The 110,949-nt window shown below is 42.9% G+C and overlaps 9 protein-coding genes and 2 non-coding genes across 24 annotated transcripts; 6 read left to right on the top strand and 5 right to left on the bottom strand.

Annotated features, from left to right (window-relative positions):
• Positions 1–620: 620 nt before the first annotated feature.
• loxhd1a (lipoxygenase homology PLAT domains 1a) lies at positions 621–27,615 on the bottom strand. Its single transcript, XM_076757286.1, has 41 exons — positions 26,679–27,615; positions 23,861–23,975; positions 21,964–22,044; positions 20,281–20,465; positions 19,325–19,423; positions 19,041–19,189; positions 18,827–18,950; positions 18,354–18,604; positions 18,140–18,275; positions 17,837–17,997; positions 17,649–17,735; positions 17,157–17,292; positions 16,850–17,004; positions 16,583–16,743; positions 15,147–15,223; positions 14,842–15,038; positions 14,557–14,749; positions 14,262–14,422; positions 13,840–14,173; positions 13,588–13,739; positions 13,281–13,414; positions 12,788–12,936; positions 12,576–12,680; positions 12,367–12,495; positions 12,111–12,278; positions 11,831–12,012; positions 11,614–11,730; positions 10,278–10,440; positions 9,866–10,020; positions 9,552–9,761; positions 9,250–9,373; positions 8,895–9,103; positions 8,578–8,763; positions 7,956–8,083; positions 7,740–7,857; positions 5,620–5,797; positions 3,289–3,474; positions 2,720–2,890; positions 1,977–2,115; positions 1,533–1,688; positions 621–1,431 (listed from the first exon to the last, which is right to left on the bottom strand). Exons 1-41 carry the CDS (start codon positions 27,400–27,402, stop codon positions 951–953), a joined length of 7,266 nt encoding a protein of 2,421 aa, XP_076613401.1. The 5' UTR covers positions 27,403–27,615; the 3' UTR covers positions 621–950.
• A 3,153-nt stretch (positions 27,616–30,768) lies between these two features.
• On the bottom strand, positions 30,769–45,564 carry st8sia5 (ST8 alpha-N-acetyl-neuraminide alpha-2,8-sialyltransferase 5). Of its 6 annotated transcripts, none has more exons than XM_076758235.1 (9): positions 44,800–45,534; positions 39,976–40,083; positions 39,550–39,645; positions 36,152–36,244; positions 34,387–34,473; positions 34,036–34,180; positions 33,773–33,885; positions 33,127–33,219; positions 30,769–33,018 (listed from the first exon to the last, which is right to left on the bottom strand). In XM_076758235.1, the coding sequence occupies exons 1-9, from the start codon at positions 44,943–44,945 to the stop codon at positions 32,556–32,558; spliced, it is 1,344 nt and encodes a 447-aa protein (XP_076614350.1). In that variant the 5' UTR covers positions 44,946–45,534; the 3' UTR covers positions 30,769–32,555. The 6 variants fall into 6 exon arrangements, with proteins under 6 accessions (XP_076614350.1, XP_076614349.1, XP_076614352.1 ...); XM_076758234.1 differs by having other exon boundaries at positions 34,387–34,545; positions 44,800–45,518; XM_076758237.1 differs by lacking the exon at positions 39,550–39,645 and having other exon boundaries at positions 44,800–45,564.
• Positions 45,565–47,749: 2,185 nt separating this feature from the next.
• On the top strand, positions 47,750–50,820 carry rpl37 (ribosomal protein L37). The gene is made up of 4 exons (XM_076758240.1): positions 47,750–47,826; positions 48,570–48,705; positions 48,969–49,053; positions 50,710–50,820. The coding sequence occupies exons 1-4, from the start codon at positions 47,824–47,826 to the stop codon at positions 50,777–50,779; spliced, it is 294 nt and encodes a 97-aa protein (XP_076614355.1). The 5' UTR covers positions 47,750–47,823; the 3' UTR covers positions 50,780–50,820.
• Positions 48,422–48,501, top strand: LOC143338549 (small nucleolar RNA SNORD72). Its single transcript, XR_013079256.1, has one exon. It is a non-coding gene; the product is annotated as a small nucleolar RNA SNORD72 (small nucleolar RNA).
• Positions 49,959–50,035, top strand: LOC143338548 (small nucleolar RNA SNORD72). Its single transcript, XR_013079255.1, has one exon. It is a non-coding gene; the product is annotated as a small nucleolar RNA SNORD72 (small nucleolar RNA).
• Positions 50,821–53,477: 2,657 nt separating the features above from the next.
• Positions 53,478–64,195, top strand: LOC143337936 (prostaglandin G/H synthase 1-like). Of its 2 annotated transcripts, none has more exons than XM_076757953.1 (11): positions 53,478–53,675; positions 53,760–53,843; positions 56,980–57,096; positions 58,750–58,890; positions 58,978–59,121; positions 60,315–60,496; positions 61,047–61,130; positions 61,426–61,672; positions 62,011–62,297; positions 62,746–62,893; positions 63,664–64,171. In XM_076757953.1, the coding sequence occupies exons 1-11, from the start codon at positions 53,669–53,671 to the stop codon at positions 64,023–64,025; spliced, it is 1,803 nt and encodes a 600-aa protein (XP_076614068.1). In that variant the 5' UTR covers positions 53,478–53,668; the 3' UTR covers positions 64,026–64,171. The 2 variants fall into 2 exon arrangements, with proteins under 2 accessions (XP_076614068.1, XP_076614069.1); XM_076757954.1 differs by having other exon boundaries at positions 53,491–53,675; positions 53,804–53,843; positions 63,664–64,195.
• A 770-nt stretch (positions 64,196–64,965) lies between these two features.
• Positions 64,966–68,554, top strand: pdcl (phosducin-like). Of its 2 annotated transcripts, none has more exons than XM_076757955.1 (4): positions 64,966–65,065; positions 66,252–66,439; positions 66,665–66,846; positions 67,460–68,554. In XM_076757955.1, the coding sequence occupies exons 2-4, from the start codon at positions 66,265–66,267 to the stop codon at positions 68,021–68,023; spliced, it is 921 nt and encodes a 306-aa protein (XP_076614070.1). In that variant the 5' UTR covers positions 64,966–65,065; positions 66,252–66,264; the 3' UTR covers positions 68,024–68,554. The 2 variants fall into 2 exon arrangements, with proteins under 2 accessions (XP_076614070.1, XP_076614071.1); XM_076757956.1 differs by having other exon boundaries at positions 64,970–65,065; positions 66,239–66,439.
• Positions 68,555–68,903: 349 nt separating this feature from the next.
• LOC143338318 (uncharacterized) lies at positions 68,904–71,340 on the bottom strand. Its single transcript, XM_076758624.1, has 3 exons — positions 70,853–71,340; positions 70,059–70,133; positions 68,904–69,799 (listed from the first exon to the last, which is right to left on the bottom strand). Exons 1-3 carry the CDS (start codon positions 71,037–71,039, stop codon positions 69,645–69,647), a joined length of 417 nt encoding a protein of 138 aa, XP_076614739.1. The 5' UTR covers positions 71,040–71,340; the 3' UTR covers positions 68,904–69,644.
• A 790-nt stretch (positions 71,341–72,130) lies between these two features.
• rpl28 (ribosomal protein L28) lies at positions 72,131–74,154 on the bottom strand. 2 transcript variants are annotated; one of them, XM_076758201.1, is made up of 5 exons: positions 74,126–74,154; positions 73,503–73,590; positions 72,899–73,022; positions 72,386–72,504; positions 72,131–72,275 (listed from the first exon to the last, which is right to left on the bottom strand). In XM_076758201.1, exons 2-5 carry the CDS (start codon positions 73,581–73,583, stop codon positions 72,186–72,188), a joined length of 414 nt encoding a protein of 137 aa, XP_076614316.1. In that variant the 5' UTR covers positions 73,584–73,590; positions 74,126–74,154; the 3' UTR covers positions 72,131–72,185. The 2 variants fall into 2 exon arrangements, with proteins under 2 accessions (XP_076614316.1, XP_076614317.1); XM_076758202.1 differs by having other exon boundaries at positions 73,733–74,143.
• Positions 74,155–74,403: 249 nt separating this feature from the next.
• LOC143338067 (uncharacterized) lies at positions 74,404–77,416 on the top strand. The gene is made up of 6 exons (XM_076758209.1): positions 74,404–74,828; positions 74,927–75,041; positions 75,274–75,386; positions 75,741–75,840; positions 76,466–76,587; positions 76,757–77,416. Exons 1-6 carry the CDS (start codon positions 74,738–74,740, stop codon positions 76,858–76,860), a joined length of 645 nt encoding a protein of 214 aa, XP_076614324.1. The 5' UTR covers positions 74,404–74,737; the 3' UTR covers positions 76,861–77,416.
• Positions 77,417–81,652: 4,236 nt separating this feature from the next.
• On the bottom strand, positions 81,653–97,312 carry sec16a (SEC16 homolog A, endoplasmic reticulum export factor). Of its 6 annotated transcripts, XM_076757813.1 has the most exons (32): positions 97,221–97,303; positions 93,333–95,635; positions 92,199–92,726; positions 91,922–92,073; positions 91,583–91,671; positions 91,286–91,403; positions 90,802–91,000; positions 90,415–90,598; positions 90,103–90,245; positions 89,560–89,621; positions 89,307–89,445; positions 88,946–89,188; positions 88,758–88,855; positions 88,589–88,670; positions 88,360–88,477; positions 88,140–88,251; positions 87,924–88,029; positions 87,568–87,708; positions 87,347–87,460; positions 87,035–87,236; positions 86,419–86,879; positions 86,216–86,263; positions 85,969–86,133; positions 85,805–85,885; positions 85,608–85,664; positions 85,351–85,471; positions 85,020–85,157; positions 84,746–84,828; positions 84,511–84,582; positions 84,034–84,093; positions 82,884–82,952; positions 81,653–82,776 (listed from the first exon to the last, which is right to left on the bottom strand). In XM_076757813.1, the coding sequence occupies exons 2-32, from the start codon at positions 95,559–95,561 to the stop codon at positions 82,702–82,704; spliced, it is 6,489 nt and encodes a 2,162-aa protein (XP_076613928.1). In that variant the 5' UTR covers positions 95,562–95,635; positions 97,221–97,303; the 3' UTR covers positions 81,653–82,701. The 6 variants fall into 6 exon arrangements, with proteins under 6 accessions (XP_076613928.1, XP_076613923.1, XP_076613925.1 ...); XM_076757808.1 differs by having other exon boundaries at positions 92,199–95,635; positions 97,261–97,312; XM_076757810.1 differs by having other exon boundaries at positions 84,055–84,093; positions 92,199–95,635.
• Positions 97,313–110,949: the final 13,637 nt, after the last annotated feature.

Here is a 110,949-nt window from a genome sequence, read left to right on the forward strand (position 1 = left end):
CACCATATTATCTCCTTATAAATATGTTGAGGCTAACACGTTAGCCACATTCACGTTCACATCACTACAAAAACTGAAATCTAAGTGAGATGAAATATCTTAAATCAAGACAAAATATACTTGTTTTTAGTCTGGCTGCACTATTTTTAAGATAAGTGTGGGTTCTTTGAGACTTGATAGACGTTAAGTGAAACTTTCCTGTTCTGTTGGCAGATACTGTTCAATATTTTAGGCACTATTTATCCAGTTTTATTGCTTTTTTTTCTTGTTCTTGACAGTTTTTGCAGCGGTTATTCACCCTCCTTTTAGCTGTTTTTGGTCTGTTCTAAGGGAAAAATCTGCTCTTTAGCAGCTAAATGATCCACTTTTTTTTTTTCCATCAGCTCGTCACACACTTAGTCTGCCTGCAGGTAGTGTACAGTGAGTTCATCAGAGTCTTTTCTCTGAAAACTGCTGCCTGCTGCTGGTAACGAATTGATGAGGTGGTGAAATTAAAGCAGTAAAATTCCAGGCTGTAAAAACCACAACAGTGAGTTAAAAGATGCTGACACGCTCCATAGAGCTGCAATGGCCTGCAGAGCCAATAAAGAGCTGCTAAATCTCTGAGAGTCAAACAGGTTGAAGGCTGTGATTCTGAGTATCACAAAAGACTTTAATCTTTTATAAAACCTCCATTATAACAAAGCAACTGAGCAAACCATCCCTGACATATGAAATTTATAAAGAATGGCACAATCAGTTTCCTGACCTAAGAGGATATTGTCACAGTATTTCATTGCAGGCTATATTTCTGAGTAGTATTAAATAATGAAGTATGATATCATAAAAAATACACTACGAACGTAAAAATCTGTCTCAGTTCCTGAGATATAAAACTTGCCAAAGCAGAATCTCTTTGGTCATGAGGGGAGATCTCTCTGCAATGGGAATTTTTATAAATAATACTTTTTCTAATATTTTGGGTAGAGAACCCTGGCGATCTGCCCGTCAGCCCTCTTAGTGTCCAGCCACTTCCCACAGAGGAAGATGGTGGTGACGCCATTGGCTGTGTTAGTGACCTCCACGCGATCCAGCAGCCAGCCGGGGTTCAGACCCGAGTTGTCGTGCTCCACCCGGACTTTCTGCAGGTCTCCCATGTCCAGCATTTCCAGCAGGAAACGGTCCGTCTGCTCACGTTCGAAAAGGTTACGAAACTTCTGCCGCAGTTGCCGACGGCCTGAATCTCCATTGGAGCCGTAGATAGTGATGAAAACGTTGGCATCAGTGCCTGCTCCCTTCTCATCGCCCGTGATGACGATGATCTCGTACTTGACGGGCACCAGGCTTCGAGCTTTACTGGCAAAGCTCTCGATGGCCTTCGCGCACTCGAAGGTCAAGAAATCGTCCCTCTTTGGAGAGAGCGGGATGAGGGCATTGCAATTGAAGATGTACCTGGAGGTGAAGATGCGGAGAAGAAAGAATATAATTCGCTGCCAAAAAGGAAGAATGACTGGATGTAGATGTGGCTCACTGAGCAGCAAACAATGTCTTACTTGTTTCCCAGTTCCCTCTCTGTGACGACCACCTCCTGCACATGCCAGTAAACCTCCCCTTTGACTTTCTTTCCATCTTTGGGAGTGTGACCAAGGCAGATACCAGCAATGTCACCCAGGTTCTTGGACGAGAAGTCAAACCTGTCAACATTTCCCCTGAAACCGGAGGGAAATAAGCAGGAGAGAGTGAGTGGCTGTTCCCTTTAATTGGTCCACATACTTGAAATTCATGTCTGGCAATTTGTCCTGTGCCAGAATGAATATTTCCCCAGGACGGTGTAATGTCGTGATAGCAGGATTGTTCTGAGCTCCAGTACTTGGTGCTGGTGGGATTATCATAGTGAGTGTAAAGGCAGAACTAGAAGGAGAGAGAACACATTTCTTGAAGCTTTTTCACGCAAACAAGTTGCAGCTCTTTGAATCAATCTCACACCAAACACCTACCGCAAGAACCTCTTCTTCTTTGAGGAGTTCTCCATTACGAATTCTTTTGATCGGCCCTTCTTCCCCTCAAGTACGATCCAGGCATTTTCTTTGGTTTCAGCTTCATCTGTGTCTCCAGTTGTGATACAGATTTCGTACTCTTTCAGAGAGAAAACATGGACGGTCAAAGAAAATTGCCTCAGCTGTCCTCAAACAGACATGTTGTGCAAAGACGCCACAGCACAAAAATATGTGGGATAACTTAAAGTTAGAAAGACTTTCATGAAATCAAACTGCATTTTGATACAGTCTGATACAATGTAGCGTTTTTCAGCAATAACCATTAAATGTATTTGCATGCAGTGATTATCTCTCGATGTATTAACTGTCATTGTAACTTTGTCTCATTGACGTCAGCCTCTTTGTTCTCTCTTCACTCTGTTTGCAAGGTAAATTAAAGTTACAGCTAACACAAACACACCATCCGACTGTTGCTCCTTCACATTAAAAGCGCTGAAAACACAGGATGGCAGATTATTGACAGACATCTTTCTTAAAGCAACGTGAGTTTGTTTGGCTGATCCACCAGCTGCTCTTCTGTTGGATTTCTGACAGAGTGTCTACTGCTGCCTCTAATAATTTGGGGACCTGCAATATTAAACTGCACTTGCTGTTACCATGGTAACTGCAGGTGTCCCCGAATCAAGCAGGACTGGACTGTTAGGAAATACAACTTTAAAATGCGCTGGACGTTCGGGCCTTACTCGTCTTCTCGTTGAGGTCCAAGTAGTCGTTGTTCGCACAGGCCAGCTCTCGCATTATCTGTCCATCGTCGTCATTCTTGGCAAGCCAGCGGTCACAGGGGAAACGAAATGTTTTGTCCATGAGCTCATCCTTCACATCAATATACTCCAAGTGCCATCCTGGAGCAAGACCTGGGTGTAATGGGATCAGGAAGCGAACAAGACAGTAAGTAAGAAATGTTGTCAAGAGTGATGAAGCAAGAGTGACGCAGCAATCTTTCAGGCCGGTGAGTAAAAAGCTGCGTCAGCCCTTCAGGTTTCCTCAAAGCCTGACAGTGATGTAGCAGTTGGACAGGGATGGACAGCTGCACCATTAAGCCATCAGCTATCCAGGTTTCATCAAAATCAGACAAGTGGTGACTCAGACATGTCCCCTGATGTCTGACTAACAGCGGCCAGGTTTAGGTAAGGTCATGTGATCATGTATGTTTTAGGAAGCAAACTAAACAGCGCTCTTCACCATGACAGTTAGAAAGTGCAGATTTAATCAGCCCATCATGCAGACTGACTGGTACATCTGAGCGGCTGACCTGTGTTGTTGTGCCAGACTCGTACTTTGGAGAGCTCTCCGAGGCTGAGGATATCAGAGAAGCGGAATGTGTCCACCTGCTTGCGCTCAAACTTGTTGGACTTGCTGCACTCTTTCAATGCCAGCGTCCCTGTGTCTCCGTTCTCTCCGAAAATTATGATCCACACGTTGGCATCGGTGCCTGCCACTGGGGAGACAGGAGAGAGTTGCCCATTTAGAAAAAATAATCAGGTTTCTGCTTCCCTCGCTGCCCTGCTAAAGACAAAAACACTGGATTGGATTAGACAGAGAACAATGTGACAAGCTGTGAACTTGCCGATATGCTGTATTAACTGTGTTTAAATGTAGGACTATTTAATTTAAACGTGTTTGCACTTTATTGTAGGTGTTTTAAACTGCAAAGCATCTCAGCCATTGCAGGGCTTTGTTGAATTATTTGTTGAAATAAATACTGAGTTTGCAAAGCCCCGAGGACAGTGATCAGCTAACAACCAGCAGAGAAAGCTGCATTCTCTGACTCATCTATAATCCCGCTGTGCTTTATTATTCCATTACAGCGGGTTAGACACTGAGTGTGTGAAAGGCAACGGTGAACACAAACCTCATTCAGTCTGCAGCACGTTTGCAGCGTCCTCTTTCACACGTGTCTAAACACCAAGCTCTGATATTTTAATTAACAGCTCCGTAGTTTTACTGAGCGATGAAAGTGTTTGTAACATTAGAAATCTAGATCTTTTTAATGTTACTTTGAGAAATGCATTTTGTGTTGCTGTTACCTCAAAAATGATTATTTATATCCAATCATGTGTTCACAAAGCGGTGAACCTCGCTCCATCCTCGCATGTGAACAACTGAGCCTTCCCAGGATGCCCCTTTCATACCCAATCATGATACTATCACCTGTTACCAATCAACCTGTTTACCTGTGGAATGTTCCAAACAGGTGTTTTTGGAGCGTTCCACATCTTTCCCAGTCTTTAGTTGCTGTCCCAACTTGTTTGAAATGTGTTGCTGCCATCAAATTCAGAATAAGCAGAAATTTACAAAAATCAATGAAGCTGATGATTTTGTCTTTATACTGTTTTCAATTGAGTATATGTCAAAAAAGGATTAGCAATGTGTTTTAAACAGCGTCCCAACATTTCTGGAATTGGGGCTGTACATGAAATTCACCCCCACAATGATCCCAAAGCAGACCATTACCTCATGCACAGCATTGCCTGTGTAATGCTGTGTGCATGTGTTTGCCTGTACGTGTGTGTGTGTGTGTGTGTGTGTGTGTGTGTGTGTGTGTGTGTGTGTGTCAGCCAGCCTCATTATTCCTCCCAGAGCCTCAGTGGTGGTACAGAGCTACATCTTAGCCTCCAGTAACTGCCAAGGGCAGAGAGCAGTCCTTTGAAGTCGGCTCAGACTTCTCACCACACTATCGTATTGATCAGCAGCACTACTGAGCTCCATGAAATACTGCATGAAGAAAAGAAGGAGCAAAGCAGCGTGGAGGGTTTCTGAGGAGGATTTCTTTCATTACAATGCTCAGTCCAACAGAAATTATTCCACCTTTTGTTTCCTTGAAAACACAAACCTCTGCACAAGGACAGGTCAAATGAGGATGAGGTTCTTTGCGACATATCCGTGTAACCCAGCCTTGAGCTTTGGACAGTGATGTGAAAGAATGAGATTACAGACACAAATAGCCTGTACAGGGTTGTAGCACTGGTTTGGCCTTAGAGGGTCGGAGCTCATAAAAGAATGAACACTGAGGTGATGACATCATGGTGGATCCAGAATGCACTTGACAGATGAAGTCTGTCATCTGACCTTTGAGTCCTTCAGGATCCCTCAGGAAGGGCTGGAGGATTTTACTGATGAAAGAGGATGTCTGAGCTGCTCACTCACCTCACCTGACCCACAGATGAAAGGACGGATGGATGGATAATGTTGATATGATTAATAAGTGGGCTTGAAATTCCCTCATCTGTTGAATTCAACTTCCTGTGCCCCACAGCTCTGATTAATTGTTAACATAAAAGGTGCTCCTCAAAGATCAATCATTGGCCCCCTTCTTTTTCTGGTGTGAGTGCTCCACAAAATTTATGTTGATATATTCAGATTTTTTTTCTAGTCTTTGCTTTTTACTTGCCTACTGAAGAACAACCGAACAACAAACACTGACATATGCACAGTGCGATGATAAGTCAGAAGTAAACTTTATGTTATGGGGTCACAAACCTGATGATGATGTACTTTCATATGAGTGTTTGCAGTCACTGCCATGTACTAATTTTCAGTGGAAAGTGAAAGAAAAAGCTCTCCGACTGTGTTGAAGGCTTACCTGCAATATCACTAGTCTTAACCTGGATGATGTAGGTGGTGAGCTCCACCATCATCTCCTCATCCACCATGGCACCCATCTCACAGATCATGGTTCTCTTGGGTCCACGTGTCCTGGACAGCCACTCCTCGTAGGTGAACACAGACACCTCCTCTGTGGTCAGGTTACGCATGATCACCTGGATGCACAGAGCGAGTTCTTCAAATATAATGTCACACTTCCTCTAAATGTCACTCAGGACCCTGACATTGATTTTTATGATTCACTGAAGTGTAACAAAGAAGTATGACACCTAAAGTGTATGAATGCATGCTTTTTTATTATTATTATTATGATGTATTGCGAAGATTGTCAGTTTTTATTCAATGAATATGGACTGACTGCTAACAAGTATATCCAACCAGTGCAAGAAAGAGCAAATTCAACCAGTTCCTGTATGATGGGAACCAATTATATAGAGAGAGGACTGTGAGGTAGTAACAGCATGTGCTTTCAGTATGAACCAAAGTGGAGGACTGACAGACATTACCACCTTCACAGCTAATCCTGCAGCATAGCTAAAAACCAGATCAGTATGTGAAAAGGTGTTATGTCACATATTATCATATTATGGACACCAATGTGTTGCCGGTGTGTACACAAACCCTGCCTCTTCCAAAATGTCTGTCACCAGTCCTGGGAAACATTTCATTACTAGGCAAAGGCTCAGCCCAGGCAGCCACACTCTCCACTCTGCATATTTATTTCGGCAGATTACTATGCTGGCAGTTCGCCCGGTGCACTGTTGTGCCCATTTCAATACACAGACCCAGCAATCCATAAAGGCAGCACATCTGCTTGTGATGCTGAACACACAAGGCTCTGTGCAGGGTCAAGTCAAGGAGACGTTCGCAGCCGCTGAGTCCCAGGCACGGACGGACAGGGCTTGGTATTGTTCCTGACTGCTCTGCTGCTCTGCAGGCATGGTGCCTTTACCAGAGGAGACATTTGCATAGGAAATGTGTTCTATTTCATCAAAGCATTTGGCTTGAGACATCAGACTGAATTTGGAGATGAGCAGTGATGTTGTCCTCACAGGGTCAGCCCAGGAGAAAAAATATTGAACCATTTTTGGGAAACTATGTATATTAATGCAGTCGATTATATTGCTGGACCATGCATTAAAAATGTGCGATATATGCACGAACACACATCAATTCACGCTAAGAGGACATTCAAAAATGAAATGTCTCGCTGCCTTCTGAATACAGGAACACACAGCTCTCATTACTGTTTGTGTGAGTGTGTGTGTGTGTGTGTGTGTGTGTGTGTGTGTGTGCGTCCATGATGCCAGAAACAACAGCATGGTGAATAAAATGGGTCAATATGCTCACTCCAGGAACTCTGGGCCCTGCTGCGTATGAGTGTGTGTATGTGCCCGCGTGGGTGGGTGAATCATTGACCATTCTCCTGCAGGCAGGGATGAATGTGTGTGTGTATTTGTCTGTGTGATACAATAGATTGATGATCCTGTGACCTACAGCATACAGTGCCAGGGTAAAAACACAACCTGTGACTGCTTTGTACTATTGATTTTGGAAGAGGCTAGCAGTTACTGTTCTGCTTTTTATGCTCCTGGTTTTATGTTTTATGGATGAGATCTGCAGCTTCTTCTTGATAATTAATTAGCTTTTGAAAAGAAGAGGAAGGAAACCAGTGCACAGTGCACGATCAGCCCATTCTGGAGGCTTAAATCAGCTTAAGGATTTCCTTTTATTGTGATCTTTTACTGTGATCTCAGCTCCTGAACATGTGTCTATCTGTCTTAGCTCTAAGTTAATGAGCCAATTTAGCACTGCACTATAAAACTGCCAGAGTAATGACAGTTTATAAAACAGTATCAAAATCAATACAGCAGAACCAGAGATAACATCTTGTTCCATGCATTGTTCTTCTTTACTTGCCACCTACATTACCTACAATACAACTCAACCGCTGAGAGTTCAGTGTGTTTTGCTTGTAGCAGCTGATGTAGCCTCAATCTGGAGCTCTGACTTTTCACATATGCAGTAGTACTCTGCAGGTCCTGTAAACACACTTAGACGTGTAAGTTGTGAAGTTTCCCTTTAAGGTGAGCTGACCTGATCCAGAAACCAGTCAGGTCGACTGCCAGAACCATCAATACGAAGCCTCATTTTCTTCAGTGGGGCAATGTCATCGATCTCCATGTTGAAAGTGTCCTCCTGACCGCGCTCAAACCTGTTATCCACCAAGCAAACAACACAAAGTTTATAATCTGCAGCACATTGACAGAGTTTCTTCACTTCATATTGTTTGTGGTGTCTATGTTTGGCTACCTGTCCTCATTCTTCTGCAGCAGCATCTCCTCTGTGCTGCCATTGGCTCCAAACACAGACATGTAGATCAGGGTGTCTGTTCCTGCATTCTGCACGTCTCCTGTTACTACCGTCACCTCGTAAATAATCTGACATGAAAATATTAGACATCTGATGAATGAAGGACCACCAAAGTTAAAGGGCTCCTCATATATCTAAATATAATCCCATCAATCCCATCTAACAGAGTGAAAAACTCAGCCACAAGGATAAGATATAGGAAAGTTTGATTTTAATGAAAATCATTAATTTTCTGCAGACTTCTGAAAGCTTCACCAATAAATCTGTCTTCAATAAATCCATCTATATCAATAATGTTGCAAATTAAACTTTTATAATCATCCAAACCAGGAGAATTAAACAATTTGAAAATATTACTTGCCTCATTAATGTTTAATCATGATTCAAAGGGGTGACACTGTGATCAGTTCTGGTATCATCAGATAGATCATTGTCCTTAATGAAAATTCTTCCATTGGTTTCATTAGTGACAGAAATCTATTGTGGTAATTTGCTTCAGCTGTGATTATATGGCCTCTGCCATTTGACTGTGCTTTACGTCAGTATGCTCACATTTACATACCTTCTGGGAGATGGAAATGGCCTCTGCATCCAGCACGTTGAATACTCTAGAAGTCAAACCATCTCCTCGATCTTTGGCCAGCCAGCACTTGCAAGCAAAGATATATGTGACCCCTTTGGTTGGCACAGCAACAGACAGCTCATCAACCAGCCAGCAGCTCTCAGGAGTGGCCCCATCATGACCGAGCTGCAGGGAGGGAGAGAAACAGTCATTTCGAGCGACGTGGGTGTATTTTTCTGCGTTCGTGTGTGTGCGTGGATGCGTGAGAGTGCACGATCTTCACTGAAGCTCTAAAAGCTTCCCCCTCCCTCCCTCACCTCGACCTTTTTGATCTCCCCCACGTCTGAACCGTGGGACTCGAAGCTCTCCAGAGAGCCGGCCTCAAAGCCCTGCCTCCCGTCCAGCATGTCCAGCCACAACCTCTCTGTCTGGGTGTGATTGGCCCCAATAATGATCACATAAGCCCTGCTGGTGGTGCTCGCATCGCGCTCCAGTCCAGTGCAGATGGTGATGTGGTATGGTATGACTGCACAGGAAGAGCACAACACTTATTCATTCATGAGAGGGAGAGATTATGTAAAGATGTCTGTGCTAGAATATTAATGACAAACATTCACAGAGCAGAGAGGATGAATCAGGCATCCGCTACTGAAGACTCTTGATTTTTCTTACTCGGGAGTTCGATTTCTTCTTCCTTCTTCTTTTTGTTCTTTTTGTTCATGTTGCTGTCAACACTCTTCACAGTCAGGGCTGAGTTCTTCTTACTGTTTAGGCTTTCTCGAACTCCTTCATAACCCTGAAAGAACACGACACACGTTAGTGATGCAGACAAACACGCCAACACAGATACATGCTAAGATCTAGATTCTCTATTTTTAGTCTCCTCTCTACTATAGTTTTTAAATGTCTCTTGTGCCATTTGTTCATATGACTGTGAGGCACCTCTACTCACACACAGATGTCTTCATTTCTACCTTGACATAAAAGACTCTCTCAATGCGTCGGTCCTCCCTCTTCCTGGACAGCCAGCGTTCACATAAGAAGAGAAAGACCTCTTCTGTATCCTCGTCCACCACCTCCACCTGGTCCAGGTACCAGTCGGCACTCAGCATGCTGTTATCATGGCGGATTTTTATCTTGAAAACCTGTCCGAGGTCGACGGCCTCTGTAGTGAACTTATCCACCTGGGGAGATAAAACATGACAGTGTAATTATGCGTTGGCTTTTTTCTGTAATTTAGCTTTCCAGACTGAAAAGCACTCGTGGTGAAAAATGTGCGTTTTCTCACAGATCCTCGTTCAAACTTGTTGCCGTTTGTCTCCGACTTGCTGAGCTTCCTCTCTCCGGTGTCCCCCAGGTCCCCGTAAATCGTGAGGAAGACGTTGGCGTCGGTGCCGGCTCCATACACATCACCTGTCATCACTGACACTCTGTATGTGTGAGCTGTAGCGAGGACCGTGATCACAGACAAGCACAAGGGGATCGGTTTTTAGGCAACTGGCAGAATACAGAGTGAAAAGAAAGCAATTTCCCACCCCTGGTTTGATGCCATTGTTACATAACAGAGACTCAGGGAAAATTGCCTCTAGTTTTCAAATTAATATTCAGAAAGGTGGCAAAGAGACAGAACACAACACAGAGACAAATCCTGCAGATATCCCTGCATGTTAGATGACTGTGCTGTTTGTATGATAACATACTCTCCAGAGCATCTTCCACCTCGACCTCAGTGACTTTCAGGTTTCCGTCTCGTGAAAGTTTCTCAGTGATGATGTCAGAGGGCACCAGCTCTCTCACTGTTTCTCCATCATCCTCCGACTTGGCGAGCCAGCGTTCACATGGGAAGATGACAGTCTCTGAACCCTACAGAGAGAGAGATATCCACGGTTTAATTTATGTGTTTGTGCCTCAGAGGGGAATCAGTGAACAGTGGCTTGTCCTTGTCTGAGCCTGGGCTCAGTATGTGACAGTGCTGGATTACCCTCATCCATCTGTGAAGACAACATCTCCACCTACTGACCGAAAATAGAGCTTGTGTGATACCAGCGGATGTGAGTAGTAAAATGTTGGAAAAGCCAAATGTACTGTAAGTACTCCACATCAAGCATCGCATCATTAAGCATTAAGGTGGTGGTGTCAATCATCATTCCGGTGATTGGTTGCTTATTTGTACTACTGAAGTCACAAAACATGCTCCAGATATCCAGAATGCTGTTGGAAGGGTTGCAACAAGGACCAAAAAAGCTCAGCATATAACTCCAGCTCTCAGATCATTACACTGACAACCAGTTTCTCACACAGTCAGCCTCAAAATCCCATAAATCACTGAATGGTTTAGGTCCATACTTATCAGAGACAGTCAAAACTAAACATGGTGAAGCTGCTTTAGCTTCTACGCTGTTCAAATTACCCTAAAAGCAAAGACTCAAGACAGTGTTGACTATTTCAAATCCAAGCTAAAGACCCACTCGTTTGCCATTGCTTTTGATTAATTTTCTTTTGAATCAGATATATTTGTTCGTTTGCTGTATTGTTTTTACTCTGTGTGATTTTTCTTGCTTGCTTTTATTGTTTTATGAGTTGTTTCTTGTGCTTTTGCATGTGTACTCTGTAAAGCACTTTGAGTTGCCTTTAGGTATGAAATGCAAATGAATTTTCTTCGCTTTGCCCTCAGCTACCTTCAATTCGTGCCTTGAAAGCTTCTTTATACTTCTATTCCACTGCAGTTCAGATGCAAATATTTAGTTTGCAGTTTCTGAACAGTTTAGGACAGAAAACATGGAATCATCTTTGAAAATATGATGCACTGCTATCGAATCAAGTATCCAATAGTATCTATATAAATCTTGACCTACTGCAACTGTAAAATGCTACTTACACAGTAATAGTATATTAATAGTGAATCGTGAGTACTTTTCCTTTTGACTCTTGACATTGACATTTTCAGCGCAGGTACTTGTGACGGAGTACTTGTATTTTGCAGTATTGCTGCTTCAGCAAAGGGTCTGAATAACCCTCCACCTCTGTAAGTGGTACCTTTCCCTTCCTGAGCAGACGTCTGATCTCCACTCTGTCCAGATGCCAGCCTGGGTTGACCCCGCGGTTGTCATGGCCAATACGGATCTTCTCAATTACATCCCCCACGTCCTCCAGCTGCACAGAAAGAACATCACAAAATGAACAGTGCATTAATGGTCTGGCTGTTCTGCACTGGCTTGATTTATCTATTTGTGGCTATAAACTGTCATTTTACCTCAACTATAAACATGTCCTCAGCTCCCCTCTCAAAGTACATCCTCCTCTCCCTTTTGTTGACACACAGAGACTTCTGCTGGGTGCAAACTGCATCTCGCCCATACAGAGCAATGAAGACGTCTGCATCCGTGCCGGCTCCAAACAAGTCACTTGTGAAGGTTTTAATCTCGTAAGGAACAACTACAAAATAAACAAAATAACCAATTATGTGCATCAAATGACAAATATCTTCATCAGGTGTGGTTTAGACTGTAATGCAGTGACTGAGTGGGATTTACATGGTGTGTAAAGCTCAGTCTGAAGGGAATTAGGGAAAAGGTCCCGTATGATGGCCCCATCATCCTCCCCTTTATCCAACCAGCGACCGCAGGGGAAACGCAGCTTCTGTCCGAGAGACGGAGCATCAATCTCCACCCAGTCAAGGAACCAGCCTGCCGATCCTCCTCCTTGAACATCAACACAGTTTACCGTGATCACATTATGTAGACAGATCCTGATTAATTCTGCACCGACAGGGACTCTGTCCTACTGTACCACAGTTGTCGTGTCCAATTCGCAGCTTCTTCAGTGTTCCGATGTCCACAGCTTCCACCGTGAACTCATCGGTCATACCCTGCTCAAACTTATTCCTGTGAGTCTTTGACGCCTTCAGGTTAATTATCCCTGTAGATTTGCACATCACAGACTAATTCAATAATTCAAACACACATGCACACAGATATAAAGACACTCTGGAGAATTACCTGTGTCATCCTTGGTGCCGTATAGGATCATAAAGACGTTAGCATCAGTTCCTGCGTACTTTTTGTCACCAGTTCTTATCCTGATGGTGTATGTTGTTGACATGGCTAGAATAAAAAAATACCAGAATAATTTAAACACCTTGTGATTATTATTGCTATTCATTTAAAAGGGAAACAAAACAAAACGTAATGTCCTGTAATGTTGCTCTCACCTTTCTGTTCAAGACCAAGTGTGGCTTCAGAGTCTTCCTCGTCATCGTCCCCTTTCCTCATAAAGGCCTCGTCCACAGGAACCAGCTCCCTGGCAAGCTGTCCATCGTCCTCGTCAATGGCCAGCCAGCGCTTACAGGGGAAAAAGTACCTAAAAAACAGTATACGTGCATGTGCAGTGTACAGTCTGCATGGTAACAATGCAATAACCTGTGTGTAGCCTGTTTAGGACTGTCAAATGTTTCCATGTCCAAAAACAGCTTAAGAAAATCACAATCTCTATTTAGATTGATCCCAAGTCTCCACAGACAGGCTGTCCCTTAACCAGGACACCAAAATAATACCATTTCACACCACACGGTGGAGCTCCACAGACATTTTATGTGTCGAGGCTCTGTCTGCTATGCTGGATGATGCCGTGTGAAGACGCAGCTGCACATCTGAATTAAAGAGCTGATGGATCTCTGCTCACCTTCTAACATCATCATGACTTACGTGGTGTCGTCTTTGTTGTCTACAATTTCCACTCTGTCCAAAAACCAGCCGGCGCTGGCCTGGCTGTTGTCATGTCGGATCCTCAGTTTCTTCAGGATCCCCAGGTCGACCGCCGTGATGTTGAAAATGTCCTCCTGGGTCACACGTGAACAAGCCGGTGACAAAGGGTCAAGAAATGTCACAGGTCTTAGGTTAGCAGTCCATTAGAACCTCATTACTTAAAAAGTCAGACTGTTCCTTTAAAGAGCAACACTCAGATTATCACCCAGAAATGAGCACACCTGGAGCTGACAGGAACAAAGCTTACCTGGCCTTTCTCAAATTTGTTCAGGTTGTTTGATTTCCTGAGCTGTCGCTCCCCCGTGTCGCCAATCTCTCCGTACATGTTGATGTAAACATTGGCGTCAGTCCCCGCCCCCCACATAGTCCCAGTGAACACGTGGACCTCATATGAGTTCACTGAGAGGAAAACACATTCAGACACAGTGAGAAAATGCAGGTCGCGACTGACATTCATCTAGCCTTTGGAAGAAACACATTACATTCATTCTCTACTTACTCTCCAGGTCTTCATTGTCATCCGTCAGCAGCTCCACCACAATCTCCCCGTCCTCCTCATCCCTGGCCACCCAGCGGTTACAAGAGAAAGTAAATGTCTCCACTACTTCCTGTAGCTCCTCGACAATCTCCACCTCCTCCTCTTCTTCTTTCTTCTTCTTTTTCTTGTCCTTCTTCTTGTCCTTCTTGGTGTCCTCCTTCTTCACCTCAACCTGCACCATAGCCATCGTCAGCCGCTTGATGTCCACTGTCTCCAGGAACCAGCCGTCTCCGATACCCTTCCCGTCATGGTAGATACGTATCTTGTAGATCTTACCTACATCATGAGCCTCTATCTGTGTTGTAGGTATGAAACAGCGGTCAAACCAGGAACTTAAATCTCCCACACACGTTGACATAACACGACACTGGCTTTATACGGACCTTGAAGATCTCAGTGGTGCCACGTTCAAAATTGTTGGAGCGACTCTGAAGGGAGAGAACTTCTGTTTTTCCTTCATCTCCATAGATCTGACAGAAGACATTGGCGTTGGTGCCACCTGCACGCAGGTCCCCTGTGACCACTGTTACTTCATAGTTGATCACTGTAGTGGCATCGCAGTATTACGACAGGAAGAAGGATCATGTAGAACAAAACATTATAACTCATAATCACTGTTACTGTGTTGAAAACGATGGATTCTGACTGTCTAGCACTTTTTATGTTGTTGTTATTTACATTTTTCAATGTCCAAGACCTCACTTGGATAGATCTCAACCTCCACCTTCCCATCAGCCTCGTCTTTGCAGAGCCAGCGGTGGCTCGGGAACATGTACTGCATCCCATGAACCGGGACCGAGATCTGCACGCTGTCCAGAAACCATCCGGCCCGCAAGCCCTCATTAGTGTGACCAATCAGGAGACGATTTATCTGCAAACACAGAGAACATGAGGGGATAGAACAGATTTAGGAAGCACAAATAAATGTTTCTTCTGTGAAAAGTATATATTTGAAGAGCTTACCCGTCCGATGTCAAAGGTGTCTATGGTGAAGATGTCAGTGCGTCCCGTCTCGAAGTAGTTCCTGAGGTCATTGTCGGAAACTGCCAGTATCATCTTGTTAGTGTCGCCCTTCTCCCCATACAGCTTGACAAACACCCTGGAATCCGAGCTGGCCCCGTTCACACTGCCCGTCTTGATTGCTACGTGGTAGCTGACGTCTTAGGAGGATGGAAATTAGAACAATACTGTAATTTATATGAACTTTAAAAAGATATGTTGATCTTTTTTAGTTTATTCTTGGTTTAAAATGCTCTTTGTGCACTCACTAAAGAGACGCAGGCCGTCCCCAGCTGGAACTAACTCACGGACAATCTGTCCATCATCCTCGTTGCGGTCCAGCCACCTGAGGAAAAGCACAATTGCACACATTTAATCCTTTAGCAGTGAATGTAGGATGAGATCAAACCTCCCACCAAACCTCCCTGAAAAAAAATGTAAATATGTGGAAAGAAGATCAAATGTTAATTATTCATTTATAACGTTTATAGTGTGTTTATGGTGTCATGAAATTTACAGAATCTCTCAAATTCAAGAAGCTATTCTTGTCAAGAAGGTAAGAAAATATTCTGTTTAAAAAAGGCGAGACCAAACATTAGCATTCATCGGATGGAGCTATGCACTACACAGCAACAATTACATTTGCCAGCTCTAAGTTTTTATTTAATGCATGAGCCCCCATTTAATCAAATCACTAAACATTTGAAGTAGACAAAGATTATAAGGATATTTGATCAGGAAATTAGGAACAGACAGACAGGAACAGAGGAGACAGACAGGAACAGCCTCTTTCCAGACGTAACTCTGCACCTCAGCCTTGTGGTTTGGCTCCAATTACAGAGGGAGAGATCTGGCTGACCGTTGTGCATTTAGTGCCCATTTGTAGCGCCAAACACATCCATCAGCTGCCTAACTACTAAAACACACACCACCGGAGGACTAGTGAAAGTAAGCGTGGCCAATTTAGGAGGCTTTTAGGGCTGGTTGGGCAATTTTATCCCGCTGGTTGGTGCTTTGGTGGGTTACGGACTAAAGAATTAAGAAGAAAATTCTACACTAAAAAAACGATGTGTAAGTACACAAAACATGCAGACATTTCATCCTATACATATATATTTTGACATTTTGGGAAATATACTTATTTGCTTTCTTGCCGAGAGTTAGAGGAGGAGATTGATTCCAGTTATCAGCCAGTTATCTTCACTTGGCATAAAGGCTGGAAACAAGGAAAAACAGCTCACATGGCTCAGTCCCAAGTTTAAACAATATGTCTGCCAGCACCTCCAAATTTAATACATAACGCTGAATAATTTGTTCCGTACAGAAACCCAAGTGTAAAAATTACACTTTTTTATTATTTTTATGATAAGCTATGTTAATTGTTTCCTGGCAAACACGAGCACAGTGGTATCAATCTGTATTTACTATGAAGCTGTAGTCACCCAGCGCAGACTACACCATTAAATAGTCAGAGGAACATAACACCCTGCAAAACCACACTTTGTCCTTTCGACACTTAAAAACAAATGAGATATAACATGCTGATTGAAGAGCGTTAGAGGTGTTGGTCTTTCTCCTGGCTCCAGCTTCACATTTACCCGACAAGTATGTGAGTTGTATCAATCCTCTGACACAACTCCCTGCAAGAAAGCGTGGAACTGTGTAACTATTCCTTTAAGTCATATGTACAGTATTATTGCCTTGCCTGAAACAGGGAAACTCAGTGGCCAAACTCTCTGGCTGGCCCTCCTCCCTGACCATCACCTTATCAAGGAACCAACCGCAGCCTCCACCACGGCCATCATGGCCGACGCGCACTCTGCGCACCTGGCCCAAGGACACAGACTCGATGAGAAACTCATCATGCTGAGGGAAGACAGAGGGAAAACCGGTTAAAGAAGCTAGCAGCGCATTTCCCAAAACAAAAATGTATTTGTTTTCTGTGATTGTTGCCTGTTCGTGGTGCACTCACGTTGCCCTTTTCAAATTTGTTGACATTGTTTTTGCTCATAATCATGAGTCGCTCCCCCGTGTCACCCAGGTCACCGATAACATTGAGGAAGACGCTGGCATCGGTGCCGCTGCCGCTTACGTTGCCGGTGCAGATGGTCACACGATACTTTATCACTGCAAAAAGAATCAGAGAAGTACTTTCACATCACATCATGACTGTTAACATGGACTTCGAATATCTGCACTCACTCTTGGTCAAAAAGCTTGTGTGTATTTATGAACAGCTGAACAAATCCTCATGTGTTTGCCCTCAGTGTGTTTCTTACAGAGCAGCGGCTCCTCGATGAGCGCTCCAGTGGCCGGAAGCTCTCTGACGATCTCGTTGTCGTCTTCATTGATGTCCAGCCAGCGGCCACAATGGAAAGAATATTTCTCCATTGTCAGGGTCTTGAGCAAAGTCACCTGCAGAAAGTCACAATCAGGTTCATGATCTAAACGTCAGACAAATGAAGGCTGCAGCAGTGGCTTTAACAAACATTTTCCAAACAGCTGACAAATTCCAGTGGGATAGACTGGGTTACTTCTTACTCCGTATACTGGGCCACACCAAAGGAAACACCAGGGTTTTTCCAAAAGGTGAAAGCTGTAACTATGAGAGGACACGATACAACAGACTGAACAGCTTACATTGAGAGATCAGGAACCCCATTTACACCTGGTATTAAAATGGGTTCTGTATCCACGATTCAAGCCCCAGACTCCCTTAAAAAAAATCACAGTTTCTGTGAGTTGTCGAATCTGGGGAAACTTTTTGTCACCTTCGCTAAATGCCAGCCAGCGAATGGATGTCTCTTCTCATGCCAGATGCGCAGTTTCAGCGGTCTTCCTATGTCTGGCATTTCAATCTACAGTGATCCCAAGAAATATAACAGGGTAGATCAGTGTGAGAACTGATCATTGGAAGAATCTGTAATGTGCTCAGTTTGACAGATGATCCAGGGCTTACCATGAACTTATCAAGCTGGGCTTGTTCGAAACTGTCCGAGTTGTTTTCCAGTTTGATCTCATCAGACTTGCCCTTCTCACCATAGATCTGTAGAAACACCTGGGCATCGGTCCCTGCCCCCTTCACATCCGAAGTCCAGATCCACAGAGACCATGGGTACTCTGGAGTAGACGAACGGTAGATTTGATAACATGTTTTCAGAATTAAATATAATTGAATGAAATGGAACCTGAATTCTTGATGTGATGTGATTTGCTTTTCTTTCACTGAGCAGAGATCTGTGAGTTAAATGAGGCCACCCACTCTTCTGTTTTTTCTGCCTGAGTGAGACCATCTCGTACAGCTCCCTCTCAATCAGTCCGTCCCCCTCATCCTCATCCAGCCACATGCCGCACGGAAACGTCTGCTCAATGCCCGTGAACGGACAGTAAATTACCACCTAGAGGGGAAACAGGTACCTGGTAGGTGAATGACACTTTGACAATCACGCTGTTCCGAAAAACAAACGTGTTTTTACCTTTTCACAGTACCAGCCAGCACCAACGGCACCGTTGTCGTGCCCGATGGTGACCCTGCTGAGCGGGCTGATCAGCTCGCAAATCTCCACGTTGAAAATGTCGATGAGACCACGCTCGAAAGCACCGCCCTCCAGGAAGACTTTGCCGCTGTTCTTTAAACCCTTGGAGCCGTGCATGACCATGTGGATCTTAGAGTTGGTGCCTGCACCCCTCACATCTCCAGTCATCACTTGTACATTGTATATGATTCCTGAGTGGATGCACAAAAAAAATCCCAACTACAAATCAGCTCTCCAGGGGTGTGTTTTTGGTTCAGGGTGATGATGTCAGCACAGTAATTTGATTCGTGTACAAAGACACTAAAATAGCTCATAATACCACTGCAGCTCACAAGCAGTTAGCCAGCTGGACGTCATTGGCTATGTCTTTTTGCCGTTCATCTCATTTGTGTCGTGGCTTGTGTTGTTCTCACCCATTGGCTGAATGGATCCAACCAACACATCTCTCTGTATTTTGCCATCAGCTTCATCCATGGCAAACCAGCGATTAACTGGGAACTCATACACTTCTTTATTCCCCATGTCATCGACCACCACCTGGAGAGACACGTTATGCAGGATCATCAGTGTTTTCATGCATGTGTGGACTTCTGTGAAGATGTTTCATGCTTGGTAGAGTGTGCATGCCTTATCTAGAAACCATCCAGCTGATGAGCCTCTGTTGTTGTGGCCGATGGTGATTTTCCTCAGCCTTCCCAGGTTCGGCGCTTCGACTGTAAACTTGTCCTCTGACCCACGTTCAAAGTTGTCTTTGTCACTGTCCAGTCGTCTCTCTCCTTTCATAGAGAAACAGAGCATTTTGGAATACAGTGCTTGCTGGTGGCAAATCAGACTACAAACTCTGGTTAATCCATTAATAGAAAAATGATCAACAGAATAATCAGTGATGAAAAAAATCAGCCCTACAGTACCTGTGTCACCGTTCTCTCCAAAGATGTTGAGGAAGACATCAGCATCAGTTCCACTTCCCTTCATGTCAGCCGTGAACACACTCACTATGTACTTATTTACTGCAAAACATGAAACAGGAAATCAAGCTTATGGTGATTTATATAAACAATGCTTCAGAAAGGCTACAGTATCTCTGAGACCCAAGTTTCAGCCTAGATTCTAACACCATGTAATAACAATTAGCTGGACTCTCGGTCGTCATTAGGCAGGTTCCTTGCTAATCCCCGCGGAGATGGTTTCCAGCATAAATATTCATAACTGTGTGTGTGTGTGTGTGTGTGTGTGTGTGTGTGTGTGTGAGTTAGAGCCATATTGCTCTGGCCGCTCCCTCACAGCTCCGCTCTGCTTGATTGATCGCAGGTACTAAGATGTTAGATCACATTGCAACACAAGGCACATGGGCCGGTTTACCCGAGGATTACACCGATGGAATTCATTTACAGCCTGACACAGTAGGATCTGTAGGCTATCGGACACCTTTGTGCACAACTGCCCAGACACATGGTGCCAACACTGGCAAGTTTCTAAAAAAACAACAACAACGAAATTCTGTTAATTTGTGGAGGTTTTATTTTGAAATACAGTACGATATCTTTCCTCTCAGTTTAACTCATCAGGGGATTTAAGGTGGAAAATAGCTGAACAGGACTTCAGAAAAAACAGTACCTGTCTGACATTAGTGTCAAACTGAGTCTAAGGAGACAGATATTAGCGTAACTATTAGAGCTCTTGTGCGGTCTGATTAGTTGTGAGCCATCAATGCTTGTGGTTAATGCATTTTATAGTGTTCTCTCTGCTCAAACCCAGTGGTTTCTCTGAAAAGTGGTGGAGCTATTTGTAATTTTAATCAACTGTTATTTTGTTTTAGCCTTTGTGAACCTTTGTGTGGGTTGGTGTTTGTCCCAGAGTGACCTACATTTTGGGACATCCATGGGGTTCAGGCTGCCCAGCAGGTCCCTGACAAACAGGTTGTCCGCCTCCTCACGACTCAGCCAGTTGTTGCAGGCGAAATAGAAGCGCAGATGGGGCCGGTTCATGTCGGTCACCACCACCCTGTCCAAGAACCAGCTGGCGTTCATCCCGGTGTTGTCGTGCTCGATCCTGGGGAGTCAACCGTCATAGCGTGACGTGAATTCACCCTGCAGGTAATCACAACTGAGCTCGCCACATCACATGCACCCATTTCTTTGTTTTTTCTGCAGTGGCAAATACAAAACAATGTTGTTTTTTGTGATTCAGACATAGAATGAGGACTGAATAAGATGGGGTAGAATAACATAATGTCTGCCATAGGTGATAAGCAGGGTCCATTGTTTTGACATACGTGCATGAAATAACTTCCACACATTAAGTTTCCTGAGCTAGATTTGACCCAGTGACCTCGTATTTGCAGGGTATGTGTCTTTAAACTTTCTTTAAAGTTAAACTTATACTGAGTTCTATATACAAATTAGGTTATTTACTCTCATTCATTTCAATGCAGTACTGTACGAATAACCTGTAACACTTAATCATTATGAACTATTGTGCTGCTGATCAGTATATCATAGTGAGTTTGGAAAGGGGAAGTATTTTGGTAGCATTTTATGCCTTTGCAACAAGTCAACAGTCTGGAAATGACAAGAAGTTTAACCCTTAGCCTACCAGGGCATCCCTGGAACTGCTTTTTACAACATTTCATCTCCAGAATCTGAACAATCCATGAATCATTTCTTGTAGCACTTGAGGACCTCTCATGAAATCTCAAACCGGCTGTAAAAACAGTCACTTTTGCAGCAAAACACTTATCACAGCAGCTGCTGGCCAGATCACACAGACTAGTCCAGATACCTGCGGTGCTTGGACTCCTAATGATGCATTCAGTTTATGAGTAGCTGTCATGTCCAGTGCAGACAGTTGAGGCTCACTGCAGTTTGACACAAGTAGTTTGGTAAACTGAACTGCAGTTGGGGAGTGAAAAGCTGATTTTATAATATTCATTAATACTATAATGCTTAATAGAATTTGAGTAAATGGATTCACATTCATCTGGAAATGTTTCAACAGTATTGGAGAAGCATTCCTGATCTTGGAAGTTGCAGTTTCATAATACAATACATCCCAAATTAAGGTTCACACACTGCCGACACTTCCATAGCGCTTATTTATTCTGAGCCACAGAGCAGCATCTCCACTTTCTGCACTCACTGACTTTTAAATGTATCCCGCTGCCTCATTTCAATGTTCATGTCTGGCGGCTGTGATGTAACTCAGCCCCCTCTGGAGTAAGACACTAACTCCCAACAACAGATGGGCTTAACCTCCTGTCACTGGACGAAATCCTTTGATGGCCGGTGGCACAGCTGGAAAATAAGTGAGAAATGTTCTTGTGTGATCCTCTCTGTAAGCTGCTGTTATCCTGTGTGAGGTACACTTAACTATGAAGCATAAACTGTGATGTTGTCAGTGACCTGCAGCTGTGCATTCTGTGTGTCTGCTGCAGCCATGCAAACACCAAAGGGGAATTTAAGCATTTTTACATTTAATTTATTCCTATATAAGTTATCGCACGCCGTCAGCACTGTGAGGTTTTCTGTCACATTCATCTGCTGTACAGTACCTGAGCTTCCTCATAGGCCCCACGTTGTGCGTTTTGATGCGGAAAATGTCGGTCTTATTCTTTTCAAATGCAGTTCGGCTTCTGTAAGTTGAGGAAACAGGGAAAATATCAGAAGCTGGGAGAAATCCAAATTAAGTGTGTGTGTGTGCATTTGTGTGTGTGTGTGTGTGTGTGTGTGCGTGTGTGTGAGAGAGAGAGAGCGAGAGAGAGAGAATGCTGTATTTGATCGGGAGAGATTACAGGGGTTGAAGAAACACAGTCCAGACAGACAACTGAACTGTGGAACTGTAAATTACATCTCCTGACTGATCCGGCTTATGGTGCCCTGGTGGTCTCATGCACTGGCATAATCTGAAACCTCCTGAGGCGCAGCCACTTCAGCGCTCCGTCCTCATGTACTCCTATCCGTCAGAGAGACGAACCGGGCCTGTGCACACAGAGGATCCCCTCTGCCAACCACGGCGAATCAGACACCCTCTTTTTCATTAACAGAGAATGCCTGTCTTTGTCTTTGACCCACATCTCCATCTGTTCTCCTCTCCCTACAATATTCAACCCACGGACAATGCCAAGACTCCCATAATTAAGGTGCACAGTGTCATATACTGTAAAACAACTGCCAAGAATGAAATACTGCCCAACACACATGAATACATGCCCTTGTTCTCTGTTTCCGTGTAAAATGACCTGCAAGAGAATGATGGGGAGACATTGATTATGTAAGAAAGCAAACCCAATGCAAACTTTGGAATTCACCCAATTTGAGTCTCTTATAATCACAATGAATTTCCAAAAAGTTGCATTTTTAATCTGCCTCTATTTTCAATCGGGCAAATATTGCTTGGAGACGTAGCAGCCCTCCCTTACCTGTATCATGTTGTAGTTTTAATTGATCATTACACAATACAGGCAGGACCTAATATATATTGGAGTAAGGTGAAACTCCTTACTGTGCGGTATGTTTATCATATGACAAAAATGACTCAGCAACAACCATGTACAGTATTTCATCAGCTGAGCAACACTACAGCCACACAGCATGGAGATACTGAATGCATAGCATGCTGACGCTGCCTGAAGTGGATGGATGAGACCACCACAAGGTGTGGGTGACATGGTCCAGTGTGGCTTACAATAAGTTGGTATATCCTATACGCTGCACAGGTAACTCAATCTGTCAATCAAGGTGTGCAGAGATAAAGGGAGCCAGCAGCTGATAAGATCCCCTGAGAGTCATTTGATCATCCACAGAAATGACATCGTGGTCTTCTTTCATTTGCCTCTGAATGGAAAAGAAGACCGGCCATGTCACATAGTTCCTCCTTACTCCAGATATTCTGTGTCCGACACTTTATACGACTGTATAGAAGAAAGATTCCTGCGCCACAAGCGAACCTTTGTTATGAACGTGCATCAAAGGGTTTTTGATTTTGAGCTTTCCACAAACAGGTCAAAGAGATCCTCTATGTGCAAACTGATTTTGTCTTGATTCAAGGCAGCAGGCTGATGTTGAGCAGGAATGATCTTTCATACAGTGTTATATGCACAATACAAGCCACCACAAGGACAGAATCATAACCATCCTTTAGCAGACTGATTAGAAAATACCTCTTTTCTGTGCTGAAGGATCAGAGAGGAATAGAAAAGATTAAAAGTTAGCAGCTGACATTGAAACAGTCAAAAAGAAAACTAGCTAAGCTTACTAATTATACAGTATGTATTGAGTGAAATAGAATGAAATCCACTTGACTCATTCAATCGACTGATATAATACAGTAAGTGCAAACAAATCTGAGCAGCGTGAGTCACTGAGACCTAATTTAGGGTTTTAAAGACAACATATTTATCAAAGTGCGCTATAATTCAATGACATCAACACAAACCCTTTTAAACTCACTTGCTTGCCAGGTGAACCTTGGGTGTGACGCCAAAGTCTCCAAAAAGGGTGACAAACACATTAGCATCTGTGCCGGCTCCCTTTACATCACCTGTGACAGTGACCACCTCATACACTGAGAGAGAGAGGAGAGAGGAGGTTAGAAAGAGAAGGAAAGAGGAAATGACACAATCACAATCCTGAAATAATGCGAGCACGTACAGGGGATGAATCCCCTCTAACAAGGTCTTAATAATTTAAAAAGTAAAAACTTGAACAAAGGGACAAACACAAAGTCACATCCTCACACAGTGTCCAATAATCTATAAACATTAGGCAGCATTATGTTTCCTTCCATGCACGATTGCCAGGGAATTCAATGCGGCGAATCTGCAGCGAATCCATGTCTGGTGTGTTCCAGCAGCCAAACCTCTCTCACATTTCACAAATGTGTCTTTTCATCTGACCAAGCCACAGAGTTGATGGGAAGGTAAACGGGATCAAAACTCAGCAGTCTCTGAAATCTGCCTCAGTTTGTGTCCTTTAAGGTGTTGTTATGGAGGAAGGGAAGAGGAGAGTGGATACACAGTGAATGCCTGCAGCATGGCTCCGGGGATGGTAGTATTGATCTGTCAGTCCAGCACTTTGGCCCAGACTAAATGTCTCCGTGAAATTTGGTACAGACAATAATGCCCCCCCCTCAGGATGAACTATTATCACTTCAGTCATATCCAGACTTTTCATCTTGCACCACCATCAGGACAAAATTTCAGTTTGCTTATTTTATATTTCAATCACTTTGGTTTGCAAAACGAATGACATTCCCATCAGCCTAAGCTCTACTTTGTATTCAGTGTTAATTAGTTGTAACATGGGAAATGTGGTAAAAACCCTTAACATCTGCATGTTAGCATGGTCATTGTGAGCATGTCGCACGCCCATGTTAACATTTAGTTCAAGGCACCATTGTGCCTACATACAGCTTCAGTGCTGCTAGCATGGCTGCAGATTGTATACTCAGATCTACCTTTGTGTCAGTCACAATTCAATAAGCTGATTACGACTTATCAGATGATTTGTGAATCCCAACACATAAACAGATAATGTGTATTTTTGGAAAGGATTTTAAAAGTCACCCCAGTGAAAAAGCCTGAGTTTGAGATACAGTCTCAACATTAAATCTTCAGGAGGAGTCTATGCGGTGGTAATTCTATAGTCCTGCTGCGTTCCTGTACGTAAATGTAAACTCCTCTTTGTTGTGGTTATGTAAGATTGACTGGAGGGTATGGGACTCACTCTGTGACTTTGGGTCAAATTTAGCAAACAATGGAGGACATAGTCTGAGCAGAGATAGACTGGTGGACTTGGTTTTCTGTAGGGTGTCCTGGTTGAATGTTAAGAAAAGAGAGGGTGGAATGAAGGATATATACACACACACACATACACAGGAGTAAAGGATGAAGGAGACGTAAAGAGGAAGCAGAGAGAGGACAGACAGACAGATCACCTGAAAACATCCAGCAGAGGAGGAAAGGAGAGGCAGAGACCTGATAAAGAGCAATTTGACCAAAGTCGATAGGGACATGGATACCTAATTAACAGTGAGCAGAGCTATTAAAGCCGGATTAAAGGGAAAGAGAGACACCTGATAAAATCAGATAGACAGTGGCCTGGTAAAACTGAGCCGTGATAAACTCCTTGGAGTGTCAGAGAACTAAGTGAGCCAGTGAGGTAAGGAAGACACGTACACAGGTATGGATTCACCGCTACTGATGCTAAATAATGATACTCACTGCTCCCGTCATAATCCCTTCAACAGTTTCTTTATGGTAGCAATTATCTGACAGTGAAAATGCTGAAAAGTACACTGAAATGTCACATTTTCAGCACTCTTTTTCTATGTGTCTATGCACATTTTCCTCATTCAAATATAGCTGCACGCTGCATTTTCAAATGCTCCTTTATGCCAAATTGTGTTTAATAGTCTCCTAATTTGTTTCTGAGGCCAGTGTGTGGGCTGGGTTCAGGCGACAAAAGCACTTTGGTTAAGATTAAGGACAAATTGTGATTTCGGTTAATAACACAGAAAACACTTTCTGTCTTGACCTTTTCGATCTTAGACCGCATTCTTTCCCTAAAACACATTCGCTGCTACACATTAGTCATAAAGATAACACTTTTTGGAGACACAGTGTTGTTATTGGACGTGATTTGAGCGTGGACATTCATTCTTGACGTTGTGAACAGTATAACTTAACCTTAACTTAAAGGTCCGCTTACTGACTTTCACAGGGTCTTTCAACTGCAAAATGCATTTGAAAGCCCAGGAAAAGATACTGAGTAAAACTCTGAGTTCAGATTTTTTGAATGATTATACATCTTTATTCATGACTTATGGATGACAGTCAAACTCAGCTCTCTTTCCTCCTAACCAAAAAATAAAATAAAAAAGCAATTGGCAGCCCCTTGCAGGGTCTGATTCCCCCCCACTGTAAAAACCTCTGATCTGCTTGAAGAAACCTCCCCTGGCTCTGGGCCCTGCCTCTGGCCCTGGTGGTTCTCCCAGCCCCTGAGACTGGGACGGCACCCAGCACCTGTCTACCTCAGAGCTTCTGTTTGGCTCCATTCATGTGGAACATAACTGAGCTTTCACCCAAGAACAATCACAGAGGGATTCCCTGGGTGCTCCTGCTCAGCTGAAAGGAGCAGGAGGAAACCTGTATTCAGCATTTGAGCAGCTGGGACACTCCAACAGGTACAGTACATACATGAAGTATGCCATAAAACTGAGATTTACTTAAAATACAGCAGGCAAGGCTTCTCTGTGTGCTTCTCTTACCTTTCTTTTTGTAGTACTCATCCTCATATCCATCAGATGAATCTGTGTGGTAGTTCAGCAGCTCATTCTGGTAGATTACACCATAGTCCACCTGCTTGTTTTTGGATTTTTTACCCTTTTTCTTTTTGTCTTCGTCACTGTCCGCCGATCCCTTCTTTGCCTTCTTCTTTTTCTTTTTCTTTGAGTCCTCCTCCTCTTCCTGCTCCTCAATCAAAGGTTCCTCATCATCATCATTGTGAGACTTCTTCTTCTTCTTGCCATCTTTTGACTTCTTTTCCTTGGAGCCCATCTCCTCTTCTCCCTCTGGATTCTCTGTGGAGGATTTCTTCTTCTTCTTCTTCTTTTCCTCCTTCGCTCCCTCAGTCACTTCCTCTTTGAGCTTCTCCTTTTTGGAACGGGTCTTGGGTTCATTATTGTTTTGCTCACCCTCCTCAGCTTCATCTTCAATCACAGCACCAGCATCAGCATCATCATCTGGTTTCTTTTTCTTCTTTTTCTCTTTTACTTTTTCACCTTCTTCTTTCTTCCTCTCTTTCTCTGGGGCCTCCTGATTCTCAGAGCTCTCTGCACTCTTGTGTTTCTTCCGACTCTTCTCTCCTTTTGTGGTGTCCCCACGGGTCACACCGTTGCTCCTCTCCTTTAACTCTGGCTCCGGTTCCTCCACTTCGTCATCGACCTCTTTGGTTTCTTCTGAAGCTGTGGATTTTTTCTGTTTCGACGGCATCTTTTATTTATCCACTTCCCCGGCCTTTAGTTTCGTAAGTGCTGCCTTGAGTTTCTAATAGTGTAAGACAATTCATTTGACCCTTGGCTGCAGGGAGGTTCTGGGAACGTGGTGTTCACAGCAGCATGGGTGTGTGTGGCTGCAGGTGTACAGACTCAGGACATGCAGAGGGAGAGATGACTGCCTGGACGTTGCCTATCTGGGCAATATATGGCCATACAACCAACACACACCACTCATAAAAAATTTGTGTCACCTCAGCACTCACGTGACCCACGGGAGAAAGCCCTGTGAAAAAGGAGCCTTGCACAGAGAACTTATCCTCTCTGCCACGGTACTCTCCATTATTCATGGTGTTAGGATCGCTTTACGGGCCGGGGGCGTCTCGCTTTTACCTGCAGCCACACGCACACAGACAGGGACACACACACACAGAGACACACACACATAAACTCAGTTACAACTACTCCCTTTTGTTTATGCTGATACAACAATGTGTGCGTATCAATCACATTTAGAGATCTTGATGTAAAGAAACTCATAACTGGCAGCAAACTGACTGTATCATAAGATTTATGACTGATGAATAAGTATCCATGCAGCAATGATTTATCTCCTTCACGGCAACTTCAGTGTAAACTTAAATCTGACATTCTGGAAAATATGCTCATTTGCTTTCTTGCCAAGAGTTAGATGAAGAGATTGATGCTACATGTACACATATGCTCAATATGAATCTAGAGCTAGCAGGTGATTAGCTTAGCTTAGCTTAGCATAAAGACTGAAAACAACAACAACTTCCTTTAAAAGGCTAATAAGGATAGTTATAATTTCTAATTCTATAAATGTAAGCATTTGGTAAGTCTTTCAAGTGTGAAATTGCACTGGCCTTCATCTGCACAATGATATTTTTACATTAATATTTCGTCCCCCAAAATATGACCAGAAGTCATAGCTCAGTAACACGTAAGTTACTTTAAATTGCTCACTGAAATAAGTAATCAGTATGAACCAGGAACTTAACTTCTTACACATTTCATTCATAATGTAGATTTGCAAGACAACTTAAGTGTAAGACTAGTTAATGAGTCTTCTGTCTTTAGTAAAGCTGCTTTTAAAATAGCATAAATTCCCCATATGCAAATTTTTGTTGCAGCTCCATCACACCAGCATACACATCTGCACCTGACTAGCCAAATCATCCCATTAGCCTTATTGCTGCTACCTGACACCAGATAATGCAGGCATCAGGGGAAGGGCAGAGTTTGGTCATATTGATCTTTCAACATCAGATTACCCAACCTGCGGATGACAGCAGAGAGTCAAACCTCATTTGACCCAGTGCACAGAGGAATCATCCCCTAACAACACGAAATGCTACAGTATTCCTAACTAATCATATTTAAAATATTCATGCAATAAGATTTTATTATACATTCACTGTAAATATATTGTCAATAGACTTTTTAAATAATCTGTTTTCTGATTTCTTGTGTCCATTGTGATCCTGTCTTACTGTCCTGCAAACCACCAGACCACCTTACTTCTCCCATATGTTTGAATACAGTAACTGCATGTAAATAATATCATGAGACACAGCTTACCTGAGAGAATCAGCCAGTCATGTCTGTGCAGCTGCCTTAGTTCACCAGTTTTTCAACAAAAACCTTTTTACTCAAAATACAATGAAGAACTCCATTTAAACTTATATTGCTGATGGTGGTGATTGTGATTTAGACACCCTTTGACAATTATAGTTAACTTAAAAATTAACTTAAAAGTTGACATTGTTGTAGTAATTTCAGCAGTTTATCCAATAGTTTTAGCAATTCAACGGTATAGTTGTATCCATTAGTTAACTATTTAAACTATTTATCTATATGCTTCAACCATTTATTTGGTGGTTTTACCTTTTCAACTGTTTATCCATTGGTTTTAGCTAGCTGTGTTTTTCAACCACTCTTTACTTAGCACAACCATTAGCTAGCTTTGAACCGTTTATCCATTACTTTCAACTAGTATTACACAATTTAAACTTTTTAGCAATTTCTTTTTCTAAATATTCAACCATTTATCTATCTATCTATCATTTTTAACAGTCTCAACTGTTTTCATCACTTCTAACTGTTTCACCAGTTTATTCATTATTCTTAACTGACGTTAGCTAACAATTTGTACTGGTAATATTAGCTAGCTATTTTAACATTTTTTACATTACTTTTAGCTAGCTACTCTTTTTCATTAAGTCAACTATTTCAACTATTTATCCTTTTTTTCATATTTTCACCTGTTTATTAATTACTTTTAACTGAAGATAGCTAACAATTTATATTGTATATCCATAACTTCAACAGTTCATCCGTTTCTTTTAGCTAACTATTTAGCCTTTTATCCAGTACGTGTAGCTAACTACATCAATTATCTATTCATTACTTTAACAATTCAAACTGCATATACATAGCTTTTAGGTAACATTAGCTAGCTATTTCAACAGTTTATCCAGTAGTTTTAGCTAACTACATCGATCATCTATTCATTACTTTAACAATTTAAACTGTATAGCGGTAGCTTTTAGATAACTCTAGCTAGCTCTTTCAGCCTTTTCTCCAGTACTTTGAGCTAACTGAGATGTTAGCTAACTGACTTCTCCTCTTCTTTTTTCTTCTCTTTCTCTTCTTCTCTTTTGACTTCTCTGCTGGCTCGCTAAGTAACTTTTAACACATTCTCATTCACACCTGGTGTTCAGCTAACTCAGCATTTGGATTTATTTCTAATCAAATCTTCATTTCTGATTTTTTTTTTTTTTTTTTTTTATTAAACTTACACAAGTTTTGAGCATATCCAACAGTAAATGCAGAGGCACCCACCTGGAGCAATATGCCTGGTGGAGAATACTGCTTTAAATGCATCTAAAAGCCTCTTATATCTTAAGCCAACTGTCATTATAAAAATTCAGTTTCTAGCATTAACCTTTCTTGTGCTTGTTGACAGGGTGGAATTTGAAGACCTCCAGCAAAAGTCAGATATGATCTGCCAGCCATACTTGCAAGCATCCTTCGCTGAGTCAGTCTGTGAGAGGACACTGATACCGGCTGCTGCTTAATAATTGAGGTGTTGACAGTAGCTTTGCTTAACGAGCTAATTGGAGCAGACAAACCAAAGGTTAACTGGTCTAAAATGAGGTGGTTAAATTAGCATCTTGTGTCGTCTGGAGCCCTCAACAAGCACAGCGGGTGGTGGTCAGCACCAATTCAGAAGATTTTGTAATCAGGCAGCATGTTAATGATGAGTCTTACTTATGGCAAATAGTATTTAAATATATTAATTAGTACTGTTGTGTGCTCTTCCCATTAAACATACAAGTGGGAAAATCCAAAGAAGTTTATTTACAAACACAATACCAGTATAAAGAATGATCCAGAGTCAGTTAAGAAGCACTGTGTTATACATTACCTCCATTCAGTACACAGACCATTTACCTTCCTTTTCCATTCCTTACTATTGTGTGTGTATAACAATTTAGAGGTCAAGCCAAAAGATTTTTGGTGTTCATATTTGCCGAACTCATATCTCTTGTGCATAAACACACAAAGAGTCTGAATAAATGATGAAAGAAACAGCATCTTATTAGCAATGATGTCCTTCAAATACAAAGGACAGCCAAGCATGAACAGAGGAGTGACAAAATATTAATTTACAGTCTCTTTAAACCTTTTTGCAGCAACAAAACAACAAAATAAACAGTAAAAACCAACACAACCAAAGGGGAAGGTTAAATAACAGAGCAGTAATAAAGTGTCGTAGCACTTCACAAAAGGGCAGCAACCATCTTCATTCTTGCATCTTTAATCAATGAGAACTGCATCCACTATTATACAATTCACTGCGAGAAATCCATTCATTTTTTCTGTGAAAAGGTTTGTGTATATATCTCCAAAAGCACTGTGAACGTCAGTAGAGGCTTAAGTGTAAACATATTTCAGTGATCATTGAAGCAGGCACACACAAAGCCAAGTATAGAGTAAAGTCATGCAGAGCATTACATGATTATGGATGGAGTTTACAAGGAGTAAGAACGGCTGATTCCAGTATAATATAAGCTGAAAGCTGCACATGGATTTCTATACCTTAGAGAGTCTTAAATATCCTTTAAGAGACAAACTAAGATTAAGCTTAATGTTATGTATTTGTAGATAAGCAAAACACAAGGGTGCATTGCATATCGTATAGAGGGTTTGATATCTCATAAGGCAGCATGGCTTAAGACATGAATGACAGCGAGAGGCTGGATCGCTCAACAGAGCTATGTTGCTTTACAAATTGGATGGTGGCCTTGAGAGTCAAAGTTTGCTGACCTGGTGTGATTGTGAGATATTCGTCTGGCGCTTGTCTAAAACCTCCTCTTCAGTGCTCCTCTCATACACCCTTTTTTCACCAGAGATATCAGAGGAAAAATGGGAGAAGGTAGGCCACTGAAAACAGGCCATTTCAGTAGCATTTTAAAATATTCACCCAGTGAATCTGGTGAATAGGAAATAGATTACAAAAGTAGACAATTGGATGTTACAATTTGGTCTTTTTTTTTTTTTTTTATCGGTTTTTGAGTACTAGCTTGATATCAAGGTTCAGGTCTTGTTTTACACAAACATTAAAAGCTGCCACACCCACAGAGTGTCTGAGATAAAGAGAGAAGAGGGGGGGATGAGGGGCAAAAAGACACCCACTGCGGCCCATTTCAGCGCAAATATCTGTGCAACGTTGAGTAGAAAACAACACCTCTGTACAGCAGAGCCACTAGAAAACTTCACAGAAACAACATCACTATGAAGACCACTTTTCACATTAAAAACAAGCATCCTATGGTTAGAAAGTCAGAGATAACCATAGTGATTTGATTGACTAAATAAACAACTTAAGGTACACATCAAAAAGAGAAGTATGTTGGCAATTAAAGCAAGCAACCTTCAATGTGTCGTTGAATCAGTGAGAGCAAAGAAGTGTACGCTCCGAAGGCCAACTCTCTTTTTAAACAGGGAGGAAGAAGTGAACCGACTCATTGACTGAAATAAAACACAACAGGTTGACCTGATTCAAAGTAAACAAACTAAAAGGTAAAATGTTGAACTTCCACATTAAAGCAGAGGAGTGAGGGATCACGTGCACTGCCCCGTGTGTACATTAATGATCCCACGGGTATGCATGTGAATGAAGTTGAAAATTTCATGGGGCATCGCATGGAAGCCCGGCCGTGGCTTGACGTTGTCGTAGTAATGGTGAGTGATGAAGATGCCAGAGGGGTTCATGGGAAACGCCCAGAAACCGTAGAGGTGGACTTCCTCGCACATCTCTAAGGCGGCGGTCACGAGCATCAGGCCGCTGCTGAGCCGCTTGGCCCGGACGCCTTGCACCGCCCAGAAACGCTGTACGTTAAGCAGGTACTGCGGGTGGAAGAAAAACACGCCTCTCTGAGAGTCGAAGTCATCCAGCATGTACTTGACTCTGAAAGATACATCGGTGTTGCGGGTGTTGTAGAAAGCGGGAAGCACCACTGAGGAGTTCTCGTAATTTTGGAGGACTTCATAAAACGGTCGCCGCCATTTCTCCAGCTTCTGAAATCTGCAGAGGAAGTCAAACATAAGATGAAAAAAGGCAAAGGAGAAGGACGCTAAATACAGACTGAGAGATTTCACCCTGACTTCTCGCTCACACCCATATTTACAGTACCTCTCCGTGATAATGCTTGGATTTATTGTCACCAGGTCTGTTTTAGTGCCAACATCAGCTGTGTACTTCTCATTAATGGGAGGTATGTTGCACCTGCAAAAAAGAGAATCCACTGATGAAGAAGTTCAACTAGGCATGCTGGTAAGACATAATGCAGAGCTGCACATTTAATCACTTAACAATTTAGCCTCTGCAATAAATCACTTAGCTGATGGTTTGCTAAACCCCTCCAATCACAGCCTGATACTTAAATCTGTCAGGTGCAGCGGAGCATTTTCATTGGTTGCACCGGTGCACCTGAAAATTAGATGGTCTGATAGACAAAATGTCTAAAATTATTAACAACTGCAAGCTAGATTTGTTATTGTAAACAGTTATTGTTAAGTGCATGGGTGCAGTCGAATAGAAAGCCCAGACAGACATAGCAATAGTAACTAAGAGGGATGGGGCCTAGCAATGGCCAATCACAGGGAGCCCATTTTAACTACACCATTATGCAGTCTTTTATGTGATTGAATTCTCTGTTAGAGATGCTGGACTTTTAATTGTATTGTAAAACTGTGGGTAATTTGCCGAGTGCAAAAGAAGCATTTTGATGAATGATGATTATCACACGACAAACACTGAAGGATTATAACCTGAATACCTAAAGACAAAATCTGCTGAGTCAATTTCCTTTCCACATTTGCTGTTCTTGATGATGCCGCCATTTCCAATGACAGCACATTTCTTGTACTGCGATTTAGAATACGGCATATCCTGGATGAAGCAGACATATGTTGTTAAATTCAGACAAACAGCATTGACGGTTCTTGAAACCAAATAGATCTTGTCACCAGATTTGTAGCATCAGTCCAATGGCAGAATACGCAAAGCTAATATTGAAGAGCAAACAGGCAATGAACTCACATCTGGGAACATTTTGAAGACCTCAGCGGTGATGGGAAGGATACCACTGGTGTCCACCTCGTACCTCAGCTTGGTTCCTGCAGGAGTGTTCCTCTTGGTGGTGAACAGAAATGAAGGAGCATTACAGCAGCGAGACAGAGACATCCTTTAGGAGGACACCAAGGAGAGGATGGGGTTAGTTCAGTTGTAAATGACTTCAATTGAAGTGTTGAAACAATGTTGAGTATGTTTGTTGAGCTGTTCCTGACCCCACTTAGGACACTGGGGTTGAAGGTGGAGATTAAGTATGAGAAGAGTGTAAACTGAGGGGGAATGAAGAAACGTCTTGTGCTGAGGCAAAGTCAAACGTACTTGAAGTTGCTCGTCTCCTCTTTGTTCTGTTCCCATCTGCAAACCTGCAGGTTTCGCCATCGCTCAAACAGCTCTGAGGTTTTCACCCTGGCAGACAGGCAGAGAGACTTGTGGAATAAGGAGGGATACCCATGGCCATGTTTTTTTTTCCGATTTACTCTACAAGGGTAATAAATTGAAGAGAGATCATTATAACGACTTAAAAAGACAATCGAGGGGACACAGAATTGTAGTGATTACTCTGTGATGGCTCTGCTGATGCTGCTGGATCTAGAATCGCTAATACAAAGACAGTGGCTTCATCAAGTGTGTCTCTAAATAGCTGTCCTTAAAGTGACATTTCCCTTGAGATGATTGGGAGATGTGATTTGCTCTGGGAGGCAGGGTGGCACCATTACTGGTCTGTCTGTGTGTCTGGCACAGTGACAGCAGCTGTTCTCTGCCTCAGTCAGACTGGCTCACGGCCCTTCATCAAGCTCCAAGAATGCGTTCGACATTAAAGTTTGGCAGCCCGAGGGGCACGGACAAAAGGTCACTGGACAATCTTCACGGTCTTACAAGAGGAAATGTGCTGCTCGAATTGCCTTTAGCACAACTGGCTCATTGAGGGGTGAAATGAATCTGGCAAATAATCAGCTGCATTATGTGAAAATGTGTTATTTATAGTGTGCGGCAGTTAAACTGACAATAGAAGATGAGGTTACCAACTTTCAGCCATAAATTGTTGGTGATAAAAAGCAAAAACTTGGATGTCGTGTGGTAAGATCTGAGCATTGTTCTCTCCCTCAGTTTTCCTTTCATTTATCTGCAGTGGCCAAGCTACTGTTTCTTGTCCTCTCGAGACGACCATGCTTACTATTAAATTAACTGATCAGCCTTTAAAAGCATTCAAAATAATCAAATATTAACATTAGATACACTTCTGCTGTTTCTTGTTGTGTATTTTTAGTCGTTCTTTAGGGAAGGCACTGTCAGTCAGTTGGTCCTCCACTCCAGTCCACACTCAAACAACTCAACGACTACTGTATGGAGTGCCATGAGATGTTGTACAGACATTCATGGTCCCCAGAGGATCAGTCCTCTCGACTTCTGTGATCCTGTGATTTTTCCTTGCCGCCGTGAGGTTGACATTTGCAGTTTTTGAGGGAAATGTCTAAACTGAACTGCTATTATATGTATGTGGATGGATAGCCATGACATTTGGTACACACATTCATAGGCCCCTCAGGATGTGATGAAATAACTTTGGTGGCTTCCCATCTAACGCCACCATCAGGCCAAAATCTTGACTCGTTTCTTGTGAAAATACTTGAGCTAGTTAGCAAATTTTAGCATGCTAACATGCTAAAACTAAAACAGTGAACATGAGAGACTCAAGACCCGCTAAACATCATCATGTTTGCGTTCTCACTGTGAACATCTTAGCACGCTAATGTTAGCATGTAGCTCAAACGAATACTGTGCCAGCCTCACAGAGCTGCTTGCATGGCTGTAGCTAGGCTGTTATCACTCTTTTTAAGGTGCCACAGAGAATATTTTGATTGCTATTTAGGATTAAAGTCACATTAACTATTTGTTTTCTCAGACCTGAAGGACACTGACTTCACTTGGGAACTGAAATACACTCATGTATCTTAAGTCAGGTGGTCAATAGTCTCTATACGTACCTGACAGGTGCTTGAGGATCAACTTAGGGGAAAAATAGATGTTATTCTAAACACAGTTGTCCACTACTTGTGTCGGACATGTCACAATGATCACTCACATTGTCAGGACTTTGACATCCATAATCTCCTGTCTGAGCTCCCTGCATGCAGTGGAGTTGTATTCAAAGGAACCATCATAGTTCTCCAGATACCTGGAGGGACAGACACAGTCATCCTCTGCCTAAACTCTCCACACACAAGAGAATCAGCAGAATTAATATACAAACTGTGGGTAAGATGCAATATATATACATATAAAAACAGTGTGTAAAGGAAAATATCTTATATTTACTGCAAAACGTCTATGGTCTGACTTTATGAAATAACAGAATATCAGTATAGCATTGTGGGATGACAAATGACAGAAGTGATGAAATTGATTTTAGGCGTAACAAACAGGAGAGTAACATACTATTTATTGGACACTTGCACCAGATTCTGTTACATCTTAGTCTAAACCAATGTGATACACTCATTTTACAAACATAACACCTCTCATATTTTTACTTATTTAATTAGTTATGAGGTCTGACAGGGAGAATGGGGTTGCTTCCAGAGCACAGTTTGTTAAAAAGGTGGATCAGATGGATAGGAAGTTTAGCATTTTTTATTTTTTATGTGCGGAAGTACAATATATTTACACATTTATATAACGTAATTAACTGCATAAGAAGAATACTATATCTGAGTTGTGCCGGCTGCAAAAACATGACATTTTGACTGATTTCTTGATATTTCGATAAAGTGTGCATATAAACACATACACATATGTTCATGCAAACAGGTAATTAGAACATGGAAGCAATAAATATTTGGAAATTAATATTAACTTGAGCTAAAGAATCTGAGAGATTGATTTTACACATATAAAACAATCATTACACTGAAATGGCAACATTAACCAAAAGCACACAAAATAATGTCTTCAGTATGGTGGTGTGACTGTGTGTTGGTGGGTTTGACAGAATGGTTCTGCAGAGACGGCTGAAAGGATTCATATCAAAGTGTCAAGAGCTGTCATTTATCTGTGCACTGATGCCTCATTTCTTGCAGCAGAACATTGTTTTCACATGCAATCAACGTGCAGTTTGGATAAAATGTGCGTTTGTGTGTGTGAGTTTGTGTTTTGTGGGAGGTGTGGTTAGTATGGAGGCGTCTGTGTTTACAAGGTCGTATTATTACATTAGCAAGAGGGAACTAAGGTGTTTTATTAGGCTACAAAGATTAGCCAAAAACAGTAAATCTAATTTTCATAGCTGCACTTTCTGGAGTAGATAGACGTGAGTGTGAAGTGTAAGTAGAGGTGGAAGAAGTAATCAGTTCTTTTGCTTAAGTACAATTAGCAGTACGACAATTTACAAGTGAAAGTCACGTATTCAAAATCTTACCCAAGGAAAAGTACAGAGGTATAAGTATGAAACACCTAAAATACCAAGAGTAAAAGTACTTATTATGCAGAATGGCCCATTTCAGAATCATATATATTACAGCTGTATGTTAATGGATAATAATTGGTGATGCGTTAATGTGCATATCACTTTAGTGTGGCAGTTGGTAAAGGTGGGGCTTAGTTACATTTCAGTTACTTGCTGATGAAGTGGTTCAGTTTGATCATGAGGTTAAAGGTTAGAGATGAAAATTCAGGATTTTTTTAAGTAACACGCCCTCGCACACCCATCATCAGGATTGTTGCTGCTGCAGCTTTACTTGCTCTGCAATGAGCAGCTTATGTTAGCAAACTTTATACGGACACTATCTGACATGATAATGAGTATTTTCACTGACTTTATGACTCTTTCTAACTGACCTCCTGTTAAGCTATATTTTAGCATATCACAGATAAACACAACGATGTCTTTAAAGGCAAATTCAATGTTCCATTAGCTTGTAATTACCACTTGTAGCCACAGAGGGTGCTGTTTGACAAAAGCTGCATATTCTCCCTTTGGTGTTTGTGGTTTGTTTATCAGTTTTCATTTAACATCGTTTTCTTAATGCATGCGACAGACTAAATGCTGCCTGATTATTTCCAAATTTCCAAAGTGTCTACTGTGAAATTACCACAGAAAGGTGTTTTGTCAAGCATGGAAGAATCCTCTAGTGATATGATGGATTTTGGTTGTGTGATTCCATAACGACTAAAGTGCTTCAAAATGTAACTTGAAAGCCTTGAAATTAATTTATTAATTGTTTCAATGTGCTGTTTACCTCACAGACAAATGATTTTGTATTACTGCCAACCCTCAGAGGGGTTCTCTCTTTAGCCCTGATCTATAATTTTCCTTTTAGGGTTTTGGGCAGAAGGCCATCTCTCTCTAAATAAACATGTTTTATATAAATAAATATTGATCTGTACAGTAATTATAGTTTCATAATATACCCCCTCTGGGGTACATCTGAATCTATTTTTCAAATAATGCTTGAGGGAGGGTCAGAGGATTTAATGCCAAAATGGCAGCAGCTGCAATGTGTACTTATTAGAATAAATGTTATTTTTTGTCACATCAGATAAAAAGGATGTAGTGTGGTGTTTGGGAAGATGGATAATATTACCTGTGGCTGTGGAGGTAAATGAGGTGAGTTAAAAATAATAATAGTCATGACTGAACACAACAAGCAATACAATGGAGGGATGCATTAAAGGAACAAGATACAGGGATGAAATTGTACAAATAAGGAACAATGAAACTGGTTGTCTACATCCACCTGATGATGCAGTGTATTTCTGAGGTTTTATATAATATATTTGACCCTTTGAATGGGGCTATTCATGCTTGTTTTAGCTAAGATGATGAAACCTTTGCAAGTGTTCTCTGTTCAGTTCTAAAAGCAAGACAGTAATTCACTTGAGATGAATTTCATCCCGTATGGCATCTTAGTTTAACTGCACAATGCTGGTTCAAAACCAATCCAGACCGACCAGCATTTTACCACAGATACTGACATCTACGGCTCAGTGCAATTAGGATTTGGAGCTTTGGGGAAAGAAAAATCTGGCACGTTCCTGTCTTATTCTAACAAGGAAAGTAAAGTGGAAAAGGGGGTAAATCCAGGTCGCAGAGAGAGACAATGCAGATGTGAGAAGGGGAGATAGGGGGAGCAGAGAGAAGTGTCCACACTATGTACATGGCATACACACAGAGCTGTGCAGAACACATGAGACACATATTGAGGAGGACAAGGCATTTGGAAATGGGTGCTGGATGGGACACAGAGGGACGAGGAGAAGCCAGTACATCAACGAGAGACCGTGGTTCTACCAGCTTCTGGAAGGGGGGGGATGGGGTTTGGAGATCTGGGGTCGAGGTGAACGGGATCAGACAACATGCAAGAGCAAATCTGAAGTGCAACCACCACTGAAAAAATATGAGAGTTTATACCTTTCAAACTAATGGAAAAGAAAGAGGCATTCTTGGGTTTCTGTGAAAATACTTAAAATGCCTTCAAACTGGCCTACCTTTGAGGGCGGTTTTTTTTCTTCTTAATATCGGCTAGGCAGGGTGTGACTATTACGGAGATCTGTGAATCTGGCTGAAAATTCTGACGGAAACATCTGTCAACATGCAGACAGGTAGGTTAAGTTAGAGTTAAATGTGTGATGTAGTCCTGTGACATCACCACCCCTGCTAACTTCCTGCTAAATCTGCAGATTTTAAAACATGTAGAGGAAAGAAAATGTAAATATGCTACAGCTTGTGTTCTCTCTACAACATCTGAGGAGACTGGTGGGCATATCAGCGGCCCAGTCCACACATGCAGGGCTGGGTCGTCACTATGATGGATTTGAAACTAGTGTTCTCTTTCACTCCATCTCTCTCTTTCTCTCTCTCACACACTCTCTTTTCTCAGAGGTGTTGTGCAGTCAGTCACGCTGGAAAGGTACCTTTTCCTTCCATTTCTGGCAGGCTTCAGAGATCCATCATCCGAGAAATTAACGGGACCGGTCCAATTTCCTGTCTCGTCCCCTTTGAGTCGGCTAAACTGTTGCGCACTAGTAAGAAAATGAGTCAGTTTATTTTTGGGATTTATTGTCCTCATTGTGCAAATGTCAAACACATACAACCAAGCCCATGTGTTCACTCACAACGCTCAAATTTGCACATTCACATACACAAATACAGTCAGACGGACCAGCTTTTTGGCTCAAGAAAACAGTCAAGGTATGACACCAAACATGGTTAGAATGAATTATCCGTTAATGACATCATGGTTTCAACGGTTAGTTTATGCTCTGCTGGGCTGTTGCCACTATCTTGACTGATTCGAACATTCACACCCTTCAATATTGGGCTGCACGAGTGTTAGCCTTGTAATTCAATATATTAAAGTCAGAGTGAGTTAAGGGAGGAGCAATAAATGCTGCCAATGTTGCTGCGAATGCCAAATTACTTCTGAGGAAGAGATGCCAACTGATTTGGCAAGTGTAGGTAGTAAAAAATAGCCTACTTATACCATATTTTCAATGAGATATTACTGTTAAAGGGGGTTTGCACATAAAATGGATTTACTAGTCATGTTTAGCACCACTGAGCCTTTGGAAACAGTTTTTTTTCTGTGGGGTTACCTCAGCTCGTCTGTGCTATTGGTTGCGTTATTGGAAATATGGAAGTCAGGATATTTGGGCCTCTGCCACATTATTTTTCACAAACACGTCACAGTTTATCTATCAGAGGAAGCCATTGGGTGCAGGTGGTTCATAGCCTTCAAATCACTGACTTTTAGAGAGACGAGGGGCGTCCGCACTAATCTACAAGAGTCATTTTTGGGGCTTAGAACAAGGGAAAACCATAATATCAAGGCCTCAAACATATCTAATTGTGAATTTAAGGATATGGCTGGCAATATTCTACATTTTTGTCACTGAAGACAAATCCTGTGAAAGACCAGAACCAACAGTTTTAACGCCCGTCTGTGGTTCTCAGCTCCACTGGTTCCCAATGAAGACATAAATCATAAACAGGAGAATATTGTGCATTTGTTGGGACTCTTTTCAGTCACAGATTTTGTGTGTTGGCTTGTATTTCAAAGCTCAAATGTGTATTGTTACTCAATTTTGGGACAACAGTTGAGGTCTATGGAACAGAGGAACACACTATATCAGGCTTTGCATACAAGGCTTTGCTATTTACATTCCATACCCAAATATCAGTGGGTGAGCAGCTTCTCCTCTTAACGACTGATTATTATGCAAGTATTCATGTGTGACTCATTTCTGCGAGTGCTCTGTGGGTGTTGTGCTAAATTCAGCAGGGAAAGTGAACCCAAAGAGAGCCTTTCTGGGTGCATTATGTGAGAAGGCATTCATCGTCAAACTCATCTCAGCTCTGATCTGCGGGCACATTCGGGTCCTCTGAGTGCTACTTCAACATCTCAACAACACTCTGCAGCCAGCTGCAGAACAGAACGGCCTAAAATCAGAGAGATGTTTGTGCCTCGGTTTAGCATGTGTGCCTACGAGACGACAAGTGTCTGCTAATCGTACCGGTATGATTTAGTCATGCATGCTATTAATCATAATCACTACAATTAAATCAAAGCTTGAAAAATGCTGCAAGTTGATCAGTATCACAAAGATTATCCAACACTGATGCTTTTCTGTGTTGTGGCTGCCAAACAAGAACCTTAAATGAATCTCGTGTCACTGCTTATAACTCACAGATCAAGCCATGGCCTTCACTTCGCATAATAAAAGCCAACTGACCTCCTATTGACTCAATTGTGAGCACAATCCAGACAGTAATCTACGCATCAGATCAGACAAACAACAGGCACAAAGTTGTTCTGCAGCACTAATGTGCTCTGATTCTGCCCTTCAGCATTGTTCATGCTTTTTGCAAGCAGGATGGGCACTTTGTGTTTCAGGGTAAGGCGGGCACATTAACTCAGATGTCCATTTAGGATGTCCAGTATAACCACTACAGACCACTTCAGATGAGAAGATACTACATTGGCCTTATCAAAACCGGAACTATATGAAAACAGAGCTTTCTCTGATAAGGCCATGCTGGGGTTACTTTTAAAGCATCATCATTACTGTCCATCGTGGAGCCTATTTTTATATGGTCATTATTTTTTGACTTATTATTTTCTGTTTTCTGCTGCACTTTTGTGAGGATTAGGGGGCAAAACTATTTTACAGCTTTAATCATGTGTTAAAATCTGTCATTTTTCCCCAGTTGCAAAGCTGTGGCATCATAAAATGTGACTGGTCATTTGCAATGATGGTCCAAGGAGCAACATTAATTATAGTGGGAGGAACAACAGCAACAATAGTGATATCAGACTGTGCAAAAACAACTGTGATCTCCTCTCGCTCTCTCTCTGCATTAACTTTTAACAGGGAATCACTCCTGTAAAGTGTTGTGACTTATGAATTATGAACTAGTGCTTCTATGTGCTGATATGTACATACAGTTCTGTCATCTGCGTGTTGAAACTAAAAAAAAAACAAAAACAGAAAGCTGGTCAGAATCAGAGATAAGACCCAAATACATAATGCATCAAGAAGGGCTCATAAAGAGTCACGAGGTGATTTGTTTTTTTGATTAATCAGTTAGTCAGTCTGCAGAATATTTACTGTAAAACCTAAAAGTGAATAATCATTTATGTTATTTATCAAGACAAGATTTAGATTTTAAGATATTTCTGCTTTATGTCACTGAAAATGGAGATTCTTTTTCTAGAAATTCAAAGATGGCACCTTTTTCCTGGTGTTTTATCCATTAACAAGGAAGATGATCATTAGTGGCAGCCACATGCACGGTGCTCATTTTCAGACGGTTACTAGCCAAACCGCTGCAGCCCGGGGGCCTTTGCTGCAACTCTTTCTAGCCGAGAGTATTTTTAGACATCAGCCTCTTCAAGTCAAATAGAGTTGAGAGTTAATAAGACTTCCTTTGCAGAAGTGTGTCACTCACTCTGATCATATAATGAGCCTTCCTCTTGAATCTGCCACTGCCATTTTACAGTCCTACATCCTCCCACAGCTGCATCCTAATGTGGGTGAAGGCAGGCAGGACGGGGATTCACGCGCCACCATAATGTGACTCCACGGAAACTCAACGGCCAGATTTGTCAAATCCAACAATACGTTTAGAGAAGAGCCCTTTGACCTTTGGTGGTCTGAACTGTTTCTCCCTATTTCTCCCCATCTAAGCACCCAAATGTCTCCTCTGCTGCCGTTCCAGCCTCTGGCGATTCGCAGACTTGTTTTTTCTGTGATGCACCTCCTCATGCTTGGGTTTGACGGGGGATGAGGCTGGGTGTGGTCGAACCCATGTGGACTTCTGACTGTTTATGCTTGGCGAGACATCATGAGATGACGTCTTCTCCCTCCCTCTCTGCATCACACACAAACACACATGCGAACACAGGCGTTTCATCACTCCCACTCAGTCTCTCACTCTCGCCTTCTCCTTCCTCTCTCTCCCCCACTTGCACTGAGGTGTGTGTGCAGACAGACTGTAGCAAAATGGCTGCCGCTGAGCCAACTGGTTTCTGTTGTGCGGCTTGGTCCCCCTCCCCACCCCACCCCCCGCTCCTAGGCCGCTAGGAGCAAAGTAAGGGCACAGGCGAAGAAAGAAAGGTGCGTGTGTCGGGTCTGAATTCATGCATCTCACCGCAGAGGTCGAGATGCCATGAATTCACATTGAGTACTGTCAGACCAGCCCAGCAGGGTGGCAGGGGAGGGGTTAGCTGTGGGGAGCTTTCAGACTGCAGCACATATATGTTTGCTGTGATGTAAACATATATGTGCTGTCTGCAAAATATCTGGAGGTGGGTTGTTGTTGTTTTTTTTTCAGATTGTTCCTTTTGTTTGGAGTGAGAATTGGTGTTTTGTGAGATTCTTTGAACCACCTAAAGATCAAACATCCGGCTTCTCAGCATCTGCTCGTCTCACACTGAAATTTGTCTCAGATTGTCGAGGAAAGGGGGCTGCAATTTAGTCAATAAATGGGTCTTTAAGTGCAAAAGTAGACTTCCAACCAGGGTTCAGCTCAAGAATCCATATCAGACAGATAAATGCTGTTGCAGAGGTGTTGTAAAACATGGCTCTGCAGTGGCTGTGTGTGCAACCTGGTAGAATGATTTGTTTAACGGGGACCAATAAGAAATACACATCATCTTTATCATGTTGATATCTGTAATCATCATCAGCTCCAATAGCTCTCAGCTGCATTACGATAATCTGATGCCTCTGTAAGATGTAGGCTAGGACCAGTCAAGAAGGCTGAAACGGAAAATCAAATAAAGATCTTTGGGGAAAAAAAAGAAAAAGAAAGGGAAAACATTACCATACACAGGTGGAGCACTGTGTATGGCATGAATGTGATGCTTCATTTTCAGAAAATATCAAAAAAATAAATCCAATGGAAACTGTTTCTATGCCACTGGGAAAAAAAGATGGATGGTTAATTGCTTTTGTTCTTCTCAGCCATTAAAGCTTGTTTTCCCAATACGTCCCGACATCCAGAAGACATTTATCCTGAGCAATTTATCAGTTTATCATTCTTTTTTTTTTTTTTTTTTTTTACCATTCAGTCATTAACTGGGATCAAACTGAGCAAAAACCTCACACAAAACGGCTATGAAGGCATGCTTTTTTTTTTTTTAAGGCTGAACGTTATCCTTACAGCAGGTAAGTTAGAAACAGGCCTGCGCTCTAATTGTCTATTCTTAATGATACACAGAAAGAACCGACACTTACCTCTTAATGTAGTTTTTTCCATAGAGAATCTGCTGTAATAGTGTGACGAGTCCAAATGCGCAAATAAATATGAAGCAAAGCGATCTATTACCGAGTATATCTTTCCCCGACGACGGGTCGGCGTATGCCATCCTTCGGCGCAGCATCCAGGGCTGACGGTGACACCCGGTTAGGTGTCTCTGTCCGCTGCATTCAGGACCAGGAGCGCTGGTGTCTTGTACCCGGTGGACAGGACATCGTCCATCACCTCTCTAGGCTATTTCACTGCTCTCGTACCGCAGCATCATTGGTGCTGGATGATAAGCATCGTAATTTATCGCCAGTTGTGACCTCAATTGCAAATTTTAGCGGCCCTGCGTCCGCTTCTGGTAAAATAATTTCTGTATCTGTATGTATTTTGCAAACGGACGGATGGAAAAACATGAAACGTCCCGTATGAGATTCTTGATTTGCGGATGCTGCGCGCTACTCGTCCCGACGAGGTGCAGCCGCTCGATCGGATGCGAGCAACGCAGATTATCCAGAAATACGCGCTCAGAGGGTTATTTGTCTAGAGGCGATCCCGTAATGTTAAATAAAGATAACGCAAAGGCATCGATGCAGCGCGCGCCTTTTTCTCCTTTAAATTACTTGATGCGAGCTGCGACAGACAAACACACACACACTCACATCTTCCATGCTTCGTCTCAAATCTGAGCAAAGCTGCGTGCCTGAAATGTAAAAGGAGGAGGGTGCGCCTTTTCTCAGCCTGGCAGCCGGGGGCGCGCCGCGCCTCACTCAGATGCTCCTTACTCAGCCAAAAACCAAGGTCATGGTCTCCTTTACAAGGAGGCACCTGCGCTCTCAAAATACATTACACAGCCCAGCTCACCTGACCTCCTTAGGCCACAAATTTACCAGAGCCAAACAGTTTATTATAATCTTAAATCACAGTTCATTGTCATTTCTTCAGATCTGATGCTGGTGCGCACTGCACATGAGATTTCTTTTTCTCTTTCTTTTTCTTTTTTGCAGTATGACAGGTTGATGTTGCTGGTCTTGAGTCTCATTTTTTCCTCTGTTTTTTTGTTTTCACTGCAGCTCATGTCAAGGTGAAATACAACATTTTCTGCATGACATGACTAATGTCTTTTTGAAGTTAACTTCAGCATCCACCACTGTTTTAGGGCCTGGGGGGGATTTCAAGCCTCAATAGCAACACTGTGGTGAGTAAATCCTGATGCCATGACAGTGACACCTTCTCAGAGCCAAACTCCTGACAGAAGTCAGTGGATCTTTTCAGCACTGGTGCTGATAACTGTATTAGTGCCATTGATTTCTGCCAGTGTTGGCTTTGACAGCTGTTTGATCACGTCATCCAAGTCCATCTGGTGCAGTCTGGGTTGCATTAACACCTTTACAAGCAGCAGAGTGGTGGGTGGATGTGAGAGAAGAAATACTTGATGAACCATCATATGGTCATTGTGGTGTCAGACTCTTATAGACTTGAAATGTGGGAATTGTGAGAATATATCTACCTTGCACCTCGAGCCAAACACTTCCTTTTTACTTATAAATATTGTGCAAGGAACACACATCATTTCAGTTGTGTAACTTTCAGCAATCTGCACAATTGAACCATAAGTGAGACATGAAGCACAGAAATTCAAATTCCGATAATATATTTTACATTAAGCCATCCATCACTTTATATTCTGCCACTTTGCCTATAGCCAGGAGGCAGCAGGCTGAGCAAAGCGGCCCAGACAGCCTTCTCTTGAGCCATGGCCTTCAGGCCCTGAGGCAGTCCCAGGCCAGATTGGATATGTAGTCCCTCCAGTATGTTCTGAGGCTGCCCTAGGGCTCCTCCCAGTTGGACGTGCACATCATATCTTCAAAAATAAGCATGCTAGAGACTTCACTCCTCTTTACAGATTGACCCTGTCACCCAAGCAAAGGAAGTTTATTTCTGCCTTGAATCTTATTCTATATGTCACTAGACAGAGCTTGTCATCATGGGTTTGGAACATGTCCATGGTGGGATTAATGTGCCAACCACTGAGCTGTTGGACCCTTCTGACCCCTATTTCCTCCCACTCTCTATGTACTGTGCAAGTATTCATTCGGTTTCAAATACTTGAGATGTGAGATATGTCTGAAAGCCACAGAGAACAGCTAGATTCTTCCAAGATAAGGTCATGAAGATCAGATGATAATGTAGGACCTACCCATCAGTCTTATGCTCCATTTAACACTCGTGAACAAGACCAGTATCCTTGAACCCATTCAGCTGGACCAGCAACACCATTCTTAGAAGGACAGCGGTAATGCAACATATTCTGAATGCCATGGCTTGACCTTCATCCCAACTGCTTCACTCTCAGCTGCAAACCCTTGCAGAACATGCTGGGAACGAATATCACCTTTTAAGAATATGTTATACACTGGGTTGCACATATTATTGACATTTAACTTTATTAAATATTTAAAAAAAGAAATGTATTTTCTGCCTACAAACATCTTAATAAATCAATTCTTTACACTGGCATTAATTAATGCTATCAATGCTGATTTTATTGTTAAGTATCTGTTTCCATTTTATAAATTGTGTCTTTACTTCGTATTTTCATGCTGTGAATCATTATGTATTCTTAATACGAGTTGAGTTGAGAACAGTTTTCCTTCCACATGCCATCAATCTGGTGTCATATAGTGTCAATGATCCTCTAACATTAAACTTAGCTGTATGTGTACACATACTTGGCTAGTAAAAATGAATCTGATTTAAATAAGAAACACACCTTCTGTGAAAATGAAGGGGACCTTTCATGATTTTTTTCTTTCTTTAAATACGTCAAATACATGAATGGGCGGTTAAATTAAATGGGCGTTGAATTTTCGTTGAATATATGCATTTTGAATCGATCCATTACTAAAACGCTATATGGGGCCACATTTCTGTGTTACACAGGAAGTAGCACGGATGTCATTTGATGGAGCGCAAGCTCTCCTTCCGGTCTCTTTTCCCTTAGCCACCGGACGAAAATGGTAAGTTGCAACGCTGGCAGCCAAAAATCTTTTAACATCTGTGAAATGTGTTGTGTATCTGACTCGTAGTGTTGATGTTTTGGTGTCGGATAAACATTATTACTATTTGGGCCGACAATTTTTGAGATGAAGTTTCATTTTAATACAATTAACGTTGTTTCTGTCGCATTTATTTGGTGCTCGTAGCATTGAGTTTCAGTCTACAGCACGGGCCTAGTTTAGCCGGGAGAAGACCGGATAACGTGTAGATTACTCTCAGTATTTTCGGTAATACACGATAGATGACGAGGAATGAATTGGTGGTGTTATTCAGCTTGGAAAGGTAGTGGTACTCAGTATAATGGCTAACTAGCTTTTCCGTAGCGATTAGCATAGTAACTAGCTAGTCACTCATGTAGCTCAGAGTGCTTCCTTTCAGTGTACACACTTGTTAGCATGCGACTGTGGTACATGCAGACTTGTAAACGCTGTGATAAGGAATAGGACGTGAATTTTTTATAAACCTATATTTCAGTACTTTTGCCAACACGGCGGCAGTAATCAGTTGTTCTGAATCTTTCACGTTCATAATCAAGTATCGATTATATCCGCACCAGTCTTGTCAGTGATGTCTTTAAACACAAATGTCTGAACATATGACTTCCTGTGATTCATTTTTCTGTGCTGAGACAAGACTGTCGTAGCTTCAAACTGCCGTGAAGTCTTTGGGAATTGTTCTTGATCGCTCTTCTCTTACCTGTCAGACGAAGGGAACATCATCTTTCGGTAAGCGCCGGAACAAGACGCACACCCTGTGCCGTCGTTGTGGGTCCAAGGCTTACCACCTGCAGAAGTCCTCCTGTGGCAAGTGTGGCTACCCTGAGAAGCGCAAGAGAAAGTGTAAGTCGCCCAGTGGCATGTTTTGATAGTAAGACTCCTGCATGAGTGTGTGCTAAGTTAGAAACAACGCAGGTAGAGAGCCAGGCTGTCTTTGAGCTGGTTAGACTGCCTTAGCATAGCAGAATGTGGTAATGTTAAGTTGTATAACAAATCCCACATTTCGGCTTGTGTCATTGCACGTTAACATTGCTTGTACACTATCTAACTCTACCTTGATGTGAATGGCCAGGCTGCTTTGATGCATACAGATGTTTGTTTTGTAGACAACTGGAGCGCCAAGGCCAAGAGGAGGAACACCACTGGCACCGGCCGTCTGAGACACCTGAAGGTTGTCTACCGCAGATTCAGGTAAGATCTCAATACTCGGCTAAGATAACAGAGCAGAAATGCAAGTGCTTGAAGATGTGCTGCTAGTCATATGTTGGTTTTGCTGTGAAAACCCATTTGCTGTCTGTGCCGCAGTTCAGTGTTTTGGGGCTTTTTATGCCTGAAAGGTGCAATGGGCTTTTATTTTCATCAGTAACACTAATGAATAAATGTTGTATTGATGCTAAGATTTTAGATATTGTTAAACCTTTAACACAAAGACCAGAGGGAGAATTTGTTTGATTGGAATCACTTCTCGAACTGTTGAATACATGATAAACACTTAAAGTATACCAGATTATAGTAAATGATTTTATGAACTTGAACTACAAAAACTGAGTGACATTCCTGCATCTCTTAACTGCCAAGAGAAAGCTAATGTTTGCACTTTCTTTTTCTTTTTTTAATATTGTAGGGATTTCATTGCAGTGTTTACATTCCATAGTATCAGCAGTGCTGCTCTTGACATTGCATCATAATTATTGGGCGAGGGGGGGCATGATGCACCCACAAACTAACATGGGTATAAACTGTTAAACAAACATTTACAAAAATCACAAGAAGAATGTCGTTACTGAACTGAGAGTGCGAGACGCCACAGTTTGATATAAACCTGATGCTGTAAACAAAGTATCTGCGGTAACATGACCTGTCCACAGTGCAAGTGTGCCTATTAAGCAGTTTTCAACTCAGTTAGACAGAAGGGGGAAACCCTTATGTAAAACCATATGTATCCATCATGTGCCTTTCAGTCCAATAGTGGCAGGGAGTCTGTTCTTTCCTGTGAACAGTGGCTGTGCTTACATTCGGCATGCACGTAGAAATGTAACCGATTCAGCCCAGAAGTGCTGTTTGTGCTTTGCAAACATCTGTAGTAGATTCAGTGCTGCTTACCAGTGATGGTGAAAAAAATGTCTGAACAAATGAATTTAATGTGATATCAGTGTTTTCTCTGAGGTAAGCAGCATTAAGATGAGATGAGTGACATTAATATGGACGTACTGGAGAGCTTGTGAGCCCACATGGTTTCTCTTAAAGTGGAGCATTGAGAGGGTTCAAGGTATCTCCAACAAAGTGAACATCTGTTTACTTCTAAGTCATATTTATCAGTTTTATCAGCGTATTTAAGTCGGCACTCATGCTGAAGGGTTTACTATCATAAAAGTCCAATTGAGGTCTTGTTTTGCTGTCTAACTGGGACATTTCAGTGGTTAATGGTTTTAATTAAATCTGTGTTTTCCCTGAAATGACAAGTCAAAATATATAAACTCTGAAAAAAAAGCCCTGCCAATGCCAAGTCTCAGTGATCCTGAGTTAGTCAAACTCTTTTTCAACAACATATTTACTGAAATTCCGGTTTCTCTTTGCCTACCAAAAACACGAGCTTGCTTAATGGCATGATTTCACGTGTGCCACAGACTTGCTGTTTATCCTCATGTCTAAACAAATCACAGAGAAATAAATGTTTATAGTTGAGAATTAATCATCAGCTCTGAACAGCTGCAGTGGTTTTATCCAGTTATCTTGCTGGCTGACTCGTGACTTTTCACCAGGATTAACCTGTAAGTGAAATTACTCTGATGACCTGTGATTTGTCTGCAGCAGCCTGACTTACTTTCTTCTATCTGTATTTTCCAGGAATGGTTTCCGGGAAGGCACCACCCCCAAACCCAGACGTGCTGCAGTGGCCGCCTCCAGCTCATCCTAAAAGACACATTTTTGGTTAAATAAATGTGATGTTGAACCAGAGTTTCAGGCTTGTCTCTTGATCTTTGAGCGTCAGTCTGGCCAGTGATGACAGCGGTCACGGCCGATGTCACATTAAATACGTACAGGGTGTTGAGATTTTATTCCCACGTGGTTCATTTGTGCAAATCTCAGTCAAAATGAGCTTCAGATGTTTTTTCAATACTAAACGCAAACGTGAAATAAATGGTGTTTTCAGAAAAATGAGCTACTGTTTTAATGTTGGAGGTTTTGTAGCGACATCAGTGGGATCTGAGCTGTTTGAGTTAAAAATAGACCCGATTACACCTGCTTCATTTGGAATGATCAGCATGAGATTATTGGATTAATATGTGTGAACGGCTCAAAGATACAATATGTTTGGGAGAAATATACTTGGACAACCTTGAAAATCAGGTTGGTGCTGTTTTAAGTCCAGGAGCTGTTTTAACTTTTTCAAAGCTTTGAGTGAATCCTTTTCCAATTTCCCATGAGAAAATCAGATCGGTTGGCTTGAATAGCAGCAAACAAGCTGAAAAATCTGCACATAAAAGGATTCACACAACGAGGCGTCAGGTGTGAAATGAGTACAGCTTGTCTGTCAATCATCGATCAGGACCGTGACATCATCCTGACCTGATAACATCTGATCTAAAATGATGAGCCAACAAACGGCGCGATTGTTTTTAATATATCTGAGTGGCACTTTGGAAGTTTCAGTCGCATTTCATGCTCTGTTTGAGAAAATAATATCCTTACAAATATATCTTGGCATGAAAGAAACTTGTTGAGCCAAATTATTCAATTTAGTGCTGAATCGAATCTGTTTGAGTGCCAGACTTTAGCCCAACCGAGCATCTCTTTTATTAAATTTAGACAAAGGACCTTCACAAAACAAGATTTTCTAAATTTGAGTACATCAAACCTACAGCTCTTCAAGACCAGAAAGCATAAAGAAACAGGTCGCTGCAGACTGAACGGGCTCAGTGCTGGACAGGGGCCCCGCAGCATGCCTGCACAGTTGTTTTCATGCTGCTCCTGTGCTCTTCACTCTTAGTGAACATGCAGATCGAAGACTTGAGTAAACGCTGCAGCTTTAATGGCAAAGCAGCAGCTTCTAAACATCTTAACAACAAAAACAAGTCTAAATATTTAGCAGCCAAACAATACTAAAATCTCTCAGATGATGACTGGACGGGAGGTGGTTTACAAATGATTGATTTTTATGGTGCAGCTGGAAAACATCTGAGGAGACTCACCACAGTGGAGAAAACCAGCTGTCTAATGTGGTGGAAGTGTTTGGATGTGGGAAGACGTGTATCAACTACATGTTGATAAAGGAGAGGTCCGGCGTCGTGCTGCAGGGGCCCGCCCGAGATTCAGGTTAATGTCAGAGCAGGACAGTGACCTTAAACGGCTTTTTGACTCTTGGAAACATCCATCTTTGGGTTCATAGGAAACGCAAATGTGTCAAAACACTGTGGGAAAATGTTTGTTGCAAAACATTGCAGGAAAGGACCCATAAAGCTTTTGTCACTAAACAATAACATATTAGGCCTGCAAGGCTTTTTAGAGTTGTGTGTACCAGTACCTGTCTGCAGTCTGCCAACGAATACAATCATTTCATCTGTTGTTGGACCTGGCACGTCCAACGTGATCTGCAGCCGCTCACTGCAGAGGGAGAGCGTGCCATCAGTCACAGATAAGTCTGTGAGGGTTTCACCAGTATTTCTCAACATATCTGTGGGTGCTGACACAGAGTTTATGCTCTGCGCTGCCAAAATACTCTCCACCTCTGTGAAAGTGCTGTGAAGCTTTGCTCTGTTGTTGTTTTCGTATTTAAACGTTGTATTTCTGCCAGTTCCACTGCAGCTTGTCTGTTTGTTTTGTTCATTGTTGTTAGCGTTGCTCTGGCTGTTTGATAGGAGCATAGCTGATTGAAAGGTTTAAGTCTGCTAAATAATATGTATACACATATATTTGTCCCAGCAGCATGTTTCTCTTCCAGGCTTGTTAGACTCAGCGATGATATCATCCATTACATCCACGCAGTCCTGACACACATCCTCCACTGTGGGCCTGAGACCTGAGCTGGTGCTGTGCTCCCACTCTGTAAATTCAGTGTCTCTAGTGGAGTGATTCACGTCAAGTAAACATTAGAGGCAGGACGTGCAGCTCAGAGACGGGCTGAGGCACCAGAAACGCCTACTGTGGCTCCTGTTGTTTACCTGCTGAAGAACTCCATTCTGCTTTGTTTTTCTCACTGTTGACATCTGCCTTTTTTATTTGGTAGGTTGCTACAGTATTACACCTTTCTGTACCAGGACTCTGAATGGAATTCATCCATGATAATATTTAGATTACCTCCAGCTCCTCCTACTGTGGCATGTTGAGAATATCTTCCACGAAGCTGAATTGTATGTTGTATGCCATCCAAAAGAAACAGTGAGTAAAAAGTATGCTTTCACCCCACCCGCAGTTTAATCTCCTGACCATCCTAAATGCATATCTCTTATCTCTTAAATCAAACTGGCCAAGTGTGACGGAAGGAAACATGAGAAAAGATTTAAGTCTGCAGATGCAGAAGCATGAAATGAACAGTGCAGCATGAGATTGCACCAGCAGAGGGCGATAAAGAGGAGGAAACGCGCACTTTGCTGCAGTCTCCGTCTCACTTCTCCTCTTTCCGTGTGCGCACATAAACAGGAGTTAACCTGTTGGTCTGTCGCTCCTGCTGCTCTGTGGCTCCCATTCTCTGTCTGCAGCAGCTGGATCTCCTCCTCTCAGCTCTCCGAACAAGCCAGAAGTCTGGATTGTTTCACTTTTCTCCCAGTTTGATTTTGCTGGAATGAAATTTTCCTGAACTGCTGTAATGAGACGTAAGTATATCAGATTTTTGCTTGTGTGGCTGTGTTTTACCTTTCTGTTCCTGGACACCAATTGACATGAAACTGTTGCTGAAGCCTCTGTCCTAGGATCAGTTTGGACTCTTCTCTTGCTGTTGCAGGAGGCTGCATGCCGTGGTGATGAAGTTACCTCCAACACAGGTAGGTGAGAGGTCAGTGGCTTTGCAGTGGATGTCATGCCTGTATTGTAAAATAATGACCTGTTAGTCTGAGCGTTTGATGCTTTAATTGCTGCCATTGGTCAGATGCAGGAAACACATGTTCTGTCAGATATTAATTGATGTGCGTGCATGCTTGTGTTTTCTTTATCCCACTGGACTTATCGGGTCTTTGGCTTCTAGACATTCCGGTAACTCTGATAACAGGCAGGCACTGGCAGGCTCCTCGTACAATAACATGACTTCATTAGCTTGACGAGGCGCTGATTTATTTAAACTCGTGTTTGACACCTTACTGTCCAGGAAAAAAATAGCATTCCCAATGCATATCAGCTTGTTCTCACTTGAAGTCAGAGTAGATCATTTCATTCCTCTAAGAAAAGGAGCATTTGTTTTTTTAGTTCCAGCACTGACAGATTCATGAAACTACATTTTTCTTCCAGTGACCCCCCCAAAAAACAGACCTTTCCTGTCTGACCTGCAGCCAGATATGTAGCATTACCTGCACAGCCACCCCCATCCCCATTACCATCCTTCCGGCAGGCCAACAACATCAGCTCACACAGATGCAAACAAGATGTTTCACTGCCCTCTTCTTTTCATGATCTCTGTACAGCCAAACGTTCTGATTTCCTGAATGGGATGTTGTGTCATCGTTGCAGCTAAGGCCCACACAGGAAGACTCCAGGATTTTGAGACACAGGCCAAAAACTTTCTCCATAAACTGCTGACTCAGGGGCTGTGATCCATTTTCAAATTTAACTCTATAGCACTACGGTGCATGTCTGCGAGTTGTGAACTCACTCTGACCTGCTGAATCAGATAGTGTTCATGTCGATTGCATAGCAGCGAGATGAGGTTAGTGATCATGTTGAGTGTGCTGATGGAAGACAGAGGAGCCCCGCGTGGGCAGGCGTGTTCTTGCATGTGCAGGGAAGTGTATATAAGTCCTTTCCAGCCATGCTTTTTGCTGGTGTTTGTCCTTTACGTTGATGTTTCGTAGGTTATCACACACTTCACATAACACGCATATTTGTAATGCTGCACCCTGACTATTCTGTAATATTATGAACTTGTAGTTATCAATGCATAAATCTCAGGATGGAGGCCTGATACAAACAGTCTTATCTCATGCTGTATTTAAGAGGATTAAATTTCTCAGCCTGGCAGGAGCATGTATGACCTTTGCTTGTTGTAACTTGTCAATGTATCCATGAGACAACCCCGTCCACTCCACCTCCCTCTGTTTCCGGCCATAAGAACAAAGGCCTTTTCATGTGGCTCACTTGACTAGCCAAGAGTGCTTTTCCCACTCTGTTATGCTTGAATTGTAAAGGAATTATATAAACATAATCATAATCGTCCAGTTTTAGTCTTTATTACATCTCTGTGGCTGTAAATTGAAGTTTTAGATGCAGAATCCATCTTAAACAACTCTTTAATCTTATTTTCTTAAAGGAATAGTTCCATATTTGTGGAAATCTATTTATTTGCTTTCTGGCTGAGGGTTAAATGAGAAGATTGATATTACTCTCATGTCTGTATGTTAAATATTAAGGCCACAGCCAGCAGCCGGTTAGCTTAGGGAGCTCAACATAGAGACTGGAAACAGAAGCTGATAATAACACACCTTTCAGCAGCTTTAAAGCTCACTAATTAATGCGTTATATCTCGTGTTTAAAGTGTTCTTGACGAGGCGCAGTGCTTCCTGGAGTCTCCGCTGGTTTTTAGCTGGGCAACTGTTTCGAATCAGGAAACAGTCAATCAAATTGTTGTTTTTACACTTAATCTTTTGTCTGAATTAAACAAATGGGATGTAAGACTTTAATCGGTGAGCTTTAAAAGCGCTGAGAGGCAGATTTTGTCACAAATGAACACATAAGCTAACTGCTTCCTCTTGTTTCCTGTCTTTGTGCTAAGCTAAGCTAACTGGCTTCAGGCTGCACCCTTAAAACAGACTGATATGAGGGTGGTATCAGTCTTCTCATCAAGCTGAAAGGGAGCAGAGAAGCGTGTTTACTTCTGCTGCAATACAAGAAAAACAAAAACAGGACAGTGCTTTGTTTTACAGGTCCATACATGCCTATAATTTTCTGCTGAGTTTCCTGGAAAGAACTTTATAAATTGCTACCAGTTGTTGATAAAATGCAGGGAGTGTTCAATTGGTAAACAACCAAAGTATCTGGGAGAAGGAGTGCAGTGTATCATTGTCATCGCTGACCACATACGACTTCCTCGTGTCTCAGAAACACCTAACGTTACATAATCCATAAAACATGGCTATTGTTAGTACTCTGGATACTATACTGGATTTTAGTTCTTTTTTTTGTCAGTACTTGTAATTTATTGATTCCTGCTGGGATGTAAAGAGCATTTCAACAAATATACCAAAAGATGCCTCTAATTACCTACTGTAGCTTTAAACGCCAAGTTGGTGTCACCTCGACTCAGCAAGAAAGCAAATCAACATGTATGAAGGGTAATGTTTGCTAGCAGTGAAGGATGAATGAATATTTTCTTTGGTTTAAATTGAGCGTTTTGTTAAGGAAAATCTTCTGGAGACCAACAACTGCTTTTACACTCAACACAGTTAATTAATTTAACTATTTGTATGAGCTTCGTCTCTATTTCCCCCCAAATTTGGACCAAATTACAGTTATATCGAAGAAAGTTTCCAGAAATGGATCTTCTCTTTTTCATATTTTTTTAAAGTTGTTAATAATTTTGACAAAAGTCCAATTTTTTTCCAAAAACAAGAACTGCACTGGGAACAGGACTTAAATTGCATGACCTCACCTTAATGGCAGATGTCTTTTGTTTTTTATTGTTTTTTGTTTTTTTAATAAAAGCGGTTCCCGAAGGCTCAATCTGAGACTTAACGTTTGGCTAAAAGACAAATGTTTTTACAGCATAGAAATACAGAGGTGCTGATCCAATCTTATGCCAAGACAGATGTTTTTGTCTGTGAACTCACAGGAAGTGCAGGAAGCAGAGTGTCGAGTCAATATTTGAGCTGTTTCTTCAATTTCTAACAAAGCCAAGGGTTCATACGTGATCCACCTGAATGACTTTACGTGTTTCTCACGGTGTTTGACATGAGTTCTTCTTGTTTTCCACAGTGAACCCATGCTGCTATTTGCCCTGTCAGCACTGGGGCGTGTGTGTGAGGTATGGGGAAGACAAGTACGAGTGTGACTGCACTCGTACCGGCTACTACGGGGAAAACTGCACCGTCCGTGAGTCCACCTATCCTCATGAGACCAGCTCTCATATCCTCCCTTATTATTGCATGTTTAAGGAATTTGAAGCATTCTGCTGTTCTTTTGTGCATCAGACAGGGGGCTTAGATGGTGGGCTGATGAAAAAGATTGTTTCATTTTGTTGTCGTTAAATCAGGAAATAGAGCATCATAACTCTTGGCTCACATAGTTAGGACTCCTCGTCTAGACCCAAATATTTGGAAAAAAAAAAAATTGGAGGAACAGCCCGAAAGAGACCAGCTGGATCAGAGCAGCCTCTGCTGATCTCTTTACTGAACCACCTACTAACAAGGAACGCTCACACACTGTAGTCCTTAATCAGAAGTGATGGATGTAGCTGGCAGTTATGTAGTTACGTCACACTCACTGGGCATAACATCAATTAACCATTGGTCTGATTGTGCTGAGAGAAAAAAGAAAGAAGGAGTGGGAGGAAAGGGAAGAAAAAGACAAGCAATGCCGGGAAAAGGGGAAATGGGACTGAGCGATAACATTTACTTTAGAATAACAGTTTCACCTCTTAGACAGTAGAATAGCCACACATGTAGCCTATTATACACGAAGAAAATCCGTTACGGGATATCTTTATGGAGCTTCAGGATTTTAAAGAGGGTCACTGAGAGGGTACAGAGGTCACTGAACACTTTCCACCACCTTTGATACAGTGTTTTCATATTTCTCTGTTAAAACAGCTACGACCAGCATTTTTCTACTAGCAGTGTATCAGATCACAATGAGTGAAAGGGTGAACCAACAGTGAATTATCGCTCCATCTGCAGCCTCTTCAGGAGTTGGTGGAGACCAAAAACAAAGCAAACAGAGCCAATGCATTTACAGCAGATATGCAGGTGGGGGCGCTGTGGGTAGTTGTGTTGACAAGTCGTAGTTGTCAAGCGTGACTTTAACACTGTGCAAGTGGAGGATAAAGCTCCAGACACATGCAAGAGGCTGATGTAGTTAACAAGAACAAAATCTCGAGCAAAAATCTATTCAAAAAAGCCTCCGACTGGAAGAGCAAAAGTGCCGACTCACTTGCAGGTTTTAGGACTCATTCCTGCTGCACCGGATTACTGCAGTCAATTATTAGTCTATTAGTCCAATCAGATCATGGCTCAGTCTCTCAGAACCAATTGAGGACTCTGATTTTTCACCCACCCCCAGGTCAGTCCCGCCTACATTAGTTAACATTTACTGGTTATATTTGAGACCTAAATATGCTAGTGTTGGCTAACAAGGTCGCCATATTAACTTAAAAGAAGATGATAATAATTCAATTAGCACAGACCAGCTGGCTCACAGCAAGCCTGGAGCCTGGATTTTTGGACCCTGGAGCAGTCGGCCTCTTTGCCTGGTTGGTGATCCAGCTTTGCCCCCAGGATGCTAAAATTCCTAGACTGATAATCAGACTGAAATGCCATTTCGTTTCACTTCATTCAGTGAATTCAGTGAAGAGGGTGGCGACTCACAGGTCTGGAACGAGGCTGTGAAATCAAAGCCAAGCCTGCTGAGTGTGCTGGTGGGCTGTGAGATAATGACTGACTCTATCCAGAGTGAATTTCCACTGTAGATTCCCAGCAGCCCTGATTTTCCGTAACAAGATTGTTTTTTTCATGTGTCCTCCCACCACAGCCGAGTTTTGGACCAGAGTGCGTCACTTGTTGAAGCCCAGCCCAGATGCGGTGCATTACATTCTCACCCATTTCCGCTGGCTGTGGGACATCATCAACTACACCTTCCTACGGGACGTTCTCATGAGGCTGGTTCTAACAGGTCCAGAATCAGCTGTTCATCCAGATATTCACTGAGGGCTGTCACATATTCAATGTGTCTAATCACCTTTTATTTTTTTATGAACAGCTAGGTCCAACCTAATACCCAGCCCTCCAACCTTCAACTCGAAATATGGCTACCTCAGCTGGGAATCCTACTATAATCTCAGCTACTACACCCGGATTCTGCCCCCAGTGCCAGAGGACTGCCCTACACCACTGGGGGTCAAAGGTTAGTCACTCATTTATATCGAGTTTAAAGCTGCATTAATTAATATTTGATAAGTGCAATGTGAAAGGTGTCACTTTTAGGGACAAACCCACAGAGATTTAGAAGCCAATGCGTCCGTTACCCTCAGCTCTATGGAGCACTTTAGCATTTTTCACCTCTAGTTTTCTCATCCATCCTGTTTCTAGCAACAGCAGGCCGCTGTTTTCAGCTCTGATAAATGAGCGCTGCACGCTACCTGCTTAGTAATAAAGGCAAACAGACGCAGTTACAGCTAGCTGGCGAACTTGGTGGAACGTTTATCAGATAAGGAGTCAAATATTTCTATCAGGAGTTGGTGGAGGGCAAAACGAAGCTGAAAGGAGAGTGAATGTTGGACAGAATCACGGCTCCAGATGAATGCTAGAGCTGCTCTGTATCTGCTGCATGTGTTTAAATTTAAACATCTGTTTTTTGAGTGATATTTATTTATCACACTGACTATTGAATCCCAATACTTTTTGTTGGTAGCATAAATTAGAAAAAGATCTCCTGGGAAAATGAAGGCTGGCTGGCGATCCATGTCTGGCTGGCACTGTTTCTCTCTGCTTTCGTGTCTCCATTCTAAACTTAATGAATGAATGAACTCAGACTTTTTCTCCTAATGTTTTCTTCTCCTCCCTCCTCCACCCCGACACTAATCCCTGCTGTTACTATAGTGACTGCATTTCTTGTTTGGGCAAAGCAACTCAAACTCTGTTATTACTCCACATGAAATGACAATTTCACTTCACCTTTTTGGCGAATGTGCTTCTTTCTTCTCTCTTACTTCCAAAGTGGTGTTGATCAGTTCGCCACCATTGTGACCCTGTGTTTTTGGTCATTGCTGAACTCTGAGGGAAGCGGACAGTGATCAGCGATCGTGACAAAACTTTCCACCGCTGCTGAATTTTGCTATTATAATGCGTTATGAGGTGGACGTGTGTGACAGCATCAATAATATGTGATCCAGAAGACGTCTGTTGCTCAGTGTTGTTTCAGAAGAAGCTGAACTTAAAACGATGACTGACCTTGGAGGGTTCAGAAGTGCAGCGTGATGTGTGATCTGTGTCTGGGCTGTTTTCACAGACACGCTGCTTCAGTATTATGACTAGAGGCGTGGTGTATCTGTGTGTTGCCCTTTGCTGCGTATGACGGTGTGATTTTTTCCTGTTCAGGCAAAGCTGGGCTGCCTGACCCTGAGCTGCTGGTTGAGAGGCTGCTGAAGAGAAGGACGTTTCGACCCGACCCCCAGGGCTCCAACCTCATGTTCGCCTTCTTTGCGCAGCACTTCACGCACCAGTTCTTCAAGACCTATAATCGCATGGGTCTGGGCTTCACTAAGGCTCTGGCACATGGGGTTAGTCCATTTAGAGCTTGTCTAAAGTCTGACATTTTGGGAAATTGCCTCATGTGCTTTCTTGCTGCAAGCTAACTTAGCACAAACAGTGGATCCCAACTAAAGCTAGCCCTGTTCACAGTTTTTGTGCTAAGCTAAGCTAACCAGCTACTGGCAGTGGCATCATGTTTAAAGTGAGAATGGTATCAAACTTCGAAGTCTTAAAAAATACTGTCTCACTACTATGGCAAGCTACTTAAAATGGATGTAACTGAGAGTTTTTACTCTCAAACGGCCCAGTGCAATAGGCCGCTAATTCCTCAGATCAGTTGTGTCGGTTAGAAAAAGCCTCACAGTATTCAGCACCAGTGATGCTTTGCCATTGTAGACAGTAACAATTTGTTCTTATACTTTGAATTAATGCTTGAGTGGATACAGATTGCAAAAATAAAAACACGTGGTGACAGCTCTGCATTGTGTCAATCATAATATGACCAGCTGGTGTTTAGCCATGCCTTTATTTATTTCCCCTCATTCTGGCTTCATTTTTTTGTCTCGTCCTGTGACGCAGGTGGACGCAGGGCACGTTTATGGAGACAACCTGGCACGTCAGCTTCATCTCAGGCTTCACAAAGACGGAAAACTCAAGTATCAGGTGAAAGAAGCAAAACGAGCACAAAGAATTGTCTCAGCATGCTGATCAAGACTGGAACAAATCATTTCTGTAACAAGACCAGAGTTGTGCAATTGTCATAAATCAAATAGACATGTTAGCCGTGCACAGTGCTGACAATATTTTAGCATTTCACTTAATCTGCTAGTTTTGACTTTATCATTATTTCTGAGAAACATCTGCCAAAAGTTATAGATGTAAATATACTTAACATGCTGTCAGCAGTGCAATGGAGTAAGAGTCATGTATAATCATTAACTATTCTTTTCCCCATCAGTTAATTGATGGTGAGATGTACCCTCCCTCTGTCGCTGATGCACCCATTAAGATGAACTACCCCCCTGGGACCCCCCCTGAGGCTCAGATGGCTATTGGTCAGGAGGTGTTCGGCCTCCTCCCTGGTTTGGGAATGTATGCCACGCTGTGGCTGAGGGAGCATAATCGAGTATGTGACATCCTGAAGGCTGAGCATCCCACCTGGGATGATGAGCAGCTTTTCCAGACCTCACGCCTCATCATCATTGGTGAGCCCCCATTTTCAATCATTATGATAAGCTAAGCTAACAGGCAGCTAGTTGAAGTTTCATATTTAAGTAACAGATATGAGGGTGGTATCAGCCGATGTCACCATTCCTTCAATACATTTATATGTATGTTTTTTATCTGTTTGTCTAGAACTAGTGAACTTCTTTAAAAAAAAAAAACTGTATGTGTCAGCACACCTCTCCATAAGCTCATGGATGATTGTTTTATTTGAGTCAGCTTGAGTTTGAACCTGCGCTGTCATGACTCAGTTTGAGTTGGGTGCTTTAACGTTAATCTGCCTGCCCTCCCTCTTTGTGTCTCTGCACGTTTCTCTCAGGTGAGACAATAAGGATAGTGATAGAGGAGTACGTGCAGCACCTCAGCGGATACCTGCTGCATTTGAAGTTCGATCCCACCCTGCTGTTTAACTCCCAATTCCAGTATGGGAACCGTATCGCGCTGGAGTTCAGCCAGCTCTACCACTGGCACCCCTTGATGCCTGACACCTTCTTCATTAACGGAGATGAACTTTCATACACACAGTTCCTCTTCAACACTTCTGTTGTCACACACTACGGCATTGAGAAGCTGGTGGATGCCTTCTCTCGGCAAGTTGCCGGCCAGGTAGCAAACCACAGACAACATAATAATTACTCAGGAATTCCTGGAGTTATAACTAGCCCTTAGTTAGACAGTAACTATGGGATAGAGTCTGCAGTATTGCTCACTTCAAATATGCATGCAAAGTGCTTTTTTGCATTCACACTTTCTGTTTTGCAATGAGATGACAGCTACAAAAATGTCTTACACACTGAACAGAAACAAATATTAATGTTGTTTTTGGGTTGCCACATACAGATTTGTATGTACCGAATGAGTCTTTATGTACAGTACATCATTACATTTGCAAGCCTACATCACAAATGCAGACAAATCAAAGCACAGCCACATGAGCTGTCCAGCACCACAGAGAAATGGAAAAAACAAAAATAGGGAATATCTTTAAAACATGTTCATGTCTCCCTGAAGCTATTTCATATCCAATGTTTTATCTTTCTCCTTTGTCCTACAGATTGGCGGTGGCCATAACATCAATGCTGTGGTGACCAAAGTCGCTGTGGGGACCATAAAGGAGTCCCGCCAACTCCGCATGCAGCCTTTCAACGAGTACAGGAAGCGTTTCAACCTTAAGCCGTACACATCATTCAGAGAGTTCACGGGTAAGAGAAACCATGTTGTGTACAGACCAGACAGCACGAAGCGCAACCTTCGAAGTGTCAGATTTATGACTTTAACAAGTCCATGAGAGCAGCTGAATATGCATTCTTGGAATAAATGACATCTGCTCCCTTTCAGGTCATTTTTTTAAAGACTTTTCGCCATTGCTATCAATAGCTGTTACAATGTCTTCCATTGCTATCCTCGGAAGGGTAACTTGGACAGTTAGGTATAAAATATGATGGAGAATAAAACCCACTTGATAGTGATAGTAAAAGTCAGATAGAATAAGGATGAAAATAAAGACAATGTATAACATGAGATGGAAAATGAAATGACAGAATAATAAAATAAAGGTCAGCTAACATTGGTGCTTTTAGCTAAATGCTAATGTCAGCATGCTAACATGCTCATAATGACAATGCTAACGAAAGGTATAATGCTTATTGTGTTCATCATCTTAGTTTAGCATGTTAGCATGCTAATATTTGCTAATTAGCACTTAACACAAAATACAGCTGAGGCTGATGGAAATAACATTAACTTTGCAGGTATTTGGTCATAAATCAAAGTATTGTACAAACTGGAAGTTTGATCTGATGATGATGTTGGATGAAAAGTATAGAGTAAAGTAAAGTAAGTAATCTGTCAAACAGTTGATATTTAATTCTGGACCAAAGCGGTGGCCCGACTGATCCTATGAATAAGTCCTCTGTGCACTGTATTGTAGATATTTTTATTAACTGTCTACACTCATGGTTTCCGTTTGCAGATAACGAGGAGATAGCTCGCGAACTGGAAGAGTTCTACGGTGACATTGACGCTCTTGAATTTTATCCTGGTATGATGTTGGAGAAAACAAGAGCGGGCTCCATATTTGGAGAGAGCATGGTGGAGATGGGGGCCCCCTTCTCCCTGAAAGGTCTTCTTGGAAACCCTCTATGTTCGCCAGATTACTGGAAGCCCAGCACCTTTGGAGGCAAAGTTGGCTTTGATATAGTAAACTCTGCCACGCTGAAGAGGCTGGTTTGTCTAAACACCAAGATGTGTCCGTATGTGGCATTTAGAGTACCGCTGGAGGAGCAGTCACAAAGAGGGGCTGATGACAGTAAAGTAAGGACTGATGAGCTATGACCCCTTGCAGACCACAGAAGGTTATGGATTGAGATCCCTAAATGAAGGTAAAAGGGGCTGCTGCTGTTCACACTGTCCAGTAATAATGTAATGTCTGTAGATTTATTTTAAACAAAGTGATTGCATTGCAATGTAACCATTAATTGAAATAAAACTATAAACACAAAGTGAATTATTTTTCATTATTTTTCTTACCCACTGCTTCGTGTGAATCCAGTATTTCTTTTGGCTTTAGACTGAATACCGATGGGAACAGAAGAGACTCACTATGTCCATTTTCAATGAACAGACAGCACAGCAAGGTTTAAAAAGGATGGTCACCTGATAGCTTAGAACATTTGTGTATATTAGGATACATATTTGATTTTGAGTGAACCCATTTCTCTTATTGGTATCATGGTACTTTTTGTAAACATATATTTAATAAAGGAGTAATGATGAAGTGACTTAAGAGTAACGGTAGTAGTATAAGCAGTATATCATATTTCATAGTCATATTGCCCTCTAGCTGTGAAAGTGAAAACTGCACAATGAATCTTGCAGTATATTCCCACATTTCCTACGTCAGTGGGATGAGCCATGGTATCGTGTTACCTTTACGTGCTCTCAGTAAAGTCCAAATTTACATTTAAGTTACTTCAATATTCTACTTTCAAATACTAATTTAGATGGCAATAGCGTCGGAATGAACTGTGCAGCTCAGCAACTGTAAATGGCTGCGCTTTGGTTGAGTTATTTGATTGTAACAAAAAATGAAGGGAAAATCGGACAAAACACACCAAAGACACATCTCACACTAAGTAACACTGATTGCTGACGCCGCTTTCAGTGTGTCTACACCATGAATATAGCCCAAGTGGCAATTTAAACGTAAATCTCGGCTTTCTTTGCGTTTAATTTTCAGAAGTACGACGTCTCCGTGGTAATTGAATGCGTCATACTTAGGTAGAGTGGCTCTCGGCAGCTAAACTAGCAGATTAACAGGAGGGGACAGTGAGAACTGGCGATATTTTGCTTCAGTCAATCGATCATATATCTAGGTAAGATCAAAATCAATCATTCATACGTCAGTTAAGGGACATTTCTATACTTTTATAGCTGTGTATGAAGTTGGAGTCGAGGTAAATGTAACCGTTACTGGGTTTATGCTAGCTAATGTTTATTGGTGGTCACAGGAAGTCAGTGTAACACAGCTCAGTTAGCTAACGCTAATCTAGCTCACTTCCACAAACGCTTGCAGTTCCTGCCGGTTCGGCCCGTGTCCTTCTTAATAAACAAGCGTATTGGATTGTCTCTGTTCTCTGTCCAGTGGCGTGTAGACAGGTGAATAAATAGTAATACCCATTAACGTCTTGCTTGCTAACTAGCTGATTTAGCTAGCGATCGCTGCTGTCTCTCTGGCAGGGATTCTCAGTTCAACGTCAGGTGTGCGCTGTAGGCCTTCGCTCCTACTGTTTACATGAATTGGAGACATTATATTTTAGGGTAGTGGAGAATTATTGTTTTGTTTTGTCACCAAATTGCAACTAAACTGAAGAAAAGAGCTGTACGCAGTGGTTAGACGTAGTATCATCTTCCACTTTGGTGCCCAAAGTGAGGGATTTATCAAGGGCATCTGCCTCTGAGTTTCTCCATCTGTGCACATGAGTTGGCTTACATACGGCTCAGTGCATCATTAAAGGCCTTTCAGTCCAAGTTTTGTAAATTGACACACTTATTATAAGCTATGTATAGTGTAGATGTCCTATTTTTGAAATAAGCCCTTTCTAACCGGGCTGTGACAGCTTGTATGGCGGTCAGTTTGGATTATCATGCTCCACTTCTTAATATGATCTGCCAGACTATTCTGAGACAAAACTGTTGTTAATCTGTAGAGGTTTTATTTATGAGGCTGTAAAGATTAAGCAAATGGCAGTGTTGTCTTAATTGCAATGCTCATGACAATTATCAAATTACCAAACATGATGGAGGTTGGTGTCCTTCTTTAAATACAGTCTGTGAATATAAGGAATAAATGCATAAGATTAGTTTATATTATTATTACTCAATGCACATACTTTCCTCTGCAAGCTGTACAAAGCTGAAGGATGAGCTCTCAGCCATGTTAATCAACACAAACCTAATGATGTCACCTCATATGAGAGCACTGAGCTCAGTCCGGACAAACTCGTTTTAGTGAAGTGAATCGACGCCCTCATCTAACACCTGAATAGCTGCTGCCCTCAGGTGAGCCGTTGTGATGACGACTCTGGATGACAAAATTCTGGGAGAGAAGCTGCAGTACTACTACAGCAGCAGTGAGGATGAAGGCAGCGACAATGAGGAGGAGGAGGGGGAGAACAAGACCATCCGGGACGCTAACGTCGATGAGCCAGAGATAGACTACAGCGCAGATGGGAGTGCTGTCAACACAGGTACTGATACAAGCACGTACACACCATGTAAGACCACCGTGTATCATTTTGTTTAGGCTGATAAAATTTTTGGTAAATACAAAATATTTGAGTAATGCATTGAAATGTGTGGTTATAAAGTGGGTTTAGAAAACGACTACACTGTATGAACATACAGTAGTACTTCTTCAGGGCATAGTACATGTAGTTTCCGTGATGACAGTGATGCTGGTTATTCTTACTCAGGACCAAAGGGTGTCATCAATGACTGGAGGAAGTACAAGCAGCTGGAGGTGGAGCAGAAACAAGAGCAGAAGAACGAGATGGAAAGACTGATCAAGAAGCTGTCGATGACCTGCCGCTCGGACCTCGATTTGGAAAAAGACAAAGAGAAACAGAAAGAGCTGCAGGACAAAATACAAGGCAAAGTAAGTAGGAAGTGGAATCCCTGCACCGTCATCCTCTACTTTCTGGCCTCTATTTTTACACAGTCTAATTACTAATTCACAGTCTACTTCTAGTTATAATTAGAAGTGAACTGAGTGACACACTTGATTTCACTTTGCATCAATGCACCTGCCAACTATTTGACACATACGCTTGTCTTAATGTCCCGAGAAACAGGTTTTTCTTTCTGGTAGAGTTGTTAATAGCCAGTTAAGAGACCAGTAATCTAACAGTTCAGAATAAAAAAGGGGTTAATTGGAGCACCTGTAAAAGATGTGGCCCTTGAGATTGCTCTTATTAAAGGAAGATTACAATATTATGGGTACTGTCCTTCTAGGGTCCGTAGTCCTCAGTCATTCACAAGCAAGGATGGAGCGAGGTTCACCACTTTGTGAACACATGATTGTATAAAGGATGTTACTACATGGACTCAGGAACACTTCTGTCAATAGAAGCTGTTTGTAAATGTTATTAATGTTTTACAGATGTCCTGACTTTTGGGATCAGGGTTGTAGATGCATCTTCACCATACTCTGCAAGAAAGCAGCAACCAGCAGCTACCTGTAACTATTCTCCTCTCTGTCTGCCCCACAGATGACCATGCAAGAGTACAACATGCTCCAGCAAGAAGAGGATGATGAAGACTTCCTCCAGCATTACCGTATGCAGCGCATTGAAGAGATGCGGCGTCAGCTCTGCCGTGGCAAACGCTTTGCGCAGGTCTATGAGCTGAACAGCGGAGAGGACTTCCTGGAGGCTTTGGACAAGGAAGACAAAAGCACACTGGTCATGATCCACATCTACGAGCCGGATGTCCCGGGCTGTGAGGCCATGAGAGGCAGCCTGCTGTGTCTGGCTCAGGAATACCCGCTGGTCAAGTTCTGCAGCGTCCGCAGCTCGGCCATCAGCACCAGCGCACTGTTCAGAGACAGCGCTCTGCCGGCTCTGCTCGTTTACAAAGGAGGGGACCTGATCGGTAACTTTGTGCGCCTCACAGACCAGCTCGGGGAAGACTTCTTTGCTGTAGACCTGGAGGCCCTGCTGCAGGAGTACGGCCTGCTGCCTGACAAGCCCGCCATCGTCCAGAAGACGGTTCGCAATGGAGCCATCATACAGAATACCGTGAGCGATGAGGACTCTGACCTTGATATAGACTAGAGCCATAATATATAACATTTATTATATGCTTGGAGAAGTTGAATACACAGTCTGCATGGACTATAGATCACTTTTATGTGTGTGGACCCCCGTAGTGATGACGGACTGAGCCAGGATTTCCATTTTACTACTCACACAGCATCATACAACCAGCATTGAAGCCAAAAGTAAATGCACACAAACCAGAGTTTCATCATCACATCATTCCACAGTTAACATGAGTTAAATTTACTGTAGTAAGAGTAAATCCTAGCCATTATCAATATCGAGAACATGTTGTTAGACACAGCGAGAATGATGTAGGTGTTTAGTTCAATGTTTTGTTGGAGCTATGACTGTCAGCTATTTATTCCTTGTGTTAAGACACATTTCCCTGTTTTGTTCCATGTGCATCCTCGTCGTATTAAATGTGTTCCACTCTGTAGAAAACGAAACCTTCAGCCCAGACTTGACTTTAAGTTAATTTTCTAACTTTTATATGTGCTGTACCATTTCAAATAGTGGGAAAAATAAACAAATGTTTGGACTCACTGCCTGTTGTGTCTTTGTTTATCTGAGTTCAAGGTACGAATGATGGACAATAAAACAACAAGGAGCTCAGGAATGTTGAAGATATTTCCCTCAGGAGGGAAAAAAACAGAGCTAAGAAGGGATCAATTGAAGATATTTGTTGTCTGACCAGAAACACAATTAATGCTGATGTTTCTCTGTACATGTTGGATGTGTACAGACAACTTTCACCAACACGTTCAACAGTTTTATAAATTCATAATTGATCAGTTTCTTCTGATCACAGCTTTAATATCATTTTTCCATTCAGCAGGTCAACATTAAGTCAACAGCATTTCATCAATCAAAGGTCAAACATCAGGCTGCAGAGTTCATCTCATGTGTAGCCATTTATTGTGTTCACAGATGAGCTCAAATGAATAGTATTTACACACATTACGGAGCTTTTTTCACAGCAGACATTTTGACTTAATGTTCATTCACCCTTAGTGTTAATAGTTCCACCTGTGCTTTTTCCTGCTGCGACAAGTCAAAACCTGCTGTGAATAAGGTCTGCGTACAATTACTTGAAAAATACTCATAAAAGTTGCAGTTTCATTTCTTGACTTCCTGAAATCTGGACTTTGGGTACACTGAGTACCTTTTCTGTATGTGCTTAATTCCTACAATCATCACTATCATAACAATAAAAACAATTCCTTTGTAAGTATTTGATAGATTAAAAAAAAGATTATAAAGCCTCCTAAGGCAAATTGTGATTTTTGGGCTATATAAATAAAATTTGACTCGACTTCTCTAACGTGCTGTAACAGAGTTTCCTCTGTGACGATACACCAGCATCAACAGGCTCCTTTCCACTTCAGTAAATTCCCCAGAGGTGATTGATCGAACACAGATTGTGGATTGGTCAACTCTCCCAATCCTGCCCACTCAATAATCACTCGGAACAGGACGAGCCAGGGCTGCAGCTGATCTCTGTAACCGCATCAAAGCTCACTATTCAGGTATTAGTTTGTGTATCTTACACTCGTCACCACCGGCCTGACATTACATTGTTTGAAAAACTGAGCGACATCGACATCAGCTGCTGTGGGCGTTAGGCTAATGTAGCCTACAAAGAGCTCGTCATCATCAGCAGCAGCAGGGTGAGACAGGGTGAGGTCAGCAGCAGGAGGGTCGTTTCTTCATGGAGGCGAGCAGCTGAGCCGTGCAGCTCATGTGCACAGAAGGCATGCTCCAACAGCAGATGGGTCTCTGCGCTGATGCCTGGCAGGAAGGCAGAAATCAGTCACACCTTCTCATAACTACTATTGGTGTTCAGCAAATATGGCAGAGCTGATTAACAAAAACATTTCTTCGTCCCTCTGGTGCTTGCATGACCCGTGAGCCTAACTGCAGCATACATGGCCATGAAATCAATGCCAACTAATGGTATGGGCTCTGCCACAACTTGTACGCTCAATGCAGTGAATCTGCTCGAAGCTTTTCGCAACTGCTGCTTGAATCTGTCCGTCATGATACGCACCGTGCTCCGACCATTCGTCCCACAGGTGCTGGACGTCCTCATCGTGATGTTCGTGGTGCTCGTGGTGATCTTGGTCTGTGTTAAACACACAGAAGGGAAATGTCAAGACGAAATATGACTTCAGCACTTCAGACCAACGCATGAAAAGTCAGTTACAGACAGCATGAAGCGCGTCAGGCCTCTGGGTGAAGTCAGACAGCTAACAAAGAGAAAGCTATGTGAGAACATGAATGAGGGATGAAGGGATGAAGTGACAACAGACACAAACAGGATATGACAGGAATGAAAGGAGAGAGCAGACAGCTGATTTGACCTTGGGGGCCAAACATTTCAGAAAATGCACCAGAGGGCAAATATTCGATATCTAAGCAGTGCATGCCTTTGCACTACTTCTACTTTAACTTAAATTGTTCAGTCTTTTTTGGGTCTTCATTGAGTGCAACGTTAAAACCAGTCAGATTTCTTGTATGTTCACACATACTGTGCCAATAAAGCAGATTCTGATTCTGATTCTTGTGATTAAACTCTATGAAATCAGAAAATAATGCCAGGTAATGTGTAATACTGTGTTTTTCAGGATGGTGCAAAGGTTTTATTAAAACAAGACAAACACTGTTTGACATAAAAATAAAACTGCCAGTGAATGATTAACAGTTACTACTTTGAATACTGTTGAATATTTCAGTGTTCCTAATTAAGCTGTATGTCGCACCCAATATGACTTTCAAGTCCTACTAAAATGTTTTAACTCATATGTGTATTAATACCGCATAAATAAAAGTTAAACTCAGTACCATTTGAGTGATGCCAGAGCATCCGTTTGAGTTCCCTGAGGGCTTGGGTGAGGTTCTCCAGCTGGTCGTGAAGGTGGATATTCTCCTCGATCAGTGCATGAATTGTATCCTGCAGTTCAAAGCTCCGACTTTGCAGGACCAGCAGAGCCAAGGACACGAGGACAAGCGCCGGCCTTAGTCCCCTCATAGCGACCACAGCACACAGACTATCACATCCTCACACACACCAACCCCTCTCAGGTACGTCCATGTGAAAGAGATGCACTTCACTGCGGCAATGACTGGTGCGGTACACGTTATCAGCTTTGACTCAAGGGGAGGTGACAACAGTTTGTTCTTTCTTTCCAAAGCCATGAGTGGAAAGCTGCCAGTGGGCCGCTTTAAAATCTATCCGATGTTTCTACATCAGTGGTCACAGTGACTAAAGCAACAGAGGCCCTGTTTGCTCCAGTATAATCTCACCAAATGAGAATAATATGCTTAAAATCTAGACTGTGCAGACGAAGTGTTCAGTTCTTCTGGGATTTTTGTAAAAATACAGAACAGAAACATGGGTGAAAAAGGGAGCACGTCCCAACTGGGTGCACAGATAATCAATACAGACCGGCACCCTCCTGGTATTTAATTAGATGCAGCTCATTTATGTCACATGTTGTACAGCACACACATCATCACTGGGACATCAGGACTGTGTGGTGATGAGGATCGACTGAAACCAGGTGTTTCCAGTCGATCCCTGTATAAATATTTGAAACACTTGTTCTGGACCTGTTTATTTTTTTTAGGAGTTTTGACAAGCCCTGAAAAAAGTTGCTATTATTGCCTCTGAATAATTTGGATTCCAGCTATGCTTAGTTTGTTCTGATGGGTGAGATCTTTTAGCAGAGAGCAACAAACTTCAGTAGAAATAGGTCAGTAAAACAAAGTGCACATTTACTGACCTATTTCTAATCACAACAGCCAAAATACTTAGATCAGGATGTGGGATGTTTAGTGAACAGGCTTCAAGAGCAAGTCTACTGAATTATTACTTTTACACGCTCCACAAACAGCTTTCCTGTACTGTGTGCTCAGCTGCTGGTTTTGAACTGACCACCACAATTTTTGCTCATTCACGCTGTCCCAGAAGAATTAGTGACTACGTGACAATTATGCAATAATAAATGTTTGGTATAATTTAGTTCATTACCGAAGCAAAAGACAAGTCACATCTGGTAAATCCTGTATATTAGAAATACCAACGTGATCCTGGGGACAGTTAAGACTCTGGACAACGTGTTTTTTTTTTTTTTTCCAAACAAGAAGCTTTTATTTATTTATCATGTGTATCAGTTTATGCTGTCTTGGCAGCCCTGGTGCGCTTCTTTTTGACCACAACAGGCTTCTGGCTCTTCAGAATGGCACTGGCACGACGCAGGGCAGCCTGTGGAAATGAATTAGACTCAAATTACTGTACGTTCTTGATGTGTGAAACAGAAACTACCAATGTGGAAGCTACATTTGAGATTGTGCTGTATCTCAGATGAAGCTCACCATGCGCAGGTCCTTCCTGTACTTGTTCTTGCTAATGATGTGCCTCAGGCTGTTGAGGGTGGCGCGGGAGTTCTTGTTGATGGTGATCTTCTCGTAAGAGCTGGCAGGTTTGTGTTGGCCTGTGCAGGCAGAAAACATTTTCGAATGTAACCACACTGGCTGCAAAGATCTGAACATAACACACGACCTCAGACTGTAAGACTATGGGACATATATCATAACGTCCTAAAGCAGTCAATTTTGTTTCTTCACTTTCTGCAATTCATGAACAAAGCATGAACAACTCAGCTTTGAACCAGTGTAAAGTGATATCACGAAGCGACACTAACAAGTTGCTGCTGCCTCTTCAGAAAGCAACTGATGAATGAAAAATACTTCAAACTATTACTCCAACTTCATTTAAATTATTGAAATACCTTAAGAACATCTGGTAAAGGCAGTTTTCATTCCACGCATTAAAATCACTTGCTTTACAGACACAGGAAGTGCTTGAAGATGGAAACAAAAAGTCACCTGCACGCTTCTTCAGCACGACGACGACTCCCTTGCCATCGGCCGCTGGCTGCACACCTACAGTCTTCTTGTGCACCAAACCATTGAAGCGGAAGGAGTTCCTGGACTTCAGGTTGTTGGGCTCCTGTCACATGAATGGATTTAAGTTTAGATCACTTACTGGACAGCTTGTACTGTCACAGGTGACAGTAACATTCAGACAATTATGCATTTATTTCACCATCAAGATCAGTCCCTTTGTGTCTTGTTTGCAACAGGGTCCATAGTGAACACACTTTGCTGTACTGAGAGTTTAACAGTATTATAGGCTTTACTGTTAGAATGCAGGCAAGTGAGGTGCAATGTGGGCCAACAGGCAGTGTAAGTGCCATTTGACTTCAATCAAATTAAGACATTTGAATGCCACTGCCAATTCAAAGAGAGACCAACATGGTTTTCCAGAGATTTAGCAGAGGTAGTGGTAAAAACAGAACACCCAAAATTAGTAACTTGTCCAATACGGTTTCACCACACGACTCAATCCGTGGTTAGACTTTGTAGGTACTGTTAGGTTGAAACAGGTGTGATCGGGGGATCTGATCACACAGACAGGCAGCGTACTCACAGTGCTGTAGGTCTGTCCGTTCCTCTTGATGAGGAAGCTGGAGCAGTTCCTGATGACCATCCACTGCAAATGGGACGACATGATGAACCTGGGCAGAACAGGACCAAATGGTGGTGAAGTTAATTACAAGGCCAACTAAAAGCAACTTTAAGAAAAGCCTTGAAAATGACAAGCGTCATTTTCGCTTGCTGTCATTTCATTAGCAACTGCCGTCAGCTAAACGTGTTCACCTGGTTTCTCGATTTGTAGATTAGCTACCGCGAAGTGAATTCAATGGACCAAAGTTTAAGTACTGTCACATAAAATACGGAGTGTGATTCGCGTTAGCACTCATATCTGGGGAACACAGAGCCGTTGTTACACACAATATTACGGTTTGCTAAAGTTAGCTTCACAGTTTAGCACAAGGGATTGAAGCACCACGACGAGGCCCAACTTGGGCGACGTGCTCACAAATGTACCTTTCCCTCTCTATGCTATTTAGGCGCATTTCCTGCCACCTGGGATGTACACAAGAATCAGCACATCAATGATAGCTTACTTTCTGCGACTAAATTCAAGCGGGGAGACACAACAAATATACTTTAGTAACCGGCTATTAGCTGCTGAAGCGACCACGTTACCTTTTAGCGGAGGAAAAGGACCGGAGAGAGCGGAAACCGCTTTACGGAACCTCTGTCACAGATCATTGCGCACTTAAAACTACATTTTAATAAACATTTTCTATCGAATTTAAAATGTAACCCATTTCAGACACATACATTGAATTTATATTAGTATTACATAAATGGTCCTGCTAGTAATATCATATTATATCATATTTTGAGCGTCATTTTATGGGGTACTAGTTATCCACAAGCCCGGCGGAGGAACATCTCACCGCTCTCGGCGAAAGGCTGACGTCATTAATGTGCGCCTCGTGTTTACAGACCAACGTCAAATAATTCAGTTTGCAGTTGTCAGCTGTTTTAATCCTAAACATGAGGGTTCTGTTTTAAATTCTAACAAGAGAGCATGTGGAGGGTAAGCACAAACTAAAGAGGACGAACGGTGTACAGAAAATCTGCATTTTTGGACGGATTTTGTGGATGTCGTCGAAATGTCGTTGCAATTGGAAGCTGTGAATTAAACCTCATCATCAGGGGTTGAATTAATTCGTAAAATCGCTCATTATAAAGTCACAGGGTGGCGCAACATGGCATCTGCAAGCAGTGTCTTAATGTGAGAAGTCAAACATGGATGATGAAGAGGATCTGGAGACACTTGGTGAGCAACTGTATACTCTGATTTACCCCAAACACAAAGAGGATGCTGGAAAACTCACAGGTGAGATGACCTGATTCAATCTCTGCAGAATGTGTATGATAGTAACTTTGAAAATACCACATAAAACCAAAGTTCCCAAGCCTGCCTGTGTGTTCCAGGTATGCTGCTGGAGCTGCCAGGTCCTGTCCTGGGTCAGATGCTGCACGACGAGGCCACGCTGACTGCAGCTGTTGAGAAAGCCCTCAGAGCCCTGCAGCCCACACAGGAGCCCAGGTACTGCAAAGGGCAGGGGGCTGTCAGACGCATTCCCAGCAATGTCTGAGGAAATCACGAGGGTAGCTTGACCGTGAAGGCAACATAAGCTATTTTCAGCCAAGTTTAGGACAGTGTATATTTTGGGAACAAGACACAGTTGTCAGATTCTTAAAAATGGCACAACATGGAATTTATTTGAGTGTCAAAAACCTTTCGAAATGTGTACTCATGTGATTGCACGTCTTCGCAGCAAGGTAACATGTAAGGACGAAGATGACGTGTCTGTGTCCTCTGACTCTCTGGGTGAGCAGCTGTTTGAGTTGGTGGACGTTTACAACACCGGCCATTCACAGAAAATCACAGGTAAGCAATCAGCGCTAGGACTCAGCGAACACCAAAGATAATGCCACAAAATACTGCTTAGACACAAAGCAGCTAATGAGTTATTTGCAGACACTTAATGTTTTAGAACAGGTTCAATTCAACGGTAAGCTGGTGCTAAGCTAAGCTGGTGAACAAGTTAAACATACCTGCAGCATGTTAGCACTGACGCTGCGAGCCTGCTGCCATGCATTCGTGTGTAACTTGAAGCGTTGCTGTGCACAGCCTCACAGAGATGCACGCATGGTGGTGGGTGCTTCGTCTCATCATCGCTTATATGCGTTCATTTATGAGCAACTACTGAGTTTTAAAACACGATTCACTGTTCTTCCATAGGGATGCTTCTGGAGCAGCACAAAGAGGCAGTTTTAAAGCTTCTCTCAGATCCAAAGCTGCTGGAGGAGCAGGTGAACTTCGCCCTGAAGATACTTAAAGAGTATGTTGCTTATCAGTGTTTGTAGAATACACCAGTGATGGAAGACATGCTCAGATACTTTACTCAAGTAAAAGTTCTACTACCATAGTGTGAAAATACTCCACTGCAAGTAAATGTCCTGTATTCAAAACCTTACTTAAATAAAAGTATGTAATTAGAGTATCAAGCCATAGTTTTCAGTGGACAGGTAGGGTCTGAAAAATTGTAATCTCAAAAGTAATTGGTTTCTAAAGTTGCCAGAAGAATTAGTGTAGTGAAAAAGTACAAGATTGGCCTCTGAGATAATGTTGCATAAAATGGAACTACTGCTAAAGTTCAAGTATCTGGAATTTGTACTTAAAGTACTTGTGCTAATGTACTTAGTTAGATTCCATCTTCAGAATATATCTTAGCGCTCATAACTCTAATATATTTGCATGCAAGTGCATATTAATGCGTTCTCCTGCTTCTCGTTGTCCTTCTCAAAGTGCACCTTCATACATTTCTTAGCCCAGCCGTTTCTCTACCTTACAGGCCGCTTGCAATTTAAATATGCAAATTGAAAAATTAAAAAAGAGCCAATAGTCATGTATAAGTTACAGTTAAACCACTGGTTTGAAATAATGCTCCTGCTGCTTCCCTTCAGGCAGAACATGGAGGAGACGGATATCAGTGACTCGTCGGACGCTGACGACACAGAGAGGCTGGGGGAGAAGCTGTTCTTGCTGGTGGAGGAACTGGATCCGCTTCATGCAAATGATATTACAGGTGACCTGATACTCTGTCTGTAGGGGCGCTCCCTGTGAGCATCAGTCATCCTCTGAGCTGTACCATCTTTGGAAGATTGTGCCTTTCCCTATTGTATTGGCTGTGTAAGGTGTGGATAGCACGAATGATATTTTTGTTCCAATCTATTCTCACGCATCTGTTTGTGTAGGTATGCTGCTGGAGATGGACCCAGCTGCTCTGCAGCCGCTGCTCGGTGACCATGCAATGCTGGAGGCTGCTGTTCAGAAAGCACAAGCAGCGCTGGACGCTTAGAATTGAACTCTCTCTCTGATTGAACAGAAGAGGACCTTCCACACAGAATAACACAATCAATTACTGACTGTGACAAACTCGATCATGATAATACAAGTCACCTATTTCATACCCAGCTATTTTGGAGTGAACTTGCTGTTCGACTGGACTTGGTGTAAATAAGTGAAGAGTCCAGTGAGCCACTTCTTAGCTGATTACATTGATATTGTCCCTTTCTAATACGGGTGCTCACTTCGCTAATACGGGATGGTCTGTCTCAGATAAATGGATTGAACTTTAGTGCCATTGTCGTATCAGAAATATTAATCAGTATTGCTCCACTGGGAGCCAAACTTCCACAACACGACATCAGAATCATTGTTGCTTGATTAAAATGTTTACAGTGGGCTGTTAGAGAGGATTGTCGGTCTATGAAAGAAATGCTTATCTAAGCGTTGCCAACATTCCTGCTATGATGATATATGATTTTGTTTTGTACTGTATGCATAATGGTGTAATTGTACATTGGTGAAATGTCTTTGCCAACAGAAAATACAACAGATGATACATAAGCGAAGGAAGCAGTGTTGGTCTGTCAGTCCACCACTTTCATGTCCCCATAGGTAAATCACATGACATTGAAACAGTTGATTGAAATTGAAATCTTCTTAACTTCTTAAACATGTTTATTTATAGTTATTGTTAGAGTAAATATAGATTAAAAAAACAAAAAAACCTTTTTTTTAAAGGTAACTGGTTTTGAGTGCCAGAAAAAAACTGAAAACTCTAAACTCAGAAAAGCTGAGTCCTGCCGGAGATGGTGCTAACCTTTTGCTCCTTTTGTGGAGAAGGCTTTTTTTTTTTTTTTTTTTTTTCAAAACCAGTAAGGCTTTTGGTCACAACTGAGTGTGTCCATCTGCTGTATGGCTTGAAGAAGACTGGCAAACCGGAGCACCCGGAGAAAACCTTGCCATCACCAGACCGGTAACCTCCTGCTACCTGTAACCTCCTGTAGAAGATAACCTGGACAGGAAGCAGGAGTTGATTGTTCCCCTAAATGAGACCATTAACCCTTTATCTGCACACAGTGAAGAATCTGGGGAAGCAGCTGCGTCTTTTTGGTGGTGACCTCAGGTGACATTCAAGAATGGATGCAATACAAGATTCAATTTCTGGGTCCTTTGTCTTAATAGAAACCAGCAACAACTCTGCACTGCGCCACCTCTTATACAGTTCCTTGAAAATCACCTTATCAAGCTTTTGAAATGTTTCAAGCGTGATAACTTCATCCTCAAATTTGGCCCATATGCATTCAGTCAGATGCATGAGGATGTCCTCTGGTTTTTCTTTGCACCAGTCCATGTTTGCCTGTCTGAAAATACGTGTCAACAGCTTCTCCATGAGTACCTGCACAAACATTTTGCTTCTTTTGGCCTTCAGGGAGTCAGGTGTTGGGCAAGGCTGTGCAGCTGTGACTTCTGGTGACTGACAGGCTGGTTGCACAAATTCTTCAGTCTCTGTTGGTTTTTCTGACTCAAGGGGTAGTTCCACAAGTTCTTCAATCTCTGTTGGTTTTTCTGACTCATGGGGTAGTTCCACAAGTTCTTCAATCTCTGTTGGTTTTTCTGACTCATGGGGTAGTTCCACAAGTTCTTCAATCTCTGTATGTTGTGGTGAGTCATAGTCTATTAAATGATGCATTACCCTTTTACTGCAGGATTCAGCGTGAGAGTTCAGCCACCAGTTCATCAGTGCCAGGTAAACCCATGCTGTCTTCTGTATCTCAGCATACATGGCAGAATGTGACTTAAGAACAACCATGTTGTCACCTACTAACCTAATGGACTCTGGGACTATCTCAGGCATCTTACGACCTGTGAGGTAATTATACATGAGATAACTAAATGTGTCCGTGAATACCAGGACTTGACGTCTCTGAAGCTTTCTGAAAGACAGTCTTGCCATCTCCTGATTTGCACCCTCTTTGTGTCCATCCAGTTGAATCAGAGAGGTAACAGTAGATGTGAGCGACTGCGGTGACTCCCTGCCTGCAACTTTAATGTCCGAGCGATATTTGGCAGAAACCTTTGCTGCCGTGCGATGAACCAATGCTGTGGAAATGCTCTTGGTCAAAAAAGTCTTGAACCTTTTCTGTACTTTCTTTTTCCGCACTGATATTGGCTCAACAGCATCTGTGTTAGCCCCTCCGTTTACTATTTGAGTGATGTCATCTGCAACTACTGCACTCTCCTCAGAGGATTGAGACTGCACACAATTATAGTCATCATCTGACATGCCGTTCAAAAGAGGGTCTACCACGCCATTCACCTCCCCCCTAATTACTTTCAGGGCAACTCTGCTTGTTGCTTTCACAAAGCTGTCCTGTGATGAGACCGCGCTTTTCTGCAGGGACTCTGACTCTGCTGTTACTCCTGCTGCGTCCTTACAGGCTCCAAGCTCCATATCCGTCATTCTTAGGTCTCCCAGCTTCTGTCGACCTGCACATGAGCAGAGACTGCCCAGCTGGGCGCTGCATGTCTTAAACATTGTGCAGACATACTTGACCATAGTGTTGAGTCTACTTGGGGGAGTGATGCGCTGATATGGAAGCGACTCAGAGCTCGACGAAGAGCTCGACGAAGAGGACAGGATAGACTTGGCACTTTCTACAACCTCTTTACTTACCAGAGATGAGAATTGTTCCGAGCTCTCACTGCCTTCTTTACCTGACACCCCAAGAGACTCTGTAAAACTCTTCTTGAGCGTCTTGCCCAAACTGGACTGAACACCCTCTTCGAGTGTGGCTGTTCTCCCCTTGCGAATAGCCTGCAAGAGGGTTTCCCACACTATAAGAATGACTTCCACGATAAATTCGGCAATCATTATTATAGTGGCATCGTCGGGGGAACCCTCCTTTAACTGTTGCCATTGTCTGGTTGAGATCCCTTTAAAAAAGGATTCAACCAGATTACGTATTGTTTCTACTTTAACTTCTATCGACTCCATTTCTTTCTTTTGTGCGCCAACTATTAGAAATTCTTCTATACTCTCTTCTATACTGTGCTCCTGTTGAATGAATTGAAATGTTTTGATAAAAGCAAGTCAAAAGTATTTATCGATCGATAAAATCGGTTCAAAGGCAAAAAAAGATCAAAGCAATCTACAAACTGACGTCAAGCTCAAAGCAATCTACACACTGACGTCACATATCAAGGCGATCCACAACCTGACGTCACAGATCGAAAGAATCTATATCCTGACCTTACAGGTCAAAGGAGTACTGATTCGCTAAGCCCCGCCCACCCAAAAGCCACTTCAGCCTAGCAACCGTTGCTAGGCACGGAGTCCTCCGCCACGTGTTTTCTCTTTTCACGGGAAATCAGCTGGAGAGCGACTGGCAAGCCTAAAATCCACGGGTTGTCCACTCACCGGAGGGTCGTGGTTCGGTCGGTGTGTGTCCCCACAGGTAAACCGCAGCTCCTGGACGCCTCGACAGATGGCTATCAGAGGACATTTTGACATGTAAATTCTGTGTGAAAGCAATAAGAAAGCACATCTACTGAATGAGCTGATGTGGAATATTTTGTTGTTTGAGATTCAGAAATGTCATTCTGGCACTGTGAGAGTCATGCCTCTCACAGGCTCTGTGAACTGTGGTCACTTTGTTATATTTTCTGTCAGAAAATAAAGGGACAATCTGCATAATTAGCATGTTTACCTTTTGGTTCTTGAAGTATATCTTGATGCTAATACTTTTGACTGGAGAGCTTTTACTTCTGAGTGTTTCTACACTGCTGTATTACAAGTTTTTTCTTGAAAACATCTGAGTTAGACACTGCACATTGGTCACACTGGTGCATTGATATTGCTTTTGCATGTATACTGCGTAGAAATGAAATGCAAACCTAACTGTAAATCCTCTCCATCCCATCACCGGCCATCCGAAATCTCCACAGCCACATTTCATCTGCTACGTGATATTTAAACTTAAAATATCCAGGTCTGGGCAGCGCCTGTGCTTGGATTTCCTCATGTAAGATGCACAGCGTAAGAGCTGCATGCTCTGCCTCTCTCACACAGAACAGTAATTTCTCATTAGAGCTCTGCTAACTTTGAAACACCTTTAATATCGTTCAGTTATTGGTCATGTTGCAGCTGTGTAGTTTTCCTGTTTCCTGCATTACTAGTTATGTGCAGAGAAATGCGGCAGCTCTGGTTTTGTTGTGACTCCAAACTAACAGTTAGACTCTCTCAAAGCATTCGAGATTGAACACGTCTATACTTAATTTAATGGTCACGATATTTTCTAACACAAAATTCGGGAATGAATGAAACAGCAGACACATCTTTCAAAGTGCTACAGAGCGCAAAAAATAACTTTATTACTATTTTGTTTCCACCTTTAGTATCTACTGATTTCTGCCAAGAATTGTACGTGAGGAAACATTGGGGACAACAAATGCTTGTCTGAAACAAAAGCGGACCTTTTTTTCCTTTTTATCAGAATCTGGTGTCTACAAAATCAATCAAACATGTAGGTCAACAAATGACTGCATTAAAAATCACGAAGTTAAAATGACAGGGAAGTATTTAGAGTACAGTTAGGTCTCATTTCATAATTTAGATTAAGTTTTATTTGTCTGCAGAAGCGGCCAGTACAAATAAGAACATGAATCCACATCATCTCTGGTGAATCATAAATGCATTTCTTCAAAGCTAATCAGAAAAAATTAGTTGCTCTCCACACACACACACACACGCACGCACACACACACCTTTATGCCTACAGCTCATAAATACAATCAATCTGATATACAAATATTTGGATAGATTTATTTTTCGCGACATTTAAAATGCAGTCAATCCCAATTCCTGCTGCTCTGAAGCCCACCCCTCGTTTCAGCGATATTGTCAAATTCCTCAGAGGAGAAACTGAAGCCTAACATGGACGAAAGACCCTGACGCATCTTCAAAAGCAAGAGTGGCCGATGGGCAGGGAGGACATTTAAATAAATATCTGAAACGAGCAGCGTCCTAACAATGCAGACTTTCTCTGACTGCCGGGTTGCGAGGCCAGAACGAGCCCCTTTCCCGTGTCATCAAACATCCTTCCTTCACTGGAGGGCGACTGAGGAAAAGCAAACAACACAGCAGACAATGCACTATTGACACGATTCATTCTCACACAAACTGCTATCTCCAGTTGACAGAAGAACACTGAAGAGCTGCAAATGCACATACAAGTCCACAACATGGAATTAAAAAGGTGCCACTTTCTTTCCATCCATCACACGGACATACAGTCAATCAAACACGGACATTTGGACTTTAGGAAACCTAAAACGGGACCTGGGATGATCGTTCTGTGAGGGGAAGCTGGACAGCTTAGAAGAGCAACATACTTACTGTACACTAAACGATGCCTTCATGAACATATAGTTTGTGTACAAATGCATCCATGGACAACCCTTTACGTGTGTGTGTGTGTGTGTGTGTGTGTGTGTGTTTGTGTGTGTGTGTGTGTGTGTGTGTGTGTGTGTGTGTGTGTATGTGTGTTTTGAAAGCCATTGTACATCTGTCTGTTTTCTGTTTGGATGTGGGGGAAAAAGCCCTTCGAGAAAACACCGTGCCTGTTAAAAATACCACCAGTGACAATTAACGAACCAAAGAAAAAGATGAAAGAGTGGTTACGCTGTTGGACAAAGATCGACGTTATGTAGACTGTGATTATGCTCTTCTTAGGTGCAGGCAAAGAGAAGGGTCCTTTAGACTGAGAGCAGTATGTCCATGTGCTTCGTTTACTTCCAGGTAGGCAATCACTCTTTCCAACAAGTCTGTTTACACAATCTCTCTGCAAGATGTTTACTTCAACACTGGGTACTGGCGCTGACCGCCCAAACGACCAGGGCGGTGTCCACCTCCTGATGGTGCACTCGTCTGGGAAGAGGAGTAAAACAACAGTGAGGAAAGAGCATTATGAGTGAAAAAGGAGCATACGTCTGCAAAAACTATTCAAACTGCCTTTTTTTTTTTTAAATCCACACCTGTGCAAACTGTGCAGGGTTATAAAAGGTGACGCCTCCAGTGGGTGCAGCGCCCTGGACAGGATGACTCTGCAACGGACAAACAGAGTTACTACAGGATGTGCATTGTTTGCTGTCCCATTAGTTCTCTGGGTGGAGACGGGGAGGTAGATGCAGTCTCAATGCCACACAGTGGTTTGGCAACATTATACAACAGAAGCCAAGGAAAAGTAATGGCAGAGAGGACTTGGATCCACAGTGAGGCAGCATCACAAACCACTGTTTCACTTATTTTAGTAACCATGCAAGCTTTGTGGCGGGTTATTGAAGCTGTGTGTTCACATGAGAACAAGCAAGGGAGTCGTCCTGCAACCGTCCCCAGCATGCTTCACTCTGATCTGTGGCTCAAAGATACCCAGCGACTATCAAGTAGGTAAACCAAATAGGTTCACGATTGTAGAATAAACAAGACCCAAGAGTCTACAGCCACGCTAGCCGCTCTGTGAGGCTGTGCTTAGGCACAGCGGTGCTCCGAGCTAAATGCTAGCATCAGCATGCTAACAGGCTCACAATGATAATGGAGGGAATGTTCATATTCTTATTTTAGCATGTTAGCATGCTGACTTGCTAATTAGCACGAAACACAATGTATAATGGAGTCTGATGGGTTTTGTAGGTGTCTGTCAGAAACCAAAGTATTGGACAAATTACAATTCTTGCTATTAGTATTCATCTTGAGGGGCCAAAAGGGACTAAAGGAAAAGTCAGGGGATCACATCCCCTGAGGACCATGAACGTCTGTACTTTAGTTCATGACAATCCATCCAATAGTTGGTGAGACTTATCAGTCTGGACGAAAGTGGCAGAACTCCAGACTGACGTTAGTGTCCACAGTCACGATGCTAGCGTGGCTAAGCAACTACGTTCTAGTCACTGTAACTGTGATTAGTTTGAACTTGTTGACCATTTTCTGGGTTTGGTTGTTCATAACAGCCACAGAGTTGAGTAGTAATGCTGGAGACAGCAGGCAGGTGAGCAGGCTAACATCCTGGGTCGGATGGGTGATGAAGCTTCAGGTGCAAAGGGTGGAGCGTGCGACTAGTGATGTGTTGAGTGAGGTGGGTGGGAGGCAGGGGTGAGAGTGGGCCATTTGAGACCCAGCCAGAGGTACCTGGTTTAAATGCTGACTCACTTCGCGTGATAAAGAGCTCATTGAGCTAGAACGCGAGAGCTAAAGACAGCAGGAGGGAAATAAACAGTAGACAACAAAAACACAAACCACAAACCCATATTAATAATCTCCCATGCATTGGATTAGATCTGTATCCACTATCCACCAGTTCAGAATGGAAACAAATAAATCAGCGTTAGAAAATTATGATTCTTGAAAAACAGACATGGAAAGAATTAGATTATATCAGCAAATGGAACAGGGATTTTACATTATATCAAGGCTGTGCATTTTAGCGTGATTATGGGCACAGATTTTAAGTCGACATGCATGCATTCTTTCATACACCCTCTGACGATAACTTACATTCATACGAATAAGCAAACTGCACGCACTGGCTGTTAGGGTGTCGAGCGTCATGACTCAGTGGTGGCATGATGAGAGCTACAGTAGCAGCTGACAGGAACAATGTCTTACCTCTCCAGACTGTGAGCCATCAGGCACTGGAGGACCCTCTGGGGCAGGTGGTAGCAGTGTGGGGTTGAACATCTAAACAGATAATTAAAGTGAAGCAGAAGAGAATCTGGATGAGTTGAGCTTATTTGCTTTCATTCAATGACAACATTGATGCCACTCTCAGGTCTGCGTGGGAAATATGAAACTACAGCACAGCACATAAACAGAGTAAGTTCAGAAATAAAGAACGAGATACCTGTGGAGCAGCGCTGGTGTTTGGTGAATTCTGCTCCAGATTTCCTCCTTCACAGCCCTCTAGAGGTTGTTGATCGTCAGGAGCTGCACCAGAGATACAGAAAAATATTTAATTACCTCAATTATAAAGTGGCCCCTCTTTCCAAAATCAACCAAAAAACATCTGTGACCCTCAGGGGCACCTTGCTTGTGACCGCACTGGTACACATATAAACTAAGCCACCTTATTTTACAATCAGCATTTAAAGCAATTAGCTTTAACACATGAAATGCACCTGAACTAGGCACAAATAGGTTTGCAGGCATGGGCATTGGTGCCAAAGGAGCAAAGATGTCTGCCGGAGCAGGAGCTAATCCGGCCGGTTTCGCGGTCCTGCTGGGGTTCAGAACATCCACATATCTGCTCCTCGTGCCTGAGAGGAAAGAAACACATCAGAGTGGCAAGAAGCAGAACAAACAAGTGTAAACGCTGACTTATTAGACAACACAATATGTGGCGTCTCCTTGATGACTTTTCCACAACTTGTAATTCAATTGTAAAAAGTATCATGCACGGAACATGGCCTTTGTGAAGCCAAAAGCCAGAGCGCATGACCCTCATCTCACCTGCTTTCCTGGAGAACATGTTGACAGGAGGACCACTACTCGGGGGTGCAGCAGGCCCTCCAGGGCCAGGCATGTGAGGCATCATGGGGAAGCCAGAGGGGGGTGGTGGAGGGGGCTTACTCTGATGGATTATTAAGAAAAGAACTGGTTGATCTACATGGCTTTCAGTTGCTCAGGTTAGACAAGAAAAACCACTCTGCTTTAAAAAAAAAAAACGACAATTCTTTCTTGTTGACCAGTTTTACAACTTCACACACCTCCTCTTCAGGCTCGTTCAAGTCGACCCATTTCTGCTTGTCTTCATCCCACACAATCTGACAATAAAGAACATCGCGCTCTTATCAGCAGGTCACTTGTAGTACATAAGCATGTAAACAAAACCTGTGCAAAATAACTTAACAGAATACGGAGGAATGCTAAAATAAGGTCTGGACATGGAACAGCTGTAACTTACAGATTTGTTTTTGTCATCTGGCAAGTGAGCCTCATTCTTCCCCTTCCTATAGAGCCAGTTCAGCCAGCCACCACCACCACCCTGTGTGAAAGAAAGGAAATTGCACCAGGGAATGCTGCAGGAGCACAGATTGAACATCTGAATGCTTATGTGTGAGTATGAACCTTTTTGGGCGAGTCTTTCTTGACTTTCTTAGCCTCTTCTTTGCGGGGCTGTTCAGGAATTGAAGGTGGAGGTGGAGAGGCCTGCTTGACAGCAGAGTTGCTCCGCTCTCGTCCGGCAGAGTGAGTGGAAGATTCAGAGGTGGTGCGAGAGCGACGTCCTGAAGCCTGAAGACAAGAAAATACTGGTCAGAATGTTTTCTTTAGAGCCACACAAAGAAAGATGATTCTATGTGACACACAAACGCACCATATGCATTGAAGATTGTGAAGTAGTCCTTGATCTCCTCCCAGGACCCTGCAGTGCCAGAAAAGACAACAGAATTAGCATTTTATATCAAATTTGTGCAACACAAATGTAAGTACACTCATGTGGACAGAGAATTGTGATGATGTTGAAAGAAAGAAGGTAAGAGGATCACGTTTTACATATTCAGACATCCAGATACTGACCATGTGAGCCATATGGTCGTAGAAGTCCATCTGCGGTGTGAAGGAGCTTCTGGGAGGGGAGGATGATATTGGCTGAGCAACGTGCATCTCTGATGGCGCCTGGGACAGCTGCTCTACAGGTGGCATATGCCCGGGAGACGGCGGCATGTGGTGAGGCATCTGGGGTGGGGGGTTGTTCATCTGTACAGGTGAATGTGGCACCTGAAGGGGCATGTGGGGAGACATTTGGCCCATTTGAAGAGGAGGGGGGAACTGCTGCTGATGGGCTCCTGGGTACATTTCTTGCTGCTCAGGTTGAGGCTGGAAGGGAGGAGGGGCAAAGCCAGGATCCTGTGGAGGGTAGCCTGAGATGGGGATCTGGCCTGGTGGTCCACTCGGGGGTACTGGGTAGAACTGGGGCACATCGTTGGAGGGTAACGGCTGAGGCGGGGCCATGCCATCTTGGAGGATGGAGGTGGGAGCTGAGAGAAGGTAGAAGAGATGAGGTACATTTTGAATCTGGCTCATAGTAAAAAGGAGACTGTAAGAGCACTTTTTCAAACACACAAATACATTTACAAACACACACACACACACACACACACACACACACACACACACACACACACACACACACCTGGAGGCATCAGTTGCACTCCCTGCGGAGGAGGCCCGGGCAGTAATGAGCTCATTAGGGGGTTGTCAGGCGTGGGGCCATCTACCTCCACAGGCATGCTGTAAGGTTCAGGTGGACTTGGCTGGTCCAAGTCAGAGCTGGGGCTGCTGCAGTCGAACTGTGTGGGAGTCGTTCTGTCTTCATTGTATGTAATCACCCCCTTCTACACAAAGACAAGCAGCAAACATTTGTAATGTGGGATCAGTTTATCTGAAATTTAAAACTCACATAAAACAACATTTTCCTCCTCCTCCTCCTCCTCCTCCTCCTCACCCTGATCTGTCCATCCAGCTGTCTCAGGTGGATCAGCCATTCAGGCTCATTGAACAACTCCTGCTCCGGCTTCTCCTTCAGTTGTGGATCAAAGAATCGCAGCTTTTCAGATATCTGTAAACAAAAAAAACACAAAATTTCACTTTAGAATGCTAAACAGGATATAATAATAATAATAATGACAATAAACTGAGCAGAGGTGGTGGAGAGTGAGTGCATACCTGTATGATTTGGCTTATGAAAACAGAAGAGAAGTATGAAGGCTGCATGAGGACAGTCCTCGCGATAACTTCACAGTAGTGGAAAGCCTGAGCACTCAGGCCTGCTTCAGCCAAGCGGCATGCATAGATCAACTTGAACACCTAAGACGAGACAATAAAGAGCAGAGAACAGTGTTATTCCTTGGTAGTATGGTCTCAAGATCATGTGCTATGCTTCACAGGTAGGAGTATGTAAACATAGGTCAATAGGTCTGTGGAGACCTATTTATTACAGGCAGTGCAATCAATTACTATGTTTGTAGGACACCCCTATAAGAGACAAAGTGTGTTTGTTGGTTTATTCATAAAACATTTACCTGGAAATTGGGCAGTGAGCACGGCTGGGAGCCCAGAGACTGAGCGTACTCATAGGCCTCAGTCCTCTGGATGGCTTCATTGGTTGCAAATTGGTAAAATGACAAACTGAAGTGAAGAGACAAAGATATGGTTACATGTGTGGCATGTTATGTGCAAACTGTACTGACGTCTAAAAAGTTCCCTGATAACTGCGCGCGCCTGCCTCGGTCTCTGACCTGTGGTTGGAGCCAATCAGAACCATCTTGGTGCTTTTCTTTGTGAAAACTCCCAAACCAACTTGAGCCATCAAGTAGCAGAAGTGTGCGGCGTCGATCAGCCCCTTGGAAGCTGCCACGACACAAAACAGAATTTGAGATAACGTGTCTGTTGTGGTGAAGAATGAAAACTCTTCATAGTTCAGTGCAGTGAGAGACTGCCTTTTTGACGCAATCCTACCGAGAGTGTCACCCATGGTGGTGATTGTGCGAGTGTCCAGGTCCAGGGTGTGTGTGAGGTTAGACAGCACCATGGCCAGGTGAGGGCGCCAGTCACCCCACTTCTCCTCTCCGCAGCACTATTTGAATACAAAAAAAAAATCTCTGTGTAAGTGGAAAAACACTGTCTGTGCAACTTCTTCAGAGTAATTGTGAAAACATGGAGAGGAGAAGGCGGAAGGAATACTTACAGTGGCTGACGCCGGCATCCTCCCTGACATGAGCTGGTACACTGTCTGGAGAGGGTCATTGATGGGCAAACTGTTGGCAAACCTACACAACAAAGACAGACAAATGATATATTATACCCATAAATTTGTAAAAAGAATAAAGGTCCCACTACTACTTTATATACTTTACCTTGTCATGACACGAGCGTGTGTCCTGTTGTCCATTTTACTGGCCAACAGCAGAGCGTGGCCCCACAGACCTCCTTTCATAGCTGCTTCTAGTGCATCCTATTACACAGACAAAGCGGTATTCATCTCAAATTTCACAATATACTAGTCAAGTGACTACAACTCAGTCACTGAGGCGTATTCTTTCACCTTCTTGCGGCCAAACAGCAGCAGCTCCCTGAAGCGTTCTGTTTCCTTGCCAATGTTCTCCGGGACAGTCATGAAGGTGTCAGACAGGAGGGATAGCGGTCCAGCTCCCGGCTCCTCCTCGGCCCGTGCAAGCGGTTCGTTGTTAAAATCTATCAAGTTGGCTTCATTAGGGCTTTTGCCAGGCAGCCAGACAGAACGGTGCTCCTTCAGCAAGAGGTCAGCGATGTCTGTGCCGACTACAGTCTGAAGAGAGAAACGCAGTTTGACAGTGAGAATGTCGAGTCGGGCTAATATCCAAAGGCACCTTCCTGCTTTCAGTTCTATGTGTGACATATTCACAGTTATGTCTGCACAGTCTTACCCCGTTCTGTCTACAGAGCAGCATAATGAAGTCCCAGAGCAGGCGGGCAGAGTCCCTGTCCAAGAGGTTGTTGTCTCGGGAACACTCCAGCGCTTTGTTCTGGGAGAACTTTATCACGTCCACCTTATGGGTCTCCTCCCTGACGGACAGGAGTGACGAGCAGATTGAGAGGTTAGCAGTGGTGAATATTGCGAGCCTTGTCTTTTTAAGCTAGCGCAAAGCTAACTGTGGTGGATAAAAAGAACAGACTTACTTAACAAGAGGTCCCGGAAAAGCTCGTAGCTCTCCCTGCTCCGGGGTGTCCTGCAGCATGGTCTGCAAAGACAGACATGGTTCAAAATACAACTTAATTCAGCCTTAACATTGTTCACTTAAAGTCATTACAAAGTCTGTATTAAAAAAAGTACAAGGAAAGCTACCAAATTCAGACTTTGGCAAAGTTTTGAGCAACATGTCTAACATACTGTATTCTGAAGAGTGTGAAGAAGCAGTTAAGGGGTCTAATCTAACTAAAGAGGTTACAGGTCACACAGTATCTCACTCCCTTTAAAAAAGCACTCCTCTTAAAGTGAGGGAATGTATTCAGCTCATTTACTGTTAAATCAAACATTTCTGCCGTCGGAGGGGGATTATGTGTCTGTATTTATGGTTTCCCGGTAACTTGTCTTCTCAATGACACATGGACCCATTTTCAACTACGGTAATAACAGGCCTGTAACTTTCCCACTGTGTAGACACTGATGATAAATCACCACAATTTCCCACAGTAAGGTGCTGAAATTGTTTACAAATGTACCTCCATGCTGTGGATATCAACCAGAGCAGGCTGTCCAGCTGAGGGCAGATTGGGCAGAACTTGGACCAGATGACCACCAGGTCCAAAGCGGGCACAACGGTGGGGTATGGTGAACTTCTCTGGGGTCGCAGGTCGAGGAGGAGCTAGAGGGAAAACACAAGTCAGACTAAGGGTGGGATAGACAAAAAAGGAGCCAGCGTACAATGTCCCAAATCTTGTGGATTAAGTAGTGTTTACTGAACTCTGTAAATTCAATTATCACTTAAAAACACCACTAATCATTAAACGCCAAACTAAGGATTGCATACTTACGTTGCTCAGGAGCGATCCAGGTGCTGTCTGCAGTATACTCAGAGGGATAGAGGTACTGGCTGTAGTTCTGGGAAGCATCAGTCTGGTTCGGGTACTGTCCATAGGAGTAGTCCACAGCCAAAGTGGATGATGTGGTGTCATAGACTGCTGACACCAAGTCAGGCTGGCTTCTGTAAACCTGGCTCTGCCGGGTGCAAAGACAAACAAGGGTAACTGTCAAATACGAAGACAAATAAAGCATAAAAGCAAACATCTACATAGCATAAGTTGCACATGTTTTCAAGGCCAATAACAAACAGTTACTGACACTACCTGCGTTTGCTTTTTCAATACAACAGCATGTGTCTTAACTTATGTCAGTAGATGTCAGTAAATCTGTACATTTACCTGTTGTGACCGTGAGCTGAAGCTGCTCCGTCTGCTGTGCTGGCTGTGAGAGCTGTGCACACTGTGTGCCGACTGCTCGCTGTGGATGCTGCGTCGGTCAAACTCGTCGCCGTACATTTCTCCACGACGTCGATAATCATCGTCAAAACTGGCATCATAACCAGGATAGTATCGCCACTGATCATCATAGCCGTCTTTCCTGTGAGTAGAGTGTACAGAGTTTGTGAATCAACCAGCACTACATCTTTATGAATCGACATAGCTTGTAGAAGAAGCAGAAGTAAACATTTTTAACAAGGCTAAAAGTGTCTACTCTGACAGATTACACTGAGATGAGACTTTCCATTTAAATCGCTGCGCAGATAAATAGCTGCAACACCTTCTTACACAGCTCCATCTGTTACCAAATGTGCAATGATGTAATAGCAACTATTTCATTCACATGTACAACATCTGGGGTGTGCAAATGGCTTTCTCTGCATACCTGGGATGATACATCTGTTGATTATAGTGGTTGCCTCTGTAGCTGTCATCGTAATTAGACCAGTAGGACTGATCATAGTACCCTCTATATCGCGGGTCATACTGTCCATAGTTGTATCCTTTCCACAGAAAATATGGAGAGGAAGAGAGGGAGATTCATATAATACTATATATGAAAAAACATTTATATACACAGGAAGATGAATATGCTTTGTGAACTAATTGTTTTACAACAAATTCAGCAAACAAGAAGGTAACAGTACAGTACAGTAACAGTCAATTACTCTGTGACTCATACCTCCATAATCATAGTGCTTGGCGTAATCTGCATAATATTCACTATAGGCACTTCGGTTTGCTCTGTGGTAATCGTCTGGATAGCCTTGCCTGTGGGGGAAAGCAAACAAAGGGGGAGATTTACAGGTCAGGCACAAGAACCATTTAAATTTACTTGTGAAAACTGTTTACACTTAACAAAACCACGGAGGATTTCTTATCAAGTTCTCAGTAATCTCTTAATTAAATAGGACACTTTAAAAATGCACAAATTAACAACTAGAATAAAAACAGTGGCGACTTGACATAAGACACATGTTGTCTAAATGATGGCGTGAGGCTGAGAAACAGTTTCACTGACCTGGATGAGGGCCTGTCAGAGTACTGACTGGTCCTGGAGCTGGGTCGCTCTGGCTGAGGCTCTCTGTACTGGTAGTTTGGATCACGATAAGTTGAGGGCTGCCCTTCATATCTGCCATACCAAGAATCTGCTCTGTTCCTGTACGCTCCATCCTGAGAGATGAAAGCATTGATAAGGCATTTTCATAGTAGCAGTTGCTCATGCATGAGCTTCTTGAGCATTTTGCAATGAATACAGTCAGAAGGTAGTAGGGGAAAAAAAAGGACTTTCCACATACTTGATAATATTGCTGTGCTCGAGGATCCCCATGCAGAGGAGGGAACTGGCCAGGAGGATAAGGTGCTCTGCCATCTGGATATTCTCCATAATTGCCATAATAGCCACCATACATCTGCCCTGGCACTTGAGCAGGGGGCCCATAGCCTTGCTGGCTGCCTGCAGAGGAGGGTGGTCGAGGTGGCTCTGCAGGAGCTTGCTGGGAAGCTCCTGGAGGTACTGGTCCTCGAGGCCCTGGAGGGAAGGCAGCAGCAGGAGGAGGACCACTTCCAGCACCAGGCCCCTGCACTGGGGTTGGATACTGACTATGGGAGGGTTGTGCTCCACTCACCGCAACAGGAGGGGCAATATTTTGTCCCTGCAGTGCAGACTGAGACTCTGATGTCTTAGGAGGATCAGCTGGTGGCGGCTGGGTGTTTATGGCTGCTTGGGAGGGTGTTGGTGGTGCCTGTGGAGTAGATGAAGAGGCCGGGGCCTGGACAGGGGCATTCCCCTTCACACTTAACCCCTGCTGAGCATCTTTGGTGACCTGTAGGTAAAATCCATTACTAGATTGCGGAGACTCATGTAAAGAGGAAGGATGGCCAGATGCTTGGTTTTGAGATTGTGATTGGTGCATAGAAAAATCAAGCAGTTCATAATTTGCTTGCTGATTATGATTAGATATAGTAGCAGTCACAAGAGAAGCCTGCGGATTAACTTGGAGAGCAGAGTGGCTGTCTCCACCCAATGATTGGCCCCTTGAAAGAGGAGGTCGGACTGGCTGAGACTGTGGTGGAGCTGTGACATCTGATGTTTCCGCTTCTGTGTTGTCTCGGGTCAGATTCAGTGGCCCCTGATTAGAGACTGAAGAACTGAAGCTTATTGGTCCAGGGGCAAATAGTGGACTCTGATTGGAGGTTACTGAAGGTGGTTGAGAGGTACTGACACCCTGTCCCTGTGTGAGTGATCTCACAGGTGGGGTAGATTCCCTAAGGCTACTTTGACTGGCTGCTTGAGCAGGCGTACTGGGGGGAATCACACTGTAATTGGACACCGGTGGAGCAATCAAAACAGGCTGCTGGAGTGAGTCAGACAAAAGGAGAGACGCATAGCCCAGGTTGCCTTGAGAGTCAGTTGGCTCTGCCTCACTCACCTTTGGTGGGTTCTCTAGGTTCTCTGAGTGTTGCTGTGAAGTTGGCTGGATTCTCTGGGAGGGCTGCAGGTCCAGCGGGCCATCCTCTGGAGGCTGTATGACGTCGGCACTGGGCTCTCGTAAAGGGGCAAGAACTGTCGGTGCTGCAGGAGCTAAGAGGATGTTAGCTCCCAAGCTAGCAGGATCATTCTGAGCCCACAGAGTTGTGGCGGGGCTCTCACAGGGCCGATTGGCCCCAAAAGCTCGGGATGATGGTCGAGAGTGAGAATGAACCATAGGGTGTGTTACATGCGGTGCACCACCTACAGCCCCAGGAGGTAGGGGGTGCCCTTGACCATAAATATTTTCCATATTATCTGGTGGCTGCTCCAGGTTTCCAGGTGTAGAATCTGCACCCCCTTCTGCTACCATTTTAGCCCTATCAACTTCAGGAGGACGCACACCAACTCCATGCGATCGCACAGGTTCAAAAGAGCTGTTAGCACTAGCCTGAAAGATACCAGTTGGTTTAGGAGGGCTTGGTGTGGGAGGCCACATCTGCTCCAAGGAGCTCTGTTGCGCACCCGCATCTCCTGCTGGAGAGGTGTCAATCTGCTCAAAGTAGCCTCCAGTGGCAGCAGACAGGTTAGCTTCATCAGTGAGACGTGGACTTTCCTGCTGAATAAAGGTACCTACTACTCCCTGAGGCCGACGAGTGCCACTTCCACTTCCATGGCTCATATTACTATAGTTGGATGACACACTGGCAGATCTCATTGGTCTTGGAACAGAATCTGGAGTCTCAAGGTTAGGCCCGGTTTCAAATTGGTCTACTCCATGGGCAGCAGTAGCAGCAGGGCTGCCAAGGGTTTCACTGGGTAATACCTCCTGGTTTGGGACACACTCCAAATTCTCCACATGATCATACTGGGAATCAGGGGGATTCTGGGCAATTCCCTGTGTTGCATGGTTGCCATCAATCATGTATGGTAGATGAGAATGATCTTGCAGAGAAGGTTCTTGGTAATCCAAAGGAGCATCTGCATGGCCACTGTAAGCTTGCGGGCTGCTGTTTTGCTGAAAGGATCCAGGACTACCATTCACTGCCTTATTTCTCTCTCCAGCCAGTGTTTCTTCATTTTCCACATCATTGTTTTTGAAGAACATTGAGAGTGTACCAGACTCCTGAGAGTATGGGGCTGGGGCAGGGGCAGGACTAGGCCCAGGGCCTGTGTTGGGCACATGTTGAGATCCAGCAGAGTCAGGCCGGGGTTGAGGATGGCCCAGACCAGTCCCCATTTGGTGGTAGCCAGAATCCTGTGGAGGTTGGCTGAACCATGAGTCCTGGGGTGCAGAGCTCTGACTGAAGTAGCTCTGAGTTTGGAAATGGGAATTTTGGTGTTGCGATGCATTTGGATCAGGCCACTGGGAAGCAGGGGCCTTTACAGCGTTCTGGATAGGAAGAGGGGCCTGGATCGGAGGATGTCCAGGTTGTGTTGGAGGGGTGGGTGTGTTATGATGGGGTGGTGGGGTGTGGGTGGGGTACATCTGGGTCTGCTGAGGTAAATTAAAAGTCTGTGGTGGAGGGTCACTGGTAGGCTGGAAATAGTTCTGAACTGATGGAGGGCGACTTCCGTGATCAGGGGCCCACTGGGAGGACGTGGCGTTGGGAGGCACAGGCTGGAAGGGCACAGGCTGAGGAGGATGTCCTTGAAATTCTTGGTTAAAAGGTGTCTGGCATGGTGCTGGAGCTGAGGCCACAAGTGGTGGGTCTGTGGCCATGGATGGTGTCTGTTCTCTTGAATTGAAGTAGCCCTGTTCACTCTGTGAGGAGGATGCATATCCTGAGGGACTGGGTGCTTGGAAAAGACTAGGGGATGCTGCACTGTGAGGGTTGAAAAGGGTCACCCCTGGCAGAGACGATGGTGGGGGGCCAGGGGGAGCAGCTGGGACATCCTCCAGTGTATGTGGTTGTGGAGGCAACCCTGAGCAAGCTTGAGAGTACATGGGGTTAGGTGGGGCTTGCATTGGTGGTGGGTTGCTATTGGGTATTGTTGGGAGACCACCTGCAGCCATAGGAGGAGGTGCTCTAACAAAAGCGAAAGGGTCTGTCATGGGTTGAGTAGCGGGTGGCATTGTGGCAGTAGCTGCTGCTGTATGCTTGTGTGGCCTGGTCCTGCGGAACATATTGGGTCCAGACGGAGGAGGGCCTGAGGCCCCTGGAGGTCCAGTCCGAGGAGGGGGCTGCATGGCTGCAGAGCTAACAGGTCCGAGGACCAGGTCACTCTAGTGGATGTCACTGAAGAAGCTGAAGTCAGGCGAAGCTGGGTAAAGAAAAGGAAAGAGAGAGTGGTTTAGAAAAAGCTACACATGCCTTGCCTCTGACGGAGTTTACCACACCTTTATTTGTGTAATAGTCTATGATCCTATTTAAACGAATGGTACAACGTGGCAATTTCTACATGGACGCTAAGATGTAATGACTAATAAAAACATACAGTACTATACTAAGTAGAACACAACTGACGAATTGTAATGAATGCCAACTTAGATTACATCACAAAATCTTTACTTTTAAAGCCTGGTGTTTATCCTACTCAAAAAACAGTTACAAGAAACATGATTATACAAACAGATGCAAACATTTTGAACTGCTTCTTGTAAAAAATGCAAAATCATGTCCTTAATATTACAGAAACAAGTGCAAAGCAGCAAGGTCACTTTGCAGTAGAGAAAAATCAGATATTCTTTAATATCTTAACAACTCAAGTAAAAAGAAAAGAAAAAAAACACCTGCTTTTGGATCGCAGACAGCTTTTGCAAGAAGACAATTTTGAATCTGGTGGGATCTGGAAACTACTGACACAACAGCACAAGGTGACAGGTGATCAGGTAAAGGCAATGCAGATCTCACGATTTAACTTTCTTACTTAAGTCTAAGAAACTTTCTTACTTAAGTCTTAACAAACAAGCTTCGAATCAGTCATACTGCTAACTTGTGGTATTTGTGCAGCATTATTGCTTCTGTTTGTAACGTTAGTTACTGTCGAGAGGTTTTAATATAAACACAAAACATGGGATCGTAAAACCACTCACTGTGCCTTAATGAGATTATTTATCAGATACATGCACTTTGCATCTGTCATTGGGAAATCTGACAGAACAGCTGAAATGCTAGAGAGAGAGAGATCAGATCTTTCCAACAAGAAGAGCTAGTAAGCAGCAGCCTCGGTCAAATGATCACTACTGACGTGATACCGGATCTCTCAAGCACCCCCGGTTACAAATTCACCAGGAACTGAAAGCAATCCGTAAGCTAACGTTAGCGCCGGCGACGTGCCAACAAACCGACAGTCAACATGAAACAAAACTCCCAAAGTTAGCCTATCGACATTTACCCTATCGACGTCTGATTACCATGCCGCAATTAATGAGCTCTAATCGCTATCTGACTAATTTTGATCTGACACGACATCAGGTTAACGTTACACATTAAGCTGCCTGCGAGGAAAGGTCCAGAGTGCTTGGCTCAACAGCTAACGGTAACGCTACATTGCTCTACATGTCCTAAACGCCATAACAGCAACACACTGATGTCTAAAGTCGCCTGATTTTGCCCGCAGCCAAGACTCTTAAAGACTGTTCGAACACGAACGATTTGTCCTTTTTGAACATATTCAACACTAACAAGGGTACATATCGAGCAGTTACAGGTCGCTGGCCGCTCGTCGAGCATAATTTAACAGGTTCACTGCCTGGTCAGCTAACGTTAGCATTCGTGCTTAGTTAGCATTGCTGGCTAACTAGCTTATGCTAACTACAGGGGTAACAGTTTCATGCCTGTTGTAGACACCAGATTAAAACGTTCAGTGTAAAACATTGTTAATTATGGTATATATTTACCCTTACCCGATGTCGGAAATGTGTACACATATAAATAAATTCTTACAAATGTGCAGGACAGTGAGTCTGACACACCGCCACCATCTTCAATGAACACATCCTACTAGGCTACGTGTACAAGCAGCGTCACGGGCCAAACAACGACGCGTCATGAAGGGGCGGGGTTTGGTAAAGGTCATTTCTGTGTATTTACACCTGAATCAGTTTATTTAATTGATCGGACTCCCGTTTACATGTGTTTTTATTGAGTCTCCTTACTTGCAGCACATGTTTCTTTTTCTTTTCTTTTACTGTGCTTTTTGTGATCATTATACACCAAAATACCAAGTCAAATTCATTGTGCGCTAATTTGCAATAACCCTGATTTCTGATCATAGTTATACTATTTATAGTTAAACTTTTGTATTGATTAGAGTTGTACTTATTGTTGGGCATTGAGAGCTACAGAGCAGTTTAAAAAAAACAGGCTGCTTTGTTGTTGTACTTGCATATTTTATTGCAGGAGATAAGCTGTGTTGCAATATCTCAAAACACATGTACATACCAAATAAATCAAGTTAGAAAGTTATGTACAGTAGATTATTCTACAGCTGTTTGCATAAATGAAACATGCGTGCAAAACTAACAGAGCTGAGTTTCTTTATATTCCAGATCAAAGTTATAGTAGAAACAGAAAATGTGACATATTTGTGTGCGTGTGTGTGACATAACAATGCAAAAAAACACCAAAAACAAAATCGGAAATGTCACGTCATTGTACATGAGAAAGTCAAGAAATTTAACATATATATGCTACTTATTCAATGCATTATAATCTAAAGATAAGACGTAAAAAACAAAGAGCATTTGTCCATTGGGGGGCGCTATGGTACCATCTACATATTATCCACCGTCTCACTGACGTGAAGCACATTAACCACATCAGGGGAGTAAAAAAAAAAATCTGTTTCTCACTGATTTTTTTTTTCTTTTTTTATGGTTCATTGCTAGTTAGTATCATGAAATTAGACACTAGATACTAGTACGTGGTCTTGCAGTGTGTCAGAATATTATTTATTCATAAAACATCTCACTCTAGTGTATTGATCCATTATAATATTTCTATGTGCAGAATATGCATTTCAAAATGAGTCATTCTTGATGTATGTTTTTATATCTTTTTAAATACTCCTGTGATAAGATAATACTAATAGTGATGCTTTACACGTCTACATTTGTAGATTCATGAAACTCATCCCGTTTTAAACGAAATGGAAAAATCTAGCCTGAAACGCTGTCGTCAAGTAAAAGAAATGACAGATACACACGCACACACACACACACACACACACTCATGGTGTTCAAACACCCACACAGATCTACATCTTGTTCACACATCTCCTTTCCTTTTTGCTCAGACTTGTCAACCGAAACCTCCCCTCCCACTAGACTGTGTGTGGAGACTACGGGCCACAGGCAGGTTGGAACAGACCTTCACGTTTGCACCTAAAACCCCCTGGCTTGTAAGGTCCCTTTGGTGCAGGATGAGTCTGTTGAGTAAATCCTGCCTGTGTGAAGCTTTGTAGCTGCTGACTTGTCAGAATAGAGTACTGTGTTTCTGGATGAATCCCATTTATATGTAATACATTATCAAATTGATTGCTTCACATTATTTTAGGTGTTTCTGCCTCAAAGTTGATGTGATTTTAAACATACCAGTGTAAAAATACAAGTGATTAAGTACTCAGCAAAGAAAAGTGTAACCACATAACTCAGGATGTGGTGCTTTGACTGTACACTAAGTTTTATATGCATGTATAGTCTGTACTCTGTCTCTCACACCCACCCACCACAGTGATCTTCATCTGCAGCCCCCCCTGCACACACACCACAATCAAACACCCCGCCGCTCTCCGTTCTTATTTCATCTCCTCCTGGCTCTGTTTACAGCAGGCCATTTCAGAGCTGCCATAGAGAATGAAGCACAAGAGGATTTGGAAATAAGACTGAGCTGCTTAAAAGAAATCGAAGTTCCATGTTTGTATGAATGGCTTGTAAGGACAAACAATGATGAGCCAGGGATGCTCAGCTTGCTTTGCCCGGCCAGGAGCCAGTTAATAAACAAACAATAATAATATATATCAGATAAAAATGAACAAACATTAAAACCTGTAACTCATCTCTCCTTAAAATTCTTTCTTTTCAAATGAATTCACTTATCATTTTAACTTATTAGCTAAATTAACTAGTTGTAAATGATTCGTTCGCATTTCAAACATTGCTTGAGTCTCTTCCACCATGCAGTCACTCCAGTGTTGGAATGATTCATAAACTGCCATCATGCAGAGATCAGCCTCCTCTCTATTAGTAACAGCCTAATTTATCCCATCATGCAAAACTGACATATCTGTCCCTCTCTACAGCTCTGACTAATTGGTATAAACCAAAAAGAAAAAAAAAAAATTCCACTGTGAATCATCTTATTTTCACTGTGAATTAGACACTGATCCCTGTCCCGCAGGCCATACATTCAGTATCACCGACTTAATCTGTAGAAATACCTCATTTTAAAGGAATCGAGCATTCTTAAGGGATTCGTCTCAATTCTCATGTTTCAGTGAGAGGCAGCAGTTCTGCCTCCCGCTAAGGTGGCACTCTTCAGACCTCACCACTTTCACACGAGGCCAATCTGTGATATCTGTGGCCAACATCACTTCCTGTGGGTACTCTGTTTATGTGCCACTGACAGTGTTTGTCCTCAGAGACTCTGCCTACCCTGTCATTACGGTCGTGTTTACAGGAAAGCCAGGAGAGTGGTTAATGTTTGGTTAACCACTGTCTAAACTCCTGATAAGCCCCTGAATATCAACCTGAGCCCTGTGGTTTGTTAATGGTACAGGGTCTGTGAACAATAGCCCCCAGAGTGAGTTCATCCATGCTGAGGCACGCATGCTTGTAATCAGCTGTCACGTTTGGCAGGTGTGTGATGACTGAGATTGGAGCTCAGCAGAGGAGTCGGAGGAGGAAATAACAAATATTTAGGTCTACACTGCCATGCTCTTTGTCGTTCTCAATCTATCTCTCTCTCTCTCACACATGCACACACACACACTTGTGGTTAATGGAGTGATAGGAAAGATTGCACGGGCAGGTGTGGGCCTGGTTTTACACTACAGGATGCAAAGATTAGGATGATGTGAGAAGTTCTCCTATCAGAGAATCTCTCACACCCCTTCATAATAAACCAGGGTTCGTTGCTGGCATGAGAAACCAACTCCCATCATGGCTCTACGTTATTATTTGCATGGATGCAGTCTTTTAGAGGGAGGTACTGAATGTATTACACTTACTGGCCTGAAATGTCTTGTACGTGATACTCAGCACATGTTTGCTTTGTGTTTGGGTGAGTGAAGAACGATTCGGATGATTTACTTTAGCGAGCGTTGCAGTAAAACAACGAACATTTAAAGAAGCCGGTGAACCAGCATACACAATGCGTGTGCTGTAACAGGCAAATTTAAATCAACGTAGTTGTTTTGAGGTAATTAAATACACCTGTGTTTTTTTCTGTGAGAAAGCTTCCTGTACATTCCTCATATTCATATAGTCCATATGCATTGCTTTATATTCCATATAAAGGACGCCATGCTGTGACTACAAGACAGGGCACCTTCAGGCTCCGGAAAAACTACCAGATGGGGGAGTCGTTGCTCAGGTGATCTCTTGTAAGACAAAGGTGAATTCAGCTGACTTGCCAACAGACATGTATGAAAAGAAAGAAACTTTTTTAATCTATTGATCTGGTTGAGTTCTTGCTTGTATGTCAGGGAAAAGAAACAGTGAGAGTGAAATTAAATGACAGATTGAAGGGGATTTATTAGATTACTGCCACGGTCCTGTATCGCATTTAACCATCAGTTGGACTGGGTGCAATTACTGCGTTACAAGATTAGGGTTAATTTTGTTTTCATGTTGATTAAAGCAAGAGTCATGGGAAGCGGCGATGGAGGTAGAAAGTAATTTTTTTACAAGTGGAAGATGGATTGTTTTACAAGCAGCAGAGGGAGAGGCTGAGGGTAGGAGGGAGTCACATCTGCTCCTGCCACTCCCTAGCCGGCCTGAGAGCATGGGAACCCTCAGTAGCTCCAATGGCTGCAACAGACGCCGCAGAGTGCACTTCATTTATCAACTTAAATGGTAAAAGAAGGCATACATGGGTTTGAATGAATTGTATTTGGGGCAGTAAAGGATGGATACTTAGCAGAGTTCAAATCCTGTTCCACCCACCATCCAGTCATGGGACAAAATAAACTCTGCGTGCTTCGTCTTTGGGCACGGCAAGGAAAATAAAAGCATCTGTCATCAGCACTTCATGCATGTGGTGTGTTCTGTCTATGTAAATACATCTAATAAAAGTATCTCCTGAATCTGGGGCTTCCTGTCTGCGGCTTGTGGCCTGCACCACGCTCAGTTTGCCAAAGAGGGTTTTGAGTTTCCCTCACTGCCTTGTCCTGCGTTGGCCCCCCAGTATGGTGACCACCACACTTTAATAAGCCATTTCACAGGGGTCAATTCTCCTTTCTCCACGGCGTCAGCTGGGTCGCCCCATTCACCCTCTTCACCCTTTCCTCACCCAGGCTCCCCCACTGGCATGTGTTCAGCCCAGCGTTGTTTACTGGACTGAGCATTTAGAGGGGTTAGCGTTTCACGATGGCAGCTGTTGGCACCATGTGCCTCCCCCTCGGGCGGCTGGCCGACGGCACGCAGGCCACTGCTTCACACACCCTGCAGCATCCCCCTGAGGACCCTGCCCTCCTTCGCCCCCTTCACTTGGCCTTGGTTGAAACCAGTAGCCTCAATCGGATCAGATACCAGTTTAATGTGAAGACAGGGTTCTGGCTTTAATTGATTGCTCCCGGATGGTACTCACAGACTGCAGCCAGAGTAGCTAGAGCTTGAAAATGTAAATTCAGCATTAACAAGCATCTTTTTGACATGTACAGACTTTATGCATTCTAGCATGACAGCTAATATCATGTCTGTCATTAGTAGGATTACAGGCCCCTGTCGCTGCATTTTCCATGTCACTTATCTCTGATTGGCCTGACAACTGTAACGACCACCAGGGCTCGAGGAGAAACCTGTTTGTGAAGTTTCTCTTCAAGATTGCATATGGGGGCCTCTGATTTAGACATACCAGCCGCCTGGTTCAAGGGATGGCAGTTTAATTCTGTTCCCTGGTTGGTCGGACTGAAATCGTAACCGCTACTGGATGGATTGCCATGAATTTTAACTCCTATTAAGCTGACTTTTTTTTTTTTTTTTTGACAGGAATACAAACATTCTGGAAATGTGAAATTTGGTGTAGATGGTGCCCAGGTGAAATGTCCCAATAACACTGATGATGCCCTGACTTTTCCTGAAGTGTCCTATGTGTTTTAGTAAATGTTAGCATCCAAACATATTAAGCTCAAATGCACCATTTAGCTCCCAGCAAAACTGCCACAAAACCGCTGCTAGCATGGCTGTCACCCCATAGTCTTTTTTTAGGGATATGAAAGAGATGTAGAATAAAATATGTTTGAAAAGTTGAGTGAAAATCATGGACAGATGATGAAATGAGAATGAAGGTACAGGGAATATGAGAGGGGACAGCAGAGTAATGTGCTGTCTAACTTAGTGAAATGTAGAGTGGACAGAGGAAAGAATGTGACTTATCTCTGTGACATTTAGGGCTGCAAAATCAGACAGGGCTCACTAATCAGCCAATAAACCAGTCAGCAAATTCTGGCGGACTAGTTGTCACCTTCTGTTATTCAAGGTGACGTGCAAGAGCAGCACACAAACGCACACGAACAAGTCTTTTAAATATAAACCCACTTGAAGACATACTTGGAGATCCAAACATGTTAGTGTCTACACATGCTTTGAACTACCTCATCGTGAGTGTATCTCCGTGATTGGCAGATGGCTGTGTGTTGGGAGAGACAGCAGAGATTGTGAATGTTGGTAATCTCATCCCACCCACCCCAGAGAGTCTAGTCAGTCTTGGGAGAGTGGTGTAGAGAAGCAAGGTCAGGGTGACAGTTGTCAGACCCCCATCCATACCATTTGGATGGAAAGTGATACCACAGACAGCTGACGCTGCTTCTGTCACTCTCAGGGTTAATTTGGAGTGTCTTAACATTCGCTTTGCTCTGGACGGATTTGTAATGAACGTGGAGCTCAGGGGTAAATGGAAATCTCAGCATCTGAGTCTCCTTTACTTCTCCCCCTTCTCACTCTCACACACTTACACACACACACGCCAAATTACAGTCAACATCTCAAGGCCACAGAACAGATTCTTGTGTCATGCAGTGACCACAGCTCTTTCAATCATATGCACTGTGGCAAGGTCTATCAACCTCCAGCATACCTCCAGCCCCACCCGTGCACTCCCGGGGCCCAGATCACGAAGAGAAACTCCTGGTGAATGTTTCCCTCCTTCAGTCCACAGTCAGGCTGCATATCAGGAGGTCCCCAAAATAAGCAGCTGGGAAATGGGATGAGGCTTTCTGAAGACCAGATATTCAAGCTCTAAATGGGACCCAACAAGTACCACACACACCTTCAGCACCAGCATGTGGATTCAAGGAGAAATGAAAGGGATGGATGGAGCTGCATGATAATGGGTGATAAGACATAACACAGAGTGTACAATGCATATACTGTTTCCCTGTGGAGCATGTTTTCTTTGTGATAAACAAGGTCACATGTTCCAGATTCAATGACTGAACAAACACGTGTGTACTGATGTACAGTGATGTCTTTGTTAAAGGATTATTCCGGTATATTACAACTTTGTTGATTTAAACCAGGATAGAGGCCTGAGCAGGGATGCCAGTGATGGTCTGTCTGTCGGCTGACCAGTTTGGTCCAGACTGAAATACTTCAACAGCCTGCTGACTTCAGTGATGCTGTGACTTTTCCTCTGGCGACGCCATGAGGTTGACCTTTTGGTGGAAGGGGGTCTCATGTCACACATCAAAGTCTTTATGGAAGTTATGCTGCATGTGTTGTTTGAGCCTTTTTGTGCTTCCAGATGGAGCTGCGCAACGTCTGATACGTCAGCTCAAGTGAAGGTATTTGAGGCAGCATCAGTTGAGGTTGAAGACTACAAGACCTCTGTAACCTGCTCCTTATCCCCTCTTGTAAGAGCTCCATGTCTTGACATTGACAATGACAGACACATCAGTTTTAGTTTGTGTTATGTGCAAATTAGCAAATGTTAGCTAAGATGCTGAATTAAGACAATGAACATGGTGAACATACTCTCTGCTAAATATCGGCATGTTAGCATTGTCATTGTGAGCATGTTAGCATTTAGCTCAAAACAGAGGCTGTAGAATATCACTCATGGTGTACTTTTGAGTATCGCTCTTCTCTGTATTACTGTGATAAAACTTTCTTAAAGTTATTTGCCATGATTTTAGAAAGTAGCAACATTAAAAAGAAGCCAGATCATTTCCCAGGATATGCTGGTTCAGTGTTACCTTGTCATAGGCCTGCACACACAGTTTCCCTGCATGAAAAGAGATATTTCTGACATTTCATGTGTATTTAATTTCAGTGAGTACAATGTCCTCTCAACTGATAGAATTGATTACCAAAAATACATACTCAAGTTGCCAAAATGATCCTCTAACGATTGAATTTGCCATCTTCATTTGGCTGACACTGCAGAAACCCTCTCTCTGTACCCCAAAACTTGGCCTGCGCTCAAAAAGAGATAGAGAAAGCGTACTGGCATCCATTAGTGTCCATTAGTACCAACATCAGTGATGTAGACTAAAGAGGGAGATCATTATTCACTGTCACTGCTGTCTAAATGAACACATTCAGTTCGTTATGACAGAAAAGGAAAGCTAGACTGCACTCAAAATTCTTTCAAGACTAATACACAGCCCAGCTGTGTGGTTACTAAACCGACATTACTGTGCACAACCAGCTGAGGCTAGAATTTTAGTACTTCCTGTCTCACTTGTGTGTGTGTACTCATAAATTCACACACAAATGTTTGCAGAAAACACAGTTTATAAAGTTAACATAAGCTACAGGGGCTGGTCCCTGAACCCCACTTGTCTTTGGAGCCACAGGGGGAGGAAGAATAATGGAGGTGGTGATGGTGGTGGTGGTGAGGGGGGAGGGAGGGGTTGAATCTTCTCCTAAAGTCTTTCTCTCCGCTTGCCTCTTGTTTACATTCCACACCCCCAAACCCCCTAACCAGAGCTAATCTCATCAGTAAATTCCCCGGCTGAACAAATATCTCCTCTCATAGTGAATATTCTCACTCTTTGTGTTCATACACACACACACACATTGTGCATGTGCAGACACACACACATAAAGCTTCCAGGCGTACAGTTCCAGTTAGTTTTCCCGGCTGTGTCTTTTGATCCCTTTGCTAGATTGAGACTTCGGTTTGTGCCTTCTCTCTGCTGTGGACTAGCAGCATGTCAGCACCAAATTAGTGCGGAGGTCACGTTCTCACTTCTTGCTTTCATTTTGTCTTTTGTTTCACTCTCTCACTCTCTCTTTCTCCTCAGATCTCTCAACTGAAGGACACGAGTCAGACCCAGTTATTACAGACTGGTCGCAGTAGAGGGGATCAGGCTGTGGTGTGATGGGTTGTGGGGGGCGGTGGGTTCAGCGGGATAACGAGTATCTTTGTTCCAGTGTTGCAGCATTTGGCTGGCGGGAGAGACACACCGACACACTACCCAGAGAGAGACCTTGGGGTGGGAAGGGGAGGTGGATGTGAAAGGCTGGGTGGACAGACAGACAGACAGACAGACAGGGATGGCTATGGGTATGCTAGTGAGCCACAAAGCAGAGCACAGGCCTCCAACTGTTCGACCCTGACCCGTTCGTGCAGCTATTATGGATCGGCTCAGTGGGCCTGTAAAGGCCAACTGCATGGCCTGCTGCACGGCTCCAGACTTCAGCCAAAACCAGCCAATGTCCCCTCCTGCAGGCCTTGAACTCTGCTTAGTGGGGCAACAAATCTAATTTCTGGTTTTCGGTGATCGCTGATAATGTTGTTCCTGTATTTGGTGTGTGTGTGTGTGTGTGTGTGTGTGTGTGTGTGTGTGTGTGTGTACTTCTGTATTACTGAGGGAACATAAATCTGTTGACAAAGTCAGATTGTGGGGACTCGTCTTCCTCATGGGGACAAAATGTAAGTCCCCGTAATGTAAATCATTACATTTTAGTGTGAAAGCCTGGGTTAAGGGTTAGTTAAGTCTCCAGGAAATGAATGCAAGACTGTGTAATGTCCCCAAAAAGTGATGGAAACACAACTCTCTCTCTCTCTCTCTCTCTCTCTCACTCTCTCTCTCTCTCTCACTCTCTCACTCTCTCTCTCTGTCTCTCTCTCTCTCTCTCTCTCTCTCTCCCCAGTGTTTCTCCAGTTGTCGTTTCTGTCACAAGGCTGTGAATGGTGGCCCATTTCCTGCACTGTTCTCACTCTGGGTCATATTGATGGGGGAAGGACCCAAAATAACGATGTGTGTGTGTGTGTGTGTGTGTGTGTGTGTGTGTGTGTGTGTGTGTGTGTAGGTATGTATGCCTTGTCTAGGACAGCACGGAGCCAGGCCCTTCCTGCATTCTATTGTCTTTCAGCAAACGTACGGATACACATACACACTCAAAAACATACATGTTACCAGTGAATATCTAAAACGATATTTTAGCCTGCAGCAGCAACAAGAAAGAACAAGCTCCCATTACATTCAAGTGTTTTAATTATCTCTAGTCAAACTACTCTACCCCAAAGAGAAAACTGTGACATATAGGACAGTGTCAGGTGGTCAGAAACACAAATCCATGTTATATTAGATGGTTTGTGTGTCCATTGGCTTGTTTTGAAGTTCCTCTGGCCCTCAGTTGACAGCTTTCAAAGTGTCCTTTGTGCCTCCGGAGGGAGCTACATGAAAGCTGTTAAGCTGCCTCATGTGATGTCACTCGAGGCAGTCATCTGCTTGAGGACTCCAGTATGAGGCTACACTGGTAGCTGCTAGCATAACAAACATGCATCTCCAACCAAGCTGGCAGTGGTCGAGTTGCATTATGGGAAATGTCGGCATCAGTGTGCAGAACAATAGAGACTGTACGTCTTGCTCTCCTGCATCTTTGACCCTTTTTAACTGTACATCATGAGTCTAAGACTGTTACGGGAGTGCAATGCTAAATCGTTTAATTAGCTTTGTACACATCATGTTACATTTTTTAACAATATTCAGATAAGCTGTGAAAAGTGAAGTCTGTCTTCTGTGCTGTCCCACCTCTGGAGATTAAATGTGATGCACATGTGGCAAAACGCCTGATCTGTCATACCCTTTTCTCATTTCTGTGTCTGGGCATGTTTGACATTAGCATGACTTCCATACATATGAGAAGCTTGTCTAAAAACCGAATGCGAAGGCCATCAGCGGAGGGTGATAATTGGGACACCTGCGGACCTCTGTTCTCTGATCCGGGACTCCAGAGAGGCTCCACACACAGGGGGGGTCAGTGTTCCTCGTGATAAAGTGAAGCGCTTTTCTAATCGCTTATCTTCAAGTAAACCAACAGAGGGTTTGTTTTCCAACAAACAGCAGCTTATTCAGTCCAGGTCCTCAAACAAATACTGGGCCATCAGATTGGGAGAGTCAAAGGTGTGAAGTACCTGAAGGGGATTAGACACTTTTCTTTTCTCTGAGCTGGAGAAGAGGCATTGTTTTTTATTCGTAGAATCAATAAAGTGGGCTTTTAAATTATTGGTGAATTTATAAATGAGATTATTCATTTAGGAAATCTTTAGAAAACCTGCAACTCCTGCAACTTCTGCAACCAAAGCATCATTTGAGCAATTTTATGTTGTGTTTTTCAGAAGAGTTGTGACTAAAAGGAACTTACTTTTTTATTAAATCCATTTATCAATATGATATATAATGGAAATTTAAATGAATATGAAGTCATAAACCAGTCCAATGCGTGTTGAATGTGTTTATGCATCATTAGCTGCTTTTGACCGTGCTGTTTAGAGTAATGCCACTAATTCCTTTCAGATAAAGCTGCCTTTCTGGTCCAAATTCAATATAGAAAAGATTCTCATGTCACAGCTCTTTAACTAAGTCACATCTAATATTCATATCCAGGTGATCGAGCTGGATCGACCAGTCAGTTAACGTATGAAAATACTGAGTCGGTACACACATAAACCGACAGAAAGCCTCTAATTTCAGAATTGTGTACGTGTCCTTAAATGCATCATATACAAGCTGGAAAATTTGACACTTTTTAATCTTAAATGTCGACTTGGAAAAAGTTGTCTGAAAAAGCAAAAAGCAGTCAGAAAGAATTTAAATGAATTTTTATTCATGGGTTTAGTTGCTAATGAAATCTAAGAGGAAAGAAGAAGAGAACACTGCAATCACCCAAAATACACAAAATATGTGAAGCTGCTAATCCTTGTTTAGCTGCACTTGAACTCAACTTGGGTAGATCTTTTCTTTTGTTTTAGAAGAAAATCCTGTTGAATAATTCATATATTTAGACGCTGTATTTGCACGTTATTCTTAAGAGAACTCAATAATATTGTCTCTGCACTAAGTAAAACTGTCCAGTGGCTGCTTTGTCCAGCTACACATATACTTCCCTGTGTCATAGTGCTTTTTTGAGACTTTTTGGGTGTGAACCAAGAACAATTCCTCCAGCTCTGGTCACACTTTGAGGTCTGATAATAGGATGACATCATGTAGTCGAGGAGAGCTACTTTTTATCATCACCTCTGGCCTTGCTCCATTCCTGCTCCCAGAGAAGGAAGGAAGGGAGTCTGAGTTAAAGGAATTGTGATGTGCTGCAGGTCAGACTCTGCAGGTCTGAGCGGCCAGAGTTCATTCTGCAGAGGGCAGTCGCATTTATATTTAATCTCAAAGAAATAACTCTGTTTTCTTGCACTTAGCGCTGACCTCTCCGGGTTTTGTTTCTATATTAAGCTCTGATAGAGTTTGTTTTCCGAGCTTTGGGTCTTCCCCTCTCCAACCTTGTGAATCCATTACGGAGCATTTTCTCATGGCCTTAAATTTCCCCCTCAAAAAACAAATAAGTGTCTCAAGTCGGAGAGAGTCTCGCAAGCAGAAACAGGAGTTCAGATTTCATGACAGATTAAAGACAACCAGCTCTGCCAGCACCTCAAATCAGCACCTTCTGATTTAAAGACCAAACCACACCTCAGTACGTGCGCCGAGGATGCATGAGGGCATGTGTTAACAGCCTGGCTTGATCCGAGTGTGTGCCTGATAGATTTGACATTTCTCACGGTGGGTCAGGTGTTTGCCTACTACCATGCTACAAGCCCGTGCACATCTCTTTTATTTCATACTTCCAACACCTTCCCTCAACAATTCATATTTGCTTTTCTGTTACGCAATAAATTTGTTGCTGATTGCTCACACTCCCTCTTTCCCTCTCTGTTCTCCCGGTGTTTCCCACACTTCATGCACCTCAAGAGACCTAGCCCCTTTTGGCGTCGGCCCATTTGGCAGTCACACCAACAGAAGGGCCAGCATGTGCGTGGGCTTCATAATAAAATAATCTTTGCCCTGGGGTGCTGAAACTCTGCAGCTACTCCCTGACAGTTTCACTTGCCCTGAGAGAGAGAAAAAAAAAAAAAGAAAATAGGAACAGACATGCTCTCTTACCGTCAGTTAGCAGTACTGTACACTGTATAGAAATATCATATATCATGCAACGCTTGTGGGAAGACTTCACTGGAATGATTACAAGCTGTCACGCGTTTTGAGGATTTTGTGGAACAAGGATCTATACAGCCGGTTAAGATGTGAGAGTGAAACTGTAACAGGAACTGACATGTGTCCTTATTTCATTAAAACAAGATTTTGTGGTTTGGAGTCCAGATGAGCAAATTTCAAGCAGATACATGAAGATTAGGGTTCTCACATCAGAAGCGTGACTGGAGAACAAAACACGACGGACTGGCTTCTCTGGTTCCTTCAGTGTTTGATGGTACACAGAATATAATGTCAGTACTGGAAAAACTGCTCAAATCTGTCACTCATGTAAAAGCAGAACACACAGTGATGTTTACAACAAAGTAAACATACGGCATTTAAGGCTTCACGATAAGTAAAAGCAAGGAATTATTATCAGGAAAGTGTACTTTAAGTATCAAAAGTAAAAGTACGTGTTTTTACGCATTGTATTATACATTATATTATCACTACTTATAGTCAAGGTTGAGCTAATTCTAACTTTATATTATTAGGAAGCTAAATCTGTAAAAAATGCGTTGTATTTTATAAAATGATTGAGTTGAAGCTGGTTAAGTTTTGTAAGTTTATATGTTTTGGATTCACCTAAAGTACTGCGAAATTGTACTTAAGTACAGCACTTCAGTAAATGTACTTATTGTCATTTGCAGTAGTGGAAAACGTCTTCAAATCCTGACTTAGAAATCAAGTCTTGGATAGAAAATGATACTTACAGTACGCAAAAGTACATTAAGTATCATCAGTAAAATGCCTTAAAAGTAAAAGTACTCCACACGGGAAAGTGGCCTGTGAGTCATATACTGTAATATTATTGCATCATTGTTGTATTTTTATGATGAATTAATGTATAAGTAGCATTTTTCTGCTGTAGTTGGTCAGGGTGGAACTGGTTTGCAGTATTGTAGTGTAAATCTGTAACAATGCAACAATTTTATTAATTT

The sequence above is a fragment of the Chaetodon auriga genome, chromosome 19 (genome assembly GCF_051107435.1).
Source record: "Chaetodon auriga isolate fChaAug3 chromosome 19, fChaAug3.hap1, whole genome shotgun sequence".
In the NCBI taxonomy this organism is placed as follows: Eukaryota; Metazoa; Chordata; class Actinopteri; order Chaetodontiformes; family Chaetodontidae; genus Chaetodon; species Chaetodon auriga.

Bases quoted from the DNA above. Each gene is read 5' to 3' on its own strand.
- LOC143338067 (XM_076758209.1), top strand. From the start codon at position 74,738: ATGGATGATGAAGAGGATCTGGAGACACTTGGTGAGCAACTGTATACT. The intron at 74,829-74,926 runs GTGAGATGACCT...TGTGTGTTCCAG, and splicing joins GGATGCTGGAAAACTCACAG to GTATGCTGCTGGAGCTGCCA. The intron at 75,841-76,465 runs GTATGTTGCTTA...GCTTCCCTTCAG, and splicing joins GCCCTGAAGATACTTAAAGA to GCAGAACATGGAGGAGACGG.
- rpl37 (XM_076758240.1), top strand. The intron at 48,706-48,968 runs GTAAGTCGCCCA...TTTGTTTTGTAG, and splicing joins TGAGAAGCGCAAGAGAAAGT to ACAACTGGAGCGCCAAGGCC. The intron at 49,054-50,709 runs GTAAGATCTCAA...TGTATTTTCCAG, and splicing joins GTTGTCTACCGCAGATTCAG to GAATGGTTTCCGGGAAGGCA.
- pdcl (XM_076757955.1), top strand. From the start codon at position 66,265: ATGACGACTCTGGATGACAAAATTCTGGGAGAGAAGCTGCAGTACTAC. The intron at 66,440-66,664 runs GTACTGATACAA...ATTCTTACTCAG, and splicing joins TGGGAGTGCTGTCAACACAG to GACCAAAGGGTGTCATCAAT. The intron at 66,847-67,459 runs GTAAGTAGGAAG...TCTGCCCCACAG, and splicing joins AGGACAAAATACAAGGCAAA to ATGACCATGCAAGAGTACAA.
- sec16a (XM_076757808.1), bottom strand. From the start codon at position 95,561: ATGCAGCCCCCTCCTCGGACTGGACCTCCAGGGGCCTCAGGCCCTCCT. The intron at 86,880-87,034 runs GTGTGTGTGTGT...ACCTTCTCTCAG, and splicing joins AGTGCAACTGATGCCTCCAG to CTCCCACCTCCATCCTCCAA. The intron at 86,264-86,418 runs GTCAGTATCTGG...CTGGCACTGCAG, and splicing joins ACGACCATATGGCTCACATG to GGTCCTGGGAGGAGATCAAG.
- LOC143338318 (XM_076758624.1), bottom strand. From the start codon at position 71,039: ATGAGGGGACTAAGGCCGGCGCTTGTCCTCGTGTCCTTGGCTCTGCTG. The intron at 70,134-70,852 runs GTACTGAGTTTA...TGTTTAACACAG, and splicing joins GCTCTGGCATCACTCAAATG to ACCAAGATCACCACGAGCAC. The intron at 69,800-70,058 runs GTGCGTATCATG...CCTTCCTGCCAG, and splicing joins GGACGAATGGTCGGAGCACG to GCATCAGCGCAGAGACCCAT.
- rpl28 (XM_076758201.1), bottom strand. From the start codon at position 73,583: ATGTCGTCCCATTTGCAGTGGATGGTCATCAGGAACTGCTCCAGCTTC. The intron at 73,023-73,502 runs GTGAGTACGCTG...TTCATGTGACAG, and splicing joins ACGGACAGACCTACAGCACT to GAGCCCAACAACCTGAAGTC. The intron at 72,276-72,385 runs GTGAGCTTCATC...TCATTTCCACAG, and splicing joins ACAGGAAGGACCTGCGCATG to GCTGCCCTGCGTCGTGCCAG.
- loxhd1a (XM_076757286.1), bottom strand. From the start codon at position 27,402: ATGCCGTCGAAACAGAAAAAATCCACAGCTTCAGAAGAAACCAAAGAG. The intron at 12,496-12,575 runs GTAATTCTCCAG...GCAAATCTACAG, and splicing joins CGGCACCAAGGATGACACAG to GGATAATTAACCTGAAGGCG. The intron at 3,475-5,619 runs GTAAGCCTTCAA...CTGTCTCCCCAG, and splicing joins TAAGACTAGTGATATTGCAG to TGGCAGGCACCGATGCCAAC.
- st8sia5 (XM_076758234.1), bottom strand. From the start codon at position 44,945: ATGCTGCGCCGAAGGATGGCATACGCCGACCCGTCGTCGGGGAAAGAT. The intron at 40,084-44,799 runs GTAAGTGTCGGT...TTTTCTTACTAG, and splicing joins GGAAAAAACTACATTAAGAG to TGCGCAACAGTTTAGCCGAC. The intron at 39,646-39,975 runs GTACCTTTCCAG...GCATGTTGACAG, and splicing joins GCCAGAAATGGAAGGAAAAG to ATGTTTCCGTCAGAATTTTC.
- LOC143337936 (XM_076757953.1), top strand. The intron at 53,844-56,979 runs GTAGGTGAGAGG...TGTTTTCCACAG, and splicing joins TGAAGTTACCTCCAACACAG to TGAACCCATGCTGCTATTTG. The intron at 62,298-62,745 runs GTAGCAAACCAC...TTTGTCCTACAG, and splicing joins CTCGGCAAGTTGCCGGCCAG to ATTGGCGGTGGCCATAACAT.